A 144,179-nucleotide genomic window follows, 5' to 3' on the forward strand; every position below is an offset into this window, starting at 1 on the left:
ACCAAATGAACACTGAACCACAATTTATTGCTAGAACAGTGTTACTTTAAATAAGATCACTGAATGAACATAGAAATGAAGTAGTTTCAATTTTGCTTAAATAAAATGGTAGCTATTAGCAACAATACTGCAGGAAGATAAACATCCACGGTATTTACATGCTATCATAACATATCCAGCATGTACTATGTCTTCATGCTTGTACCTTAGCTTTATAAACTCATTAAAATAGTAGTAATGCGTTGATGTACTACAAAACAACCCATCACGATTTATATCAAGTTTGCCCATTAGAAGAGCACCTCTGCAAGTCACCCCTTTAGGAGTGCCACTGCATTCCTGCAAGGATCCTAAGTCCAATCAGTGATTCCCTCCATAAAAATCCCCAAACAAATCAATCTAAGCTAAACATAAAAATAAATCCCCATTATCAAGCATATTAACAATTTTCCTCCTGTAATTACCTAGGCAGGGTGATGTGTTTAAGCAGTATTTCTAGAGGCAAATCAAACCAGAACACATCTAACTAAGATTTCTGTATATTACATTAAAACACCTGAGACTGACTCACTGGTCCAAGTACAGAATTTTAATACAAAAACCTCCTTGCTGTAGTAACATGTCATTTCACAATAAAGTACTTTTCATTGAAAAAGAATTAAAATTTCTTTTTACAATAAATAATCCCCATTTAAAAAGAAAGTCTGAGAGAAATTAAAATATAAGAAAAGAAAGTGTTAAAGAACAGTGTGCTTTTCTGGCTTCATTTTTCTCAGCTTAAGCAGCGGATACGCACCTACTCCTGGGGAATAAGCATCCAACACTTAAAAAAATAGAATAGTTAGCACTATACAAACACACTGTACCTTAAGAAACATCTTTTAAAAGAAGTGTAAACATCTCTTCTTGACTCCTGTTGTTTGAATGCACTCCTATTAAAAAAAAAAATTTGGGAAACCACATTTGCTTAAAATAGAGTCTGACACAACCATTTTTGGAGTTACTGGTTTCAAAATCTACTTTTTCTGCTTGAGCAAAATAATAAAACATCTAAAGAAACTGTATTTCCGTACTTCAGATTACACATTTAATGGTTCAGAACCATATAGGTAATAAGTTTTCCATAACAGAATAACCTAAACTGTGATGTTAAAACACTGAATGCAGCTTAGCTGGAGCAGCAGCAAATTAAGTACTGTATGTAGATAAAATTAATGATCCAATAAAATTTTCTTGTCATCTAGGACCTAAGTTTAACATGCGAACAAAATTAAATTGGGAGCTGATGGAAAGTGATTAGGCTTCCTATCACTTTAAAAAATATAGCAAAGACCAGTGCATTCAAGCCAAGTTTAGACCAACTCGTTTTGATTTGGTGTTGCTTTCCTTAATTTTTTTTTTCCCCCCAGATGTACAAAGTATATCACTTTTCAGCTTAGTAGTTACCAGGAGCTTAGTTGTCAAAATAGCATCCACCTGTAAAAAACAGAAGACTGACCCTTTAGAAAATGCTGTGTAGGAGTGAGAATTCCAAAGCCATGCTCAAGACATCTGACAAAACTTTTTTCATATAGTCATCTCTAACCTCGGAAGAAGGTCAGAGGTCTAATTAGTCTCATAGAAGTCTGTTAACTCTCAGTTTATCTTATACAGACATCAAGTTGAAGGTGATTTTCTTTCTAAACTTCACAGATTTTGGTTTATTCCCCCATGCACGTAGTGAGCTGCTAGAATAATTCTTCATTTCAAAGCCGATTTAGCATTCAAGCCACCTTCTTAGCGCAGGTTCCTTGAAGATCCTGTAGATTTATTTTTGACCTAATAAAACAGTGCAATAACTACATTACACAGTGAAAACGTTACACTGTTGTTCTATGTTGCAATTATTCCTGTAATTATTATAGAATCTGGTGTACTTGGAAGAAGGGAAAAGCAGCAGAGAAAGACAAGAATTTCTCCATTCCTTACCTGTTGTGGATCATGTGGCTCTTGACGAGATGCCCAGCTGCAAGAGCTGCCATTAGTGACAATTCCCCTGCCATCACTGTAGCACAAACAATTTTAGCCAGCTGACGGGCATTTTCACCAGGGTTATCCTGGCTTGCACCTTGTACCCCTAACATCTGGAGAGAAAGCATAATATTGCATGTCTATCAAATCTAAGTAAATTTACACTAAATTTAGTGTTAGCAATCTTTTCAAATTATATCTAAGCAACGAGCTTCAAGTCTAATATCAAACATCTTAAGCTTTAGAAACTAGGTAACATGAAAACAATTCATTAGATAATTCTAAAGTTTTGATGTCAAATCCACCAAGTTTCCTACACTACTTGGACACAATACACACAACTTGAAAGCGAGCTTTGATTTCAGAAGCTAATTTGCTTTAAACTTTCTGATTTATACCTGCAAACAGGCCCGCTGTGGGAGCAGGTTAGTGCCTCCACCAACAGTTCCTACTTCTATGGAAGGCATTGTGCAGCTGATGTAGAGGTCTTCATTAGCGGAACCAGTTCGCTCCATCAAAGTGATGCAGTTAGAGCTGCCCACATTCTGTGCAGCATCCTTCAGACGAAGAAGAAACAAAACAAAACAAAACCAAGACACTCAACTAAGTGTTTAGTTAAGAATCACCAATGAAAAGCTGCAACGATGAAAAGCAAACCTACCTGACCACAGGCAATGTAGATAGCTGTCACAATGTTGGCGGCATGCGCGTTGTAGCCACCTATGCTACCAGCCATTGCAGAACCCACCAAATTTTTGTTTATGTTAACGTCAACTATATCTTCTGTAGTTGTTTTCAATACCTAGACAAAGTGATACACTTTTACTACATCATTCCTTGTTAGCGGTAGAAATACCCAATTTATGATTAATAAGCCCTCACCCCTCATTTGCTTCCATATGGAATGTGACACAAGTACTTCTATTTTGTTCAAAATGCAGGCTGCATTATCCAAGTAACAATAGAAAAATCAGTGTGAGTGTGAAGGTTTGGACTTGCAGAGTCCTTGAAGAAAAGCTCGCCATCTACATTCTCCATTTTAAATTCTCCTTTGTCTTCAGAATGAAGTAAAATCATCCTGGCAGAAATACCTCATTAATTCACCTTACATGATGGCCGCATGCCTCTGAAGTTGCTCCAGACACTGAACCTTCCCCAGTTTTGCTACACTGAAGAGCTCAAACACAAACCACTGTGCTACATTGGTAAATTAACATTGCACAGTGGTATCACATTAAGTGGCACATTTATACTATACTGGCTGTATTTTAAAACATTCAGGTAAGAGATTTATGCTGAATTAAGTATAAAAATGATCAAAGAGAGCAAGAAAAAGTAGTGCTGTGAGCAAAATTTAAGATATCCCAGTGCTGTGGGAATAGCAACTGATAACAGAGATTGCATGAAGTCAACTGATGATAGAGATTGCAGGAAGTCCACGACGCTGACAAAAGTACAAAGCTTATGTATTAGAGATCAGTCTAAGTAAATGTAGTGATGCACATGGCTGAAGGTTGGAGAAGAGCATCTCACAAACATACCCAAAATTCATACATGCCCATTACCAAAGGTCTGGGTCCCTATTACCACACAGGAATGAAGCGTTGGTGTTTTAACAGATACTGCCATTGAGTCAGCTGTAAAAATGCTAACAATATGAGAGTTAGGAAACTACTAGGAAGCCCCTGGCAAACTTCCTCTACATCGTAAGAGCTATTCTAGATTCTCTTCCACCTGAGCTCAAAAGACTGGCTGTGTCAGACCACATCCATTATCTGTTATCTGGTTGCCAGCACTGGCCATGAAAGACAATACCCCTGCTTATAAAGGCTACCCTTCACCATGCGGGACACTAAGGCAGCTTTGGAATTAAGTGAAGCACCTGACTATGTTTTCATTGTAGTAGGGCACGTACCAACTTTGAAGAGAATGCCTGGTTTGTGCAAGAGACAACAAATGAGTGAAAAGGTTCTGTTCAATGACACCCAAACTCCCATGTGATAAAAAGTTAAAAGAATAAATCCTAATGCCTTCAATAATAAAATATCTACTGTCTCAGGGAAACTGGCTTATTCTACAGCAGTATCTAAAAGTTCATGTAGGAATGATCCTTATTTGGATCCTTACCTGTAAAAAAATAGCTATTGTTAATAATGTAAGAAGCATTTTTATAAACAAGTAAAATATAGCAGACACTTACTTCTCTAACAATCTTGGCTGGAATGACTGCTTCACAGACAACAGACTTCCCTCTTCCTTCTATCCAGTTTATAGCAGCAGGTTTTTTGTCTGTACAATAGTTACCACTAAGAGCTATAACCTGAAGATCAGGAAACTCTTCACTTAACCTTGCCAGTGCTTTTTCAGTACCCTGTTAGAAGAGAAACAAGAGAAACAGGGAAAAGTCTATTATACCACTATAGTTGCAAATCAAGCTACTAAAGGACAGTGGAATGGCAAGATTAGATTAAGTCTAATCAGATCATCAGTTACAGCTGAAGGAAAGAATATTTTCAGGAAGAAACATGAAATAAGGTAACCCTCCCGCCCTCCAAACTCCTCTAATTACCACTGTATTTTTTTCTAACCACTTTGGAATTGTGTGTAGAATAATTAGTTCTTCCTGGTACATAGGAACTCTCTGGATACACTCTAGGTGCATACAGTTACCATACCCAAGTCTAACACTACAAACATGAAATGAATTCACTCTGGATGGAGTGGAAAGTATCAGACACAAAGTCTGCTTTATGTAGTACCTGTCTATGACCAGAACCATTTATATTGTGGTTCTTGGACTTAAATTTTACCTGAAACACTGTTAACAGGTTTTAAACCATCACACAGGTATTAATCAGCTCAAGACATCCCAGCAATCTATGGGTCACATCTCAAGTTCTTCCACAGGTTTACATAAAACCAAAACCAGCCAACCAAACTAGGTAACACCCCTTTGCTGCCATTTACCAGATTCCTAATCTGTTATTTTCAAGGAAGTTATAAGCACAGTAATACATTAATTACTGCTGATTAAAATGTTTGGCCCAAAGATACAGACCAATCAGCTGAACTTCCATATTATCAAGAATACTTCCTTTAAATAATATAAAAAACAAAACAACAACCAAAACAAACAAGTTACTTTTTTTTCATAATGTTCATCTTATTTGTGTTTGCAGTTGACATCAAACACTTCTATTGTTTAGTAGGACTGCGAACTGCACTATGTCTTACATTTCTGTCTTCACAGGCCAGGCAGTCAGATTGGTAGGGTGTAATTTATCTGTTTTTAAAAGACACATTAAAAAGACCTAAGGAGGCTGGTCCTTACTTTTGAAATCATATTCATTCCCATTGCATCCCCTGTTGCAGACTGAAAACGGATATAAAGGTTACGACCAGCCAAACTGATGAGAAGTTTTTGTAGACGGGCAAACCTGTAAGAAAATTTAACTATCACTTACAATCCTCAAAGGAAAACATTAAATTAAGTGACAAAATGACAGTAATTCATTGCAGACAGCACTGTTAGCTACACTGTGCTGTTCCTTCCTCAGAACAGGAAAAAAAAAAAAAAAAAAAACACTTTCAGCCACAATGCACATAGTTCTCTTGAGATGTTCATTGCAAAAGTGTTCACTGCCTTTTTACGCTTTCTATCCCTTGACTTCATAAAATAAAATTCTAACATGAATACAAATTAATTTGTAATCCTTAAACTATCTGACTACCAGGTAAAATAAAATACAAATGAGGCCTTTTGAAATTCTTATGTCAATTTTACAGCCAGACAAAACCCATGCTCTCAACAGTGGAAGCTCCACAAGTCAAAACATAACCCGGGAAATGCTGCATTTGAACAGCAGCAAGAGTTGATTCTGTCCAAAGTACAAGCGTGCCCTTGGCTGGCACTTGTCAGATTAGTAAGAAAACCTCTGAGTCTTCCTAAAGAAAGCAGATAATCATAAATCTTAGGAAAAAAACCTCTAGAGCTTGAAATAGACTTATTCTTAAAACTGTTTTGCATTTTTAGCATTTCAGTTCTAGAATTCGTTTATCCTCTATTCTCTGGTACCTCACAAATTATTAACACTGGTAATACTACCTGAAAGGCTAGATTCCAAACTTCTAATTGGTTTTTGCACAGCAACTGCCATAAATCTAAAGAAATGTTTATGCTTATTTTTCAAATGCTTAGGCAAAATAAATCATGTATTAAGTATTACAGAATCTGAATGTATTTATTGCTAAGACCGAGTTAGTTACAACTGATCACTGGAAAATGTTTATTACTAGCCTTCGTACACAGAGTGACTTCTGTTCTCTTAATATTCATGCTACTGGGGAGGCCCAAAATTAGCATGTAACTTTCTGTATTGCAGTATACAAAAAACCCCAAAATACAATTAGGATCCTTCTACTATCCATTAAAGTCTTATGTCAAGAAATCATGCTGAAATAGCTATTATGTTAACCTGCTTGTGCTGTCAAAAGCTTCCTTCATTATTTTAAAGCCTTCAGGGCTTTCAAGCCAAACTTTCACTTCTGCAGCCTGGCAAGCAGCAGGCATCCTTACAACAGGTCCTCGAGTCATTCCATCTGCGAGAATACAGCTACTTGCTCCTCCACCAAGCTAAAAAACAAAACAAATCAGAAGGGAAACTAAAAATTACTGAAAGTGGACTTCAGTTTTAAGGAAGCAAAAAACATGACTTCTATCATAGAACGATGGGGGTTGGTTAGCCTAGATATGTTTTATAATACAGGAAACTTTTCAAGCTAGTCAGACAATACTTACACATATTGCTCTACACCCTCTGTTTGTGCTTGCTACCAGACATCCTTCTGTTGTTGCCATTGGCACCTGAAATTCTTTGTTATCCAAAAACAATGGTCCTGCTATGCCAACAGGAATAGGCATATATCCAATCACGTTTTCACAGCAAGCTCCCATAACCTTACAAAAATAATACAGTATCATTAAGATCACACTACAATGATATGGTACAGCATGTTAAACGCTATGCCTGTCACTACAGCAAAAACCCCACAAAGCCTACCCATAAAGCAACCAGTTTCCAACTCAAGAATTTAATCTCCTACAGCTATCAACAGCTAATACTGTTCAAGTCTAGTTTTTTGCCAGATTAATCTTATGAAGTTTTAAGTACTATTACAAAAACCTGTTAAATGAGTTTTAAATAAACTTTGAATTCAACCTGAGCTCAAAGCAGTATTATCATTTAGCTGTCCATGCTCAGTATTAGTAGCATTCTGCATTTCTGATATAAGGCAGCTACATGCTTTGGTAGGTTTTATTTTGTGAGTATTACAGAACTAATCCACTTCTAGAGCAATCAAAGTGCCAATGTTTGTCTTTTTCCATCTGCATCAGTTTGGAAGAATCTCATTGTTAATTCATACACATCACTCTAAGCATATACATCATATATCTGGAACAAGTTTTGCTTGTCTGCCTTTTACTTACCAAAGAATAATTGTAATTCCTGTAAGGAAGGTACTGCAAAGATGAAGGATTAGAGAGTTTCCTAGATAACATCTGTCGGCGAATGGACACACCTCGCTCCTGAGTTTCCATCAGGGTTTCCAATTTGTATGCAGGAATATGCTTAGCATTAACTAAGCTGATAACCTCAGCATCAGTAAGGAATTTGGCTCCTTTCTGCAAAAGCAGAGGGTGGGGAGAGATTCTCTTGGTAAAAATATTTTTACATGTTTCCAAACGAAAAAGGGTAGTCAACTTTACTGGATATTATCAGAGTACATCTAAATGGAACCAATTGCCAAGGTCAGGCTTTACAGTAGGCCAGGAAATGATCAAAAAACTTTTTACTCAGACATCCACCTATATATGTACATGACAAAGTTTCAATGACTTGGTACATCATGAATGATGAAGCTGCTTCCCCCTTCCCCTCACTCTAACCAACTGGAGGACAAGTGACTTACAAAAGGGTTTTGTTTTAGTTGTGACCTTCCACCCAACTTATTAAAGCCACGTATTTTTCTGAAGAATGACATTACAATCAATAGGATCATTTAAAAGCTGGAAAACGAACTGCAGGAATTCTTAAACCAGATGTTCCAGTGGAGGTTTAAAAAAGCCAAGTTATTTTTCCATACCTCTGCATTTTGAAGTATACAAACACATTCCTCAATAGAACGTGGTTCTGCAGGCAACTCAGTTTCTTCCTCTTTTCCACTAGGAAATGAAGATGTTTCCATAGGGCTGCAATTGCCAACGACAAATGTAGCCTTGGCTGATGACTCTGCTAATACAGGTTTTATGACTTCAGCTGCATAAAGACAATTAAAATGAACATTGGTTTACAAAATTCCTAAGTCTTGATTCCAAATACAATATGCTAAGAGATTTCATTGTTTGTTACAAATATTCAGGTACTGGCTCAGACTTCAAAATATTAAAAATTACCATTTCCATCTTTGGGAACTAAAGCTTCTCCTACTGCATTAGATTTATGTTTGTTTTTCAGAAGTACAGATTCCTTTCTGCAACAATTCTCAGGCACCTTTTTCTGGACCATCACTGGAGATGTTATAGGATTCTTCAGTGACAGCGTGGACTCAGTTTCTGCTTGCTCAAAGAAAATATACTTGACAGCAAGAAGGAGGGCTAATCCAAGAGTGATTACTTGTTCAATATCCATGCTGGCCATTCTAAAACAGACAAATGAAGAATACAAAATACATACAGTTTGTTGTTGGTAACAGCATTTTGACATCCCTTTGCTTTAGAAAGGGTAATTGTTTCATCCTAATTTATATAGTTACAGAAACTACAGTGAAAGGACATTTTCTATCAGGACATTAAAGTATGCTTTGTTAGAATAGAAAAATTATTCTTGGTATTCAAGAGAAGAATTTTCAGATATCCTCAAGTAGTTACTAAATCTTAACTAAAACACATCCGAGGAAGATAAATGACTGTAGAACATTCACTAACAGCTACATCAAATTGATTTAACACCTATCTCCCAATGGTAAAGTAGAAAGTTTCAGTTACTATCCTTTACCAATAATGACTATGATGCACACTGAGGGGGAAAACCTTCCTAGAACAGACAGTTGAGTTTTTAGAAGTAATACAGAAACACAGATGTCATTGACTTCAGCTGAGCTGAAGGGAAAGCAATAGTAACAAGGCTTTTGCACTTGTGTGTGAATGGTCAAAAGCCCTGCACAAATAATTGCTCTAGTGTAGTCAGAAATTTTATTCACCAGTGTGCTCTGAAAAAAATTTTATTCACCAGTGTGCTCTGAAAAAAATTTTATTCACCAGTGTGCTCTGAAAAAAATTTTATTCACCAGTGTGCTCTGAAAAAAATTTTATTCACCAGTGTGCTCTGAAAAAAATTTTATTCACCAGTGTGCTCTGAAAAAAATTTTATTCACCAGTGTGCTCTGAAAAAAATTTTATTCACCAGTGTGCTCTGAAAAAAATTTTATTCACCAGTGTGCTCTGAAAAAAAATTTTATTCACCAGTGTGCTCTGAAAAAAATTTTATTCACCAGTGTGCTCTGAAAAAAATTTTATTCACCAGTGTGCTCTGAAAAAAATTTTATTCACCAGTGTGCTCTGAAAAAAATTTTATTCACCAGTGTGCTCTGAAAAAAATTTTATTCACCAGTGTGCTCTGAAAAAAATTTTATTCACCAGTGTGCTCTGAAAAAAATTTTATTCACCAGTGTGCTCTGAAAAAAATTTTATTCACCAGTGTGCTCTGAAAAAAATTTTATTCACCAGTGTGCTCTGAAAAAAATTTTATTCACCAGTGTGCTCTGAAAAAAATTTTATTCACCAGTGTGCTCTGAAAAAAAATTTTATTCACCAGTGTGCTCTGAAAAAAATTTTATTCACCAGTGTGCTCTGAAAAAAATTTATTCACCAGTGTGCTCTGAAAAAAATTTATTCACCAGTGTGCTCTGAAAAAAATTTATTCACCAGTGTGCTCAGTGCTAGTGGGAGAAGGCAGTGTTTTAATACATACAAGACAGCTGGCTCCTGATCTTGTTCTTCATCACTTCAAGAAGACTGGACAAACAGCACACTATTGACATTTCTTATGAAATGTCATCTTTGTTTCCAAAAAATCCTACACAGGTCATATCTGTAAGTTTACAAGTGCTGTACATCTAGGACCACAGCTTAGTAGCACTGGAGGACACACCCTAATCAAGGAAACATATTCCTCTCCTGTGAAGTTACCTACCGAGAAAGGTAGAACTGCCATAATGAAACATTAGGCTCAATTCTCTTTGGTGCATTCTCATCCAATCCCACTGAATTTTCTACAGTACTGTTCTGAGCAGCTGGTTCCGCTATCCAGCGACTGTGAGCATGAACAAGAACCAACCCCAGAGACTGTATTAAACACAAAACAACAAATAGGTATTAACTTTTCAGAGGTATCTATATATCTACCCTACTGAGAGCAAACATGATCTTTTTTCATCTGTTTGGGTTTAGATTTGTTTGTTTCCCACACCACAGAAGTCTAAAGCTAAAGGCTGGTGTACCACACCTCTCATCAACATCCTTTCTGGCCTATAGCACTGAGCCTGTCCCACCACATCCTTCCTCCTGCTCAAGGAATACGCAAAGGAAGCTGAGGGTACCTTAAGGGTAAGAGGAAGGGAATTGGTACACACTAGCTCTAAGTGTTTGGCATAGGAATGACACAATGAGGATGAGTTTAGGTGCAGATACAGACATAATTAAAAATTACCACAGTAAACTAGACTAACAGCATGCAGAATACAATTCCGTAGAAAACAAAAGCTGGATTCATTGCACTGGGACACCTTACAGACTGCATAACCACAGGTGAAAGAGAGTCACAAACCATAATCATTTTGACCCTCTGTGTTACAGGATTTGGCTTGTTTTCTTCTTCTTCCAGAACATGAGCAAAATGGCTAAGTTGCCATATAGGGCGTCCCTCACGACTCTCTCGAGAAAGCTGCAAAAAAAGCCAGAATTTAAAAATAGGTCCTATTTAGTATGCACTAAAAGAACCAACAAGTGATCTTCAGCATTACATTTTTATTTGTTCATTATGAAAATGCCAATAAAACAGCTAGGCAATGACACTATTTAGTCTATGTTAAGACTTCAAACAGTGGAAAACCCTGCAGAGACAACATTTTACAGTATTTTCAAGTATTTGCTCAACTTTACATAACTCTCAGAGATGGATGTGACTGATCTAAAGTTGAGTGTGACGCCTTTAATGGCATTGTATCAGCTGAGGCACCCTAATTCTTTTTGCACATTCCCTTTGTCTGCTTTGAAAGGAAAAAAAATGTGCTGTTGCATAACTCCATGATGAAATGTACAGCCTCCAAGAAGCCCAGGTTCTGCACACTAAGCTTGATGCTGTCTTAGAAGATGGCCTTACCTCCAATACCAAGGACACACAAGCAGGAAAGAAGGTCATGAAGACAAAGTAGTTGGCAAGCACAGACATACAGCCAAAGCAGCACATAATTTCAAGCTGTCGTACACCTACATAAAAAGAGAAGAAATTTTTTACATTTAGATATGCGATGGGATTTCTGTGTAGTCAAAGAAGTGTTGCAGAAGTGGGCAAGCATTAAATGGGCACTGCACATTGTATTGCCTTAATAAACAAAAAACAAGTATATTAAGCCCTAGTCACTGTGTCTGAGCTTATTCTTACCACAGTATGTATTTATGATAAAGGTACTTACAGAAAACTTTTAAAGTATAATTCTAAACAAATACCAGTAAATAATATTCACCAAGATTTAAAACTTCACACTGAGAGTTTGAAACTCCTCACTTACCTAAGCAAAGAAATCAGCTGCAATTATGTATTGAAATTCCTTCTGAAAGATCTTAGTGCCTGAACACTTCATTGGACACTTTATGGGCACACAGTCTATACTGCACCTACTGTTTCACAAGTCTCACATCCAGCAAGTCATTACAGAATGGGCTTTAGTATAGATCAAAGAGATAACAGCATAAATCAAGAGGGTTTCTTCCCGGATGTAAACAGGAAAAGGTATAATACATAACACCCTGAAAAGATGCAAAATACTCTGAAATGAAAGTGCTTTGAAAAATGTCTTTCAGGTATGCAAGGCAGTATAAAAAAACCACAAAAAAACAATAAAAATAAGCATGCAACCAAAACCCCACTTTAGTCCTAAATATGGAACTTGGATTTATATTGTGAAGCAGTTAGTTATTTACATGCAAAAATCCTTTGCTTATTACATTTAAATTTTCTCTTCCTAAGGAAAGAGAACTGCTACTGCACATGGAACAGATGATGATTAGAAGAAGGGGTAGGGAAGAAAATAATTTAAAATTGCTTGGGTCTAATTGAATTATAATAACTTTCCTTGCTTGGACTAATTTTCAGAAATACTCCATTTTGCAAGAATAAGAAGTGACTGCATGAACTGAAAATGTAACCAATTTAAGACCACCCAACAGAAAATTTTAGCAGGTTCTTTACGATGTTAATAGGAATGACTGGAATGATAGAAGGTCTTAATTTTTTATAAAAGCAAGTCCATTACTGCATGATGCTCAAGGAAAGCTGCCATCTGTACTTCAAACTTCAAGATGTACGTATTATCCCTATCTGCAGGAAATTAGTAATACAGCTAACAACTACAGAAATTAGTATATAGACAAATAAATAGCTAGATAAATAGTTAAATCACTCCACTCTCAGGGGCAACGCTTATTTTACTGTCGATACTGCAATGGCTTTCACATCTTTCTGGACTGCAAATATTTACGCCCATAGGCTGTATCACTCACCTGACATAGTGCCAACACCAATTACAAGACACTCCACAAGTGCATCCAGTGTAAACGTAGGGCCTAAAATTGCCATTCCACGTGAAATATTTTCTCTTACTTCATCCTAAAAAGAAAAATGTCATTCAGATAAAAATAAAATTAAGGGAGAACACATAACGTGATCAGTACATGATTAGTAAATTGAATGGTATTACAGTGATAAGGCCTTATAAAATATATTGAAAATTAAAAATTATGAAATAATACATTCTTCGATTCCTTTATTTTCCATAGTTAATATGGAAATTGTGATTAATATCTTTATGTTTGGCTCATTATTATTCTAAGCTCCTGAAACACTGCTGGGCACAGACATTAATTATCGTATATATTCAGAAGAACAAGATTTCTCCACTTGAAGATATAAAATGTCATGGTATTTCTAAAGTTCTTTTACTGCATATCTGTATGCTAACTTTTATTACTCTATTATTTTAAACTCTCCAGCCTCAGCTGACAGAAAAGAGGACATAGAGATACTGAAACCTGCCCTTGGGAGAAGAGTGATTTCCTGTGGGAGCCAGGCACAGCAAACTACATCTAGAGTCTCATGCTCTTATGTTTGGTGGTAATGAAGGATTTGTGGTGAGAGGGCATAGAAGCTGTAGGGAAAGCCTACTTATGAAATACTTTGTTGAAACTTAATTTCAAATTCTGTACTCACAATTGCTACAAAGCAATACAGAACACATTATAATATAGCATGTATGGAAGGTGTGCAATATACTCTAATATATCATATATTAAAATATTATCTGCATTTATGCTCAATTATTATGTGCAGTATTTGTAAGTATAAATTAATGTCCCTAAATATAGTCTTATTTCAGCATTTGAGAATATTAAGGGAAAAACATTACAATGATACACTCTCCTGTCGGCCCTTCTGTTGCGCTGTGTAAATTGCACTAGAACATTAATGTTTCTGTCCACACATGCTACATTTTTTCTATTATGACTTTGTCCAGAAACATGCTTTTTCCAGTACCAGCGCTGTAACATTAGATGTCTCTTTATATAATATTCCTGAGCCCTAGAAATTTTTCTATCAGTAACTGGTCCAGGCACTTTAGCCTCCTTAACAGAGCAGTAAGCATTCGTTAAAGCTGTGAACCTACATGAGTGCACACACTAATTTTACACTGTTATTATCCACTTGAACACTCATCTCAAATGAAGACAAGAGAACACAAAATCTGGCTAAAACCTGATCCTTTTTATGTATCATCAGTATGGTATTCATCTGTCTCTCCATCTGGATTATTCATAGCATGGTTTGGAATGTAAAGAACATAAAGCTCAATCCCCCTGCCATGGGATAATGCTCATCTCTGAACATTAAATTCAAAAGCTCCCAGCCAAAACAAACAAATATGAAAACCCAAACCCTCTGACCTGTGAGTTGGAGCTGAGAGCAAATTTGGCTAATGCACTTGCTCTTGAGAGATCAATCAGAAGCAGAAAGAATGGTAAAGCTTCACTGAAAAAGAAATAAAAAAAACCCCAAAAACGTATGTTAAAATTTTAAGTTTATTGGAAACGGGGGGTGGAAAAAAAGGAAGGGGGGGGGGCAGAAATCCAAAATAACGATTCATTACTTACTTTAAACCTGTCAGTTCTTTATCCAAGAAGTGAATCACCACTGTACTAAAAACAAAACTTGAAAAGATTGTGAAGAGGCCAGCAATACCTTTAAAAGAAAGAGGGAATTTGAAATTTTTTGTTTATGTATAATTTGGAATTAAAAAAAATCAGATAAATTCTGAAACAAAAATGACAACTTTAATCCCTCAGAGTGCATTAACATCAGCTGAGATACAAACCAAGGGAGATGCTATTTATATACAGATATACTGCATTTAAAGTAAGGCGCTAAGAAGTAACAGCCACACATCTTCTCATTCATTACCATCAAATATGGAAACTGGGTTGAACAGCTCTGCATTTTCAAATGATTCACACGATACACAATTACTTCAAAAAATTACACTTCCTGTGTTTATATAAAACTACACAGTATCTCTTTAAAAAACTGTACTTTGATCTATGCAGAATATTTATTCTACTATCTAGCAAATAATTAAAATAACCCTCTTCTGTACATACATATTAAAATTCCAGTATTTATTACCAACTCATATTTAACATACAATACATACAGCAAATATAAAAATCAAATACAGTACCTAAAATGTACTTTGATCCAAGCTGCCTTAGGTTCTGAAACTGGAAATATATATAAAGGATTGCTATACACCGCGTGATTGTCAGGATGATGATGTCACTGCTCAGAACGTCCTGTGTGAAATTCAAAGTGATTTTGTCAGCTTTGACATTAAGCAGTAACTTCTTGTTAAGTTTCAATAATGAAAAAAATCCATTGTGAAGCTGCACTAAAAGTGAAGTTGCAGAATAAAATAAGTATCACTGGTACTCTGTCTTAAAAAATTAAAACATTGCAAACAATATGAATATCAAATCTGTTCACTTGCTATTGTGCAACTGCAAGTTAAATTTAATGAAAACCTTCTGCAATCTATCACTGACTGCATACAGTTTTAATATCCACAACAGAAAAAAAAGCAATAAAGTTTCTGCTACTTTTTTCCTAATATATCACAACCTAATCTTATTCTGCAGAAAGCCCTGGATCTAGTGATTGACAGTAAGTACTATTAGCATGAATTGAAAATCCTTACTTCCTCGAGTTTGGGGCACTTGTAATTCCAGCCACAGATCTTATCATTCCCAGTGAACATCTTCATGGACATCATACAGATTGTGAGAGTCACTGTCCCCACAATGACCTCCCATGGATGAGAGGCTACAAAAAGGCCATGCATTCGAAAGAGCCTGGACAACATTTTCAAGGCTTTCTGTACTTCACCAACCTGCAACAAAAGAATATTTCACATAAGCAAGGATGAAATCAAGGGAAAAAAGACAGAGGTCCACAAATTTCTGCAAGTCACTCAGAAGAAGAAAATCCATAGAAAGGAAACCGACTAAATAACAGCTGAGTAAGGCAACTAATAAGCAGCTCTCAGCCTTCTTCTATCTTCTGAACTACAGTATCATCTGATCTTGCCTTCTGAATTAATTTTTTTTAATACACATCTCCATGGTTCTTTCAAGGTCTGACTTATAATAAGCCTCCAACACCCTCACATCTCTTAGTATCTTCCTATCATACAATTCTGATACTTCTTGGGATTATTACCCTATGTAAGCAGTCACTAAATCGTTAACTCTTTTCTGTTCACTCTTCCTACCAAAAAGATTGATTCACTTTAAGAATGCAAATTACCATTTCTGGTAATACTCAACTTCAACACAATGAACTGCAAAGCTACCTTCCTCTGACTTTGTCATCTTTATTTTCTGCTCAATATTCTTCAGTGGTTCAAGCTAATCACATTCAACAGAGTTTCTTCTTCATCTCAAGCATGAGTGCTTCTCACATACAGTATTCTGTGACAATTCTCTTGTACCCATAAGTAGTTTCCAGGTTACTGACAATCCCCACTGCTTTCAACAGGTAACAATCAACAGAAACTTTCACACCTTTCTTTCAGGTAACTGAGAAAATAGATGTTCTCCGAGCCCTTCAGTTACAAATCCCACATGTCAGTCTAGCTGCTCTGTGTTGTACCTCTGTAAATGTTCATCACAGATTCTTACTTACATTTTATAGCACAGGAACAAAATACCATAAAATTCTCACTTAAATACATTACCACTGGGACCTTGCTCTTCTTGCCACTCAAAATGAACAGCTCATAGAATTGTATACTGAATGTTAATATTGTGAAGTTCAAAACCCGCTTAAATAGTAGCCAGGCTAACAGAGACAATCCATTGTTTGGTATTTACATGTACAAACACAGCATTGTGAAAATTTCCATAGATGGTTAGGGGCTCTACACGCTGTCACTTCAAAGTGGACACAAAACTACCTTCAAGTAATAATTCATCCAGTCTCCTCAGATGACAGACTGTCTTGTTTCTTTTGCTTGACCATAAAAAATGGAACTGTCATTCAGTGGAGAAAAAAAACAAGGCATATCTATCTACTTAGTATTCTTGAAGATACCAGAACAATCTTTGTTTCTTGCCAATGCAAGTCTTGATCCTATAAAGCACCAACATATTTTTCTGTAATCCTTCCACAGTGTAGGTGTGGTAGGAGTTTCATGTGGCTCATGGAACCAAATAGGAAAATTATTTAAGGGATTGCCTTCTTCATAAACAAATTATCCCAACAAGCATTTTTTTTTTTAATACACAGACAACTCCCCCTCCACACAACCAAGCAACAAACCAAAACCAACAAAATCCAGAAAACCAAACCAAAGCACAACAAATCCATTCCTTTTAAAGTCCAAACTAGTACTATATTTTTTGCTCAGCAGAACAGTTGTATCGTTTAATTACAAAAAATTAAAATAAGCTAGAGGAGTACCTTGGTGCCAAAGGTTTTGGAACAGCCAAAAAAAAGGAAAAAAAAAAGGAAGAAAAAAGAAGACAAGTCATACAACGTTCTATGAAAACACAAATACTTTTGAATATCACACTATTTCATAAAAATCAGAATCAGTATTTACTACAAGACTACACAGTCCTACAGGTCCTAAAACTAGTAGCAGAAGTGCTAATAATTACAATTGTCAGTATTTAACTAGTCAATTAACAAACTGTTTGTAGTAGAGCTAGAAAGATTTCAGAATCTTTCATCAAATATAGTTCTTAACATTTCTAAGCAACACTCATATAAATAGGGTTCACATAAAACAATTAGGTAAATTCGGGACCTTGATCATGAAAGCAATGATCCATAATATATATTATTAGCCAATATTTTATAATTAACTGCTGCTAAGAAATACAGGATGACTTAGTGCTGATCTTTCAGTTAACTAAGTGATAGTAACTTCTCACCTAAAGGATTCTTTAAAGCCTTCATGTTTATTTATCCTGACTGAAGTGCATGGGGTTTTTTGTTGTGCAGCTGACATTCCTATAAAATACTGATGAAGATTTCCTACACTGATTCTGCATTGAACAACCTAGACTAGTTGAGAGGTGTCCCCGCCCACGGCAGGCAGGTTGGAGTAGATAATCTCTAAGGTTCCCTTCCAACCTAAGACATTCTATGATTACTGAGAGCAGTCAAAATATAATTCAAGGTGTATCATTGGCTCGCATTTCTAATTCTGTTTAAAATATTACTATTATTACATTGACTTCAAATAGCAATACATAGCTTCAAATTAGCAATACGATGTTAAAGCTGAAGTTTATCAGCAAGGTACTTTTGATAGATTTCAAAATGGTGGCTGAAAATGCATGCTTGCCTTTATTTTCAACCCAGAAATTCCGAGTAGGCTATTAAGAAATCCATTCTTAGAATCAAAATAAAATGTGAAGAAAACCAACGGCAACCCCTTCAAAAACTTAACCAACGTGCAAAAACCGAACTAGCCATCGAATCTGCCACGTATCCGCGTAACTATTTGCTTGAACACCTAATCCTTGTCACAGCTCTCACTAACCTCAGAGCAGTCATCGGCAACACCATCTATCAGAACACCACAAATCTCCCTTGCTGGCTGACTCAGCGTTATAAAGGAACCGAGCAGCCACAACTGAGCGAAAACGTGTAGCGCTCACCTGAAAAGCATCTGATACTCACTAGACCCTGTCAAACTCTCGGGTGGCGTTTCATGATTTTAAGGGGGGAAACCACCCTGACACAGGCCCGTCACTGCAGCCCCTCAAACTCCGCCCTGAAGTAGGGACAGGGCCCCGTAGGCTGCCGGCCGGGGTTGGGCAGTCCTGCGTACCGGTAGCGCGCTCTGGGACATAGCGCCGTGACAAGGCACCGAGACAGCAGCTCTCACCTCCCTCGCCCGCCACACAGGGCGGCGGCTAAGGTGGGCTGGGAAGCGGGGCGGCCGCGCTCCCTAGAAGCAGCGATAGTAACAGCGCTCTACAACGCGGAGGCGTTAACCCGCCGGCCTCGGCGAAGCAGCTCAGGGCGTGGAGCCGCAGGCCGGCCCCCGGCCGCTGAGGACCCGTGCCGCAACAGCGGGCTGCCCCATTGCGCCTGAACGAAACACGGCCCTGCCGCCCTCCTGCCCTTCCCTGCTCCGCTAGGCCCGCTCACCTGGCGCTACACCGTCGCACGCAGGAAACACGCTCCTCTTTCGCGCTTCTCTGCAGACTGAAGCGTCCGCTCCTCTCCGAGCAAGGACACCCTGGGCACGACACACCAGCAGCCGCCATCGCCCGATCGCGCAGCCAATGGCGAGGATCCGACACGCCCAGATCGCGCGCGTCACTCGTAGCGTCGCTCGAGTCTCGATCAGCAGCGGAGAACACGCCATCGCGCCATGGGCTGCCCGCCAATCGGCCACTGCACTCCACTCCGTGCGTTCCGTGATTGGGCGGCATGCTGCGGCTCATTTACATTTGCCGATCGACTGACAGGCCCGCCGCGCCCCCGGCGCCAGGGTGGTGCCGCCCGCCACGAGCCGAACGGCCGGCGCGGGGACCCCGCCCCCATCCTTCTCCACCCCTCTCATTTCCTACTGTCCCCCTTCCCGCTCCCTCCGGCTACTGTAGTTCTGGCCCCATCGTCCTCCCCCCACTCCAGTTAGCAGCCAGGACTAGGTGGTGCTGGGCAAGGCCGGCGGGCGGGTGGGTAAATTCTAAGAGTCTTGATGCCTCTACAGCTGGCGCAGATGCTGACCCACAGCCTTGATGTGCTTTACCACGACGTAAAGAAATAGTGTAATAATTCACAGGTCTCCTGCTTGTGGAAAGCAGGGATGCACGTGAAGTTCCGAAAAAATTTAATATATTTGTGGCTTTCGGCCAATGAGAATACACTGGTTTTTGCTCATTAAGCAGGGGAGACTCCTTACTCTCTGGGCACAGTGAGTCAGGTGCAACACACTCTTGGTGGTTAAAATGCATCGCTCCAGTTGTATTTGTACCTCCGAGCAATTGCTGACATGCTTAAATGAAAAGTCTGACCTGCCACAATATTGCACAGAATGATCTACAGTCCCGTTTTTCCCCAACATGCTTGTATGTGTAATTTTATTTAGAAAAACTTACAGTAGCTCCAGTAGTGGTGAAGTGCTAATGCAAATCTCAAAAAAAAAAAATCTCACTGATTAAAAGGTTTCCTAAGAACTCCACCCTAAGTGGTTGCAGTCAATGATGAAATCATCCATGCATCCATCAGCCTTTCTACATGTAAATACATTTTCTGATCTCATCTTCAATGCGATGCTTATAAATTGTAGTAACTTGTTACTGTGCAGCCATCTTCCCTGCCAGCTTCTTTCATAACGTATTTTCTTGCACATCTCCTGCATTACATGAAGAAGTATTACTGTTGTCCGTCAAACGGGGTCATTTGCCTGGTGTGTGTACTGCCCAAAGTACACACAAAGATGAAGCATTCTGATTGTATTAAATAATTGCAAATATGGGCATGCTGGGGTGATGAATCACCCAAGCAAGAACCAAAACACACAAATCTATCATAATTTATACTTGTTAGGTTAGTAAATCCTTCCCATTTAATACATATTCTTTAATATTCTACTGGTAAGTCCATTCCTCACTTCACTTTAAAGGTACAGTATTCAAAAAGTCAAGGCACATGCTCAAGAAGATGGGGTTCTTCTTCGAGGAGGTGCATCTCTTAAGAAAAGAGGTGTGTCAATAAGGGGTTTAATCACATTATAACAAGTGTAGTTCACACAAAGTTAACCTATACTTACTCTATAAGCACTAAACCTGCTTATTTTGCCAAATTTATTTGGTCTGTTTAGCAAGACAGTTATACCTCTAGGCTCTTTCAATACTTTTCCTATCTCCTCATTTTTCAAGCCCTGTGGTCTTTCAGCATTTATTCATTCATTGTTTCTTTAGACCTATGGTCATTTGGCTATCACTGATTCATTCCTACCCTTTAGCATTACAAGCAAGATTTCAGAAGTGATTTGATAATATGCACAGCAATTGCTGTAATTGCGTGCGGATGTGACTAAGTAAAAACAAAATACCAGTTTGTACACAGTTGCAACAGTTACATGTAATTGACACATTATTTTACGACCTTTATATTTTGCACTCTTTTCCACAATTTCTCCACGGTAGCAGGTGATGATTTGGCAAGTACTAAAAATTATAATTTAATCAGGTTCACTGGAAGCAGAAGTTACTAGGATTTGGAATTTCCAGTCTGTACAAGCATCACACTTGCTGCTATGAAGTTTTTTTATCTGTAGCTCTGGCGGTGGCCTGCCTGGCCAGCCTGGCAGGCGGGCTGCACACTGGGTGCTGAAGAGTTGGAAGCCAAGCTGAGGTAGAATGTCTCTGAGGAAAATGTTGCCGTGATCAACAGATAACTGCTGGATTATGAATAAAAGTGCTAATGCAAATACTCTGCAAATATTGGCAACTAATGATTTTGGTTATCCCAAACACTCCCACTGATCAACTATCCATTGGGCTCTGGACAGCAGATGAAGTTAGCTGCTTAGATGTGGCCATGGACACACCCGAATTAGAAAAAAGGTGCAACTGTGGATGACATGTAGGCCAGTGAGACCATGGGAGTATGGTAAGTGCTTTGTGGCTCTGTTGATCAATGTGCACGACAGGGCCTGAACCAGGAGCCCAATACTAGTGAGAAGGCACAGCCCCTTGCCGAAGGTGTGGGGATGGCATCACCATCCCAGTCTGGTGGTGCGTGAAGGAAACTCATCCCCAAGGCACTGAAGAGAGAGCTCTCTTTAACGTCTACCACCATCCACTCCAATCTTACCCGTGGTCATGGGGCGGCACTTGTTGGTGTTGGGCTCTCCTCTCCCATTCTGCCTCTCCCCTAATCCCGGTTCCGGCTGGCAGGTGCCACCCGAGAGGGGCACTAAAAGTTGCTAGGCTCAGGCTTCCGTAAGATGGCCGCCATCGCTTCTACTGAGGGGTGCCGTGCGGCACGCCGGGAAAAGGGTCGACTGCTGGCGGCGCCAGAGGAAGGAGAAGAGAGGGTAGCGTGACGGTGGCGTCATGGAGGAGCTGGGCGGCGACGAGGACAGCCACAGCGATGAGACTATGGTGGAGGGTTCCATGACGGATAGTGATGTGGATGAAGAAGAGTTACATAGGAGGCTGCGGTAACGCAGTTGTTGCCTTGAGCTGTACCTGTGCGATCGCGGCGGCAGGTGTCGCGCAGGAAGAGGCGAGGGGTCTGCCAGGGCGGGCTGAGCGGGCCGCTTCTGGGCCGCCCCGAGGAGAGGCGGGCTGGCCCGCCCTCCTCAGTTCTGGGTTTGATCTCAAGAAAACGCCAGTCAAGGAATCATCCCGTCCGGCATATGACATACTGAGGAGCAGAAAAGCTCTCCATGATGATTTAATAAATGTGTATTTTTAGGGTTGGTTGTTTTGCTTGTTTCTGTTTTATTTATTAGGTTTTGTTTTGCGTGGGGGTGGTGGTGTTTGGTTGGTTGGTTTGGTTTGTTGCTTGCTCAGACCACTTTTCTACTTCTTTAGATTCCTTAGTAGTTCTTAGCTCTGCAAAGGGCTCCATTTAATTATGGCTCCATTTATTTTACACACACCTCGTGCTCGAGTCTGGGTTTCCAGACCTTCCTGAACAAAGCGAGTGGAAATGAAATTTAGCAGAACCCAGCTCACAGAAAATAAAGAACACACCATTAAATACAACTGCTGCTAATGTTATTTACCAAACGGCCGCACTTCTTCATACTGGCTTTGTGACTCAGTATTGCTTGGAAATACATAAAGCAGTGATGTACCTTCCTCCCTAAGGTTTTCTACGCAGAGTGTCCTTAGAATTTGGAGGTCCTTAACTGTTGGTGTTTGTGTTGTGTGCTTGCCCAGCGCACGGTTAGCAGTGTAGTGGCAACAGAGGCTAAGATGGGTGCCCTCAACTGTGATTTTAATTTCTAGGACTGCAAAGCAGAGCATACAACTGTTTAACCATTTTTATTATTATTTTGCAAAGGTTCCCTTTTCCTGATGTGGACATGGCTTTAACAGCTCCAATAAGAATTGATGAAGGTAGGAAATACTCTTTTTTTCAGTCTTTTTTTTTTTTATTATGAATGGTTGCTATGGATGTTGTGTGAGTTCGTGTTATTTAAGCGCTGCCTGAAGTTCATTCTTACGAACTCTATGTGCTCTCTCATGTCTGTAGTATTAGCTTTTATTTTAGAAGAATGTTCAGGGCATTTTTAGTATTTGAAAAAATAAATCTGCTGTTAATTTCTCCTTTGGACTGTGACTGGGGATGCCTGGCATGGGAAGTGTTTGAACTATGTGTAGGAATGCCCTTTTTATTTATGTATGTTATTATTTATATATTTATGCTTATTTATATTGTGTTTGAGCAGGATAAGATAATGGGAACTAATCATGTAACAATAATAAATAGAGTTTATTCATGCAATAGTAATATGTAACTATGGTTGCATGTAATACTTTTTTTAAAAATATATTGTTAATATATCCATATACTTTGAATTTAACATGCAAAATTTGGATAGAGATATTTAAGTGTGTTAATTTAAATGTATTATTAGAATAGTTTAAACATAAATGCATGCACATTCATTTAAAGCCTTAAAATCTTCCCTAATAACTCCCTTAGAGCTGATTGTGTGAGCAAGCATACTGTAGCTACATAGTACTTTTCCTTGACATTTTATTTAATCTTTTGTACTTGTACCCTGTACGCTTTATTCCAGCACTACAGAGACTACCAATTCTTAAGGTGGCATGAGGTGTTCTCAGTGTTCTTCCAGATTATATTTTTTGTTTGTCTTTTTGCCAGTTTGGAGATCAGGCTGGACCGTTCTTTTTTTATCAGCCTACTGTGAATTAATATGTCTTATCTACAGCCCACTGAAATCTGCAGGAACTTTTCCTGATGATGAATCTTGTATAGTTGCTCAATAGTTTTGCCTGACTGATAAGCACTGTGTTTGAACTTATTTGTGGTTACCCACTGTAATTAAAACCCAGCAACATTCAACATATATGGTTTAAGCTATGTTTGAGTTGTTCAGTTTGTGGAGTGGGGGCTTGCCTGAGGGCTGGGTGAGTTATTTTTGTCTCTGTGTATATAATGATGATTTTTTTTACCATTCTGCTTGTGGCATTTTATATTCAATAAGTTAAAATTAGTATTTAATTATTTGTCTATGTGTGCATACCTGTATAGTAGTGATTTGCTAATGAGATATGTAACATAAAGGTTGATTTAATGCTTATTTTATTAATGTCAGTAACAACATTTTAGTTTTAAAACCTAAGGGCGCAACCTTAAGGGTTCTCTTTTTTTCCTAGAGGTAAATTCTTCCTTTGCATATCTCCTTTTCATCATCAGAAGAGTATTCCATAGAGGAGTATATGTACTTTTAGTCAAACAGATCTGTTATTTTACCAAAATTGCAGTTGTTAGTTTAAAAAACAGGAGGAAAGAGCTATCTCCAGTATGAACTGTGAGATGTTTCCAGAACACTGAATGAAATAAATTCTCCCCCAAAGCTGTTTTTATTAATATCTTACCTCATCTAATTAGGCAGAGGGTTTGATCACTTAAGTCCTCCATTACTGTGTTACATAGAAATTCGTGAAAAATTGTATGGAATTATGGAAAGTTATATAGAAACTAAAGCAACCAAAATTTCCTTTAATTACTGTATTTTTCTCTGTTTTGTTTGTTTGTGTGATTGGTTTTTCTAGGATCTCGCTCTCCAGAAATACATTTTGTACATAAATTTCATGAACCCACATGTAGTCAGAAGGAAGAACAGGTAAATCTGGTAGGTATAGAAATCATATATTTCCTGCTACACATACCTAATTCTTCATTATTACTAAACTCTCTGGGCCTCCCATTTTTTATGTACAAAAGATGGTACTTGGTACATGGTAGCTTGCAGCTGAAATGAATTTTATGGCAAGATACTTGTCATGTGTGTAGTACATTCTCTCCAGGAGTGTGTCATAGGCTCTTCCCTGCTATTACATGAAACTATAACCTTTCAAATTTGAGGACAAGCCCATGACAAAGATGAAGAAGTTGTGGAGCACAAACTTTATAGCATGTTCCCTTCAGGAGCTGAAAGGTAACCATCTGAATTAACCATGCCAGACTATGCCCTTAGTTACTTATTATGAGATTAGCTGTGATCCGATGATCAGACTGAAATGCAAAATAAAATACTGCTTTTTGTGATGATGGGTTGATTATTCTACTCCTTGAATAATTTTGCACTGCCTAATCTACTAATTAGCCATCATTTTATTTGCCACAGTTGGTAGATAGCCATAAATTTTTGTTCACCTGTGTAATCACCTTTCCACCTGCATATTCACAAATATATTCACAAAACAGTCAGAAACAAGTAGAAAAAGGTTTCTACTCTTTAACTGACATTGTTTAAAACCTGTTACTGTTATACTGTGTTAGGGCTGTGGATTCACCAGTCTGAAGACCACTACCTCTGTATCCTTATTCCAGTATAAGAGGGTTTTTAAAAAATAACTGTACTGCTTCCTAGATGACAAAAACTATATTGAAAAAACCGCACTGTCTACTAAAGTGAATGTTTCCCCAGAGCATTGCAGAACTGAAAATGAAAGTGGAGGAAACAGTGAAAAAGTTGGAAAAGATGCTGTTATTTCAAAAGCTTTTTTTCATAAGTTTATTTTGCTGCTTGCTTGTCCCAGAGTTGTGTTGACAGAAATGTATCAGCGTTTTCTAAGGACAGAGGAAATAACGGAATTTCCCATTGCCTTCCTGATCTGAGTATCTGCTGCTTAACTTAAGGCTCTAGCTATATGGCTGTCACCAGAGTAGCCAGTCTGCAATGCCAATAAGGTATTCTTCCACCTCTAAGGACAAATCCCCTGTCTGCAAAAGGAAAGGTCAGAAAAGCAAAGAAACCTAGTGCTTTTCACAAAAAAAGTTTATGTAACTCTCACTGTTCGCTTTTTCTGGTGACACCTAAATAGCATGCCACTGGCAGCTTGATCATGCATAGCATGGGGACAGACCAGAATGTATTACATAAGCTTTCCTTCACTGTATCCTCACAAATGATCGTGTGGAATACAGCATCTTGATGTGATGTGGTATCAGAGTCATGCTGTCCATAGTGGATGTGATTTTTTTTAAGGAAATATCTGTTGCAGTAGTTCCAAAGAGTCTTGGCTTTCTTTGTACTTCAGGTGTGTCAGGAGAAGCTAGGAATACACAGTTGAGTCTTCGATTCCACCACACAAGAGTTAAGACTTTCCTTTCGCTGGGGATGCAGTAGATATACTGACAGAAGTTGTAGGATTCAAGTTCTTTCCAACTGACAAGTCAAGCTGTTTCCTTTATCTATTAACACCTTATTCCATGGCTTGTTCAGGCAGGCCTCATGATTGTAAGTTTGTGCTTTCACCTTTTTCTTGCCCAGTTTGATGAATTGCAGCTGAAGTTTTTAGGAGGCATTTACAGCTTTTAACCATTAGCCTTTTTTTTATTTTTCTTTTTTTTTCTTAGCTCACATCCATAGCTCCCTCCGATAGTTGGGTGTATAAATAAGTGCCAAAGAAAAATCACTTCAATTTGTAGGAATTTCCTTACCAAAAGCAAGACAGCAGCGCAAAAGCTTGTTTGCTGTATTTGCAGTCAGTACTTGTATAAGTTTTACGATATGAGAAGACCTCTCAACCAATCAGCAATACACTGATTTTGCTTAGAACATAGTTTTTTTGGAAGACAAAATATTTGCTCCTTCTTCTGAGATATAACAGTAGTTCATTTATCTGTAAGTGCCTGTCTGAGTCAGTGAAGGAGGTTTAGCAGTTCTTCCATCCTCCTGACCTCACTTGGTGTCTGCGTAAATGTTCTGTGTAAATACTCAGGCTGATTTGTACAAAGGCTGCATTTAGCAAACTTTCTGCCAGCTGTTCCTCTGATATATTTTGTAACTATGTCAGTAAATAGTTGTTGCACAATCTGTTCTGAAGTTCCAGGCAGCCCGTTAGCAGCCCTTCCTACTGGGCAGTTTTCACCTGGTGCTCTTCAGGCCATTGCTAAAATGGTTGTTCTTACTCTGTTGCTGATGCCTTGTGCAAATGGGATAGGTCATCACTTGTCCATACCAGAGTTTTCCTAGTGCTATGAATGGTCTCCACCATGTCAGTGATTTGTTTAGAATTGCAGTCAGTGTGCTGATAGTCCTCTAGTAAACATGGGTCTTTGGTTAACCTGAAAGAGAATCATTCTGCAGTTTAATTGCCTATCTTAATCATAGGACGATAGAAACATTTTGGTTGGAAAGCACCTTTAAGATCATTGGTTCTAACCATTATCTATCTCTAACAAGTCTGGTGCTAAACCATATCCATTTGCACCACATCTGTGCATCTTTTAAACACCTCCAGGGATGGTGATTCAACCAGCTCCTTCAACCAGCTCTCTAGGGGGGCTGTTCCAGTGTTTAATAAACCTTTCAGTGAAGTGGCTTATTCTAATACCCTATCTAAACCTTCCCTGATGCTACTTGAGGCCATTTACTCTCATCCTATCTGTTTTACTAAGGATAAGAGACTTGACACCCATCTTGATGCAACATCCTTTCACAACTCCCCTCAGCCTCCCTTCCTCCAGACTAAACCATCCCAGTTCCCTCAATTGTTTCTCCTAAGACCAATTCTCCAGACCCTTCATGAGCTTCTGTGACCGTCTCTGGAGTCACTGCACTGCATAAGTATCTTCCTTATAGTGAGATCAAGGTGTGGCCTCACCAGTGCTGTGTACTGGGGAACAATCACTTTCCTGGTCCTGCTTGTCACAGTGTTTCTGATAGAGGCCACTATGTTCGTTGCCTTCTTGGCCACCTGAGCACATTGATGGTTTTATGTTCAGCCAGCTGTCTATCAACACCCTCAGAACTTTCTCTATAGGGCATCTTTCCAGCCATTCTTTGCCAAGCTAGTAATGTTGCATGAGGTTGTTGTGACCCAAGTGCAGGACCCAGCATTTGATGGCATTGAATCAAATTCATCTGGCCTTGGCCCACTGATCCAGCCTGTCCAGGTTCCTCTGTAGAGCCTTCATACCCTCAAGCAGATCAACACTCCCTCCCATCTTAGTGTCATCTGCAAACTTACTGGGGATGCACTTTATCCCCTTGTCTAGATCATTGATAAAGATACTAAAGTGAACTGCCCCAATACTGAGCATAGGTATGTTTTCCTTTTGAGTCAGTGTTGTCTTTCATAATCTTGATTTTTTTTTTTTAACTCTTTTCTTAAATAGAACAAATTAAAAAATATTTAAGTGGAACGGCTTTGGTATCTCACTACTAATATATATAAAGATCTAAAAATACAATTTACTAAATCACTTAGAGAAGGGAGATCATAGAATCAAAGAATTGGTTTGTTTGGAAAAGACCTTGTAAGATCATCACGTCCCACCGTCAACCTAACATCACCATGACTATTAAACCATGTCTTGAAGTGACATGTCTACACAGTTTTGAACACCTCCAGGGACAGTGACTCCACCAGCATCCTGGGCAACCTGACCACTTCTTCAGTGAAGAAATTTTTCCTAGTATCCAATCTAAATGTCCCCTGTTGCAGCTTGAGGCCATTTCCTCTTGTCCTATCACTTGATACTAGGAAGAAGAGACCAATACCCATCTCACTACAACCACCTTTCATGTAGCTGTAGAGAACAAGAAGGTTTCCCCTCAGTCTTCTCCTGTCTAAACAACCCCAGTTCCCTCAGCTGTTCCTCATTAAACTAGTTTTTCAGGCTGCTCACTAGCTTTGTTGTCCTTCTCTGGACACGCTCCAGAAACTCTTGTAGTAAGGGGCACAGTATTCGAGGCGCAGCCTCACCAGTGCTGAGTACAGGGGGACAATCACTTCCCTAGTGCTGGTGGCCACACTATTCCTGATACAGGCTAGGATGCTGTTAGCCTTCTTGGCCATCTGAACACACTGCTGGCATGTGTGCTCAGATCCTTTTCCACCATGCAACTTTCCAGCCACTCTGCCCCAAGCGTGTAGCATTGCCTGGGGTTGTTGTGAGCCAATTGCATTTGTCCTTGTTAAACCTCATACAATTGACCTCAGCCCATTGATCCAGCCTGTCCAGATCCCTCTGCAGAGCCTTCCTACCTTCAAGAAGATAATAGTCCTGCCACAACCGTGTAGTAAAGCTGGGGAAGTAAGTAATGCAATACCTCGTTTACTAATTTATTAATTGGTGTTTTCTTTTCCATACAGATACCTCAAGACGCATGCGCATCTGACCAGTCTCAGTCTCTACTGCAGTGAGTATAATACCTTGCACAGGAACTCCAGTCAGGCACACTGTGATTAACAATTCCATTATACCTCCATTTGTATGATGATTTATGTATGTATGTATTTATTTATTTTTGTTCTCTGTGTTCTGTTGTGAAGCAGTTTTCTTGTTTGCTTAGTGAAGGACCTATGTGTCCAATATGAGTCAACCTTTATCTCTGTTTTTATTAATGATACTACTTTTAATGGTGTATGGACATAAGCAACAGGAATGACAGTAAGCTACTCAAGGAAATCGTTAGACAAATAAGCAAAAATGTGTAATAAATAACATTAAACCTTTTGTTCTTAGAAGTTATGGAAAGATGTCAGTAGAAGATGGATTTATAATCAAAATACTGAAGTAATAAAAATCAGGAAGGGTCATTTTTTTGCTTAGGGAATGAGTGTGCAAACATAGCCAACTCCACTTAGGAAATCTGGAAGTCTTAGTTATATATGCCTTGAAAATAACAGTAGTTATTTTCGTAAATAATTGTTAAGTACAAAACTGCATAAATTAATTGAAAGTATTATGTAAATTTTCTTTAAATGAGCAGATGAAAGTTCTTTCAGAATAAGAGCTTTTTACTGAATTATTCTAGGGGTTGGATAAACTGTCTATCAACTACTGAGAATATTTCTAAGACTGATTTTTCACTAAATGCTGCAGTAGAGGAACAGCAAAATAATTATGTGGGTAAGTTGTATTTTGTACAAAATTGAAAGTTGCTCTAGCTATGGCAAAATCATTTGAGAAGCTGAAGATTTATATCCCTGTAGATTTATTTAGAATCTGACTCTATGTGGCCTATGAAAGAGTTTTTTTTGGTTTTCATAGTTGTCTTGGATTACAAGTTATGTTTTTGTAAGTATTCTGTTAGGATTTTCTGTAAGAAATAGCAGTTTTCCCAAGCCAGTGATGTATGTCCATTGCTGTTTAATTTTCTGACACCAGTTATAGGTCACCTAGTGCCCAGCTGCTATATGGATGTGTAAGGTAAGCATGGATGTAATAATCATTGAGTGTTCCAACGTGCTTCTTACTAACACACCCAAGAATGGAAGACATCTGTAGGAAAGGAGAAACAAACAAGTTACTGGTTATTCCATAAATCTGTGTGTCACCTGCTGGTACTTTCAGTTGTGCCTCTATTCCTCTGTGCATCCAGCAGTGCAGGACTGCCCCATCTGTTTTGCCTTGCATTTCTTGGAATTAATTTTTGCAAATCTGGTAGAACCATTCGCTGTATTCCTGATGCGGAAATTTCCAGGGAGTCACATAAATGTTGTAACGTGCTGATGGGAGCCAGGAGTATGGGACCAGCCCCTTTCAAAAGCAGTAAATTATTGAATTGTTTTAGCTGTCTTGTGTAATTGCATTGTAATTACAGAGGGCAGGAGGTAGGTCTCATCTTGTGGAATAGGTGGCAATTTCATATGCTGATAGTCTGTGGAAACACAAGCCTCTAAACCTCACTGAAGAAGCGTGATGAAATATCCCTACTAGAGCCTAACTTTAAACCTTATTGCCAGTTCCACTTAGGGAACATGACTACAATAATTTGCAAGAAAGTTTTCAACTTCAGTCATAATCAGGAAGTGAGGCCATTTTGTTAGAGATGATGAGATCTTTCAGAAGTGGAATTCAGTGATAGTACAACTGAAATATTTGTTTATTTTCCTAAATTTAGATACTGAAGTGAATGGAGTTCAGAAAGATTCAGAAGAAAAGGTTAGTGTATTTTTAAATCTGAATGTATATAAAATATAATTTAATTCAATTAACATTATAGAATATAAAACTAACACTGAGTGTATTGGATGAGAACAATTTAAGAGATAAGCTTTATTTTCTCTTTAGGTAGGAACTGCAGTGTAAGGTTGCAGGGTGCAAGGGTAAATAGCATATCAATAAGTGAAATAGGAAGGACATGACCGTGGCACAGAATCTACAAGGGCTGTTACTTAATCTAAGTAATGAAGACTTATAGTAGCTTAAAACATGTTTCCCACCAATGAAAACTTTGGGAGAGACATTAGGAAGGTCTTTGAGGAGGAACAGAATATCTGTAACTGTACTCCTGTTTGGGAGTAATGACTTTCTTTGGCCAAAAATAGATAGTGCCAGTCTCTTTGTTACATCTCTCTCAGAATTCTAAAGCTGCTCATGAGTAACAGATTTCACTGCTGAAGACGGACAGGGACAACCTAGACTCGGCTGCTCAAGGCCTCATCCAGCCTGGCCTTGTACACCCCCAGGGAGGAGGCATCCACAATCTCCCTGGGTAACCTATTCCAGAGTGTCATCACCCTTGCACTGAAGAACTTTGTCCTAAGATCTAACCTACTCTCCTTCATCTTAAAACCATTTTGCCTTGTTCTATGGCTCGATGCTCTTCTGAAAAGTCCCTCTTCAGCCTTCCTGTAGGATCCCCAAGTATTGGAAGGCTGCTATAAGGTCCCCCCAAGTCTTCTCTAGGCTGAACAACCCTGATTCCCTCAGCCCATCCCCACAGCAGAGGTGCTCCAGCCCTTGGATCATCTTTGTGACCTACCTCTGGACTCACTTCAAGAGCTCTGTGTCTTTTTTATGATTGAGACACCAGAACTGGACACAGTTTTGGGCAACAGCTGTCACACGCTGTTGAATTTTTTTAGTTGTCCTAGTTTTCAGATGGGTTATCTTTTCAATCCAGCTTCCCAGAATAGTAGATAGGTGTCAATTCAGCGTAAGAAAGGATGTGGAAATCCACAGCTGAAGGCAAGTAGAAGAACAGGGACTGTGTCAACACTGGTTTAGGTAAGGATAATGCAATCTGAATACATTAAGTGTAGCTGAAAAATTAGACTGGATTATCTTAGTAATTATCTACTTGCAAGCACTGTTTTTGCGCATGAAATACGGAAGGGGAAGGAAGAAGGAATTCCCTGGCAACTTCCAGAAAACACAGTAGCAAAAATTCAGCAATACCTATGTCTGAACCATCCAACCCAGAAACATGCTGAGCAAGTGTTGAAGGTTCTGCAGCTACTAACATAAACATCCAGTAGTTAAATGTTACCCTGATTCCTCTCTATTTCCCCTGGTCTCTTTTTCCTTTCAGCAATCCTTCCATTCTTGGTTTGCAGTCAGTAAGTTCAGGCACCAGTGAAGGACTTGAGCAGATTTCTCTCCAATTAGCAGTTTATTGCTGGCAGCATTTCATGAACGGGTTCTTGGCCTTTGCTTCTGTATCGTGTGTCTGTATGCTGTAATCTGCAACCATGAGGTTACTTGTGTGTACACAGAATCACAGAATGTTAGGGGCTGGAAGGGGCCTTGAGAGATCATCTAGTCCAACGCCCCTGCCAGAGCAGGATCACCTAGAGCATGTCACACAGGAACTCATCCAGGTGGGTCTTGAATATCTGCAGAGAGAGAGACTTCACGACACCCCTGGGCAGCCTGTTCCAGTGCTCCATCACTCTCACGGTGAAATAATTCTTCTTTCTGTTTCCTTGGAACTTCCTATGCCTCAACTTTCACCCATTGCCCTTGTCTCCTGTCATTGGGAATTGCTGAGAAGAGCCTGACTCCATCCTCTAGGCACTCAACCTTTACGTATTTATAAACATGAGCGAGGTCACCCCTTAGTCTCCTCCTCTCCAAGCTAAAGGGCCCCAGCTCCCTCAGTCTCTCCTCGTGAGATGGTCCACTCCCTTAGTCATTTTCATGGCTCTGCACTGAACTGTGTCAAGCAGTTCCCTGTCCTTCTTGATCTGAGGGGCCCAGAACTGGACACAATATTCCAGATGTAGCCTCATCAGGGTAGAGAGAGAGAAGAACCTCTCTTGACGTACTGACCACAGCCCTTCTAATACAACCATTGGCCTTCTTGGCCACAAGAGCGCATTGCTGGCTCATGAACATATTGAACAGCACTAGTCCCAGTACTGACACATGAGGGACTCCACTAGATACAGGCCTCCAACTAGACTCTGTCCCATTGACCATGCCTCTCTGACTTCTTCCCTTCAACCAGTTCTCAATCCACCTCACTACCTGATTATCCAGGTCACACTGCCTCAGTTTAGCTGCAAGGATGCTGTGGGAGACAGTGTCAAATGCTTTACTGAAATCAAGATAAACTACACCCACTGCTCTACCATCATCTGTCTGCCTGGTTATGTCACTGCTACCTCTGCATTCTTACCTCATTCCAAGGCATAGCGGGCTCTGTGCTTTTTCGTGTCTCATCCTAGTTGATACCTGGCTGGTTCATTGCTTTCAGGCCTACATATGCTGGACAGAGAAACTGTCCCTGAAATTTGCTCTGTTGCTATCTCTGGAGCAATGTGTTGTGGTTCAAGTTGAACCTACTGCTGATGCTCAGTACCATGCTGCTGTCATGCCAGCTTCAAAATGAAGGTGCTAGCTGGAGCAAAGTATCCTGGGGCTGGAAACTCAGATGGTAACATGAGCAGCTTCCTGTTCCAGTTCCTGCTTTCAGTTTCCAGTTTTGGGGTGTTGGTCTTTTCCTCTGGACATTCTGCAGGTCAGGGTGGGTAGGGAAGGCTGTGGGCTTTTGCTACTGCTTCTGTATTTTGCTGCACTTTTTCTGCAAATGTGTTACTTTGTGTGTAGAGATGGGGACTTGTGAGAGCAGGCTGCTTTAATCCAGGACACAGGGTCCTGGTCAGTTTGTAGGATTTTTGCAGCACTAGGATGTAATTTGCATGCGTTCTAGAGAAATGAGAGGATCTTGCTGAGGAAGACTTCAGTGAGAGAAAGCAATACAACACAGGCTTCTGTGTTTTGAAGAACGGGTGGGACAAACACCTGGACAGCCAGCAGTGAATCACTGGGCATATTAGCTTTGCGTGTCTGTTTCTGAAAATACAAGAGAAGTTCATTAATTAACGTAATCTCTGCACAGAAGTCTTGAATCCATAAAATGAGTCCTGTTGAGTTTTCTTGATTTTGATGATGTAGCAGGTTTGACTTCTCTTGTGGTTAGTCTGCTGATAGTGGGGCCATTACTGTCCAACATCTTCATTTATGGCCTGGAAAACAGAACAGACTCTGCCCTCAGAAAGTTCAGAGGTGGTTTTGGGAGGAGTGACTGATAAACCAGCTAGTTTTGTTGCGTTCAGTGGGAGCTGGACAAGTAAACTGGTGAAGTTTGACAAGGGGAAATGTGAAGCTGTGCATCCAGAGAGGAATAACCTCAGGTTCCAGCACAGGCTGGGGACCAGCTGGCTGGAAAGTATCCCTGCGGAGAAGGATCTGGGGATCCTGTGGACAATAAGATGGCCACAAGCCTGTGATGCATGTTTGCAGTTTTATCTTACAACATTTGCAGTACCCAGTCTCTGATACCAAACAGCCATCAGTTTCTTAGTAACTTTTTAATTTTTCTCAGACACATGGAAGAAAGGTCCCTGCATGTCAAGATTCACCTTTGGTATGTGAACATAACTATCCTACACTAACTGCTGGAACTCACAGACCAGGTTTAAGCTTGCTCATGTAGTGCGCAGAGAGAAGTAGACATCAAAGGCTTGAGTAAGCCTGGCTTACTCATTGGCCTTGGGTACAGTGAGTTTAATAACACAATTTTTTTATATTCATGGTCAAGTAAATTCTTTTTTTCAGATGAAGACCTCTGTTTATCTTCCTTACAGAATCACAGAATCAACCAGGTCGGAAATGACCTCAGAGATCATCAAGTCCAACTATTACCTAATACCTAACACTCATGGAACTAAACCATGGCTCCAGGTGCCACATCCAATCTTTTTTTGAACACCTCCGGGGACAATGACTCCACCACCTCCCTGGCCAGCCCATTCCACTGGCCAATTAGTTTTTCTGTGAAGAACTTTCTCCTCACCTTGAACCTAAACTTCCCCTGGCACAGCTTGAGACTATGTCCTCTTGTTTTGCCACTGGTTGCCTGGGAGAAGAGACCAACCCCCACCTGTCTACAACCTCCTTTCAGGTAGTTGTAGAGAGCAATAAGGTCTCCCCTGAGCCTCCTCTTCTCTAGGCTAAACAACCCCAGCTCCCTCAGCCACTCCTCATAGGGCTTGTGCTCCAGACCTCTCACCAGCCTCATTGCTCTTCTCTGGATGTTTTCAATTATCTCAATGTCTTTCTTAAATCGAGGAGCCCAGAACTGGACACAGTACTCAAGGTGTGATCTAACCAGTGCTGAGTACAGGGGCAGAATTACTTCCCTAGTGCTGCTGGCCACACTATTTCTAATGCAGGCCAGGATGCCATTGGCCTTCTTGGCCACCTGGGCACACTGCTGGCTCATGTTCAGCCTACTGTCAACCAGTACCCCCAGGTCCCTTTCTGTCTGGCTGCTCTCCAGCCACTCTGACCCCAGCCTGTAGCTCTGCATGGGGTTGTTGTCACCAAAGTGCGGAACCTGGCACTTGGATTTGTTGAATGCCATCATGTTGGACTCTGCCCATCTGTCCAGCCTGTCAGGGTCCCTCTGGAGAGCCCTCCTACCCTGTAACAGATTGACACCTGCTCCCAACTTGGTATCATCTGCAAACTTACTAGTGGTGGACTCTCTCTCCTCATCCAGATCTAAAGATTCTAATCAGGATTGGACCTGACACTGATGCCTGGGGGACACCACTAGTGACTGGCTGCGATGGTTTGAGGTTCCAACCCACTACACTGGAAGTGGCACCATTCACCACCACTCTCTGGGCCCAGCCCTGCAGCCAGTTCTTAAGCCAGCAAAGAGTGCTCCTGTCCAAGCCATGAGCTGACAGCTTGGCCAGGAATTTGCTATGGGGGACAGTGTCAAAGGTCTTGCTGAAGTTCAGGTAGACTACATCCACAGCTGTGGTGGTTTGGCCGTGTTCTGGAGGCCAGATGCCCACCAAAGACGTTCTGTCACTCCCCTTCTTAAATGGACAGGGGGAGAGAGTAAAAAAAAATATAACAAAAGGCAATAATAAGATAGAAGCTATTTTAATAACAATAACAAGCAAAAAGCAATAAACCACACGGAAAAGAAGAGCAGAGAGAGATATGTTAGTCTCTACTTCCCATCATCAGGACAATGGTCGGTCTCGGGAAGCAGGGCTCTCTAAGCTTGGTCGTTACTTGGGAGGATAGACAGCATGGACCAATCCCCACACTTACTTCTTTTACTTCATTCTTATATGTGAGCTGACCGTCATATGGCATGGAATACCTCTCTGGCCAGTCTGGGTCAGCTGGCTCAGTCTTGTCCCCTCCCAAGATCTTGCCCACCCCTCAGCGTACTCTTGGGCAAGGAAACACTTGAAAAGACACAGCCTCACTACTTATTCAGCAATAGCCAAAACACTGCTGTGTTATCAACTACTGCTGCAAAACACAGCACTAGAAAGATTCTGTGAGAAGAATTAACTCCATCTTGGCCAAGCCCAATGCAACAGCCTTCTCCACATCCACCAGGTGGGTCACCTGTTCATAAAAGCAGATCCAAGTGGCTAGGCAAGTCTCTCAGCTGCTTTCTCATGGATTTCAGGGGGACTGTACTGCTCCCTGACCCCATCTACCAGCTCAGGAGGCCCATTATAGAATCATAGAATCAGTCAGGGTTGGAAGGGACCACAAGGATCATCTAGTTCCAACCCCCCTGCCATGGGCAGGGACACCTGAAGCCCTCCTGGCTTACCATTGAAAATTGAGTCTAAGAAGGTAATTAGTACCTCTGCCTTTTCCTCATCTTTGGTTATGATATTCCCTTCCACATCCAATGAAGAGTGGAGGTTCTTGCCCCTCTTTTTAGCATCAATGTATTTATAAAAATGCTTTTTACTGTCTTTCACGGAAGTGGCCAGTGTAAGTTCTAACTGGGCTTTTGCTTCTCTAATTTAAAAAAAAAAAAAATCTTATCTTCCTGCTTCCAGTGGTGCAAGGTTCCTAAACAGCTGAGGCTGGAATTGAGCGTGGCCGTGCTTAGCTCTTAGTGTGTGCTTAGTGGGTAAGATGGGGAGACGAGAGATTGCGAGACGAGAGATTCTGGGCTGTTGCTAGCAGGTCAGCAGGGTTTATGCCTGGATTGAGGAATGCTGTGATGTGGGTTTGTACTCTAAATAACTGAGACATGAGGATGGTGGGATTTAAATCAGTTTTTGAAGTAGTGTGCTTATGCTTAGTGGAAGAAATTCACAGCCTTATGCCAAGTAGATACCTTTTTGGCATCCTTTTATGTAGGAATCCTATTTTTAAATTAGTTTCTCAAAGCAGTAGGAAAGAGCAGATGGCAAAATAGTTTTCAACAAAGAATCAGGGATCTGTAATGTCTTACAAACTGAGATTAGTGCCCTGTTTTATTGTGTGTGAGTTTTACCAAAATTGTTACCAGTCGTTAGAGGATTCTTGCACTACCCGGTATGGCCACTTGCTGGCAGCAAGAGACTAAAAATGTGTTAAGATTTTCTTAAGATCCCATACTACTTAGCAACAGCACTATTATATACAAATGTTACATAGAAAAAATCCGGTTTAAGTCTGCTGAGGCATCTGGTTTTCTCCTGTAGGAGCATTTGAAACAAGGATAGGATAAAAATGAAGAAGCTACCAATTGGTATAAAAATTGATGCGTCTCTTGAAAGCACCTAAAATTGATTGGAAACCCAGTAGTTTTTCCCAAGAACACTTATGGTTTTGTGATTCTCTACTAAGTGTGGAAACTCAAATGTGCAGCTTACAAACATACTCCTAAAGATGTGAACTGAACCTTGTGAGGCACAAATGCTCCATAGCCATGTGGGATCCACATAAACTCATAATAGAAACTCATGAATCGAGGTTTACTAGTTATGCTTTTTATATGATTGTTAATATGTTCACTTCCAAAGGAACAGACACCAAAAGGTATATATCCACTTACTTTCAAAGCACGGCCATTATTAACACAGATACAGAGTAAAAGAATGTTCAACAAACACTGATGCAGGGCTTTCATTGACATCCTCAGAGAAGATTTTCATGGAAACATTCATTGATGGATTATAGAGACTGGTGAAGCTGTGATTCGTTGAGATCCCTTAGTGATACTGAGGGTCTTAAAATGATAAACCTGAGAAGTTAAGTGTCAGGGTCCTGCCTTTCCCATTTATCCATCTGTGGACGAGAGCAGTAATGCTTTGCCAGTAGAGCTTCTGACAGCATTGAATTCCTTGTCAGGATTTTCAGTATAATCTATCAGTCCTGTAGTGCCATATGAGTGCCAAGGGGAGAGAGCAGTTAAATTCAGAACCTAGAATTCTGTGGTTAGGTGATGACTGCGCACAACTAACAAGCATGACTGAGCCTCAGCTTGCTACAATTCATGTCAAAGAAATAAGAGCCTTAACAGGATGTAACTTGGAGACAAAAAATAAGCAAGTATATACACAATTAATAACTGAAAAATTATGTTTGTCATAAAATATCTTATAGAACAGACAATTTACTTGGAGATTTGAGCCTTAGTAAAGAATAAATTGACATTGATAAATTGCATGTTTCATACATTTCAATTGGTTTTGTTTTAAAAGTCCAGTAGTGTTTTTCTGATATATCCATTTTGTGAAAATGGCTGAGCTTGCTTGGATGAGAAATCCTAGTAATGCTGATTTAGTGATTGACATGGAAACCTATGTCTTGCATTCTCTCCAAAGGAAGTTCCAAACCCCTATGCTGTTATTCCTTTGTGGCACACCAGTATATACCAGCCAGTTCCAACTCTAGGCTCCTACACACTCCGGTTCTGCTTTTTCTCCAGACTGTAGTATGCTGTTGTACTTCTCACCACTGTAGCACAGGAATGCTTTGCACATATTACAAGAGAAATTCCAGCCGTGTCTTTGCTGTAGATTAGAAAGATTGTTTAATGGGATTTTTTGCATGTATTTAGAAATGCATTAATTTTGTTTAGTTCTGCCTGTGCGAGACTTACTGAAAGAAATGGAGGCATGGTTTTATGGTCATGTCTTCCTGTGAAGAAACCAGCATGTATAGATACGTTACCCAAATTTTCTCTTCTCTTGCCTCACGCTGTTCTCTTCACAGTGTTATTGTACTGTAGAGGTGATTTGAACTAGGTCATTTGGATTAAAAAACATGAATGCAAAAATCTGGAGAGGAACACAAAGGGAAAGCAATGCTGTAGTCTTTTCCTATTTAGATTACAGTAAGGGAAAGAGAAGGACACATAGGAGACGTATTTATGCTCTGGAATGCAGCAGATAGGCCTAGTAAACCTGAAATAAGTTTCTCCACTCTGTGTTGTCTTTGAATAATCTGGAGGTGCAAATCAGTGATGAACCACATAGAACTACCTATTTAAGGTGGCTTTACAGTGTCACCACAATGGCAAAAAAGCATCCAAAGAGTACAAGTTAATTCCGTCTTTTGCTGGTGGTATTCATAGAATGGTTTAGGTTGGAAGGGACCTTAAAGATCATCGAGTTCCAGTGCCCCTGCCATGGGCAGGGACACCTTCCACCAGAGCAGGATGAAGCTCAAGGCCTCATTCAGGCCTTTAACACCTTTAGGGAGGGGGCATCTGTGATGTCCCTGCGCAACCTGTTCCAATGTCTCACCACCCTCACTGTAAAGAATTTCTTCCTAATCTCCAATCTATATCTGCCCTCTTCAGGCTTCAATTCATTCCACCTCATTCTATCACTACAAGCCTTTGTAAAAAGTCCCTTCCCAGCTTTATTGCAGGCCCCTTTCAGGTACTGGAAATCCTCTATGATGTCTCCCCAGAGCCTTCTCTTCTTCAAGCTGAACGACCTCAGCTCTTGCATTCTGTCCCCACAGGGAAGGTGCTCCAGCCCTCTGATCATCTTTGTGGCCCTCCTTTGGACCCGCTCCAGCAGTTCAATGTCCCTCTTGTGCTGGGGGCACCAGAACTGGACACTAACCGAGGGGAAGTCTCACAAAAGCAGTGTAGAGCAGGAGAATCACTTCCCTCATCCTGCTAGTCACACTTTTTTTGATGCAACCCAGGTCATGGTTGGCCATTTGGGCTGCAAGTGCACATTGCTGGCTCATGTTGAGTTTTTCATCAACTGATAATCCCGAGGTCCTTCTCCTCAAGGCTGCTCTCAAGTCCCTTGTCACTCAGCCTGTATTTGTGCTGGGGATTTTCCTGATCCAGGTATAGGACCTTGCACTTTGTCTTGTTGAACTTTATGAGGTTGGTTTGGACCTACCTCTCAAACCTGTCCAAGTCCATCTGGATGGGATCCCTTCCCTCCAGCATGTCAGCTGTGCCACACTGCTTGGTGTCATATGAAAACCTGCTGAGGGTGCACTCAGTGCCACTGTCAATACTGCTGACAAAGATGTTAAACAGCACTGGTCTCAGTCCTGACCCCCGAGGGATGACACTTGTCACTGGACTCCATTTGGACATTGAGCCATTGCCCACAGTTCTCTGAATGCAGCCATCCAGCCAATTGCTTACCAAGCAAGTGAACCATCCCTCAAGTCCATGCTTTTCCAATTTGGTGATGAGGATGTTGTGTGGGACCGTGTCAAATGCTTTACACAAGTCCAGGTGGATGACATCAGTTCTCTTCCCTTATCCACTGACACTGTAACTCCATCAGAGAAAGCCAACAAGTTTGTCAGGCAGGATTTGCCCTTGGTGAAGCTATACTGGTTAGAACCAACCACCTCTTCTTCATTTTCTGTATGCCTCAGCAATGCCTTCTGGAGGACCTGCTTCATGCTTTTGCCAGGCATAAGGTGAGACTGACTCAACTATAGTTTCTGTGGTCTTCCTTAAACCACCACACACCTCTTTGAAGATGGGGGTTATGTTTCCAGTCAGGAGGGACTTCACTAGATTGCCATGACTTTTCAAATATGATGGATAGTGCTTTGGCAACTTCATCTGCCAGTTCCCTCAGGACCCTGAGTGGATCTTGTTGGGCCTCATGGACTTGTGCACCTTCAGGTTCTTCTCAAACCTGATCTTCTCTTACAGTGGGCAGATCTTCCTTTTCCCACTCTCCACCTCTGTTTTCTGGAGCTTGGTGGTTGTGGTGGGTTGAAATGACCGCAGTGGTGGTGCAACTGGAGCCCTTGCAGTGATCACTGAGAAAAAGTAGTCATGGAGCACCTCAGCCTTCTCCGTATCCATCACGACCATAACTGAATATAACAGTACAGAATAAAACATGGTACAAGAACAGCTAATTTCAAGGTGCCTAAAGGTCTCAAGTGTGATTGTCTCAGAACCACGGCAATTTACAAAGCTCTTTCATGGAAGTGTTGTTTTCTGAAACCTGTAGCACAGATGTGTGAAGCTTAATGTATAGATTTACTCAATATTACAGCTAATAGAGAGTCCTGTGGGAATGGGGATTTCCAACATTTTGTCAGTTAGTGATTGATTTTTAGCTTGTTTGTGCCTCCATCTGCTGTTCTTGAAGGCAGGAAGCAGGAAGACAATCACAAAATCACACCATTGCCTAGATTGGAAAGACCCTTAAGATCATCAGGTCAAATCATTACCCTGACACTAACACGACTAAACCATATCCCTAAGCACTATGTCTACAAAGCTCTTACATGCCTCCAGGCATGCCTCCACCACTGCCCTGGGCAAGCTGTTCCAATGCCAGATAACCCTTCCAGTAGATAAATTATTTCTGATGTCCAGTCTAAACTTACCTTGGTACAACTTAAGGACATTTCCTCTTGTTCTATCACTTGTTACTTGGTTGAACAAACTGACCCCCATTTCTCTACAACACTTTTTCAGGTAGTTGTAGAGAGCATTAAGGTCTCCCATGAACCTCCTGTTCTCCAGATTAAACAACCCCAGGTCCCTCAACTGCTTCTCACAAGACTTGTGCTCTGGGCCCTTCACCAGCTTTATTGTCCTTCTTTGGACACACCCTGGTAAATCAATGTCCTTACTGTAGTGAGGGGCCCCAAACTGAACACAGTATTTGAGATACAACCTCACCAGAGCTGAGTACAGGGGTAAAATCACTTTCCTGGTTTGAATGAAGAAAAACTCCCAGTTATTTTTTAGTAACTCTTGCATTCTAACAATACACTGTTCACCTTGTTATTATCCTTATTTCTTCAGAGAGGAGAGCCTGCCCTGTCCTGTAGGTGTGATGAGGATGCTGGATAACCCATCTATTTTAATATATGGTCCCTTATAAAGCAAGTACCTTTTTAAAACTCATTAAAACATTTTCTTCTATAACCCTCATACCACAGCGGATGTGATACACTGTAACACACTGTGTTGGCAGTTTTGTAAACTCAAAATACTTGGTTTTCCCCAGCTGCCATGTTCACATGCATTGTCTCAACCTGGAGGAACCAGTTCCAGGAATGCAGTCCATCTCTTCACAGCCTGTCTGCTGAAGAGTTAATCAGTGAATCCTTCATTTTCATCGGTGCCCCAAGAAAGGACTAACAATTTCTTCCACATCACTGTGAAAGAATTTGAATGCATGTGTGCTGAGGGTGTGTCCTAAGAGCTTTCAGCATTACTCAAGATGAAGAGTGTGCATGTTTCAGCAGCTTGAGTAGTACTTAGCATCACAACACACTGCCTACAACAGTGAATAAATTCATGTAACTCAAATTGCCTGCTATGAGGTGACATCTATTTAAGGTGAGATTTCTTTCCTTTTCTGTTAGAGAAAAGCGTCTGGTACGCACCAGTCATTTAGGTTCCCCTTTCCATATTTTAGGACAAGGTGAATCATCTTCATCTTTGAAATTAATGCTTCCTCTTCATCAGTAGTGGGGGTAATGAGTGTGCCTAGTGTCATCTAGATGCCTGGCTTTTAGAAGGCAGAAGGTTAAATGAAGTGAATCTCATCTGTGGTGTCAGTAGCTCAGGGATTCTATGATTTTAAAAATAACTTCTCAGGTAGCAGTTAGTGATCCTTAGGTTAAACATGGTTCTTGATCTTGTGCACATTTCTAGGCTTCTGCAAGAGTGAGGTAAGATGGGCTAGCTTAAGACATCTCAGACATCACTTTATTTTTTTGGACAGAAGCTCATGTCAGTAGGAAACCACACTGTATCTGTTAAGTCATTTCCTATGTTCAACTAAACAGCTTTCAGACAGTTGCAACTTTTGTTTCCTGTCAGCCAGCCTAGGTTTATTATTTAAATAGTGGTTCTCAGTATGCTAGTTCCTTTGGCTAATCCTGCTTGGTCCACACAGTGTGACATACTAGTTGGAGTGCCTCTTCTATGTGATCCTCTGTGTCTCATATCTGTGGAATTCATTACTTGCTTAAGCAGCCTCTCTGTTGTCTGTGTCTGTGTATTTACAAGATGATGTTCTTGGAGTTCTTATTTATGCAGCCCTTGTTTTAACTATATGCTTAGCAGTTGCTTGCAATATTTCTTTTTGTGACAGCCTGTAGGTGATCAGCAAGGAGACAAACAAGTCATTTCAGATTACTGTGGTGTCACCCCTGGTGAAGAGCAAACTGATGAGAGACGTTCACATGCAGTGGAGGCTGCAGCATGTGCAGAAACGGCCCAAACAACACCAAGAAATGCAACGCAGTTAAGAGAGACCCCCTTAAAATGCGGAGATGTTTCCAGTCATCACCAGATCTCAGAAGACACTCAGCAGGGAATATCTCACACTGACAAAGCTAAGAATTTTGAGTATGAAAGGTTTCTTAAATATTCTTTAAATGTTTTTTTTAAATTAATGTAACATATACAATGCATACAGAGTACTCATTTCTCATGGGGTTGGCTTTAAAATCAAGAGGGAAAAGATGAACCTTTTTTTTAAAGAGCTGAGAGATAGTTTCTCCTGGTTTGTTCTTTATTCAGTACTACCTAAGTTAGTCTGCATACTTGCATACTATTACAGACTTCCTTTTGAAATCAAATACATTCACATTCTTAGATCTACTATAAACATCGATTTATATAGAAGAAAGAGTATTTTTGTTGATTCTAAGCAAATTTCTTGTCAGAAAAATTCAGGAATCTACTTCTAAAGACAAGAATGATCTAGAAGTCAACATATGCCAAGAAATAACTCAGAATAAGGATGGAAGAAAGAATACTGAGAGAAGGAGGAGCAAGAGAATAGAAAACAAACAGAGTAAGATATTAGTCTTTGATGTTTATAATAAACTTTTTTTTTTTAATTTGAAAATCTGTCCTGAATCAAATATAATTTATAGCCTTTCCAATATATTTTGGCATGGAATTATTTTAAAGAGATGGTACAGGTGTTAATTTTATTAATGAAAAATTTTGATGATTTCCCTCACTTGTTTAAACCTGCATGTTAGCAACAACTAAAGTTGATTTTTTTTTTTTTTGCATAAAATTTTTAAGAATCATGAAAATTTTTTCAGGAGGCAATTTTTATGAGTGTTATATGTGGAAAAATAATGGTGTATTCTGAAAAGCAGAATAAAATTGTATTTATGCAGAGTGAAAAGGTAGATCCTGATACATGTTTATATATCAGCTAATACTGTGTGTACAAAGTCATTCTGAGAGCAGTGCCATCATCCCCAAGAACTGACCTATGCAAACCAGTTTATTCTATTTTGAGTGCTTGCTGTTTTAACCCTGTTTTAAATATATTATAGAATCTTCACTACTGCAGTCACAGAACACTCTCTGAAGTATTTTTCCTTGCAGTGTCCTTTGTCAGAGAGAAAAATTGCTATTTTTCATCCTTTGAAGATGCATGCAAAGAAATTCTATCTCATAGACAAAGTGTGTAGGAGAATACAGAATTTCCTCACCTAAGCAATCTTTCCAGCATGCCTAAGACTGGGTTCTTCAAAGTTTTTTTTTTGTTAAAGCCCACTCAGTCTAGATTTATCCATGTGTTTCAAATAATTTAGATACCTTATAAAGTATGGAAGTGTTTGAACTGTAACAGCTACATTATAGAGATTACAAAATATGAATAATTTTACTTCCAATTAGCAAACAGGCTTTTTTTTAGGGTTTTAATTATTCCCAGCAGAAGAACTGCTTTTATGAGATTTAAAGTTGTATGACTAACTGCTTATCTGTCTTGGTCTGACTTACTAGCTGTTGTTTTTATAGTATGATTTCTGCAGAAAGAGTTATACTGCCTATAAAAGTGGCTTTTAGTTGAGCCAGTCTGGCAAGTATACCTCCCTTTCATATCAAACCTATCAAGAGTCTGTGAGTCATCTTAGTTTAGTAATTCTATGAAATAACATCCCCACAAAAACCTTTGGTTTGGGCCAGCAAGCATCACTTGTTAGCACAAGGTTAAACAAAAGGAAAACACTACGGAAGGCAAGGCAGAGGTGGCAGGGAATAAGTACTCTTAAACTAGCAAGTTAAATTGGTGAAGTGTAACTTAACTGTGCCTCGTTCTCTGTGTGTCTGTGGCTTAGTGCCTCCTGAGCTGGTTGGCTTGTTTAAACCAGATTCTACTAGGGACTGCAGTTACGTAGACAGGTAGATTAGGCAAACTGTCAGTATGCTTAGATGAGAGAAGGTCCTAGGTAAACCCTTATCCATTAGATTCTAAAAATCTACACAGAGTCAACAATTGAAAAAGGTTAGGAAGTATTTTTAGCTCATGGTATGTCACCATGCACAAAATAGCAGAAACATCAGGGTGTATGAGTTAGAGCACCAGACTATACGTTTTAAGGTCATAATTAAAATGTCCATTTCTGACATGCAGGTAGAGTTCTAGGGTCAGTGACCTACATCTGTTGCTGTTTGTAGAGAGGAGCAATGTATAGCCTGCTATCCCAAGGGTTTTCATTAGATCAATTAAAGGCCTAGATTATGCTTTGCACTTTTCTGCAGGCAATCTTCCCATTCCTCTCTCCCTTCTTTCCTCCCTTCCTCTCTCCTTCCCTATCTTCACCATGTGAAGGGATGCTCTGATGAATCTACTGGTGAAGTATAGAACAGCCCATCTATGTGTTTGCAATAATTTCACCCAATCTGGAAACTGTAATGAGTGCATATTGGGAGATAGCATTTGCTTAGAAAATAACAAACTAAAATTTTAAAATAGTATTTTTTATTTTTTACATTTAGGCCTCATATTCTCAAGCAGCTGCTCACTTTTCACTTATTGCTGAGCTGGTTGTGAAATAATGGGGAAAAGTAACAAGAGGAAGCTAATCTCAATCAATCACTATCCCAGTGTAAACACTTGTGATGGCTCGAGCAAAGTGAAAGAGCGTAAATTGTTGGTGTGGGACAGGGATTTCAGCTCTCACACTGTTACAATACTTTTAGAGTGTTTGAAACACAAATAAGTACAAAAGAACTGCTGGTAAATTTGACTTTAAGGAAAGAGAATTTTCTGAATAACTGACTAATTATTGAAACGCTCATATTCTGATGAGTAGAATAGCAGTTTTATCATCCGGTAGGAAACAGTGTACTTTGAAAATACAAAGGAAGAAGTCTAAACTTAACATATTTTTACAAAGATGACTTTGTAAATTCTTGTGTGTAGAATTTCAGTTGAAGTTTTGTTATGGAATTGATTACAACATCTTTTATTGAATTGTATTGTTATTTAACTGTAATGTGGTTTAGGGTTTTTTTGATACTCATTTGTACTAGATTGAATGAGGATTTTTTTCCAAAAAATCCTACTTAGTAACTGTAAGGTAAGAGAGGAATTTTGTTATTTTTTTTCAGCATCTCTTTTGTATTATTTTTCAGAACAAGAAGCCTTTTGTAGGAGTTTCGTAAATTTTGTTTTCCCCATTTCACTTTCAACAATCAATAGGAGGAATATGTATGGGGAGACCATACTGCACAGAGCCGTTGCTCAACAAAATATAGACTTTGTACGCAATATAATAAAATCTGGTGGAAATGTTAATGTTCAGGATTATGCTGGTAAGTTGCAGTTGTATTAAAAAACAATTTTCAAAACAAGTGTCTACCTATAATTAATAAAAGTACATTTTATGAGTTTCTGGAGTGGGCAAGACTTGTAAGTTTGTGAGTAGTCAGTAGATTATTAGTTTTTTTTATGGGTTTAACTTGGTAATCCTTTGTGAGAAAATATGTAGACCTATGTTTAAAGTGAATTAAAAAAAAAGAAAATTTAACAAAAAGTAAGCACTTAAAAATTACAAAGTGATGCAATTAAGTTTGCTTAGCCTTGATTCAACAATCCTGTGCATTCTTATTCCTTAAATAAATAATGTAATGTCTTTAAAATGGATTTTTTAAAAAATCCATTTCTGTGGCCAACTTGGGACACCAAGATTTAGACTTTTCAGTTTTGTTTTTAGGGACCCTGATTTTGCCCCTTGCATATCAAAGGAACCTGTAGCATTATAGTTTAAAATGTGTTGATTTTGTAAAGTTATAACTACTTAGTATTTTGCATTTTTACTTCATCTTGGGCACAAAATAGCCCAATGACAAATAGTGGCCAGTGCTGTGAATGTTTTGATTGAAGCAATTCACTTTATACAGCTTCGTAGAATCATAATCATAGAATGGTTTGGGTCAGAAGGGAAAACCAAAGGTCATCTATTCCAATCCCCCTGTAGTAAGCAGGGACATCCTCTGTTACATCAGGTTGCCCAGAGCCCCGTCAATCCTGACCTTGAATATCTCCAAGAATGGGGCCTCAACCACTTCCCTGGGCAACTTGTTCCTGTGTTCCACCACCCTCATGGTGCAGAACTTGCTCCTAACATCCAACCTAAATCTGCTCTTCCATAATTTAAAACCATTGCCCCTCATCCTATCACTGCAGGCCTCTGCAGTCACGTTCTAGCCTCCTTCTAGGCCCTCTTCAGGTACTGGAATGCCACTGTTAGTTCTCCCTGGAGTCTTCTCTTCTCCAGGCTGAACAACCTCAGCTCCCTCAGCCTGTTCCAGCCCCTTCATCATTTTCATGGCCCTCCTCTGGACCTGCTCCATCAGATCCATGTACTTCTTGTGTTGAGGACACCAGAGCTGGATGCAGTACTCCAGGTCTTGCCAGAGCACAGTAAAGTGGCAGAATCATGTGTGCTACAGTCTAAAGTATGGATAGATTGTTGCAAATGTTACCTTACTTGAGCTAAGGACAGTTCTTCCTATCACCCATTAGGCTCTGATAAAGTTCCACAACAAAAACAACAACAACAAAACAACAAACAAACAAAACATTGGTTTCAGAGACAGTTGGTTTATTTGGTAGAAAACTTCATCTATTCTTAAAGTCTTTCCATCTAATGCAGTGTCTAGGATTCCTCAACTGTTCCGTGGGAACAAAAGTGCATGTTCTGCAGTAAAAGGCTGTTGTATAGTGCAGGCTCACAACAGACCAAAATTAACTATCACTTCTATGTCTTCTGTAATATTCTGAGAGATAGATCGAGTCAGCTGCAAGTTTTAGACTTTTCCAGCATGGGACTTTAGCTTTTGAACTAACAGAGTGACTTGTATGTTAGTTTATGCTAGAGGTACATGAGAAAATATTTTGTTGGTGGATTTCAAAGCCACCTGCTGATAACAGAGAAACATTGACAGTGTGTATTCAGCTGCAGCCTCTGAAGGCAAAGGTACTAAAGTGCAATGATTCGAGTTTTGGGCTCACAGATTCTTCCTTTTTCATCCTTTTCAGCTTTTGCCAGGACACTGTTTCTTCATCCACCAGCCTCTGGCAGCTGTTCGTGCAAAAGGAGCACAACTGCACAAATTTGGGTTTAGTTGAACTCTTTGAGTACATGAGAGGCTGACCTGGTCCCACACTTTCTGTTTTAGAGATGGAGGTGTAATCAGAAGTAGAGGTGCCAGAGCTGTGCTGTTTTGAAATGCACCTTCATCTCACTGTCTTTGGGAACTGTTGTTCTGGTTATTCTGCGTCTGTGCCTTCTCTCTTCCTTTAAAACCCTCCACCAGTGTTTATCCATATCTTAGCCTAGTATTTTTCCTTATTCCTGTGCTGCATTACTCTCCTTCCATACATTACTGACTTCTTGGGTTCTTTTGGTTTTCTTTTTACTTCTATTTATTTCCTGAACATCAGCATATACGATACAGACAGCATTGTAGTGATATTCTCCATGCACTCAGTTTTGTCTTACTTCCAAGTGTCTTGATGGAGCTGAAAAATGTTTGCAGTGAAATTTGTATTTCTCCTTGGTCTGGAGCGTCATGTTGCTAGACTCTAATGCTTATCAATTCAATATGTTTCAGGTTCAGTTTTTCAGGTAGAGGACACTTTTTACTGAGGGAGAAATAGGTAAAGTTAAAAATTTCATCCTTCCCTGAACAGATTTCAGTCTTTTACTCCAAAATATGGAATGCCTACAGTTTCTTAATGAAATAGACTCTGTAAAATGCAAGTAAAATGTTTTACAGAGAGAAGTGCCAAAAGCCGTTCACCTTGCTGAACTGTCAACATTAGGCAATGTAGTTTAAACTTAGGAGTTTCAAGCATTGGGTTCAAAGTGTAATAGCACAAAATTTTTGGACAACCTGATGGACAACTAAATTGTATACAAATGCAATATTTTCACATAAGGAGAAAATTCTTTGAGGGTGGTGGAACACTAGAACAGCCTGGCCATAGAAGTTGTGCAGTCTCCTTTGGAGACTTTTAAAACCTGTCTGAACACATTCCCATGTAACCTGATCTAGATAAACCTGTGTGAGCCTAGGGTTTGGACTAAATGATCACTGGAGGTTCCTCCCAACTCTTAGCATTCTGTGATTCTGTGATTTTGGTTTGAGTGATATAGAAGAAAACCTCAGGAGTTTTTTTTTCCAATGAAACTAAGGTGCTCAGTGGGAGCAGAACAGTCTTAATAAACCTAATTCACATATTAATTCACATATTCGATATGTGAATTAGGTCCAGAAAACATTCTGATAATGTGAGCGGGTTGAAGAGAAAGATTATCCTTCAAGGAAGGCATGCTGGTTTGAAATCTGGAAAACAGGAAGTGAAATATCCTCTCTCTCTTTTTGCCTTTCCTTGCCCTACAAAAACTGTCACATAATGAATATTTGAGGATCTGATGCAAAGCTATGCTGCTCTCAGTTCAGGATTACGTTCTATTTTTTGTTTTCCTCACCTCCTTTGTAGAAGAGAATTGTTCTGTGGGTCATGGAGCTAATATCTTCTTTCATGCCATGTATCTGGGAAAGGATATTGAACTTCAATGCGATTCTTTCATGGACTTTTTTGGATACTCAGACTGTTCTTGGATAGTCTTAAGAACATTTTTTTGTCAGTAAAGACAAGGGCTTTAGCTTGTGTTTTCTTACCTTCCTAAGCATGGCTTTGTAAATAAAAGAGTGCCATGAAAATAATCATGTTTTTAAAATAGTATATACATTTTATTCAAGGAGAAATTACTAAGGTACTAAGAACAAGTTTTATTCTCTTCTTCTGTAACCGAACTATCAAATTGAAAACTAGTACTGTTACAGCAGCACCTGGTTCTTCAGTAAATTTTTAAAAAAAGATGTGATCCCCCAACCCTTGTGACTCTTTCGTTAGTATCTTTTCATAGAACTTAGTGTAAAATGCATCAGGTTTTACATTTTCAGTACATTTTCTGAAATATCTATCAAATAGACAACCTAAAATAAAGAAAAAAATGTATACATTATTACATTCAAATGTGAAATGCAGGGTTTTCTTTTTCATAGGCTGGACTGCACTGCATGTAGCAAGTGTGGAAGGCTTTTATGAAATAGCAAATGTGCTTTTGAAAGCAGGAGCTGATGTTAATGCTAGAGGAGATGAACAAATAACACCATTGCAAGATGCAGTTAAAGAAGGCCATTATGAGGTATATTCCAAACTGGACAGAAATTAGAGTTTAGTAATAAAAATGGTTGTGTTTGGGTCCAGAAGGTCACATAATCTTTCCACATGTGCCCAGTCTCTTCAGATTATGGATGAATTCAGGAGTTTGCAAATCCTTTCTGCCCGATTTCTGTTCATTCCATGCTTTGCAGGATTTGTCCAAAAGCAGAAATTGTTTTTATCACTCTTTGGGACAAAGGCTGAAGTACTTAGGAATAGATTGCTACTGTTAATACTACTTATTTCGCTTATTTTATAAGCACCTTTCAGAAAAACTTATGACCTGACCAGTGTTTTGAAGTTTCTTTTCATTATGTGGCAAACATGCTTGTCTGGTGTGCAGCCACAGCCATGCTGAATAAAGGAAGGCAAAGGAACAAATAAAAAAAAAACTTGTGCTTGGGATAAGACCACAGGGTGACCCACAGGAAAGAAATCATCCCATGCCTTAAAAAAATATTCTACAAAAGTAGATGAAACATTTTGCTAAAGTGATAGTTTCTTGAGTAACAGCAGAATAAGGCTTTATATTTGCACAGAAATGATAACGTTTGTAAAAGCATCTGAATGGGTTTCATTTGTCTGCTTGGTGTGTTGTACGTCTGAAGGCACTGTCAAAGCTTCCCTTTGCAGTAACAGGAGTCATGATAGACACACTCAGAGCCTGATTTTTCTCCTAAAGTAGATATCCTGGATAGATAAGCTCACTCATGCAATAAAGTCACATGTTGTTTTCCAGCAGGGAAAGGGAATATGTTTTTGAGCCCTTGTTTTAATGGCATCAGGTTAATTACTGGAATTAAGTTATATAATTGTAAGTGATAAGACTATAGGATTATGATACATCCAGGGGAATGATTGGGGTATACTAACTAAAACAGAAAGGAGTTATGTGTCACAGGCTTAGATTTGGTTTGGTTGTTCATGTGCAAGTACGTGCTCAAGTACAAGAGAGAGAACCCTGTATAATGAAGGATTATGGAAAACACTGTCAGAAAACAATCTGAAAACCTTCTTTTTCTAGATCGCAGAGTTACTACTGTGGTATGGAGCTGATCCCTTACTAAAAAATGAGATGGGAAGGTGTGCATTAGACGAACCTTCTGATCTGCCTATGAGGAAGCTGCTTGAAAGCTATGTAGCAACCTACAGAAGAAATTCCGTATCAGGTAGGAGAGAATTATTCTGATGCATCATCACCACCAAATGAAGAAATTCAAAACAACTGTTGCACTATATTTCCCTAATTACTGGGGTGTTATTTCCATGAGCTTCACTGTGTGATGCCTGAGTACCAGGGAGCACTCATTACCAAGCACAGTTGCTGTGTATTGCCAAAGTATTTATACTTTGTCCATCTTTTTCTTGGTCTGGAACTATCCTTACTTTTGAAATGAGGATGTGAAGCACAGTAGTTGTTGCCTATCTGAATGTAAGATCAGACATGGCTAGACTTGCTGTTGGTTGAAGTATGACTTACAGCTAGGGATGAAATTTGGTTCTAAACAGGAATAGGGGATGAATTTTAAAGGATGCATAAGATAAAAATGGAGGATCTAGAACTAGATCTAAATCTTAGGGGTTGCCAGCATTAATGGCTTATCCATTAATTGCTTATGTTAGGGCTGGGACTAGGATAATATTGCTGAAGGTAATTGCTAGTGAGTGTGCAAGCGTGTAGGTGAACATTTTGGATAACACAAGAGTTGGATCTTGTGCAGTTGTAGGAGCTAAGTTGAGAAGAAGGTTTAGAAGAGGATATTTAGTCAGGGGCAGGTATGACGAAGTGCCACAAGGTAAGTCTTGATGATAGTTAGAATTAGGACTATTGGACACCAATAATCTATTGTGGGCTGCAGCGCATTTAAGTCTGGAAGGAGTCCCCAGCCCTGAGAATATTGTCCATTATTACTCTTCAGTGTGGGTGGTGATGAAGCCACAATGCATAGTCTAGGAGCAATCAAAAGAGAATTCAGGTTTTTGATGGTCTGCACATCAGCAGGACTGATGGTGTCAGATGGGATTCACCCTTCTCAAAGATGCGAGAGGGTCTTTGCTCGGGAGCTTGTGGGCACATTGACGGAGCTTTAAACTAGACTTGAAGGGGGAGGGGAATACTATCAGGATTGCCCATGGCAAGCTGTGGGTATGCAGTTCTTAGAGGGATGGGGTGCAAGCAAGGGACTCTAGCTTGTTTCTCTGCGACATATCAGCTGTACTGGAGCACACTTGAAGTCTTACAGAGATAAGCCACAGGCTCCTGAGGTAATAGGAATGGACAGGGAAGCACTGGTGAAATACCTCAAAGATTTTAAGGGGAGTTCCTCTAAGAAGGTGGCATGGCCAGCAGCCCAGCTGCAGTGCCTCTACATCAATGCACATAGTATGGTCAAAATAACAAAGAGTTAGAAGCCACTGTGCTGCTAGAAAGCTACAATCCAGTTGTTATTAATAAAACTTGGTGGGACAAATCCCATGACTAGGGTGTAGCTATGGTTGGCTAGAGGCTGTTCAGCAGGGACAGGTGAGGAAGGAGGGGCAAAGACATTACCCTCTAATTTCAAGAACTGGATAAAATGTGAAGAGATATTCTTGGGGAATAGCCATGAGCAAGTCAAAAGCTTATTGGGAAGAATTAGAGAGCAAGGCAGTAAAGGAAACCTTGTGGTTGGTGTCTATTACAGGCTGCCCAATTAAGAGGAACCTACTGACAAAGTCTTCTTACTCTAACCTTGGGAGGCTTTGCATTTGCAGGCTCTCATTCTACTAGGGAGTGTCAACCACCTCGACATCTGCTGGAAAAGGAGCATGGCAAGCTGTAGGCAATCCAGGAGACTGCTGGAATTCACTGAGTGTAACCTCCTAAGCCAGGGGATAGACAGCCCTACCAGAGGGGATGTGCTCCTGGACCTTATAGTCACTTATGCAAGTGATCTAGTCAGGGATGCCAAGATTGGATGCAGTCCCAGCTGCACTGGTTATGCACTGGTGGAGTTCACAGTTCTGAGGGATATGGTTCAGGCAAAGAGTAAAGTAAAGAATTTCCTAAATTTTAGGAAACCAGACTATCAGCTCTTTAAGGAGTTAAGTTATTCAGAAACTGCCCTCTGGGACAAGGGAGAGAACAGAGCTGGCAGATCTTTTAAGGGCACTTTCCATAGAGCACAAGAGCTCTTGATCCTGAGGTGTAAGAAATAAGTCAAGGAAGGCCAGAGACCAACATGAGAGGGACCTGGATAAGCTCAAGAAGTGGGCCTCTGTGAACCTCATGAGGTTCAGCAAGGACAATTGCAAGGTAGAGTAGAAGCAACCCTCTGTATCACTATTGTCTTGGGAGTGAAGGGATTGAGAGTAGCCCTGTGGAGATATGGACTTGATGGTACTGGTAAATCAAAAGCTGGACAATGAGCTGGGCTTACAGCCCAGAAAGCCAACCATATTCTGTGCTGCATCAATAGAATCATGGCCAGCAGGTCAAAGGAGGTGATTCTGCCCCTCTACTCTGCTCTGTTGAGGCCCCACCTGGAGTACAATGTTCAACTGTGTAGTCCTCAGCACAAGAAAATGTGAACCTGTTGGAGTGGGTCCGGAGGAAGGCCACAAAACTGATCAGGGAGATGGAACACCTAAGGGCAGGCTGAGACAGTTGGGATAGTTCAGTCTGTAGAGAAACAGGGAGGGTGAAGAAACTCTCAAATAGGTTGTCCAGAGAGGGGGTGCATGCCTACTCCCTGGAAGCAGGGAGCCTCTTGAGAACCTTACCTAGTTGAAGATATGCCTACTTATTGCAGGGAAAGTTGGACCGGGCAAACTGTAAGTGTCCCTTTCAACCCAAACAGTTCTATGGTTCTAAAAGTTTAGAGTCAGGGTAGCAGTAGTAGGCAGGAATTACTGACTTCAAATGTGAGTGAAACCAATGTTGATGTTCCTGTAAGGTATTAGCCTGACAGGGGCTGCTGTGTTTGGGAGGTCCTTATGACTAGAGATTAGGGCTGCAGCCACTGTAGGAGAACAGAAGGTATCTGTGAAAGGCTTCAGAACAGGAAAGAAGAGCAGGCTGCTGGTAACAGAAGAATGACCTGATGATAAGAGGAGCTGACTGCAGTAAACAACTTGAAGTGTGAGACAGGACAACATTTACCTACATGCACCTACATGCAAAACCGGCTCAACCTGATAAAGGAAGAAGACAACAATGGACAGCTACATGTCAGAGAAGAAACTCAATTAGCAACAGGGGTAAAAATGTGTCAGGTTATTGTTTAGCCTACTCGATTTTTCCTATATAAACTCCTTGTTCAATGCCAATAAATGGACTCCTGCTACACCTACTGGGAGTCCGTGCATGCTTTCCGACAAGCCACCAAAGGCCATCTAAATGTTCTGAGCCTGTATTACAGAGATTTGTAGGCTAAAAATAGGTTCAAATTGATGGTTTGAATAAAGGTTTGACTTAATCAGTGCTCAATAGCTTGACCATTTGGCTTAATTTAGGATCAAGACTGGCAGGATCCAGTGGACTAATAGTTGTAAGGCTGGGGTTAACATCTGCCACATGAGATTCCATGAAATGTTGGAGAAAGAGTTGCCATGCTGTGAAATGCTTGTTAAATATAAGGCTGGTTCCAGCATGCATTGTCGTGTGAAGCTATAGCTGGGGCTGGTGTAACAAAGGGTGGTGAGCAGGGTGGGTTTTTTTCAATATTGTGTGGCTAATCTAGTTTTAAGAACATATTGGCCAAAAATAAATGCATACAGCTGCATGAATTTGTAAGTATATTAGGATTTGTAAGTACATCAATATAGAGATTAGGTCTTGGTAGTTGCTGTCCTCTTTTTGTGCCATTTTGTCTTCACAGAGGTTAGCTGGAAAACTAAAGCAAACAACCAGCAGGTCACTGAATTGGTACTGGGGAACAACCTTGCCTATTTTTACACCTGTGACTTGGCTTCAGCTACTACACCCCTTTCCCTGCCCAAATACGCTATACAGGGAAAGGTGTAAGTTAGGCTGACGTCAGAAAAGTCTCCAGGGGATCAGAAAGTCTGTTAGAAGCTAGGAAATGTAGCTCCTCTAAGTTTCTAAAAGAATTCCTCAGGTCACTAATCTTAGAAAAAAAAATGTGGAACGATAATGTCAAACTTCATTCTCACCTGTCCTGGTTTGTACAAGATGCCATCTGCAAGAGAGATCAGACTCCCAAGATTTTGGAATATATTTTTTATATTAATGTTTTATATTCTAATAAAACCCTTATGGCTTGAAATTCTTTTTTCTGAATATCTAAATGTGCTAAGTACCATTACACAGAAAATTGTGGACACAAGGTGGTATATATGTAAAGTAAATAATTATGATCTGTTTCCAATACTGGTTTCTTGTTGTCTTTCATTTTCATTTCAGGTGGAAATGATTCAAAGAATGTGTTAAATACTCAGAGTGTCAAGGATACAAAGGTACATCTTTACAATGAATTCTGATGTTAATTTGATGGTGACTTTATAGCAGTGTTAAGGACTTTTTAGCAGTGTTCAGTAAACTAAAGCAGATGACTATTTCTGGAATTTGTTTCATAACCAGTGCATAATGTACTAGATGCTTCATACCTAGCAGGGACTGAAATGGAGTGATGTTAAACGTTATGCCAATTTGTCAGGCAGTTGTTCATCCTTATTTGTACTTGGGATAAGCTGCAGCCTTGTGAAGATGCAAGACAGAGGCAATAAGTTGCCTTTCATGAGCAGTGTTTCTTGCTGAGTTTTTGCAAGCACAGCAAAGGTAATTTACAACAGACAGGGTACATCAGTGCCTAATTGTACTTGCAGAGACCTGATTGAAACATCAGTATGTTGCCTGGCTTGTAGCAGTGGACTAGCTGCTTCTTGCCTCTGTGTAAGTAGGTCGTGTTTGGTTTCAATAGGAAAGGGTAAGGGAGCCACTGTCTTGCACAGTCATTTTGTGAGACCTCAGTAAGATGCAAGAGCTAGTGCCTTACAGGAAGACGAGACACCATGATCAGTCAGCTTGGTCACTGTTGCATAGAGCACAGCAGCTTCTGGCAGTAAAAGCTGTACTCTACTCCTCTTGTTTTCTCCCCTTTGAGCAGTGGTTATAACCGAAACAGAGTGCACTCTGCTCACTTTATTCTTGTTTCCTGGTTTTGTGTGGTTACGATAACTACTCACAGTAGTGCAGTCTACCCTGTCCTTAGAAGTGTTACACTTAAATAACAACATCCCTGATGTATAGCCTCAGATAACACTTTAAAGCATTAGTTGGTTGATAAAGGATGTACTCCAAGTGGACAGTGTTGTAAACATTTGATTGGGAAAGCCTGTTACTGTGGCAGTGTAACAGATGATATCAGTTATTGTCTGAGTTGTTGCAATTCTTGTGTTCTGGTTCTGTCTCCAGATATGGAATAATCAACAAGGTAATTTTATGTAGTTGATGGCCTTTGCAGCAGTCCTGGAAGATTGCCATGAGCTAATTCTGAGTATTTTCTTGTGTTATTTTCCAACTTGAATAATTTCCTACGGTCATTGCAGACAGTTTTGCCTGCAATGTGAGACGTTAGCTCTGATATATGACCACAAAAGCATTGAGGTTTTAACTCTTTGAGAACAACATTAATTTAAAACCAGATCAATTTCCATAATAAAACAACCAAAATACTTCAGTAATATTTATTACTGGATTTCACTTATCCATTTTTACACTTTTATACACTTAGTTCCTTAATTCTTTATCCTGCTGTCTTAAAAAGCTGCATAGACAGAGGAAATCAGTTAATTTTGTAATAGCACAGTTTTATTTTAGTATATAATAAAGCAGTTTATCAGAAAACTAAATGAAGCATGTGACATATTTTGCAGATAGATTTAAATGCACATGTTACAGTTCAACATGATAATACTAAAGCATCAAATGAAGTTTTGCTAAAAGGGCAAAATAGACGAACAAATTTGACAAAACACCCCAAAAGTAAAGTTATCTGGGGTTCTGAAGGCAGAAAACCAAATGAATAAAACCCAACCAAACAAAACAACAGCCAAAAAAGCCCAAACCAAAGAACAAGATCAAAAAAGACAAATAGATCTGTTATTCTTATAGCAGAGGCCACAGCTGAGAGTAAAACTCTTCAGAAGTAATGTCTCATGTTAGACGGAACTCATGTTTAGGTCCACTTACTAATTTAACAGAACTTGATTTTCAGTCAGTACTTGCTCTGCCTGCCTGTCACGATGTATCTAAAGTTATAAGAGGAAGTCAAGAGTTGTGACAGTAATTAACATAGTCTCAAGAAGAATAATAATAGTAGTTTGAGTGACCAGTATCTAAATACTGATAGTGGAATACAGTCAGAATGAATATATTTATTTGCAAAACTTGACTAAATTAAATGTCGTGTTGATGGAAACAAAATGAATGGATTAATGGATCAGCTCAAAGTTTAAAACTCTCTTTGCCTTTGTTTGAACTGATTGTCTTACAGGCAGATGAGTCAGAACCACCATGTGCAGATGTTGCAGATTCAAGTAGCGCGGACATACCACACCAGACTCTTGTAAATGAGGTGCAAAACATTAGTACTAATGTATCTGAGGATGGCACCAGTTGCACTGAACAGATGCTTCAAGCAAACACAGAAACACTGTTAGCACACGAGGTTTTAGCAGCTACCAATGGGGAAAGTGTTTCTGGAAGTCCTCATAATTCTACTAGTGGTGTACTAAGCACTACTGAAGAAAACGTTCCACAGCCAGAGGAAGGAGAGCGGATCGTGCTAAATGCAGAAGAAAGAATTGAAGAATGTCACATGGAAACTGAAGATATTACTAGTTTAGAGACTGAGCCTGTAGTTTTACAACTCCATGAAAAAGACACAATTCAAATTAGCCAAAAGAGAGAGGATCTTCCAGAGACCAACTTAAAAGCAGATTTACATTTTGGTATTAATGCAGACAGCAATTCTCCTTCTTCATTTCAGATTGTGGAAAATGTGCAGAAAGAAACCTCCCAGAAAACAGGTGCTATATTTTGTTTGAAAATAATTATGTTATGAGTTTGTTTTAAGCATACTGTGTATTTTATTTAAAAACCCAGCTGTTGGTTTCTGGAGAATGTATTTTTCCATAACTAAATAGCAGGCACATAGAATGTTTTATAGTACAGCCACTATTACAGATTAACTAATTAGTAATTTTTGCTATGTATTTTTGGGGCTGTTTTATATCCAAAGCTCCAGTGTATTTACTGAAGTGTGACAACAATGGTCATTGCAATTAATGAGGTTAAATTCTTAAGTACCTTATTAGTTTTAATATCTAAGAATCAGTGAATAAAATCGAATTGGTTTGGATTCAGTCTCACTACATTAACATGCTGTGAACATATGGTCATTTTGACAGTCGTTTCAATTTCTCAAATCACTGAGTTTTATGGCATAGATACTCTTAATTTCTTTTGTTAAACCAGCAGATGAAGGAGTATTTGTTGGAGTAAGTGGAACAGAATGCACTGGAAAAAACGGAGACATAAATGCAGTGACCAATGTGCTTTCACAGTTTACTGAAGTGGAAGTCCGAACTAAGAGAATAGGGTTAGACCTTCAGAAGACAAGCCAACAGGCAGCCTCATATTCCAGTGGCAGCAAAAACAAGCTTTCCTGTAATCAGACACAATTCAGTCAACCATCAGAACAGCAAACATCCAAGAAATCAGGTAAAAAGTTAATAATTTTATTGAAACTGTGGGGGTTTTTTTCTAGATAGAGAAGGGTTTTTATAATGCATGAAGGAAAGTTTGGAAAAGCATGTATAGCATGTTGAGCAAATACTCTAGTGAGTTCCAAATACTTGCAGTATTTCTAGAACTTCTGTATTCCGTTGTACAGAATGTTCATACTTACTTTGTTTTGTTATCTTACAACCTCCTGAAAGAAGGTTGTAGTGAGGTGAGAGCTGGTCTCTTCTTCCTCGTATCAGGTGATAGGATGAGAGCAAATAGCCTGAAGTTTTGCCAGAGGACGTTTAGATTGGATATTAGGAAAAATTTCTTTACGGGAAGAGTGGTCAGGCATTGGAACAGATTGCCCAGGGAGGTGGTGGAGTCACTGCCCCTGGAGGTGTTCTAGAAATGTGTGGACATGGCACTTTGGTACATGGTTTAATGGCCATGGTGGTTTTAGGTTGACAGTTGGACTTAATGCTCTTAGAGATCTTTTCCAACTGAAACAATTATATGAGTCTAAATAAATTCAGAGGAGCCCCCAAGAATCTTACAAGTCTTTCATCATTGTGGTTGAGGGATCATAACTGAGAGCTTAAAAGAGCTTTAAATTGATCCTTAGTTAACTATGTTACATAAATGGTAGTTTAAAATAATGCTAAATTGGTCATCAGTTAACTATTTTACATATCATGTATCAAAGAAGATAACTTGCCTCTCCATATATATGGCACACACATATATCCACTTACAGGTATGTCCTCATCTGCCAGAAGTCAGTGTAGGCTTTGACTCTACTGCTATGTTTGGTTTTATCTATAGTATAGAAACAAACTTCCTTATGTGAGGATTAGTGGTTTGCAGCAGTTATATTCTCCATTGCCGGCACACACAGCTTTCTATTTAGCAGTTTCATCCATGTCTTGCAGCCTTACCATCACAATAAAGCCCTGGTAAAACTGATTACTCAGCATAACCTCCATGTGTATTTCATTTACTGCTTTTCTGGTAAAGCTGGCAGTCATCTTGTGCACTTTGATTCTTTCTGTAACCAGAGAACCATAGCGCTCAAGACTTCCAAAAAAACCCCCACACCTCTGTAGTTCAGATGGAATCCCTCCTGTCTTAAAAATTTGAAATGTAATCTAGCTGGACCACTGCTTCAAAAACGTTTAACCTCATATGATTTGGCATTCCCTTTAACATGTGTTGAAATGAACTGTGTCATCAAATGATAGGCATTTCTTGTGGAGCTTTGCCATGATATGGGATAAAGTATTTGTCTTTTCTGTTTAACTTAGACAATTCTGTCATTTCGCTGTAGTGATGAAGAGTATTTATTTGGCAGCGTCAGTACTTAGCTTTCTTGTTTTCAGATTGGTTCCTCCTGGTGCAGCACTGCCTTTTTACTTCATCCAGTGCAAATTATTGGAAGTATAAACATTGAAAATAGAAATTATTCCTTTAGCTACAATTATTCCTGTTTTTTGTAGCTCCTGTCTTCCAGCTTAATCTTTATAATAAGGTCTATGTGCATTAATCCATTTTTAGATTTTTTTCCCTTTGTATTTTTTTTCCCTCTAAGGTATACAATTGTGATTTTTTTAAAAAAGGTTTATTTGAGACATGTTTTACATTTTGGTGTCCTTTGGAATAGCATTTCAGCAATGACTTTTTACCCGAAACAGATTCTTCAGGTAATACTTTATTCAGCTAAAATTTGGTTGTTTCGTTCATCCCAGGAGAATGTTGCTGTTTGAAAGGTGATACAAGAAAGCATGACCCTTTGTACCATTGAAGGTATTAGTAGCTTTGGAGATTGGTACAAAAAGTTGGAAGATGGGATAAATTTTCTGATTTGTTAGGTTTTCAGATGTTTTTCTTGTCTCATGCCTTTTCTTCATTAACTGGCTTTTGTATCTCCATCTGATTGTTCCTGTGCCCTAGTGATCTTCCTTTTGTTACTCTGTTCCTGAATAAAAATCTTTTCTTCCTAAATGCCGCAGTGTCACTTTTCATCTGCAGTCAGTTATTTACTAAGCTCTCCACATTCCTGTTCTGCTTATACAGAAGGAACCTACAAACAAGTTGCTTCTTTTTTTAAATAATCCAGTCTGTGGAAGGGATTAGTCATAGACCAATGCTGAAGTATTCAAATGTCTTTTTGAAGGAAAATATCCTTGATGTCGTTGAAGTATGGCAGCCTAACCTATCCTGATTGCTCATTACTGTAATCTCTGTTGCGTCTTTATATGTGTACTGACTAGATTTTGTACTTTCCAAGTTACTGATCTTTCCTGCTTCTGACCCACCTGGCAATGCGTTCTGAAGAGAACCAATGTTGTATGATTCACATACCAATGATCTGTTGTGCTTTTGCAAATGTTTCCTAACAACCACAAAGGAAATAGTTGTACGTGACAATTTAACTGGAAAACTTTGCAACTGATTCTGTTCACTTGCAGCTGATATTGCCAAGGGTCATTAGCTTAATGGGCTGTTATGTGCCTGTTTTTCATTCTATGCTTCACATTGACACAAGAGTTCCTAGGACATTCTCTCATGAATCAGAGGGGAAGAAAAAGACAAACCAGACTGGATGATTGCTTTGGGAGTTCAAACCCAGAAGCTTTTAAACAAAACACAGTGCTTTATCTTACAGAAAAAAAAAAAAAGATTTTGAAGTGGAGGAGTACTTCAATAACCAGACCGTTCTTGTGTCCTCTAGAATTACAGTTTGCATTTAAAAAAGAAACACTTTAGCTATTGTGGTTGACAGTACAGTGTAGGTTAAGCAACCCCAATGCAAGGAGGGCCACCTGAATGCTTTCTGATGGGTTAAAATAGCCTGCAGTAAGCTCCACGCAACCATGGTTTCATTGCAATAGTGTCCAAACAAGGTAATTTAAAATTAGTATGGATATATCTTTACTATATAGTTTTAATTGGCTTTAATATAGTTTCAGTATGTCTTTCATGTTCTTCCAAACAGTCTTGGATAACAGGCTCAGTAGTTTATGGTGAAGGAAGTCTTGGAAAGACAAATTTTCCAGAAGGCAGGAGCCTGAAGAGCAGCTGTCAAATCATGGAATATGCTGGGTAGCAACACGTGCTGATAATTGAAAATATTTGAGAAGACAGCTTGTGTGATGAGAAAAGGAAATGCTTGGGATGCAACAACTAATTATTCATGGAGTAATTAAGAAAACATGGATAAGTGTTGCAAAATGCTTATTTAAAACCTTACACTTTCCCTTTTTTGCGTGAAATAGATTTTTGAGAAATTGGAGAAGAAAAACAGTGAACTTTAAACCAAAACTTGATAACATATTATTACAAGAGTAGGAACAGGCATGGAGAGCTTTTGCAGATTCATACCCTATATGATTGGTAGCAGTTTAAGGGACAGTGTTATCCTTACTCTATGTGCAAAATCAGTATATTTTAAAAGTGTTTTTTTTTCTTTTATCTCTTAAAATTTGTTGTGTTATCTCAAGCAGTCAAAATCAGCAGTCAAAATTAGGACCTGTCCAATTTAAAGTGAATGTTGTTTCTTTTGTGAACCAATAAGAGAAGGATCAAATCAAGTTTATTTGCAAATTTGCATCCGTTCCTGCCCAGGTTTAATTAAAAGGCGATTCAGCTATGTCAATAGGCATTAATCTAAGATTTGTAATTAGTCTACAGGACTTTTTCACACTACAGCACTAAAAATATCTTACATAGAAACCTATCTTCTCCCTGATTCATAAATAGAAATGGAAAAGAGGTTATGGTCAAGTCTTCATTTTTTATATAGTTTCTTCAGTATCTTTGTGTGTTTACTTTATATATTTAGCAGGCATGCCTGGGTAACTTGACAGCAACCCATGGAGAAATGTAACATACTCCCTACCTTTATACAGTGTAAAACTTCAACATTGATACCCTTTTTATTGATCTCTGATTTATTGTACCCTGGTTATCTAGATTTGAACTGTCAGTTTGCATAGGGACTATTCGTTAGCTGAGCTGTTATGCAGTATCTTCTAACCTTGTTATGTAGTCAGTTAATATTACTGAATAATGAAGGCAACAGTATTGCACACACATTAATTCAAATAAGTTATGAAGCCTAATTCTTTGTTTGCAATGAAACTTTTTTTTGGTGGTTTCTAATGAACACCCAATATGTGTTTAGAGTCCTTCCAATCTACCAGAAAAGAAGTGGTAATTTTACATGGCACCTATAATACAAGATATAAGAAGAAGATGACAACGAAAAGAAATGCAAATGGGGAAACTCCGCTGCACACAGCTGCTAGGAGAGGAGATTTACGTTTGGTGAAAGCTCTAATATCTTTTGGAATTTGTGTCAATGATCAGGACAATGCAGGTTTGAAAACTATTCTTTTATTATTTCATGATAGAGTTTTATATGATTTGTAGTATACATGGTTTTATACAATTTGTTTAATTTTGATATAATTACAGATTCTTGATTTATGATGTAGTTGTGAGGAGAAAAGGAAGGTATTCTCCAAGTGCAAGCATATTCAATGAATCCCTGGGTTTTGTGTCAGCATGGAGCTAATGCAGCCTTTTTCTCAGCAGGGTCATTAGTCGGATCTTGCTCTGTTGAAGAGTACATTTTCAGAGATATGTATGTAAAGTGGACTTGAAAGTTTGGCAAGAGAACTAATGCTTACACACATGAATATATACATGTATGAAGCACATTCACACACATCTTATTTCCTTTGGAAATGAGGACAAAAATGAAATTACAAGGTTCTTTTGTTTTGTGGTGGGTTTTCCCCCACCCCACCACCTAAATGCATGAAGCATTTCTGTTTTTATAGTCTCAGAATAGATGGTATTTTATTTTGGATGTCTGGCAGACTTGATACAATGAAATGCCAGGGGGATTACAAGTCAGACTATTAATATTATGCTTCTGAATTTTTAGAGTCTTTCTACTCTGTTATTTTGTTTCTTTTATTATTTTTGTAGGGTGGGATTTTTTTGCTTAACATTGGGTAAATTTTTCTCTAAAGTAAAATGGTTTGCATAAGAAATAATTTACCTTGGCACTGCAAGATGACTGTTCGCATAAGATTTTTATCTTAAAGATTTATCTTAAAGATTTTTATCTTAAAGAGAGGAGTCCATTGCATATAGTACAGCAAATACAGCAAAATGTGTAATCACTAATCAGTGATCTATGTGTATCTTTCCAAATGTGATGCGTGCTGTATGTGTCACCTTGCTTTTATTAGGTTGGACAGCAATTCATGAAGCCTGCTGCAGGGGCTTTACTGAAGTGATCTCAGAATTACTGAAAGCTGGTGCTGATGTTAACAGCAGAAGTCTGGATGGTATTTTACCCATTCATGATGCTGTTTCTGGCAATTATTTGGAGGTACATTTTAGTTTCATGTTAAATTTCCTGAACCTGATTTCTAGCAGAGGGTCAGCAAAACATAGTTCTGGTTTAAATAAGGAAAGTCAAAGTTACTAATACAATTTTAGTGTAGATTTCCACTTAGGAAATTAGCTGGTGTTCTTCAAAGTGATCAAAATTAGAGAAAGAGGTATTTTTCAGTAGTCACAGTTGTAATTGTACAGTTAGCTGACTTTTTCAGTCCAGTGGTCACATAGGAAAAATTCAGACACTTTTCATGCTTCTCTCCTGTATATTGGACTTCTTAAAAATAACACTGAAGTTGAGCATTCTTCATTTGGTCATGTCCCTGCCTGTGGGACATGATCTTTCATTAGATCAGCTTGCCTAAAACCTTATGTCCAACCTAGCTTTGAACACTTCCTATGACAGAGCATACACAGGCTTGGGGCCTTGACCATCTCTCTGTGGAGTCTGTTTCAGTGTTTGGCAGCCCTCTCAGTAAAGAAATGCTTCCCATGTCCAGTCTAAACTTCCCCTGGTGCAGCTTTGAACCATTTTCATATGTCCTATCATAGAATTTAAATGAGAAGAGCTCAGCATTTCTCTCTGTACTTCCCTGCATCAAGAACTGTAGAGATCAATGAGGTTGCACGTCAGCCTCCTTCAAACTAGAAAACTAGAAAGTAGTTCTTAGCTACTACTCACAAGTTGTTCCTTCCAGCCCTCCTTGATGCATTCAAGGACATTCACATCCTTCTTAAGTGGCAGGGCCCAGAAGCGTACAATGTTTTGGCACAATGAGTTCCAAGGAACTGAGTGTGAAAAGGTGATGCTGGATTGGCTCAAACATAGCTGGAAGAGCTGGTATTTCATCACATTTCTCTTTTCTATAAACAAAGGCGAAATGTAAGGGATGATTTCATAGACCTGCTGCCAAGCTATCAGTAGAGTTCTTGAAATCCTGTAAGATACTATTAAATATTGTGGAGGAATACCAATGGAGAAGATTTTGAGCTTTCAGAGAGTATGCTCTTTCTGATACCTTCTGATACTTAACAGCACCCTGAGTCTAAGAAAGAAATGCTAAAGATGAGAAGTTATACATAAGAAAATTTTTTACCATCCAAGCTCTGACCTTATCAACCCTTCCATCTGATCTTAATTTTAGGAGGTAGACAATTCCAGTATGACTATTCTCATTTTGCAGTTAAACAGTGAATTGCAAGTGATTTGGAATTAGGGAAACAAAAATAATCAGTGTATGTAGCCAAAACCCAAAGGCACTATTAAATACCTACAGAAAAAAAAAATCCACTTGTTTTCTGGATTTTGGTCTTAGCCGACCAGTTCCTTTCAATTTAGTTAATGAAACTTTGTGATTGCTCTCTATAACAATACCATAAAGATGGCAAGTTTAATGCCAAGTTGTGAATTATTTGTGTGTTTCAATGGAAAAATTGGAAATTGAAGATGTCTGGGTAACAGCCAATTAAACATGTTTGCCTCATTGAGATTGCAAGTGTAGTGGGTTTTAGAGTGCCTTATATTGTATCTTTATTATTTGAGGTCTGTCATAGATACAACACGTACACAACAAGAATTATCACAATATAAATATTATATAATAGGCAGTCAAGATTCTACTACAGCATGGAGCAAATCCGTGTGAGAAGGATGGTTCAGGGAAAACTGCTTTGGATCAAGCTTGTAATGATCAAATGAAAGAATTGCTGAAGTCTTACAGCAGCATGGACTCTGCACTTCCTGTTGAGACTACTGAAATCACAGGTATTTTAGTTTTGTAGAATAAAACATAGGATTGCCCTGCAGTCTTAAAGAAAAAAATTACATTATAGTGCTGCTGATTTGGGAGTTACATATTGTCTGGCACTGATATTTTAAACTCGAAATAATCTTTGACTGCTCAATTTTATTTATTTACAGAAAATAAGATACATGAGTAGAGGCTTTTTCCCCTGAGAGAATGAATTATGAGGACATATTTGGCTCTTCAGATTTTTATTGTTATCCATATTTCCTTTCACAGGAACCCTGAGTTTTTGGAAGCAGTAGCTTTAAAGACTTACTTTCTTATGCTACCTAAATTTGATCTCATTTGCATCTACAAGATATTTCTTTAAGATGTGATCTGCTGTTGCATCTTTGTAACCTATATTAACTAATTAGCCTATTATGCTCCTGTTTATTTTTTCATAATTATGGAGAGAGGAGATATTCACTGAGGTCAAGAACATCGAAACATGGTTGTTGCAACTTCTATAAAAATGATGGTGCAGCTTTGGAGTCACAACATGAGAAATACAGTGTGGTAAGTATAGATAATAGAGTTTTGATAACCCTTTGTAGTGGTCTGAAACATACTAATCATTCCTCACCATCAGAATCATGGATTTACAACATTTTACAACCGTAGGGTGTTACCATCCTGGACAGGAGATTCTCAGTCGCTCTCTCCCTTTCTGGGTTTCAAGTGTTTGTGTTTCTGCTTGTTTTCAGGATCTGGATAGTGTTTTTCCTTTACCTTCCTGTTTCACATATATATATATATATATATATATGGATACAATCTGATATTTGCATAGTGGGGGAGTAAAATAATCTGTGTAAATCAACTAAAAATCTACCTTTTTTTCCTCCCTTTCTTATCTCTTGGTAAGAGGGGAGGGAGGAGATGAGATGGGCAATGGGAGTTTTTTTGCTCTCACACTAAAACCATAACACCCTTTCAATGAACACGTTTCTTCTGCATCAGAAGAGGTTTCTCCTGTACCCTGGCACACCTTGAGGCCATTTCCTCTTGTCCTATCACTTGTTACTAGTGAGAAGAGACTGACACCTATCTTACTACAACCTCCTTTCAGGCAGTTGTAGAGAGCAAGGTCTCCTCCCCTCAGCCTTCTCCATTCTAGCAAACCCAGTTTCCTCCTGCTCCTCACAAGTCCAGTTCTCCAGGAGCTTCACCAGCTTCATTAGCCTTCTCTGGACCAGCCCCAGGATCTCAGTGTCTTGGTCAAACTGCTTTGTAGAGTAATACTGCATAGTGCCATTTACTGACTAAATAACATAAAAATATCATTTCAATAACCCTTTAGAATGTGCGTAAAAAAACTGCATCATGCAAAGGTTAGTAGTATATAAGCTATGGTTTACAGTGTATAATCTGTGATTTAATGTTGGGGGGAATTTTCAACCCACCACATTACATAAGTGTGTATATTATGAGTTCTCTCTATACATGATTTCTGTTCATTTCTGTTTAAACAGTAGTCAATAATTATATATGATTCCTATTGCCTATATGAATAGGAAAAAGTTCAGGAATCCTGAAGCGCTTTTCATCACATTTCCAAAATGGCTCTTTGATTTTTCTTCATGATAATTAAGATATTTAGAAACCGGTTAATCTTAAAACAGCCAGGAAAACCTTTGCACAAGTTGTTTGTTAGGAGAGCTCTTGCTGTTACCTGTTGGCTATGCCCACGTTGTGTAGGTGATGCTGTTATGGTGAAATACAGTCTTATCCCTTCAGTGTGCTCAGAAGTGGGACTCTGAGCATGGACTAGTTTAAATGCCTGGGCAAAACCAGGCTGCGACAGCCCCTTGCAGTGCATACCCTTGGCACTATTTATGTCTGTCCTGCCTGTGCCCCATTGCCTTTACACAGTAATAGACTGCCTGAAATTACTTGAGTCCACCAGTATTTATCCTGCAGGCTATGCCTTGTGGCCTGTGTTTTATAGGGTGCACTTGGATCTTACTATCATTTCTGTGTTTGTTAACACTAGTCTGTTGCTGCCATACAAGATGCAGAAAAGAAGCAAAAGGAACTTTTGCTCTTTGAATTGAGAACTTCTACAGATGCAGGTAAATGTAAATTTGAGTTGTTTCACCCTTTTTATAGGTGGTGGGGGAAGAAATTTATTTGGTAATACAATTGTTTTTAAAATAATACTGTACATCATTTGTTTTAATATCTCCTCTGAAATATACAGTTTCAGAGAAAGAGATCTTAATAACAGCTCCCAGGTAAGTGCTCTTCCTATGTGCTTCCACTTTACATAGGAACAAATATGATGACAGAAAAGAGAAGCGTGCCACATGGGGGCGCAGGTTTCAGGGTAGCCTGGTCACATAGAGGTCATAGATAAGAATGCACACACACCTTTGGCAGCATTATTCAGTTACAAGTATATGAGCCCCTCTAAGATCAAGAAAAGCTATGTCTCTACATAAATAACACATGCAGCAATTTCATTCTGGTCCAGATGGACTTTCAGGAGCCTAAAATAATGTATGAGGGGGAAAAAAAAGCAGAAATCTTAAAGGCAGATATTGTGGATGATTGGCTGTTTCAGAAATGCTTGTCCCCACAGGTGTAATTTGTCTTGGGCTATCAAGTCTCAGTTCAGATGTATCTCAAGATGCTGCTAAGTGACACTGATTTTCTACAAGATCATGATGCTGGTGCTGTGTAGCAGTTTGAGCTGACTGTGTCTATGCCATTTCTGTTCAAGCAGCAAAACAGAAACACATTTGACCAAAGTTGCTCGCAATCCCATCTGCCTTTACCATCTAGGCAAGGCTTTTTGCTTCAAACAGTTTTGCTCCCTGACAGAAAGGAAATGGCTTTTAAAAATGTGTTTTCTTGAATATAAGAGGGAGCTTTCTAATTATATGTAAAACAGTAAATTTATTCCTTTAAGATGAAATGCAAAATACAGAATTATGCAGATTTATAGCTCCCGACTCAGTTTTATGACATATGAACTGTTAATTAAAATCAATATATTTTCTTGAAAAATACTTGATAAACAAATAATACAAACAGGCAGAAGCCTGGAGACAGGGATTGGTGGAATTTCATAAAGGAGCAAAATTAAAGTGTCAGGCTTATTCTGTTTAGGGCTGTGAGGAAAATGAACATGGTGATCTGTTAGCACTACTGACAGAAACATTAATTATCTAGCACTTCTTAAACTAAGTCATAGTTATTATTTGTGAAGAAACACAAGTCTGAACAAGAACATTGAACTTTGACAAACTTCTAATGCAGAAGAAAAATACTCAAGGTATTTGCATGCAGTATAGTCTGCTACTGGTAAATGATGCAAAGTGGCTTGGTGAGCATTTCCACCAGCTCTCTCAGTGCCCTAAATAATATAAAACCTTGAAAAACTACAGCTGATACAAATGACAATTTATAATTATTTTTCTTTCATAATATGGATTTGAAAGTGTGTAAAACTATCATGCATACATATAATCTAAGCTCATTACAGTGTTTTATAGTACTTCAAATGTAAAGGTTTTAGTCACAGTCTTAAGACTGTGTAACCTGTGCAGTTAGCCTCACATATAATTGTCATGTAGGGTAGCTCCTTGCAGTAGAGAGAACTTCAGAAGTTCTAGTGCTTTTCATCCAGGGAACAGTTCTTTATCCTGTTCTCAGTAATTTCCTGGACAAGCCATTTGCACTTCAAAATTTTTCAGTACTGAGGCTATTTCCTATTAAGTTAAACTTGCATTTAATTATTTTTGTGAAGAATTTCATTAAAAGTACTCTAATTTTACAGAGTTATTTGTCAGTAAGACCTGTAAGAGCTGCATGACAGTATAAAGTACTGCTGTAATAATATATTCATATTTTGGCTGTGTGTTTGCTACATTTAAAATGTTATTACTATGAGTATTTTATATTGCATATTGCCAACATTTTTTGGATCATATCAAAACGTTGGACAGATCTGTATATCCGAAGGCTGTCTCAGACCCAAGACACTTTGAACAAAATGCTTGCAAAACAGAAAACAGAAAGGGATACCCTTGCTAAAAAATACAGGTAGGTAGAACACAAAGGACATTCTTTATAGCAGTGGTGACAGAGATTGTTAGAAAGTTAGCATACAATAGTGTGAAAGTAAAACTGGTTTTCATACAGATTTTATGGAAGCATAACCCATATTGGCTTCAGTTACCTCCAGTAAGAGTTTACATCATGGAAGAACTTCAGAGTTTAGCTAACCCATGTACACAGTAAGGGCTGAAATTAAGTAGCGAATATACAAAAGGTATGGCAAAATGCCTAGGCAGAAATTAGGTAATGGAGATACTGAGTAATTTTGCAGCTTCTTGAAGGAAGGCTGTAGCAACTCAGACATTACTTTTAGTCTGCCTGCCTGCAGTTTTGTTTCTGCAGCTGTCCTGGGTTAGCACAGCCTGCTCTCACACCTCCTCTTACCCAACACAGAAGTGAGGGAAAGTAACACAAAAAAACCCTCTGGGTTGAGATAAAGAGTGGAGATAAATAGTTTTACTAAAATGAGATAATACAATGCACAGTTACCTTGGCCTGTTTGCAGAAAAGCACAGCAAAAAGCAGAAGCAGCAGCAGAAGCCGCTCACCTACCTGCGCTGCCCGTCCCCTTTCACTACCACCCCCCCGTCCCCCTTTCCTTGTGGGAAGTTCTCAGCTAACAGTGTACATCATTTTGATGGATGCTTCTAGGCCATCTTATGAGGATATCTAAGTATTTTTGGTCATGTAAAAGCAACAATCACAGAATCATTCAGGTTGGAAAAGACCCTTGAGCCCGACAATTAACCCTACTTTACAAAGTTCACTCCTAAACCAATTCCCCAAGCACCACATCCAAATGACCCTTAAACACATCCAAGGCTGGTGACTCAGCCACCTCCCTGGGCAGCTTATTCCAATGCCTGACCACTCTTTCTGTGAAAAAAGTTTCCCTAATGTCCAGTCTAAACCTACCCTGTTGCAGTTTGAGGCTATTCCCTCTTATTCTGTTGCTCATTACCTGTGAGAAGAGATCAGCACCAACCTCTCTATAACATCCTTTCAGGTAGTTGTGGGGAGTGATGAGGTCTCCCCTTAGCCTCCTCTTCTTCAAACTAAACAGCCCCAACTCCTTCAGTTGCTCTTCATAAGATTTATTCGCTGGGCCCTTCACCAGCTTCCTTGCCCTCCTCTGCACTCTCCTCAGCACCTCAGTAGCTCTTGTATTGAGGAGCCCAAAACTGCACACAATACTTGACGTGTGGCCTCAGCAGTGCTAACTACAGCATGACAATGTACAGCTTTCAGATAGTTTCATGGCAAAACATGGTTGGGCGAAGAGACTGAAACATTTCTGACCCAGACCATTTTGCCACCCATAAAAAGTGAGATACATAGATTACATAGATAAAAACAAAACAAAACAAAAAAAACCCCCAGACAAACAGTGAAATTAATCTCTACACAAACTTACCTGCCTTTTAATATTGAGACTGAAACTGTTCTAGAATGAAGTGATCAGTATTTCTGGGTATCACAGATACCTTGCCAGCTGTCCCTCAATAGTAGCAGTTTACATGCTAAATGAAATTACATTTCCTTTTTACTATTTATATGCTGAGCATATAGCATTTAATCATGCGTAAGGAATAGCCCTGTTACATATCCAACTATTAGCTGGAAGATTTTATCACATGATACATAATTCTGCAGAAAATCAGAAGACATCATCAGGTTTTCCATTTTCTATCATTCAGTCAGTTGGCCCAGGGAGAGATACTGCTAGCAGTTTTCCATTTCTGTCTGTTCCTTTGAAGATACTAAGATGTATCTCTCCCCTAAGGAAAATGAGCAAAATAACCCTTTATGTTTGTTAATACTTATAAGTTAACTTTGCGTTTGTTATTTTAGTCATGCTATTTTTGCCTCTTCAGTTGCAGTTTTGTCTGTGCCTGTATAACAATAAAGCAACAAAACACTGCTGTAAAAGTGGCCAGTGTAGAAGTCCAGTGGCCAGTGTAGAAGGCCAGTGTAGAAGTCCACTCACTCATATCAGTGGTCAGCTATATGCTTATGTGTTCATTCTATCATGGGTTCTAAACACATGTGATAGCAAGCGCTATCACAGTACACACACCAATACGGTCGTGCTGGGGTATGGCTGTCCTTGTTCTGCACCAACTAATCTTGGTGTACCTCTGTCCTCAGCCCTTTGACAGTCTTTTCTCTTCTGAGACTTGGATGATATTTCTTGTAGGACATGTCACTTGTGGGTGAAGTTAAAAGCAAATTATGCTGCTATTCCTTTCTGCCTTGGGGTACTGCCCCATCTTCCCAGCATGGTGCCAAGGCAAGAGTGCAATCACTTGTCCCATGAAAGGAAATTAGGAGAAAAGAGTATTATGCAGGGCTCATGGCTCTTATGCCAAAAGGAGTGAGTAAAACAAAGAGTTGCCTTCTATCAGGAAGGAGGTAAAGTCCTCTGGGAAGGAGTCTCACAGGGAGACCATGTCAGATAGAAAGCAGGATCTGATGAAGGGAAAGACATTCCCTAGACAACATCCTAAACCGTTCTTTCCCCTATTCTTATTGGTCATATGGTATGAGAATTGTGTCCTCACAAAATGTTTTGGGGATTTTGTTTTGTGTACTCAGTAAAAAATTTCTGGTAGTATCATCCTTCAGTAGCTCATTCTGATCGTATTTTAAAAGGCTTCCAATTAACACCACAAAGGCACTGAATTCAGTGAACTGTTGTGATTTGCAGTGATAAAAGAGCAGCCAGTGCTAATACAGACCCAGTTTTGATTCTATGAAGTAAGGGTAGTATAGAAGGACAAGGTGCTTACTGAAGTTTTGATGCTTTGCATCCTTCAAGGTGGAATTCTGCCATTTGTTTTGTATGTGTCTGGGGTTTGAAATAGTAACTTTATACAAAATAAAAAGATTGTTCAATGCTTAGGTGTTGGCGGTGGCCTTTGAGTCATGTTCTTAGTGGGTTATTACACCGGTATTGTATTGTGTTTACAGTAACTCTAGTGTCATTATCACTTTTTAAATTATTTTCTATAGGGCTTCAGTGGAATCTTTCAAAAAAGGAGCACTGAGAAAACAGTTAGTTAACCTTGCTTCTAGGCAAAAGAGTCTGTTGACTGTTGCCCAAAGGCAGGAAGGATTAGTCCAGAAAATACAAAATTACAGAAAAACAAAGCAAGTGTTCAGTGCATCATGTTCAGAGAAGCAAATCTCGATTTCCCATGGAAATGATATAAGACAAGATTTAACTGCAGATGCAATGATGTGTCCTGATGTAGTTACATTTAATATGGGGCTTGGTGCCAGTATGCCTAATGGTAACCACCTAGAAGCACATCACTCTTCAGAAAATCAGAAATGCAGCCAGGATCCACATATCTGCTTTGATGAGACAGGAGCAAATAAGGATGGAATTAGATGCAAAGAGGCTTCTGATCATGCTTTGGTATCCAAAAACAGAGTAAGAGAAGATCTCTTCAGCATGTCAAAGCTGACAAATGCTGTGGAAGTGGTGACATTGCCTTCAGAGCCTGCTGTTTCTGCTACTAAAACAAAGTGCTCGCAGCAAAAAGATATTGATTGTGTAGCTTGTGTAGCAACTGCAAACCAAGGAAATAGGTCTTTAAATCCTGCTTCAGTGGCCAACACATTAAATACTGTAGAAGCCCTAAGCTCTACAGTTGTTGTCAATGTCTGTCAGCCAGGCAGTAACTGTCAGCAGGTTCTTACAGATGAGGATCTACACAGACATGTGAATAAGGAAGCAGCAGCAGTGATAAACAGCAATAAGCAGCATCAGCAGCAACAGCAAATGATTTTGTTAACACCTAAAAAGAACATCCCTAATACTCTGCAGCAAACTATCTCTTGGAATAATGACAACTCATTTAATGTCAATTCAGTGCTTACAAATCTTTCCTCAAATACAGACTATCCAGTAATCCAGAAATCTTCCCAGAGCTACAGTAATCAGGGATGTGAACAAAAGCAAGTGAGACGTAGAAGAAGAAATAGCAGAAAACTCCAGTTGATAGATCTACTTGAACTGGGAAGAATTAAGCCCGGAGAAAATGTTTTAGAACTCAAACTGCAGGTAATTTTTGAGATACAATAATGTTAATATTAGCATATAATGAAAACAAACCCCACTGAAACGGGGTAACAGCAGTTTTCATGGTTTAATCTGCATCTTCAGCACTTAGTATTGAAAGTTTTTATTCAATAGTTACAGATAATTTGTATGAGTTTTAAAGGAAAATGCCATGGATGATGGATTATATTAGCCCATAATTTTAACAATGCAGAATACTGCATATGTAAAATTTGTGGTTAACTGTGCACTATCAGTTTGTTAATGTTTCCTACTGCTAGAATGAGAGTGGAATCGCTGGCGGGTCTACATTGTGTAATACCTGATTTTCATGTTTAAAGGAGCAGGAACATGATATTTTTATGACTTAATGTGATTCTCAGGAGCAACTACCAAGTTTCTCAAATAAATAAATGTAACATCAAGGATTTCATGGTGTTGTGATAGATGTGAATATATACAAAATTACTTGCTTATATGCCAACTGGCTCTATAGGTCACAGTCCAGTAATAGCCATATTTGCAAAATACAAAGCCTCCAATTTGCCTTCAAAAACAGAGCAGACTTGCAGGGCAGTTGGCAGGGCTCTGGCTTGATACTGAGCAAATGATGAAATTACAAACGAATTCCTAGCTGCTAGGTAGTTAATTTCCAGGGCAATATATTGATTAAAACATGCAAGATGTTTGTTTGTTTTTTTTTTTTCCAACCAAATCATCAGGTGTAGTTAATGTAGAAAGGACTCCTTTTCCTGCACCTATTATCTGTTTGGGAATACTGAGAGTGGCTGTTCTGTGTGGTCTTGTGTTCTGTAATATAAAGTAGCGTAGGTCACAGGTCTCTGCCTTTAGCCATGTTGTAGGTATATACAGACGCTTCTTTTCTTCAAAGGGCATTTAATATTCCTCTGAATCCCAAGATATCTAAATGGAAGAGTGAAGAATTCAGTGTACTTAATATTGTTCCTCAAGAATGTTATCAGTGATACTGTCTTAATGCTTGTGCATCTTAAGGAATTATAACCGTGTATTGAAATCTGGATGTTTGGAGTGTAGAGTAGTCAGTGATTTTGAGCTGATAAAAATTAGACTCTTTTGTGTCTTGGAAGACAGTGCTATAGATATTAAAAGTTTAGAAGCCAGTGTCTCTTGCCTTGTGAAGAGATGATCAGTAAAGTTTCCTTCTTTATCATTATGGAGAAGTACTGGATAACAACACAGAGCTAGCACATAGTCCTTACATAAGGCTAGCTTTGGGAAGGCAAAATGCAGTTTTTGAACAGTGTAAACCTAAGGTATGAAACTGTGAACTGGATGGAGTGATCATAAAAATATTTGGGTTAAACATCTTAATTTAGATTCTTACAGACACTCAAAGCCAGTGGATACTTTAAGAGGTGGTTCAATATTTGCTGGTGGATTATCCTCTAATTCTGATTGTTCAATCTCATGCATGCTTGGCAACCTCACTAAGTCCTAATATAGTTGAGCAACACCTAATCTTTGCATTATTTAGCTGTGGTAACCTACTCTGAGACCAGTACAACAAAATTGTATTTTAATGAACTACAAGCAATGTCATTAACACTAAATTCTAAATTCTTTTATATTTAGTTTTGCATAAAATAAGGCTATCAGGTTCCTCTTACAAGATAGAAGTGATGTCCCTTAACGTAAATGGAATTTTTATGCAAATATGTTTCATCTTTGAATTACAGCTAGAATTTCACTCTGGCATGCATTTGTTCCACTGTTCCAATGTTAGGCAAATTGCAATTCAGTTACAGTTTCTTGTTGCACAGACCTGCCTTCGGGGAGTTCCTGAGTTCACTGTTACAAATTAATTTATTCACAGCCTTGTTACATCTAAGGGGAGCTAAGATGCAAATACAGTTCTGATAAATGCATGTAGGGAGATTTGTCTTCTGACAGAGGTGTCTGTGTGTCCTAACTTACTGTGTTGAAATAAATCCTCTTATTTTACATACTGAAGTTTGTGGCATTAAATTCTTCAACTTTTCTCAGAGAACAACAAAATTAGCTGCAACTTTTCAACTATGTTGTTCCCCAGGACTTTTTCATGTTTTTAGGGTGTTAATGCAGATTTGTTAGTTTAGTAATTGAAAATTATTTCTTAATTTTTTTTTTTTAGGAATTTAGTCATAAAGCCACGCTCTTAAAAAATGGCAAGATCAGAACCAGTAGGAGTCAAATACTCCAGAATCCAGTTCAGTGGGTTAAAGACCTACTGGGAAGTGATATTTATGTGTCATGGCAGTATGCATGGAATAAGGTAGGCCTCATTTTAACCCTAAACATAGCAATAATAAACAACACTAATAAATTTCACTAATCTGGATGTCCTTACCATTCTTAAAGCAAAAGAAGCTACAAGTCAAAGTTTTTACATTTTATTACTCTTCATGAATAAGCAGAAAAGAAAGAGCTACATAGCTGTAGCTTTAGAGTAATAAACTATTTATGAGTGTTTGAGAGAACATGGAATGCCCACTGTAATATATCAGTGCTTTGAAAGAGTGGTTTTATAGATGATTAGGAGACTTGACAGAAAAAGCTGAAAGGTAGGTAGAATGAAAAGGAGAAAGCCTATTGAAATATCAGGGGGTCAGGTATAAATGTTGCAAAAATACTAGCACAGTTTAGAGGGCTTTTGCCAATGGCTTGTATTATGCTTTTTTCATTTAGAATTCAACTTAGCAGATTTATAAGAAGCAGTTTCATAAGAAAAGTTAATTTTTTGCACCTATCAGAAAAAAACACCAACTAAAATGGCCAGTTATTCATTTAGATTTGTTTGTGCAGGTTACGTATCTCGGGACACAGTTGTCAAAGTTTTGTGCTGAAGAGGTGGCAGATTCCAGTGACTGGGAATTACCGTCACAAGAAAGAGAGTCTTTGGGTATGTATTACTTAGAATCTAATATTCATCATGATGGAAAGCAGGAATTGATTTCTGTAAAGGCCAACATTCTTCTGTTGCATTTTTATTTCTTTCTGGGCTACATGCTTATTACAGATCTTGGTCTTGAAAAATATATGGTGCCAGAACTTACCTATGATCTCTTAAGTATGTTTCACACAGGTGGTTGTGTGGAGAGAATAGTTTCACTATGTGAAAAAAGTAATTATGTAACATTTTGCAGTAAAAATATCTAATATATACTGAAGTTTTTAACAAGCTAATTAAATACTTCTATTCTACTGGAAACTCAGATATTCTAGCTTAATTTTAGTTGCATGTAGATCTTAAAATCACATTAAAAAAATTCTGTTGGTGGAAATCCCAGTATGCTCAAGCAACAATAGTAACTAGGGGGATGTTTTATTCTCTAAAAATAAACTGTCATAAGAAAGAGTGCATTTCTATGACAAAACGAAGAAAATTTTTTCAGAAATGCCTGGCAGACTTGAGAACTTCATCCTAACTTTGGTAAGTAACGTGTTCTCAGTGAAACCCAAGTCCCTTTAACAGCCGGTTGCACTCAGAGTCCAAAAACCTTTTTGACTTTTGTGGTTGGTTCTGTTAATTTTATGAGAGATTGGTCTGTTCTTGACACACTAAAATTTAAAGATAATAATAATTTAAAATAACCAACTTGATAGACTCTCACATCCTACTGGTGTGCAGGCTAAGAGCATCCAGGTGATGAGTTTACATTGTCTTACTTACATAACTTAAATTTATACCAGGTGTCAGTGACTTAAAAATGGATTTAGACTCCTAGCTTCATAATATACTTTAAAATATGTCACTAGTTCTTGCATATTATTTCTCTTCTGAAAAATTGATGGCAAACAATGAAAATTCTAAAGCAGAGAAATCCCATTATTCAAAAAACATTCCTGACAAACAAAAACCATCCTGAAGATCAGCAAGTGGTTTTTTTTTTTACAAAAAGCCCACAGTAAAGTGGGAAAGAATATTTTTTAAAGTTTTTTCTTGTCATGTGTAATTTAAGATGATGGTAATGACTAACCATTAGCCCACCCTAAATGAGAAGGGAGGAAAAGGCAAAGTGTTCACAAGTTTCAGTTGCATTCATTGGGCAGGTGCCGTACAGTTTCAGGCCTCATTCTGAAGTTAGCTTTTTCCAAGGGCTGTTACCATCAAACATGTTGCCTGTAGCTAATCCACTCAAAAGGGAGACTTTACCCCTGTGAATGTGAGATATTCTGTGCTGCTTGCCTGGGGACATTCCCAGGCAGTCTTTTGTCTTTCTAATATAGTTACAACCTGTGTGTATTTTACAGTAGAAGTGTATCCTGCTCTTGTAAACAATCAACCTTCTCTTACACGATAAATCAATTGAATTTTTTTCTATGCATCCCAAAGCATTGTTAAAAAAAAAAAAAAAGACTGGAGCCTGAGAATTTGAGTGTTCTTTTTGAGTAGAATGTTACTATTTTAAATACCCACACATACACACATCTTCCACCTTCCCATACCTGAGCTCATTGTTCATTGAGCTATTCTATGAGGAGCATGGGGAAGTGGAAAGAAAATGATACAGGCAGTGGCTGTATCTAGCCATCTCTTCACAGAAGTAAGCAGCTACCACTAGTCTGCACTTTGTACAGAGCTCAAATCAGGAAGCAGAACCTCTACCAAATCAAAGTCCTTAGGCAAGAAGGGTTGCTGGTTTATGGCTGCTAGCAGAAGAAATGTCCCATCTTTTCAGTTTGCTTGAGATTAAGGTAATTGAAGGTTATATAGCAGCAGATTTTTAGTGAGAAATGTTAATGCAACAAACTTGCAGATCCCATGAAATAATGCAGTCCCAGACCAATGCAGATATTTAATAGAAGTTTAAAGATTGAAATTTTGGAATTAGTCATCTAACTCCTAACTAAATTTCACTTTATGTTGCTTCTTTGAGTCTAAGTCTTCAGTCTCTTTTAGGACCATACTAGCAGAAGGCAGGAATTACTGTATTCAAGTCTGAGTGAGAACTAAATATTAAGAAAATAAAAGTACTTTTAGATTGCCTATATATAGGAAAGCAGAAGAAGCCATGATTGTATGGTTTGGAATTAATTCCTCTGCTGTTTCTGATACATGTAATGATGACGTAACATTTGCTAAAATTGAAAAGGATTACAAGAATAACCAGGATTCAGAAGCAGATGTCAGCTGTAGAGCAGATGTCAGCTGCAGAACAGATGCTGGCATTAAATATTTCACATTGAAATTCCAGCAAAATGGCTTAAAAGAAAAGCATTCCCAGTTGTTACAGTAAGCAGGATATCTACATGCATTTTGAAGATTGCTGTTTCAGGAAGATGGTCTTTGGAAAAGGGCATGACTAGTGTCATTCTTTTGTGCTGGTAATCCCTTACTGCCTTTAATTAGCCACCTGTGAATATTAGAACAACTCTTGCTTATCTTTAGTTAATAAAAGACCCAAAAGTAATGTGAAATAGAGTGTTTTCAAGGGAATGTTTGCTTAAAGCTGTTTAATGCTAGTGTAACTTCAGATGTCTTAGCATAAAATGAGCAGCTGACCTCAATAATGATAGCATGACAGCAAATGAGTTTTGCTTCACTCATATGTGATCTGATCTGTTTTGATATGTTATGATCATATGTTTGTGATATGCATGTTTTCCTTGAGGTAAGCAGCAAACCCACATATGTTTAGTGGCCTACTTTCCAAGTTAAAATTTGTGTGGCAATGCAATTTTGCCAAGGAAGACATATATGGTAAAGAAGGAGGCATCAGTCATCTTACAGCAGCTATGGCTGGACTGGTAAAGGAGCAGAGGAAAGTCTGTCCTTATATGTTTCAGGTGCTGTAAGGCTAGTGAAAATTTCAACGGTCAGGTCACATTCAATAAAAAGCCTAACTGTTCTGTCCATTAAACCATCAAACCACCAGTGTAAACGGTCCTGTTTTGTTCTCAGAACAGAGTTGTCTTTATCTTTTTGTGCTCCCAGGAAAGAATTTTATCACAAGGCACTCCAGCAACTACAGCCAGCACCATCAGAGTCATGGTACTGTCTCTATTACTCAGCGTCCTGGGAACTTTGTCCTGAGAGATATGCAGCCAAAGACCTAGCCCTTGCCCCAAAGAGGTGTGAAAATATTGCTATACACTGATACAGAAGCAGCTATTACCAGGGAATTGAGGAGTAAGATGTTTTTCTTAATTGCCTAAAAAAACCCCAGCAACTAATGGTGGGTGCAAGGGCTATACAAGACATACAAAAGGAAAAAAAGTAGGTGGCATGGAACTGATTTGTGTGGGAGAGGAAAAGAGTGAAGGAGGGAAGGGAGGGGATGGGCAGGGGAAGCTGAGGAGGTGAGGGGCAGAAATTATGATTCTGCTGATGGATTGGATTGATCTAAGTGACCCAATAATGAAGTTTTTCAGAACTCAGTATGGTCAACTCTCCTGTGTCCGAATTAGAAGCATTTTGTTGTTTTAATGTAGTTAGCAAAATAACTCATCATTTTAAGTACTCAGTTAAATGTCTCCACAAAATAATAGCATAGACAAATGTCTTCTGAATTTAGATGGAGAAATATGATACAAAAGCATTGCTGAATAATCTCATGTAATCTAGTTTAAAGGAAAAGTGGATGTGTTCCTGAAGATTTTTGTAGAATTGACTGAGCTTGCAACTGTGTTTTCCGTATTACATCTTTGTGTTGCACATTAACCCCATAATATTTATACAATTCAAACAGTGCTTACTGCACTTTGACCTCATGCTTTTCCCTCTCCACCTTTGATTACACTGAAGAGGGATAACCCTGAGTAACCACAGTGCAAAATCAGAGTGGTCAGCTCAAGCCCTCCTTGTGCTCAAAGTCAGGTAACACTTTGCACTGAGGTGGGTAACAGTGCCAAGTCAGGTATGCCATGGAAGACAGTAAGAAGCAAATCAGGTGACGTGCCTAATTAGAGTCAGCTATTGTAAAATGAAAATGTATCCACGCTGTAAAGCAATTGTTTTCCCTTCTGCAAGTCTATACATAGGACCTGGAGCTGCAGTCCAATGTACTAAGAAAAATCCAGACCTAGAAACTGGTTTGTTATCCCACTTTTTTTTTTTTGTAATAGAAGCAAATAGACTTAGTATCTTAAATGCCACAGCAGAATATTTGGAGGGAGGAGTCTTTAAAGTTACAAAAAATAGGTTGTGTAGTAGATTGTATTTACACTTATATATCAAAAAACTCAGGCTGAACTGCCTTTTGATATGAATTGAAAAGTTACACATGTTATGGCTTATAGGAGTTATGCTTATCTGCTAAGCAGGTAAACAGCCATATTCATGTTTACTACTTACTAAGGTAATGGTCTTGTAGCATGTAGGGTCCTTGCTGCCCTGTTATCTGAGTGCTAAATCTTGTGTGGAAACAGTTACAGCAAGAGTGCAGAGGCATTTTGTAGCAAAGGTAATGGCTAATATACAGTGAGGATTATGGAAAATCCAAGATTGGTAGTACCAAAATAAATTCCAAAATTAATTTGAAAATCCAGGGAAATGTTGTTCCATACGTACATTTTTGTTTATATCTACCACAATTGCCCTGTTAATTGAAGGAATAAACTGCTTAACATGCAGTATAACCTTTAAAAAAACTAACCACCAGCCCAGTTACCACATCTCTGCCCTACTCAACCCAAGCTTCTGCATCCAGTTCTGAGAACCTTTTCAGGTTTCATAGTCTGACCAAAACTATTTTTGAAAGCAAATTATGAAAAAGCAAACTCCTGCTTAAGAATGAAGTTCCTTTAAAAACAGGCATCTCCAGGTATTTCATTGAGTCTCTTAAATGAAGCTTTGGAAGTGCCATGAGAAATCCCACAGCCCATAGAAGGATTTGCTTTATTTCATTTGTTTCCAAAGAACCACTCAGGTACACAATGCCACTGCCACTTCATGCTAAATGAACTCTGAATGTAAAGCTTGGCTGTATAAATTGGCTTATAACTAGTTTACTTTCTGGGCTTTGCTATTCCTGAAAAGTGATAGATGAGTAAATAATTTTAATTTCTTGCTACTCAATCTTATCTTCTCTTGTTCAAAGTACAAAGTTGTGATGCTGAAACTACTGACTTGTCAGGAGAATATTTAAATCCAGACGAATTGCTCCAGTAGTATGAAATAAGGCTGTTAAATATTTCAACACCTCCTAGACAGGTGTAAAATTTGGGCTACTAGTAGACGTTGCTTGTGTGCATTTGCAAGAAGTATTAGATTTTAAATTGTAAACTCCTCAGAAGAGGGATTTCATATGTGTCCTTGAACTGATTGAAGATAGTATTTTGATTTGGTCCATTAGTCCAAACAACAAATCTAGCCCACTGCAGTATATTTTCCCTGCAATATATTTAAAGCTCCATGCAATAGTAATGAAAAGAAATGTTACCCATTCTTGAAAGCTTGCAATGTATTTTGTGCTGGTGCATACACCAGTTAAGAGCCACTGATTTTCTTAGGCTCAGATAGTTATATCAGAAACTACTTTCATTGGAAAATTCTGCTATTCTTACCTTCATGTTTTGGAAGCTGGAAAAGGTGAGACTGTTGTTTAGTGATTGAAAAGTCAAGGTATAAACTGAGAACCCCAAGGTTGTTGTTTGTTTTTTTTTAAGCAATATGGCATCACTTAAAAGAGGCTTGATTATGTATATCTTAATTTTTTGAATTATTATTGGCATAGTGTCTCAGCATGACCATCAATATTGGCAATAATAATATGGAAGAGGAGAAGTGCTTTGAAGTGTGTTAAAAAACAACAAATAAACCACACATGTCCTCTAAACCAAAAACTCCACAAAGCCAAAACTCTTTAACATCTAATACCTGTAGCAGAATGTTTATCAACTACACAATGTTGCCATTTATGTGACTGTAAAGACAGGAAGACTAACTATTCTTTGTATTTTACACTTCAGAAGCAGAGTGAGATTGTAGAAAAATACTTCTATCCATAATCTTTTTCCTTCTCAGAGGAGTCTCAAGGTGCAGCTATTCTACTGTTTTCTCTTCTTTATAGCTGGCAGAGAAAATATTTAGAAGTATTTTCCAGTGTATTATAGTTCCATGTGTTCGCTTTAGGTCCTTACGTACTTCACAAAGAAGCACATAGTTCCGTCAGCAGAATTTACAAAGCTGTGTTTTACAATGACATTGCACATCTTTCCCTTCCAAAATCCTCTACCTGCTCTTATTTGGCTCTCAGCAAGGTATCACAGTATCGCAGTATATCAGAGATTGGAAGGGACCTCAAGAGATCATCAGGTCCAACCCCCCTGCCAGAGCAGGATCACGTAGGGCAGCCCGCACAGGAATGCATCCAGGTGGATTTTGAAAGTCTCCAGAGAGGGAGACTCCACAACCCCCCTGGGCAACCTGTTCCAGTGCTTTGTCACCCTCACTGTAAAGAAGTTTGTCCTCAGGTTGAGGTGAAATCAAGTTTGAACCCATTGTTCCTTGTCCTATCACTGTGAACCACCAAAAAGAGCCTGGTCCCCTCCACTCGACACCCACCCCTCAGATATTTATACATATTGATGAGACCCCCTCTCAGTCTTCTCTTCTCCAGACTAAATAACCCCAGGGATCTCAGTCTCTCTTCATCCCCTAATCATCCTCATGGCTCTCTGTTGGATTCTCTCCAGCAGGTCTCTGTCTCTCTTGAGCTGGGGAGCCCAACACTGGACACAGTATTCTAGGTGTGGTCTCACCAGGGCAGAGTAGAGAGGTAGAAGAACTTCCCTAGCCCTGCTGGACACACCTTTCTTGATGCATCCCAGGGTCCCATTGGCTCTCTTGGCCACAAGAGCACATTGTTGTTCCATGGAGAACTTGCTGTCCACCAGCACTCCAAGGTCTTTCTCTGTGGAGCTGCTTTCAAGCAGGGCAGCCCCTAACCTGTACTTGTTACATCTCCCCAGGTAGAAGGTAGGATGAGCATGACTGCCTTGGAATTAAGCTATTTGGTCAGCAAGAGCCACACAAAGTTTTCTTTTTAGGAGACAAGTTAAAAAAAATCATCGGCTCTCATGAACTACATGCCATGGAAGCCAGTTCTAAGAATTTAAAGTCTTTATTTCTTATCTGTTAGTCAGTTTTTTCTGAAACTGGCAGATCCTGAAAATTAACTAGGTGACAGTGGGATTGCACAGAACCATAAACTAAAGTAGGTTAGATGGGGCCTCTGGAGATCTCCTGTTTAAAGCAGGACTAGTATCCAAATTAGATAAGGTATATTCAGCACCTTGTCCAGTCAAATTCTGAGTATCTTCACACATGGGCATTCCACAGCATGTCTGTATAACATATTTGTGTACTTAGCCATGCTCAAAGTGATATTTTCCCCATATATCTAGTTGGAATCTTGAGTGTTAGAACTTAAAACCATTGCTTTTGTTGCATACAGAAACCCCATTTTTAAAAGAATCCTGCCTAGAAGTATGTAAACTGACTTGTAGTCAAGAGCTTTAAAGACTGGCTTTCTGGCCTTTCCACTTTTTGAAGCAAGCTATAAAAGAAATCCTTTGGTAACTGGCCCATGTTTGTAATTCAGCAGCTGTACTGCAACATTGTCATCTGCTTTGGTGGTCCCATGGAGACTGAAGGAAGACTAAGACAAACAGAATGATTGTAGATAAACTTCCCAGAACACTTCTGTCTTTAGTAGGGCAATAAATTAAAGATCATGTGACAAATAGCAAGCATCAAGAGGCAGGGGCTTCAGCTACTGCTTTGCTTGAAACAGAGAAGTCATACTTTTTTGACACTAAAATTGGTAATGTCAAATTAAAGCATTCAGGATGCTACCTCATGATCTTACCTTGGTGAGCGTTCAGTTTGTATCACACTTCTATCTTGGTTTTTTTTGTTCAGGAGTGACTTTTAACAAAGTTGGGATAAAGGTTCTAAACAAAACAATTCTGTCTTTAAATCACCACATGATTATAGGCTAGGAGAAGGCTCTAGAAGATTTTCTGAGGCTGTATGTAAAACCCACCAAATCAGTCATAGCTCCTGTAGATTTTGCCAGTGCATGAAAAACATGAAATTTTGCTTTTCCCATTAAACAGCTCTTCTAAACTGAGCTGAAACTTGATTTCTACTTTGTCTCCTGTTTCTTGCAATCTGCACCTCAGAATGTTCTAAACTGCAAGAATTTTAGTGTTCTGGTTTCAGTTACCCAAGGCTGGCCCTGGAACTGTCTCTTATCCACCATCTTGGCACACTAAATTCATAAAGTTAGAAATAATTTTGAAGAACCATCTATTTTCCTTCCAAAGAGTATAATGTGAATTATTATATAATCAAGTATACAATAATGACTGGAGATAATAGGTTTTAAAAGGAATAAATACATGGTGGGAACCTGCACACTGCTAGTCATACCAAGAAACAGTCTCCTGTGATGACATTTTAAATCAGTCTTAGTGCCTTTTAATGGAGGGTACCACTGTGAGCATTTGATGTTGCTGAGCTCAGACTTGGTAACTTGATATTTAAATAGAGTGATTGCCTTAATCAAGAAACTGGAAGGCCATGTGAACAGTGTATAAAAATATTTGTCTGAAGAAAAGGGAATCAATTATTATATTTTAAAAGTACTTATTTTATTCCTTTATAAATTCAACCTTGAATGTAGATTCTTTTATGAAAGGCTGCATACATTTCTCAATTGCTATTTGCATGTAGGTCAATGGTACCTCTCACCTTTTTGAGGAAAAAAAAATCACAGCTGTACTAAAAAAAATAATGTAAGAACCACTAAGATTTAAATTGTTCTCATTTCTGTGATAGGTAACACTGATGGATTTCTGTAACAGATTGGAGGTTTTGAGCTCTCCACATCATTAAATAAAGCACTTAGCAATATCTTAATACAGCAGATCCAAGGACCTTGAAGAATAATAAGTCAGACTGTATCACATTCTATAAAATATTGGTTACTGGCTAACAGGGGCATACCAAATGTATCTAGGAAAAGAGAAAAAACAGTTACTAAGATTATAACATAGGCAAAAGTTTTAATGGGGACTAATGTATCATTTATCTAAGCAGTATAAAGTAGTATAATAAAGCTATAAAGCAGTATTAATATGGTTCATTTTCAGCTATTTAGAAACAGAAAGGTTTGCTATAAACTACATCTCATGAAAGATTACATCTTCAAGCCTGTGTTGTGGGAACAATACTTCTTGCCCTTTGAAACACAAAATAATTGAAGAGATTTCAGCATAAACTTTGAAAGTGATGGTTTAAAATAAAAGGCATGAATTCTTACCTTTAATCACACCTGCAAATCTTTTTTCCATGTGGATATAGAGTGTAACAGGAAAGGCTACTATTAAAAATTACTTTCAAAGAAGAATGATTATAGACGCCTAATATTTTTTTCTGCTTTATGACATTGCTTCTGCCAGTTTCACTGGAGGAAAAAAAGGAGAAAGAATAAACTATTCTTTATTGAGTGGAGGAAGAAATCTTGCTCTCAGATCTAATATTTTATCTAGAAGGGACAGAATAATGAATTGTGAAAGCATGAAATAAGTTCTGCATTATTAGTATACAAATTCCAGTTATAAGCAAACAATGAACTTAACTTATAGATCTTCCACAGTGGATCATGTCTGATACATGAAGGTAAAAACTGTAGGCTAAGGGACTATGAGAAGGTGCTCTAAGTCTTTCTGCCACTGTTACAGCTGTGCTATGAACCATCTGGTCATTATAGTCCATTAGGTAACTTCCGAACTGATGTGTTTAATGTAAAAGATGCTATAAACAACCTCCATGTTTTTTTTCAGAGTCATAACTAACAATGCAACAAATGCAGTGTGTATAGTTGAGGATCACCTTATAAATATGTTCTTGGGGAAAAAGTACTTTCAAACTTGGGATGGAAGTGAACACAGATTATCACACAACAATTAGGCAAAATCCTTGCTGTCTTCTGTATTTTAGGGGACAGACACCTTACTTTCAGGTGTCTGACTGTCATGGTATATCTAATCTTAAGAAGCAGATTGCTCCTAACTGATTGGTTCATAAAGACAGAGACCTTGGACTCCAGCATTCACAGGAGGAGGAAAGAATTAAGATCTGTATCATGTAAAGTGAATCAGGAACTGTGGAGAGACCTGGAGAAAAGTGAACTCATTTTGAAGGAAACATTAAAAAAAAAAAAATTACCAGGAAAGGATTGTATTTTGTCAGAGAAAGAGCTAGTCTTACAATGACAGTCAGTCTACAGACTTTTTCCAGGATATCAGGTCTTGATCAGCTGGAAAAAAAGTTCTAAATACTCCCTTGTGGCACTCCAGATCAAATGCTGTCACCTTTAAGTGTGTCGTTCTTAGATCTTCTCTTTGCTTATGCATCTGTACCCAAAACGAGACCAGCTGCACCAAACAACATCCATGTGAATGAGGAGAATAACATTTCCTGTAACTTTGCCACAGGTACTATAAATCAGTTCATCTTTCCCTCTAATGAGATAATAATCTTTACCTGTTTTACAGAAGTATTGAAACTGCATTTACTGTTGCCTCTAAATTGACTCAAATATGTTGCTTAAGCTGAAGGAGCAGTTTAATTTCCTTTTGTAGATAATTTACACAATTGAAATAGTTATAAAATGCTTAACCTTATCTTTGTTTAGTTCCAGTACTTCTTGCTTGAAAAAATAAGGAGGATATTGCTGGGACAGTGATTTTAAAAACTGGTCTTTCAGGAGCTATTTTAATGATCAGAAAAAGGATCACCTAGGGCAGGTCACACAGGAACGCATCCAGACAGGACTTGAAAGTCTCTAGAAAAGGAGACTCCACAACCTCTCTGAGCAACCTATTCCAGTGCTCCATCACCCTTACAGTATAGAAGTTTTTCCTCATGTTGAGGTGGATCTTCCTGTGTTCCAGTTTGCATTCATTACTCTTTGTCTTATCACCGGGCACTACTGAGAAGAAACTGGCCCCTTCTTGACACGCACTATTCAGATATTTGTAAACCTTAATAAGATCTCCTCTCAGTCTTCTGAAGATCTGACTTAAAGATATCCTTAAAACTGCTTTTTGACTTTTCATCCAAGTGTTCCTGCTTATGCCCTTTGAAACATCACTTCTAGGTGAGTGTGTAAACTGGTATAACTGACAACTGCTTCGTAAGTGACCACAGGATCACAGGACCACAGTATGTCAGGGGTTGGAAGGGACCCAAAGAGATCATCAAGTCCAACCTGGCAGAGCAGGACCATACAATCTAGCTCAGGCCACAGAGGAATGCATCCAGATGGGCCTTGAAAGTCTCCAGAGGAGACTCCACAACCTCTCTGGGCAGCCTGTTCCAGTGGTCTGTGACCCTTACAGTGAAGAAGTTCCCTCTTGTGTTGAGGCAGAACCTTCTGTGCTGTAGCTTACATCCGTTGCTCCTTGTCCTATCATAGGGAGCAAGTGAGAAGAGCCTGTCCCCTCCCTCCTGACACACAGATATTTATCAACATTTATTAAATCCCCTCTAAGTCTTCTCTTTTCCAGACTAAGAAGCCCCAGGTCCCTCAGCCTCTCCTCACAGGGCACGTGCTCCAGTCCCCTAATCATCCTCATAGCCCTCTGCTGGACCTTCTCCAGCAGGTCCCTGTCCCTCCTGAACTGGGGAGCCCAAAACTGAACGCAGTACTCAAGATGAGGTCTCACCAGGGCAGAGTAGAGGGGAGTGCCATGAGGACCATTGTGATACAAATTCTCAGGTGAAACTTGTGTTCAGTCTGGCCATTTTTATTGTAATCCAAGATACCCCAACATCAGATCATGGGTTTTGTTCCATTATGTACTGTGTTATGGCATGAGCACATTGAAGGTGTAATAAGGGTATAAGATATCAAATGCAATACTGTTTTCACTGGAGTCAGAAGTTTTGCAGTGGATATCATGCACGTGGAACAACTTCCATCCACAGGAACAAGACATTTGTGTTTCTGAACACAGACTTCTTGCTTCTGATAGCACGCTTTGCTGCTTTGGGCAGTGAGCCTCTGGAGGTGAGTAAATGGCAAGAAAATTCTCACCACAATACAGAGTTTAATAATATCTACAAGTTACACTGATTGGTTTGGCATTGGGACCTGCTGATGCTGTCAGTTCAGTGAACATATTTTGCATTTTGGAATTGGTGTAGGTGGCACACCTGGAAAAATGTGGTAGCAGAGAGACAGATGATTCGAATGGCACATGGGAACCCAGAAATAAATGCAAGCTTAGTGACAAACGGGTGTAACTTTTCTCTGTATTTTGACAAGGATTTATCTTGACAGATCTAATCATCCCATTCTACTTGTTGAGACATTTTGAGTGGTGTCTGAACACTGGTGTTTGTTGGTGCTTTTTTGGGTTTTTGTTTTTTGTTTTTTTTTTTTTTAAACAAGAGGCCATCCCTACTTTCGTGACAACCCTCCCTCTCTTGGTAACATCTGGTACATGTGACAGTTCTGCCCTCAGTAGCAGTTTCTGTGTTGGGCTGGCTGTGGTAGCTCAGCAGCTCTGATCCTTTTGCAAGGTGCTAAAGGAAGAAAGTGTGGACAGAAGATGGACAAAAGCAAGTAATTCTGAAAAATACAGTTTGGAGACTGTACTGTTAATGGAAAAAATATGACATTTCTTACAGTGATAATTTGTTACTGATTTCAACAGTGAATATTGAAGGTTCAGCTTCTTCTGCACTGACACAAGTGCTTTGAGTTTACACAGATATTTAAATATTGCAAATATCCATTGTTCACTTTCTTGCTATTTCTTGTGTACAGGTGTACATCTTGCTTTTTACATAGGCCTTTCAGGACTGCATGAAGGGCACTGCCTGTGAGAGGGATTCCTTCATTTTGAGGAAGTACACTAAACTTACCCCTTTCTGGTTGTAATATGTGAAATTCAAGCAATGGTGAAAAGCAATAGCATTTTCCTGTTACATAATTGGAAAGGGTTGACTTCTAACCCTGAGCACCACAAAGCATAGTACAGCACTTTTCTCACTGAATTCTAGGTGCAAGTGAGAGATACCCCTAAGATGGCCAAATTCTTCCTAGAGATCACTAAGACTTACTTATACCTCACAAGCTCTTAACAACTCTTTAGATAATAATGCCAGAGATTGCTTTCCATTACTGTAATATATACTCTGTAATAATTTGTATTCATTTTCAACAGGGTCTTCTGTCTTGTTCAATTCAGTGGAAGGTCTGACACATTTTCTTCAAGTCCGTGAGATAGTAATGGTATGTAAAGAGGAGTTTCTGCCATGCCCTGTAATGGAAAAGCACTGGAGTTTCTACAAAGAATGTGAAGATTTTGGATTCTAGAGACTTCTTGAGTGCTAACATTTTTTTTCTTCATTGTCACTTAAAAGTAACCATTTGAGCTTATAGATCTAAGTGTTTTGCTACTGTTGTTTTGAGAAATCAATTACCTAGCACTTGGAATGGACTGAAGGACTGAATAAATGAGGAGTGAGAGAGTACTCTGTAGCAGGTGAGAGTAACTGTCAATATTGAACCTTGCACTGTAAGATTAAAAAGTGGGGAAGTAGACAAGGACTGTTGTACACCTGTTTCATTGTGAATTATATTGCAAGGTGTTAACTTCCTATGTAATTCCACTGACTTCAGTGGCTGCCTGTGCTTGATGGGGCTGCACAAAATCATATAAGTATCAACACTGTTAGTCACTTCCTATTACTTAAACCTGGAGCTGTGCTGCCTGAGCATATGCTATCAGAAGTTGTTGCTCATGTTTGTGTAGTAACATAACATGTTAGGTTAGGTAAAAAATCCAGATGGGCAGCTTTCAAAATCACCAGCAGCTTTACTTTAAGTGGCATGGATATATACAAACATTTGAGAAGGGGGTGGATGCTGGGAGAGTTTAGAAGAGGAATCTTAGCCATTGCAAGTGCTCAGTGAAATTCCATTCATGTTGCAGCCAAGTCTTTCTGGTAGGCAGAAAATACGCTGGCATATGGCAGGAAATGCAGTTAGCCTGTTTGTGGAACACAAATTCTTCCATCTAACAATATTTTAGATATTCATCCTGATCTCTTGAGGATGTCTATTTGTTTTAAGTTTACAATATGTGAATTTGCCTCAATAGCATATTTATAACACATTTAACTGTCATGAGAGTTATCTGCATTCAGATGGCATTCTGGCTCTTTCATCTTCTGGATTATAAGAGAGATGAAATAATAGCACCTGCTGCTCCTAACTCCAGTGAATGGGATGAGAAACACCTCCTGTCAATACATAACAACCTCAGCTAGCTATTTGGAGTGCAAAGAGCTGTTCTGCAGAGATTTGATTAGTGTCTTAAACAGAAGGTGGTTTAGGGAAGAGAGAGGGGTCTGATGTGCTAAGAGCTAGGATGCATGAGCAATCATAGCCTGATGGGCTGTATGGATAAAGAAATGCAGACTGCCTGAAAGTAAAAAAAGTAAAAGGCTACTAAGTGGTAGGTATTTTGTAAAGGTCACTTTCCACACAGAAAGGAAGTGGTGTGGTCTCACAGCTGCAGCAGCCAAACAAACCTGAAGGCATATTGGTATAAGGCAAATGTTCATTCAAATACTACACTTCCACTTTCACTGGAAGGTGAAAGAAGTGTGACTGTTAAAATGACTACAGAATTACTTACATGTTTGCTTGACAGTTTTTCTTTGTTACAAGATGTCAAATAAAATTAATGTGTAAAACCTGGGAGGACTGGCGGTAATACTTTTAGTCCATTACGTTAATGTGATTAACATATCCTAAGGCAATCTTAAGATACAGTGACAAAAAAACCTCCAATTGATTCAAGCTGTGCAAAGATGTAAAAATGCAAAGCATTACATGAAAATGGCTCCTACATAAAAGTAAGCTACCAGAGGTTTTTTCAATGTTTGTATTGTATATAAGCATCTTATATTAGCTTGACAATGTATGTTTTCATATCGTAGAATCGTAAGATTCTACTTCCCAAATCTTCTTGTAACTGTGAATTTTTCCTGTTCTCCCTTCTGGAATCTTGTTCTTAATGTAAAAATCCATTAAGAGATGGCAAGAAGTTACACCATCACAAGAAGGGTGTTTTATTTTCTCTGTTTAATTGTGTGCTTTCTACATTTACTTTGGCATAAAAATATAGAAGCTGTTACACAGGTTAAAGATATGCAGCTATTAGTGATCCAAATTGCAGCAGAGTAATAAAGCTTCTGCTCACAAGCAAGGGTTAGCCCTCCCAGCCGCTCCTACTTCTTTCATAATTCAGTTCTTTTATTCAGTAAACTGAATAAAAAAATCCACTCCCAGGCTGCAAGTTAGCACACAATGTGTGCGGTGCAGGCTAAAGTAAAAAGGACATAAAATGCAAAGAATTCAAAGCCCCTGGCATTGTGCCTGCTGTAATTATTCAGATTAGGAATAGGAGGAGAAAAAGATGATGCAGTGATCAAAATATCCAGATGAATATTTCCTTCGTTTATTGCCGAGATGGATTTAAAAAAAAAAAAACCAACAAGCAGCAGAAGATTAATACCAGTGAGGAAGACTGCAAGTTACAAACCAAGATAACTAGAGGAAGTTAAGCAGCTGGGAGGCAGACAATGCAAGATTCATAGATTTTAAGGCCAGCAGGGATTGGTGTGATGAGCTGACCTCTTGAATAACAAGCCAGAGATTAAGAAAGGTGTAGGTAGGAAAAAGAGAAAAGACGCAGATAGAGCTAAATTCACTCTAGGCAGAGGATCAGCACAAAACACTGCACCTTCGTGTCAGCTGAACTGTAACCAGCAAGCGATTTATGGTGTGAAAAACATGGGAATAAAGGCCAGATTGAGAAAGTTTAAAGTATGCTGGGGCACAAATATATGTCGGGGTTTTGGTGGTGGAAATGGAAAGAAATGTGGGAACACCTGTCTCAAAGGGGGAAAAGGATCCTTGGGCAAGAGCCAGCACAGCTCACTGAAAGGTCTTTAGACTCGAAGGGGGATGGGGCTGAAAACTGTCTTGCTAAAGAGGAGCCAGTACCCTTAGAACAGTGTGGCAGTAAGGTCTTGAAGCTGGAAAGCTGCCGCAAAGGACCTGGTGGTGCTGGTTGACAGCCAGCTGTGCATGAGCCAGCAGTGTGCTCAGATGGCCAAGGCGGCACCCTGGCTTTGGCCTGCATCAGGAATAGTGTGACAAGCAGGACTAGAGAGATTATTGTCTCCCTCTACTTGGCATGGTGATGGTGTATCTTGAGAACTGTGTTCGGTTTTGGGCACCATGGAGATACTGAGGTGCTGGTGCAGCTCCAGAGAAGGGCAACAAAGCTGATGAAGGGCCTCGAGGAGAGGCTGAGCTGGGATTGTTTAGTCTGAAGAAAAGGAGGCTGAGGGGAGACCTTATCATCCTCTACAATGACCTGAAGGGAGGTTGCAAAGAGGTGGCTGTTGGTCTCTTCTCAAAAGCCACAACTGATAGGGCAAGTGGAAACGGTGTTATTACACCAGGGACATTTAAGTTAGGCATTAGAAATAACTTCTGTACTGAAAGGGTTGTCAGAAGACTGGAACGGGCTATCCATGGAAGTGGTTGAATCGCTATCCCTGGATATATTTAAAAGCCATGTAGATACAGTGCTCAAAGATGTGGCGTAGTAGTGGCTCTGGTGGAGTTAGATAAAGTTTGGACTTGATGATTCAGTGATTCTATGGGAATGAAGCTTTCTAACGGTGTTTAACATACTGTGGGGCACACATACACCTTGGAGTTTTGGCAGTGGAAATCGAACTAAGGAGGAAGGAGGCAAAAGCAATACCAGAATAGCGTTCCCAGTAAAAGACTTGGTTCTCAGGTTTTCAAATGATAACTGCATAAAAACACCCTGTTCCGATTACCAAAAATACAAACAACTGCATGCATGAGATTCAAGCCCTTTGTCTGGTCACCTGTAGTTGAGTAACCAGTTGGGTGGGAAATCATGTCACTGGTCTGGAAATTGAATTATTAAGGGTTTTTTTTATTTTTTTTAAACTAGAAAACTTTTATATTTTCTGGAAACATAGCAAGAAAAGAAGCCTAAGTATGACACAGGAAGGGAGTAAAACATTTCAAAGATTGGAATTCAAAGGACTCTATGAAAGTTTTTCTTATATATGGGGGAGGTTATATGAGGGGGTTTTGGGTAGGAGGTTTTTTGCTTGCTAGGGTGAGTGTTGTTGGTGCTAACGCTTTGTTTTGTTTCTGGGAGAAAGTTTTACCACTCACACCAGTATTACATCAGAATAACTAGCAGCTGAGTTGCCTAGCTGTTATCCTTCGGATTTCATTTCGGTTTCTGTGGAAGGAGCTTAGGCATGCAGTTACACAGAACTCGGTTACAGCGGCTTAAGCAATTACGCAGCCTTCAGCCGAGCTATCCCAGCTGTGCCCAGCTGCGAGGTTAACGCCAAGGGAGCCGACAAATGCTTTCCGCTCTGGTGGTGTCTTCCACGATTTCTCGATGAATGAACCAGTGCCCCAGGCGTGCAGGCCCTCGGAAAGCAAAGCCTAGCAGCTCAGCCTGGCCTTAAAACACATGCCTGAAGTAGAATGGAGCTGCAGGGCTTCAGTGTGCGCGCAGGTTATTTCACTAGCGGAGGCTTAACACCAGACTGCAGCTCCGCTCGCCTCAGGGCCGCTGTAAATCGTCGCTTTGCGGGTGCCTGTGCTTTCCTGGAGGCAGCCTAGCGGAGGCGGTCGCTGCCGCCGCTTCGAGGGAAAGGGCGCAGAACCCAGGCTGCCGCGACCGCCCAGAGGCCCATGCCCGAAAGCGGATGCCCCTCGGCCGCTCCCGCAACCGGGCCGGCGGCAGCAGCCTCGCCTTGTCGAGTGGGCTCCTTCCACGGCACAGACCCACGCTTCCCCCTCTGCCGCCCCGTCTCCTCCGGGTCAGCTCCGCGCCGCGTCTGGAGGAGAGGCAGCGGAAAGGCGATGGGGTCTTCCCGAGTCCAGGTGCCGGCTCCTAGTAAGGGGCCGCTCCGCTGTCGGGGACCTCGCCGCTGCTCGCTCTTCCTCCTGCCTGCCAGGTTGCGGGGCGGGCAGCGGCCCCTCCTTTTCCCTCCACGTCATGGGGTGCCGTGTCGCACACATGTCTGTGCCCACACACCACGCGCGTCTCCCCGCACAGGGGAGCACACTCCGCCCGCAGCGCCCAGCCCAGGACGGCCGCGCTCGGCGCCGGTGAGTGCTGTGCCGGCGGGCACGTCCCGGGACAACGGCAGCGGAGGGAACCACCCCGCCTGCAAAGCAGGGCCCTAACTTTTTGCGCGTATCGGCGCGCAGGAGCCGCAGCAGCTCCCGGCTCCTACATAGGCGCAAACTTGAAGACTAGCGCGGCTACGGAGTTGGAGGAGGACGGGGGCGACAGCAGACCGGCTCGGAGCTGCGCCGTGCCGGGCAGGGCGTGGCTCTTGTGGCTGGAGGAGGGTCGGTGCCGGAGAGCGCTGCTGGGGACCTCCGGTAAGAAGGCGCCCTGCGCCTTTAGAAGTTAATCACGGGGGATTTTACGTCTCGGGAGCAGCAAGAGGCAGCGGTTAGGAGGCTGCAGGCATTCGAAGTCAGGGCACACACCTGCCTGGCGCCCGGCTTGCAGAAGGTGTGTCCGGCTGTGGCAGCCACATAGCTTTTCTTCAACAGTTAAACCAACTTAAATGTGCGGTTTGGTAGCAGGAGACGGGATTGTTGTGACGCTGGCTGAAGTCTCGTGGGTTTTTTTGCCTAAACAAAACCATACGCCTTAGTCAGTAGCTTTGTTTAATTTTCCAAGTGCACTTACTCGTTTCTTCAGTATGGAGAGAGGCCCTTTTTCCTTGCGAGGTAACAGAGCACGAGAGAGCTGTCAGAAAAAAACCCAAACCGTTTCGTTTTCCTCGAGTAGTGGCAGTAGCAGCTTCTCTCTCAGGGGTGAACAGAGTTGCTAAAACAGAGTAGGGCTCGTGGAAGGAGACCCTAAGGGAAGCTTCCCCAGAGATTAACTCGCCCACTGTATCTGACTTGAGGACTTGCTCCACTGAACATCCTCTGAGTTGTTCCAAAAATCTAGTCCATAAACCTGCCTATTATTTTTCAAGTTAGGCAAATTTCCTTAGTAGCAACCCTTTAAAATTAAAGACTTCCTTAATAATAATATTTTTGCATTTGCTAGCATGAGAAAGAAACAGCTGACGGGTAGATATGGCAGATAAACTTGCAACTGGAGTGGAGGCAGTGAACAGGAAAGAGCTACTTGCTCTATTGCAGACCAAGAGCCACAACAGTTGAGTGAGACCGAAAGTCAAAAGGTTGAAAACAAGTAAGTGAAAGTGAGGTTTTACAGAAATGTCAGCTGTAAAGTGTTTAGTCCTGTCTCTTCCTTCACCTGCCCCAGTCTACTGGATGTCAGGAAACTTACGTCAGTTCAAAAGCAACCGGATGGAAAAAAAGAAATTTTATGAGAAAATTGTAACCCCTGGCTTTGGAAACTTTTGAGCTGTAAGGGAACAGAAACCGAAAGAGCACGTCGAGAAGATTTTGGAGAGTACTTCTTCTCCTTCTGGTCTTTCTCCTCTTTACAAGCATTTACTTTTGGGTACTCTGAGACAATATCCTGGAGTAGATGGGCCTATGGGATGTGATGTGCCTGTTCTCCCATTCATGTAGCTTCTGTGAGATGGTCGTAGAAAGAGAAGGGAAATGCTACTATATTTGTACAGCTGTGGTTTTTTGGTGATGTGGTGATGAGGTTTTGGTCCAATTCTTTAGTATTTTTCTGTACACTGGCCCAGCTGTAAAGGCATTCAGAGATCAGTAACAACTGTGGCTAGTGTTTTTGACAAAGTATTCATACAAATGAGCAATTCCTAAGGACTACAACTTTTTGAAAAGCAGAAATAATGATAAGGAATACATTCATGTTTGAATTGCTAGTGTTGGCACAACCCTGTGCTGGGATTACACTGGGAATGCAGGAAAGGGTACTGGACACTGAAAAGTGTTTGTGTACCAGGTTTTGTAGGTTTTGTGGATGGCAACCTATACTATATATGCTATTTTCTGACCTAAAATGTGCAAATTATTCTTAGTAAACAAGCTGTCTATGATAATCTCAAAAGTGCCATAGTGGCTGCAACTACATCTACTTACGTAGAAGTAGTCCAGGTGAGCTGGGAAGAATTAACTGAAGGCAAACATAAAAAAGCACCAAGGGCCAAAGCCATGTGCTATCATTAGGTATACAGGGAGTGGTGAGGATTCAGGGAAGCCTGAAAAATGTAATGTTGGTTGAGAACAAACAGGTAAGTCCAGAGATTGTTGATCACATACATCTTTTCAGCCTGGTAGCTGTTTAGCTTGGCCAGATACAGCTGAGGGCCTTGGTGCATGACCACAGTGTGCAGAATAATTTCAGGAAGCTGTATGTGCACTAACAGGACAGAAACAGAGCATTTTCTGGCAGGTTTCAGGAAAGGATGATGCACGAATATTGGGAACTTACTAGCTGTTAGTCAAAGCTAGGAGTGGAGCACCAGAGAGGTGCTGATGTACCTGTTCAGCCATTAATCACGATGGTTACTGTGTACCTACATAAAAAATTGACTTCAGATAGGAAATGGATGAGAAGAGTGGACTATCCTGATGCATGGTGATGAAACAAGTTTGGTCTCACTAACAGATGATGCTTAAGAGGACTCTAGAAGATGCTTAGGTCATTTGCATAACTGATATATCTACAAAAAGATGTCAGGAGTCATGTTGACTCCAACTTTTGAGGTCTTCCAGGAAATATAAATAAACTAAGAGATGGAGCAGATGAGTCATAAAAAAAAATTTCATTTCTGTAACATGAAGTGCAAGGCACCAAGTCCAGCAAGGAGGTATGTTTTGAGTAACTCCATCAAGCCTTATCAGATTTTCAGTGTGAACAAGCGCAGTACACAGGTCTCTCTGCTTTGAGCATGAGTTGAACAACTGTGAAGAAAGAGAAGCTCTCTGGTCCCATCACACTCGGATGCATCACTAAGCAGATGACAGGGTACATAACAGCTGGAGATTCATGCATCCTTGTGCTCTGTCATATTGTCTAACTGGAATGTGGCTTGCATGGTGCATCAGGATTCCCTGGTGCTAATTAAAGACCTTTTCCTTTTTGGATTGATGTTGCAAAATACTGTTGGCCCTTGTGCATTTTTGTGGTGCATTGTTATTTGATGAGGAGGGAGGGGCTTTCTGCATGCTTGCTTTTCAGGCAAGAACAAGTTGGTACCCAAAATGTTATGCAAAAAATACACAGCTGTCTGCAGACCTTTTAAAATTTTCTATGTGCAGGGAGCTTTTGTCTCACAGAAAAGTGCCATAATTTCTAAATTTCTGTGTTCTTAACATTTTAATCATTTGATAACTTTTGATGCCATTGCCCACTACTCTTCCATGACATTGAAAAGGGCTAGATGTGACCCAACTGTTGTTGTGCCACATGGTGTCTTTTGCATGCAGGGAATGTCCAGTATTAAGTGGGAAGTTAAAAAACTGCATGAATTCACCATGCTGGGCCTGCGAAGCTAAGGCAAGATTTCAGGGTCCTGTCATTGTGGAGCTTATGAGAGTCAGCCTGCTCCTACCACATCAAAGATTAGAATGCAAATTATAAACTCCATAGTACAGAGATGTGTGGTTTGTCAATCTCTGTGAGCTAGAAAGCTGCTGCTGAGGCTGATGTACACAATACTTTGGTCAAAATGTGGATGGAGAGGAGGAGAATGCTACATGTACCTTTAGGCACTGCTGCTGTGCTTTCCTCAGGGGAAAATACTGTGGCGTTTGTCCATGGTGCACACAAATACTACAATATACAATGTTCCTCAAATGTCTTTGTAACCATTACACGCACAACATTTAGGTGTAACAGCACAAAATTATATTTCTTGTCATATAAGACATACTGTATACTTCATGAGGTATTTAGAGGTGAAATTGCCATAAAGATAATTGTGTCTAAAGAGTTTCAGAAAGCATCACCAGGACTGAGGGTCAGACCAGTAGCCCATATTTTTGTCTGTGGCTCACAGACAATGCTGTTTTATCTGTGGAGGGAACAAGACCTCAAAGATCTGTAGTCTCAGTACCTGAAGTATCATGTGAGACCTGTAATTAGTGAGGCTTTTGACAGAGATTCATAACATCTGGGTGTTTTTCTGCCTCTCCCCAAGTCCTCTTCATCCTCTTGTAGGAGGAAATTAGGTCACTTTGATGTGATCTTTCTACAGTGTTTTTCCCCCATCTTCTTGATGCTTAGAAATGCTATGTGAGTAAACAAAAATATGTGCTTATTATATAGACAATGGCTTCCACAGTTTATCACACAAAGCCTGCATACTCACTATTTTTTCTGCTCATATTTTAAACTTTCCTTTTATAATCTATGCAAGCAATAATGTCCCTGCTACTTCTGTGCATCCGACTTGATACATGCTTGAAACGCCAATAAAGATGAAGGCTGCAGACAGGATGGAGCAGACACCAGGACTTTGCTCGGCTTCTGAGCTGGCTGTGCCCACATTGGTTTTCTGGCACAGAGTGTCCTAAGGAGCTCTGCGAGGGAAAGAGACCACAAAAAAGTCCAGAGGGTAGGTCTGCAAATCTCCTTGAAATGGACTTACTGATGTAACAAACTGTGACTAGGTTTGACATGGGGACTGGTGACTCAGAGGTGGTGATTTACAGCAGAGGCTTGCAAATCATAGAATTGTTAGTGTTGGAAAGGACATTAAGGCTCATCTAATTACAACCCCCCACCATGGTCAGGGACACCTCACACTAGATCAGGTTGCCCAGAGCCACATCCAGCCTGGCCTTAAAAACCTTCAGGGATGGGGCCTCAACCACCTCCCTGGGCAACCCATCCAGTGTCTCACCACCCTCGTGGTGTAAAACTTCTTCCTAACATCCAATCTGAATCTACCCACTTCTAGTTTTGCTCCATTCCCTCTAGTCCTGTCCTTACCTGACACCCTAAAAAGTCCCTCCCCAGCTTTCTTGTAGGCCCCCGTCAGATACTGGAAGGCCACAATAAGGTCTTCTTGGAACTTTCTCTTCTCCAGACTGAACAGCCCCAACTCTTTCAGTCTGTCCTCACAGGAGAGGTGCTCCAGCCCTTTGATCAGCCTGGTGGCCCTTCTCTGGACTCGTTCCAGCATGTCCAGATTCTTCTTGTAACAGGGGCTCCAGAACTGGATGCAGTACTCCAGGTGGGGTCTCACCAGAGCTGAGTAGAGGGGGAGAATCACCTCCCTTGACCTGCTGGCTATGCTTCTCTTGATGCATCCCACATGTGATTGGCTTTCTGGGCTGCAAGCACACATTGACAGCTCATGTTGAGCTTCTCGTCCACCAGCACCTCCAAGTCCCATTCTTCAGGGCTGCTCTCAAGCCAGTCACTGCCCAGCCTGTATTTGTGCTTGGGATTGCCCCAACCCAGATGTAGGACCTTGCACTTGGTCTTGTTGAACCTCTTGAGGTTGTCATGGGCCCATCTCTCCAGCCTGTCAAGGTCCCTCTGGATGCCATCCCTTCCCTCCAGCGTGTCTGCTGCACCACACAGCTTGGTGTCATCAGCAAACTTGCTGAGGGTGCACTCAATGCCACTGTCCATGTCACCAACAAAGATGTTAAACAAGACTGGTCCCAGGACTGATCCCTGAGGGACTCCGCTTGTCATTGGCCTCCACTGGGACATGGAGCTATTGACAGCCACTCTTTGGGTGTGGTCATCTAGCCAGTTTTTTTTATCCACTGAATGGTCCATCCATCAAACCCCTGTGTCACCAGTTTGGAGACCAGGATGTCCTGCAGGACAGTGTCAAAGCCTTTTCTCAGGTCCAGGTAAATGATGTCAATTGCTTGGCCTTCACCTATTAATGTTGTGACCTTGTCATAGAACGCCAGCAGGTTTGTCAGGCAGGATTTGCCCTTGGTGAAGCTGTGCTGACTGTACCCAATCACCTCTTCATTATTCTTCTGTCTCACTAGTGCCTCCAGGAGGATCTGCTCCATGATCTTATTGGGCACAGAGGTGAGACTGACTGGCCTGTAGTTCCCTGGTTCTTCCTTCTTACCCTTTTTGAAAATGAGAGTAATGTTTGCCCTTTTTCAGTCAGTGGTGACTTCTCCAGACTGCCAGGACTTTTGGAATATAATAGGAGGTGGTTTAACAACTTCCTTTGCCAGTTCCCTCAACACCTGTGGGTGTATCTCATTGGATCTCATGGACTTGAACACTTTCAGGTTCTTCAGATGGTAACGAACTTGACCTTCACTCAGTTGCTTCCTCCAGTCCCTGCCATTATCGTCCGTGATCCCAGGAGTGTGGTTGGAGCCCTTGCCAGTGAAGACTGAGGTAAAGAAGTCATTGAGAACCTCAGTCTTCTTTGTGTCACTTGTCACCAGCTCCCCTGTTTCCTTTCTGAGGGGCCGCACACCCTCCCTGGTCTTCTTTTTACCATTAATATACCTGTAGACGTTTTTCTGTTCCCCTTGACCTCCCTGGCTGGATTGAATTCTAACTGAGCTTTAGCTTTTCACACCAGGTCTCTTGCTGCTCAGGCAGCTTCCTTATATGGCCTCCGTTCCAGCTGTCCTTTCTTCCACTCCTTGTAGAGTTTCTTTTTGTGTGACAGTGAGTTCAGGAGCTCCTTGCTCATCCAGGCAGGCCTCCTAGCATTCTTTCCTGCTTTCCTCTTTGTGGGGTTACTTTGCTCCTGAACACAGAGGAGGTGATCCTTGAATACTGACCAGCTGTCTTGGGCCCCTCTTCCCTCTAGGGCTTTGTCCCACGACACTTTGGCCAGCAGATCCCTGAAGCAGTCAAAGTCTGAATGCCTAAAGTCTAGGGTTGTAAGTTTGGGATATGTCCTCCTAGTTGCCCTGAGGATCTTAAATTCTATTGCTTCATGGTCACTGCAGCCAAGGTTATCCCTGAGCCTCACACTGGTCACCAGCCCTTCCCTGTTGGTGAGAACAAGGTTCAGCATGGCACCTTTTCTCGTTGGTTCCTCTACCATTTGGAGGAGGAAGTTGTCATCTATGCATTTGTGCTGGGGCACACCCATCCTGGATGGGGCTGAGAAGAACCCAGCCCCAGGTGGACAAGAGAAATTTAATCTGGGGAGGGCTTGGCCCCTCCCCTGCTGGGAGAAGGTGGTCCCCTGACTCAGAAGTGGTCTATTCCACTTCCCCTTCCTGTCCAGCAAGCCTATAAAAAGGGGGGACATCTTGCTGCTCTTCCCTTTTTTCCTGCCTCGTCTGCTCGAGAGGATTTTCTGCTGCTGTTGCTGTCACTGTCTCCTGCACCGGACCACGTGGCTGGGGCCCTTTCTCTCTCTCTCAACTGAATCCACCGACATCCAGGGGAACACAAGGCCATCCAGGCTTGGTTTTGTATATTTTTCTTCCCACTTACCCTCATCCCTCACCTCTGTGAACCCCCCCCTGTTACTGATATATATAAATATATGTAAAAAATTTTTTTTTCCTTTCCCTTTTGTGAAAAAAGAAAAAAAAATTACTCCTCCTACTTCCAAACCGACTTCAGATTATTAGAATATTTCTTTCACGAGTTTTTTTTTTTTTTTTTCTTCTTCTCTCTCTCTCCACCCTGCCGAGAAAAAAGAGAGAAGGGCTGGGGGAGGAATTTATATCTATTATCATTTGAGCTCCTAAACTCAGAGCTCAAACCACCACAGCATTCCAGGAACATCCTGGATTGCTGGTACCTGGCTGTGTTGTCCCTTCAGCAGATGTCAGGATGGTTGAAATCCTCCAAGAGGACCAGGGCTTGTGAATGTGAAGCCACTTCTGTTTGCCTGTGGAGGGCCTCATCTGCTTGGTTCTGCTGGTCAGGTGGCCTGTAGCAGACCCCTACAGTAACATCTCCTTCCCCTGCCTAGCCTTTAATTTTAACCCATACACTCTCAACCAGCTCATTATCCTTCCCCAGGTGGAGCTCCACTGATTCCAGCAGGTCACTGACAAAAAGAGCAACATCTCCTCCCCTCCTCCCCTGTCCTTCCTAAAGAGCTTGTACCCATCTATCCCTACATTCCAGTCATGGGAATCATCCCACCAAGTTTCAGTAATAGCCACTATGTCATGGCATCCCAGCATCACAGGGGCCCTTAACTCATTCTGTTTGTTGCCCAAGCTGTGTGCATTTGTACAGAGGCTCCTCAGCTGGGCTGGCCCTGTCACTCTCTTAGGTGAATCCCCCTTGATTCTCTTGGGGTGTCCCAGTGCTTCGTGCTTGGCTTGCCTCAGGGCAACAAGTTGAGAGCCCTTACTTGCTCTCCATCCCTCTGCCTCTGGTGAGCTGAACCAATGTTTGTCACAGGCAAGCATGAGATTGACAACCCCTTTCCCCTTCGAGTCTAGTTTAAAGCCCTGTCAATGAGTCCTGCTAATTTCTGCCCTAGAATCCTTTTCCCCCTCTGGGACTGGTTCATCCCATTGGTTGCTTGCAGTTCTGGTACCCTGTAAACTGTGCTGTGATCATAAAATCCAGACCCCTGTCGATGGCACCAGTCCTGGAGCCATGACTTGACCTGTTGGTTCTTCCTAAATGTTCCCTCATCCATCACTGCTGTCAGAGGGGTAGAGGAGGGTACAACTTGAGCTCCCGATCCCTTTAGCAGTTGCTCCAGGGTCCTGAAGTCTCTTTTAATTGATTGTGAGCCTCTCACTGCTGCATCATCATTACCCACCTGAAAAACCAGAAGTGATGGGTGTCTGCAAGCAGCTTGGTGGAGAGTTGGTGGAAATGAACAAATATTCAAGCTGTTAGTGGAGAACTTTGCTGCAGTGTGGTGCAGTTTTTCCCACCGCCCTGTCTGACAGGAAACTCCCACCCTCTTTTACAGTGCTTCTCCTTGCCAAGGTACACAAGTTCTGGCCCTTTGGGCCTGATTTATATATTATGTGGTAGTTAAGGGGTAAACATTAACCCTCATCCTACCATAATAGTAGCAGTATTTAAAATGTTCATATGAGTTGTAGTGGAGCTGTTAAACTCAAGATTGCCCCAAATTAGAAGTGAGTGAATTGTGCTTACAGAGGCTTGTGATTTAAAAAAAAAAAAAGAATTATTTTAAAACATTTGTATCTTTATTCTTGCCTTTGTGGTGCTTAAGTCCTTGGAAAATGTGGATGCCGTTCCATCTCTTAAATAATTTAAATACTCAGTGTATAAGCAATCAGGCTTGAAAATTTCCATGGCAAACTATCCCTGAGCTTTCTAAATACTTCCATGCCTTTAAGAGGGTGCAGGATAGAATAGTTTGGGATGTACCAAGGGATTTGCTGAGAGATTTTTCTTTTCAGGCCTCCACCAGAACAGCTTCCATGAAAAGTTACTGTAAAGCAGTTCATATTGGCTGGAGATGCAGAGGCAGCAGATTCAATTCTCTCTTGTGCTGCTGTCTTCTTGAACAATTCTGGAGAAGTCACCTGCCTCTTTTACTGGCCAGAAAGCAGATACATGGAACTTCCTTTACCTTGGTATATCTCTGGGACATGGACATGCAGGGATTAATGTTAGATATTTTATTGCAATTATAAGGATCATGTATGTACTGAAGACAACTTGAAAACAGCATCCAGACTTTTTCTGAAGAACATGTGGAGAGCTGGGACTGAGTGGCAGAGAAACAAGCAAAACAACTTAACTGTTAGCACAGCAGGTTCTGTTGGGAAGCATGGAGCTATGTATCCCATGCAATGAAGAGTCCTGTTTAACAATGGGACACAGTCATTTGTGATATCTGTAATTGCCAGATCTTTGCAGAACCTGTGTTTCCTGTGTATGCAGTGAGAAGCTATTTTTCCTCTTCAGAAGCATAAAACATGCTGTAGTAAATGGTAGAATGATGTTGTTTTCCCTTGGGACACTGTGTTGTTTTAAGTCTTCAGGGTCTTAAATTGGTAGGCTTATTATTTGATTAGGCTTAGTCCTAAAAGTAAGGGCATATTTTTCCACATCTTGTAATTAAAGGTCTGTTAAAGGCAAATAATTGCAGTTACTTAGGCCTTTAGCTGACCCTTGTTCAGAGAAAATCTAATTGTTACATGGACCAAAACAAGGGGATGGGCTGTGAAGAATGAAGCTGTTAGTGGATGCTGCTATGCTACAGGGGCTTAGGCTGAGGTTCCAGTGCAGGGAAAGTGAGTGAAAAAATGGCAAACTCTACAGAATCCACTGATCTAGATTTAGTGCCAATGAAACATGCTCCTGCAGAAGCTCTGTGATCCTTATCAATAACCAACTAGCAGCAGTATGTATCAGTGTGAGCTGAAATTCCTGCCCCCCCCATCCTTCCCCCCCTCCCCCCCCCTGACAATAACCAGGCTAGCTCAGTCTGGAAGCAAATGAAAGCTGTATTTACAAGCAAAACTACAATCTATGTTGGAATGCAACGAATATGTACAAATATACAAAATTCACAACATTTACAAATATATACAATCAACAGAAAAAGCACAACCGATCTCCCTTTGCTTCCCCAAAAAGGGGACCTTTCCCAAGGGGCCTCTCTCCCAGGGGCTTCCTCCCCCCAGACCCCCCTGGCAGAAAACAGAGTTAGCTAAAGCAGAGAAGTTGTTAACTTAGCTCGCCAAGGTCAGTGTGTTATCTTCAGCCAGAAGAGAAGAAACAGCAGCCAGACACCCCAGGAAGCTGCCCCCACTGCAGATTGCAGAGTGCCCACTTTGTTTTGAGTAGTAGTTCTTAAACATTTCTATCTATCCGATGGAAGTGTTTAGAACAATCATTATTTTGCTTTCTTACACCCAATAGTGACTTATTTACACTCTTTCACTTTCTCTGCTTGAACTTTGCAAAGAAAAATTAAAGAGACAGTTTCAAACCATCACAAGTAAGACTAGATTAACTTTCCTAGCAGCACTGAATAATCAAGTGAAGTTTAATTCAGATTGTTTACTAAATAAATATATAAAACACTTAGCAAAGCAGATCATTACTTTCTTCCTTCCCCAGCTTCTCAGGGACATCATTCCCCCTACCTTCCCTAGAGATCCATCAAGTGATTTGATTTGTAGAGAGTAGAGGGAAAACCAGAAATCACGAATTGTGTCTTTCTGCAGAGCTGGTTGCAAGCAACTCAACCAAATTTGCATTGCTGTGTGATTGGGTGTGTATTAAGCAAACAGAGGTATTTCGTCAGGGAGAACTTTCCCAAAGTGTTTTTGCCTAGAGGAGAGAGACTTGTTTCCCTAGTTTCTGCTATTATATGGTAATGGTACTGGTTGCTGAAATACACTGTGTCCTCATTTCCAAGGAAAGGTGTAGATGCTGTTTTTGACTCTGATGCCTTTGAGGGATAAGGGTGTAGCAAGTTGGAGAAAGTGCTTGTCTTGCTGCTGTTGGATTTTTGCTGTTAGTGTTACTTCCATGAAAGCACTTACCCTCATTGATCTCTCTCACCATGCTCCTGTTTCATCATTTCCCAATGTCTATGCTTCTACTCCTACTCTTCTCAGCACCCACGGTCCATTTTCATTTTGTTAACGCAAGTGAAAGACAAAGAGCTTGGTTTGCGCTGTGCATCTGCAGAAAACAACATGCTTCCCTGCATCCACTCTCTCCTTGCACAGACTTGCAGTCAGACTTGACCTTTTCACTTAACTCTTGCTCTGTGGCAAGCACAATAGCCAGATAATCCATGACAGTGTTCGTGTTTCAGATCCATCAAGAGAGAGTATTGCCTGCTCACAAACTAAATTTTTCAAGAATCCCTCTTCTGGTAGCAGCCAATATGTCTTGCCACTCCACCCTCTTGTTTAACCAGTCCCCAGCTGATGTGACAACAGTTAAAGAAATGGTTCCACCAGTTGGCTATCTGACATACAATAGAATCATAGAATGCATTGGGTTGGAAGGGACCATCAAAAGCCATTGTGATGGTTTGAAACTGTCTTTTTAATTTTTCCTTGCAAAGTTCAGAACAGAGAAAGTGAAAGAATGTAAATAAGTCACTATTGGGTGTAAGAAGGCAAAATAACGATTGTTCTAAACACTTCCATTGGATAGATAGAAATGTTTAAGAACTATTACCCAAAACAAAGTAGGCACTCTGCACATTCTGCATTCGGCAGTGGGGGCAGTTGCTGGGCTGTCTGGCTGCTGTTTCTTCTTCTCTTCTGGCTGAAGATAACACGTGCTGACCTTGGCAGCTAAGTTAACAACTTTCTGCTTAAGTAACTCTGCTTCTCTGTCCAGGGGGGTCTGGGGGGGAAGCTCCTGGGAGAGAGAGGCCCCTTTGGGAGGGTCCCCTTGGGGGGAAGCAAAGGGAGATCGGTTGTGCTTTTCTGTTGATTGTATATATTTGTGAATGTTGTGAATTTTGTATATTTGTACATATTCATTGCATTTCATTGTAGATTTTAGACTCTGCTTGTAAATACAGCTTTTCATTTGCTTCCAGACTGAGCTAGCCTGGTTATTGTTGGTGGGGGGGAATTTCAGCTCACACCGACACACTTTTTATTTTTGGCGCCCAGCGTGGGGCTCACTTGCTTGTTTGATTTATTTCTGCTCAGATTAGGAAGCAAAATGAAGCTGTTTTGGATTTTGAGTAATTTTATTTCATCTATTATCGGTGCAATTGTCTACAGATGGGCTGTTACCTGCATGATAGACAAGATTGTGAGATATGTGGCATATAAGTTGTTTCTTTGGGTTAAGAACAAGTTACTGAATGTTGGTGAATTCTGTTGTGGTCTTATTGGGCTAAGAAGCTATGGTAACTCAACTACGGATGTGCTAGCAGACACATATGAGTTTGTTACTCCTCTTACAACTACAGAGGGTCTTTGGAACCAGTGGTACCCTAGATATCTTGTGCTTGCCTTAATTTTGTTGCTTCTTGGAATAATCATATGGCTACTGATAGCACTGTGTCAAGAAAGACATAAGGCTACTTGCTCTTCCAACTCTGCTGTGAATGTGAAAACCAAGCCAGTAAATTTGGTGGCCACTGTAACCAGAAAGCATAAAGGAGATGCAGATGCTGCAGGAGATGGTGCAGATGGAGATGAGGGTCCTTCTACTCAGGGTCCCTCTGTTAAGAAAGATCCTTCTGATGAGGAAGAGAGGGTTAGCCTTAAAACTCTGGTAGACCTCTTGAGACCCCACATGGATGATGGAGATGTAGGTCAGGATGTAGACCCTGGTAGATTAGCAACTGCTGGCAGAGCCTCTGAACTCAAGGAAATTCAACGGAGGATTACAACAGGATTATGGGGACAGCGACCTCAGGAGGATGATGATGATGATGATGATGATGATGATGATGATGATGATGATGATGATGATGAGGATGACATACAGTCAGCTAATGCACCCAGACAGGAAATTAGACATGTGAGGAAGGATTACATCAGAGGAGATAATGAGCCAGTCCTGTCTTGGCTAGCCAGGTGTTTTGATATGGGAGCCCCAGCATTGGTGGTAGGTGACAAGTCAGCCTCTCAGTTGGGGATGCTCTCAAAGGATACAGGCATAGACAGGCATCTAGGCAAGTGCATTGGTAAGGTTTCTCTGTGGGCACGCCTCCTACTGGCAGTCTCGCTGAGGTACCCCAGCAGAGATGATTTACCATGGAACCCTAAGCCTTGGACCACAATAGCTGAGGGAATCAAGCGTCTGAGAGAGTTTGCTGTGAGAGAAGTAATGTATGGAGATCATAAGACTCTGAATCCTGATGAAATTCCTGTTGGAACAGGCCTTGCCAAAAAGCTCATTAAGCTTGCTTCTCCTAATTATGCCACTATTCTGGCAAGCAGGATTGTGGCAAGAAATTATGGTGGAGTGCCTCCCACTGTTGGCCATTTCACTGACCAAATGAGGCAGTTGGAGGATAGTCTTGCACGTACTTCTTTGGTTTCAGCCATTGAAACTCTGTCTGGAAAGATGGAGAATTGCATGAAAGAGCTGAAGGAGGAACTTAAAACCTCCATATCCAACTTGATGAAGGGGGATGATTCTAATTCCTCTTCCTCCAGATGGATACTAGTTTCAGCTGTTAGGAACAGATGTGCTCCAAGAAGGCCATTCCAGAATAGGTCAAACCAAAACAGACAGCAGAGGCAATCACGTGGCAGTATCTGGATAACTCTGCGTGATCAGTTTGGTGAGAACATGAACAGATGGGATGGTCAACCAACTTCGGATCTTTTCAAGAGGTTACGGGAGCTGCAGAGGGGCAGATCCTGAGGTAGCAATACCAGGAGGGTAGCTGTCGCTTCCTCAGTTTCCCAGAACAACTCTGATAGCTCCAACAGTGATCCTAATTCTGGTGCTGGACGTTGTGCCAGCTGTACATGTGGAGGTAATCCCCACCATTAGGGGTGCCCTGCCTTCCGCCAGGGGGAGGTAAGGGATAATGGAGATAACAGAATCTATTGGGATGTGTACATCCAGTGGCCTGGCACTTCAAAATTTCAGAAGTACAGGGCCTTGGTTGACACAGGAGCTCAGTGCACCATAATACCATCAAATTATCAAGGGGGAGAATCTATAACTATTCAGGGAGTCACTGGTGGATCTCAAGAGTTGTTTAAGATAGAAGTTGATATAAGTTTAACTGGGAAGCAGTGGAAGAAACATACTATTGTAACAGGTCCTAATGCACCTTGTATTTTGGGAATTGATTTTCTGAGAGAAGGGCGTTTTAAAGACCCTAAGGGTTACAAATGGGCTTTTGGAATAGCAACTGTAGAAATTGATGGAGGAAAATTGAAGTTGTCCATTAGACCTGAGCTTTCAGATGAATCTGCAGTTGTGGGACAACATGAGATAGAGGATGTAAAGCTGCCGGTTGCTTCTCAAACTGTGCATCACAGACAATACAGAACCAACCGTGACTCTTTGGTGCCCATTCAAAACTTGATTCGTCAGTTGGAGAGTCAGAAGGTCATCAGCAAAACTCATTCACCTTTCAACAGTCCAATCTGGCCTGTGAGAAAGCAGAATGGAGAGTGGCGTCTGACAGTTGATTTCCGTGCCTTGAATGAAGTAACTCCACCCATGAGTGCAGCTGTACCAGACATGATGGAACTCCAATATGAGCTGGAATCCAAGCAGGCCAAATGGTATGCTACCATAGACATTGCTAATGCTTTCTTCTCTATTCCCATAGCAGAGGAATGCAGGCCTCAGTTTGCTTTCACCTGGAGAGGCATTCAGTACACATTCAATCGTTTGCCCCAGGGGTGGATTCACAGTTCAACCATCTGCCATGCAGTGATCCATGATGCTTTGGAGAAAGGTGGAGCTCCAGAACACATTCAGTTCATCGATGACATCATCGTCTGGGGTGAGACTGCTGAAGAAGTCTTCGAGAAAGGTAACAAAATCCTTGACATTCTCTTGCAAGCTGGTTTCGCTATCAAGCGAGACAAGGTGAAAGGACCTGCCAGAGAAATCCAGTTTCTGGGAGTGCAGTGGCAAGATGGTCGCCGTCACATCCCAATGGATGTGATAAACAGAGTCTCCACCATGGCAAATCCCATCAACAAGAAAGAAACTCTGCGTTTCTTAGGCATAGTGGGATTTTGGAGACTGCACATTCCTGGATACAGTCAGATTGTGAAACCTCTATATGATGTGACTCGAAAGAGAAACAGTTTCCAATGGGGTCCTGAGCAACAAGCAGCCTTTGACCAGATCAAGCGAGAGGTAGTCCAAGCGATGGGTCTGGGACCTGTCCAAACTGGTCCAGACATTAAGAACATTCTGTACACGGCCACGAGTGACAATGGTCCAACCTGGTGCTTATGGCAAAGAGCTCCAGGGGAGACACGAGGACGTCCTCTTGGTTTCTGGGGTCGTGGCTACAGAGGCTCAGAGGCAAACTACACTCCAACAGAGAAAGAGATTTTAGCTGCTTATGAAGGAGTGAAAGCTGCTTCTGAAGTGATTGGAACTGAGTCACAACTTCTTCTAGCTCCTAGATTGCCAGTTCTGAATTGGATGTTCAAAGGCAAAGGTTCTTCACCACATCATGCAACAGATGCTACCTGGTCTAAGTGGATGGCTCTGATAACACAGCGAGCTCGAATGGGAAATCTCGAAAGGTCTGGTTTGGTGGAGGTGATCACAAACTGGCCAGAAGGCACAAGCTGTGCAAAACCTCCAGAGGAGAGAGTAACTCGTGTTGAGGAAGCTCCTCCTTACAGTGATCTGTCTGATGATGAAAAGAGATATGCTTTGTTCACAGACGGTTCCTGTCGTCTGGTTGGGAACAAGCGGAGATGGAAATCTGCAGTGTGGAGCCCAACGCGCAGAGTTGCAGAAGTGAGAGATGGAGAAGGAGAATCCAGTCAATTCGCAGAGGTAAAAGCTGTCCAGCTAGCTCTTAACGTAGCTGAACGTGAGAGATGGCCAAAGCTTTATCTCTACACCGACTCATGGATGGTAGCCAATGCCTTGTGGGGTTGGCTGAAAGACTGGAAGAAGAATGGCTGGCAGAGGAAAGGAAAGCCAATCTGGGCTGCAGATCTGTGGCAAGACATTGCTGCTCATATTGAGAGAATCCCAGTGAAAGTGAGACACATCGATGCTCACATTCCTAAGAGCAAAGCTACTGAAGAACAACAACACAACCATCAGGCAGATCTAGCTGCAAGAGTTTCCCAGGTGGACACAAGCTCTGATCCTGATCCTGATCTTGACTGGAAACACCGAGGTGAGCTGTTCTTAGCTCGGTGGGCCCATGACTCATCAGGACATCAAGGCAGAGATGCAACCTACCGATGGGCTCGTGACAGATCCATTGACATTTCCGTGGATGCTATCACACAAGTCATCCATGACTGTGACATTTGTGCTGCTATTAAGCAGGCAAAGCGGATCAAGCCCTTGTGGTACGGTGACCGATGGTCCAAGTACAAGTATGGTGAAGCCTGGCAGATTGACTACATCACTCTACCTCGTTCTCCATCTGGTAAGCAGTATGTGCTGACTATGGTAGAGGCAAGCACTGGATGGCTGGAAACTTATCCAGTTCCTCATGCAACTGCACGTAACACCATTCTTGGTCTGGAAAGACAAATCCTGTGGAGACACGGAACTCCAGAGAGGATTGAGTCAGACAACGGAACTCATTTCAAGAACAATCTTGTAAAAAACTGGGCCAAAGAGCACGGCATGGAGTGGATATTCCACATTCCCTACTATGCACCAGCTGCAGGGAAGATCGAACGCTACAACGGTTTGCTGAAAACCACTCTCAAAGCCATGGGGGGTGGATCTTTGAAAAACTGGGAGAAACATTTAGCACAAGCAACCTGGTTAGTGAATAGTAGAGGTTCAGTGAATCGAGCTGGACCTGCCCAATCAGATTTGTTGCGAAAGGAAAAAGGTGATAGAGTTCCTGTTATCAGAGAAAAGAATCTGTTAGGCAAAAGTGTTTGGGTATTTTCTCCTTCAGGAGAGGCCAAACCTGTCCGAGGGGTGGTTTCTGCTGAAGGTCCTGGTCACACCTATTGGGTGATGCAAGAAAATGGTGAAATTCAGTGTATTCCACAAAGAAATCTAACTTTGGCTGAGAGAGGTTAAATTCAGAGTGTTGCACAGATACAGCATCGCGCCCAAGAGGAGAGTCCATGAGATCTACGGTGCACGAACCCTGAGAGCCCTGAGTCACCTGAGAGTCCCTGTTCCTTCCTTCGCTCCATCTGCGAGGAAACAAGCTGTTTGCTGTTTTTCCTGTGATTTGACTCTTTTGAATCATCTACATCTGAAATAGCCGGAATGGACTATGGTCTTTATTCACCTATTGTTGTAGATATTATTTTTGATTAGATAAATGATAGTAGCAGCCAATGGAATTGTTTAGAAGGGGTGGACTGTGATGGTTTGAAACTGTCTTTTTAATTTTTCCTTGCAAAGTTCAGAACAGAGAAAGTGAAAGAATGTAAATAAGTCACTACTGGGTGTAAGAAAGCAAAATAACGATTGTTCTAAACACTTCCATTGGATAGATAGAAATGTTTAAGGACTGTTACCCAAAATAAAGTAGGCACTCTGCACATTCTGCGTTCAGCAGTGGGGGCAGTTGCTGGGCTGTCTGGTTGCTGTTTCTTCTTCTCTTCTGGCTGAAGATAACACATACTGACCTTGGCAGCTAAGTTAACAACTTTCTGCTCTAACTAAACTCTGCTTCTCTGTCCAGGGGGGCCTGGGGGGGAAGCTCCTGGGAGAGAGAGGCCCCTTTGGGAGGGTCCCCTTGGGGGGAAGCAAAGGGAGATCGGTTGTGCTTTTTCTGTTGATTGTATATATTTGTGAATGTTGTGAATTTTGTATATTTGTACATATTCATTGCATTTCATTGTAGATTTTAGACTCTGCTTGTAAATACAGCTTTTCATTTGCTTCCAGACTGAGCTAGCCTGGTTATTGTTGGTGGGGGGGAATTTCAGCTCACACCGACACAGCCATCTATCCCAACCTCCCTGCAATAAGCGGGGACATCCCCAACTAGATCAGGTTGTTTTGAGCCCCATCAAGCCTGACCTTGAATGTCTTCAGGGATAAGCCTCTACCATCTCCCTGGGCAACCAGTTCCAGTGTCCCACCACCCTGAGAGTAAAGAAATTCTTTCTAATCTAAATCTATCCTGCTCTAGTTTGAAACCATTGCCCCTTGTCCTAATGCTACACGCCTTTGTCAATAGCTTTCTTACAGGCTGCCTTCATGTACTGGAAAGCTGCTATAAGGTCCCCCCCAGAGCCTTCCCTTCTCCAAGCTGAACAACCCTGACTCTCTTTGCCTGTAAGAGATAGGTGCTCCAGCCCTCTAATCATTTTTGTGGCCCTCCTCTGGACCCTGTCCTTCGTGTGCTGAGGGCCCTAGAGCTGGACTTAGAACTTCAGGAGAGGACTCAGCAGAGCAGATTAGAGGGGCAGAATCACTCTTGATCGATGGTCACACTTCTTTTGATGCAGCCCAGGATGCAATTTGCCTTCTAGGCTGCAAGCACACACTCTTGGCTCATGTCCAGCCTTTTGTCCAGCAGTGCACCCAAGTCCTTTTCTGCAGGGCCACTTTCTATCACATCATCCCACAGCCTGTATGGATAATGAGGATTGTCCCAACCCAGGTGCAGGACCCTGTACTTGGCCTTGTTGAACCTCATGAGGTTCACATATGCCCACTTCTCCAGCTTCTCCAGGTCTTTTTGGATGATATCCTGCCTGTCTGGCATGTTAACTGTACCACTCAGCTTGGTATCATCTGCACACTTGCTGAGGCTGCACTCAATCCTGCTGTCTGTTTCATTGATGAAGATATTAACACTAGTCCCAGTATGGACCCCTGAGGGACACCACTTGTCAATCGTTTCCATCTGAGCCATTGACCACTGTATATGGACTCTCTCATCCAGCCAATTTCTTGTCCACCAAATAGTCCACCCATCCGTATTTCTCCAGTATAGGAGGATGTAGGAGAGACTGTGTCAAAGGCCTTGTCCAAGTCCAGGTAGATGACATCCATTGTCCTTCCCTTGTCTGCTGAGGTACGCACTCCATTTTAGAAAACCATTAGGTTGGTCAAGCAGGACTTGCCCTTAGTAAAGCCCTCTCTGTCCTCCATCTGCCTTATCAGAGCTTCTTCTGTTCTATGATCTTCCCAGACACAGAGGTGAGCCTGACAGGTCAGCAGTTCCAGAGTCTTCCTTTCTACCTTTTATAAAAGTGGGTGCAATGTTTTCCTTCTTCAAGTCACTGAGGACTTCACCTGACTGCCAGAACTTTTGAAGTACCATAACTAGTGGCTTGGAAACTACATCAGCCAATTGCCTCAGGACTGTGGGATGCATCTGATCACATCCCATAGACTTGTGTATATATACAGGTTCCATAGGTGGTCATGAACTTTGTTTTCACTTACAGAGGGTGGGACTTTCAACCCCTGGTCCTCATCTTGTGGTCTTTTAACTCGTGAAGTGTGAGGATAGAGGTTGCCAGTGAAGAACCTCATCCTTCTCCTCATCTGTTGTTGCTAGCTTGCCATTCCTGCTCATCATGGGGGTATGTTTCCTTTGGCTTCCTTTTTCTGGTTCTTATTATTCACAGACCCCCTTGCCCAGTTCAGCTCCAACTGCGTTCTGGTCTTCTTGACCTCATCCCTACACACCCGGGCAGCATCCCTATACTCTTCCCAAGGTACCTGTCCCTGCTTGAACTCCCTGTGCAGTTCCTCCTTATCTTTTAGTTCGACCAGCAGCTCTCAACTCAGCCATGCTGGTCTCTTGCCTGATTTCTTACACCTGGGGATTGAGAACTCTTGCAGTCTACAGACAGTGACATCAAAATTACATCAAAAATTATTTGTGGCATCTGTGGCCAATTGTAGCAAGTCCCAGACCTCTTTGATGGGTAATGCTAAAGTAGAAAAGAAGTAGTATAGATTGTACAGAGCTACAGGTTAAGGGAGATCACGACTTCTGGTTTTCTGTAGCTCAACATAGTCTGTGGTTGAGCTTGTACTTTTGCTTACTTAAAATGAACAGATCCTTCAGGAAGGACTGACAGAGGGCAGAGTAGTGGACACTGTTTGATACATACCTTGCATTCCATGAGAAAGCTACGATTCATTGGTTGTTGCTGGCAGACGGGTTACAAGCTTCCTTGGGAAGTCCTATTTCTTTCAATGCTGTTTGGTGTGCTTTTGTCTCTCCATAGGGCCAGCCTGCTCTCAGCAGAGATCCCTTCAGTGTCCCTCAACGAAGATGAACGTTCAAAGCAGGATTTTCATCCTCCTGCTTGTGGGGAGGCTTCTGGTGCATCTTGGATCCACCAGGCTCTGAGATTCCTGTGTTGGACTGGGGCAGTTCATGACAACTTCACCCTGCAGGCAGCATCCAGGGAGTTTGTGGGCTCCATAGATCCATCTGGCAGCTTCTACTTTAACCACTGAAGCACTCGTGTTTAGTTGAGCACAAGCTATACCAGGAAGGACACAGTGAGGAAGGGGAAGCAGGGAAGCAAGACCTTGTAGTCTCAAACAAAGTGGTTGCTGAACTGTTAATAAATCAATGTGATCTGACTACAGACAAACTGGGAATACCCCTGCAGTGCATAGGAAGGTTTGGAAGAAGACCACAGATTTTGATAAGCCAGTAACACATTTTCCCTTTTTGGACTGGTTAAAGTAAACTCTTAATTGGGTACTTTTTAGTTACAAATGGTCTTTGTCAAAAGTAGCTTGTCTGAACCTTCACTATTTTCTATAGTTGAGTTTGTCCTGCAGGAGTTTTTGCTATGTGGGGAGAAGGAGAAAGGAGTAAGTGTTAAAATATAAGGGCACACAGGTCTTTGACTTTTAAGTTAAAGAAAAATTGTGTTGAGTAATACAGGGATTACTTTAAAGCAACAGCCTTTTTGTAAACTGCCTTATTCCCAAAAGGTTGTTTCTAACAGCCATGGATGAGTCACTTGTAACAGAAGGAGAGGCTTCTGGAGGGGCTGGTGCTGCTTCTTCACTGCCAGCAGGGGCAATCAGTTTTCATATTTTCTAACTTGTACTGATACAGGAATGCAAGAGGCTAACTGTGTGGACTGCAAATGAGACTTTACCACATAGAGCAAGAAAGATGAACATTGAAGTCAGTAAGTTATTCCTGTTCAAGAAAAGCTTGTCCCCTGGGATAAATTGATCGTCCTTTGCAGTTCTTTGTATCTTTCCACCAGCTGTGAAGGGACCTGAGAGGCTTAGTTTGGCAAACATTGGGCAAGGTTGGTCTCACATGAATGGTACAGTGACCAGGATACAGACCAGCTTTTCTGCTAGTTTTCTTCAAGGCCAAATCCAGAAGAACTCTGGGTAGTTTAATCACATTGAACTCTGCTCCCTGGCATAAAACAGTTCTAGATGTTGTGGGACAGCTTCAAGCAGTCCAATGGAAATGCCCCTGCCCATCCCTGGGGGTTTGAACTAGACGACCGTTAAAGGTCCCTTCCAACCCAGTCCATGATTGTATGAAATAATGCATGATGTCATGATTATATAGTTTCTCAATAGCAGTGGTGCTTTAAACTTGCTTTAAACTCTGAAGGGATGGATGTAAAAAATGTTATTCCCAATAAGTTATTTTGCATGCTCACAGGAAGCTCTTCAGAGCAGAAATTCTGACCACCACATCTCATAATGTACAGACTTAGCTGGTTAATAGCTGACTGTTCTGTTCCTCTTCTAATACACATCATTGGCAGCTTCTGTTTTTCATTTGACGACTCATGGACTCACAGGGCAGTGCGCACAACTTCTCACCACTCCTCTTTGTGTGTATGTCATCTGCTTCCTGCCAAGGCAGAGATGCTGGGCTGGTGAGAGGTATCCTATGTTACCCCAGATATGCAGTTCACCATCCGAACTGTGGCAGTTTTTTTGTCTGCATGGCACTGAGAAGATGCAGCAGTTTAAAAGGTTTGCTTTTGTGGTGATTTGGCAGATACAGGGAAAACTTCAGTAGGCACACTCAAAGCTGATTCAAATCTAGCTTATGCTGTGTAGTGGTGTTTCTGCAGCATCTTAGTTGGTCAGTGTTACGGATCTGTAAGTTACATATTACACGTAGCCTTTCTGTGCAATGACCTTGCTACTTCTATGACATTGGTCATTGGCCTTAGACAGTGTGTTTAGATCAGAATGCAAAAAAGAAAAAAAAAAAAAACAAAAAAACAAACCAAAACCAACCAACCAACCCAAAACTCGGGTGAAACAGCAGAAGAGCTTTTGGGCAGGCAGACTATAATTCCCTCTTAGATTCTGGCTTGGAGGCCAGGATTGCCATGGCTACTCTTTACAAACTTTTACAGAAGAGAATTTTTTTTTTTTTTTAGTATGGAAAATGTAAATAAGGAAGCAAACATGACCGTAAACCATCTTAATTTGGGGGGGGGGGGGGGGGGGGGGGGTGGTGTTGAAGAAGAAGAAGAAATAAAGAAAAGCTAAGCTGCAAAACAAGCTATAAAGTCTGTTGTGGCCATCTCTGATACTTTTATTCCCATTCAAAACCGGGTTTCTTTTAGAACTAGTTCAGTTTGAATAAAAAAATCCTGAAAAAGAATCATAGAATTATAGAATGGTTTGGGTTGGAAGGGACCCTGAAGACCATCTACTTCCAACCCACCTGCCATGGGCGGGGACACCTTCCACTAGACTGGGCTGCTCAAGGCCACATGCAGCCTTATCTTGAATACTTCAGGTGAGGCAGTACTCGCAGTTTCTCTGGGCAGCAGTTTCTCCATTCCAGCGGTCTCGTACCTCTCACAGTAAAAAAAATTTCTTCCTTTGCATCTAATCTATCCTCTTCAGTTTAAAGCCATCACTACTCCTTGGTAAAGAGTCCCTCCCCATCTTTCTTATAAGCCCCCTTTAAGTACTGAAAAGCCACAATAAGGTCTCCTAAAGGCTTCTCTTCCCCAGGCTGAACAATCCCAGCCTGTCTTTGTAGGTGAGGTTCTCCAGCCCCCTGACCATCTTTCCAGTTTGGGAGAAATGCATTGACTCGAGGCAACGACACGTGTTTTTCAGGATTGACAGTGGAATGCAAAAGCAGCTCCATGGTCACATAGGCTTACAGAGTTTTCTGTATGCATGGGAGGGAGAGGGGGAGTAGGGTGCTGCGGGTCCTGTTTTCTTCCAGAAGGGAGGGCCCAGGTCAGATGCCTACATGACATACCACAGTCATTGCTCATGAGAGATCCAGACTAGTCATACCCCGAAGATGTGGTTGGGGAAATCCACAGGGTAAGCGCCTGGTAGTGTATAGAAATTCAATGAGTCACAGAGCTAGAATTAGAGTAGTTTTAATACTTTTTCTTTTCCCTCCCCAAATGAACCCCAAAAACCGGTTTTACCTTACTTTTAACTAGCCTTTCCTTTGGTTTCACCTTCCTAGCATTTAACATCTTGAGCAATTACAGCCCCTGGGTAGAAATTCTACATTCTACAACCAGCAGCAGAACAAGAGGACACAGTCTCAAGCTGCGCCAGGGGAGGTTTAGGCTGGAGGTGAGGAGAAAGTTCTTCACAGAGAGAGTGGTTGGCCATTGGAATGGGCTGCCCAGGGAGGTGGTGGAGTCACCATCCCTGGAGGTGTTCAAGAGGGGATTGGACGTGGCACTTGGTGCCATGGTTTAGATAGGCATGAGGTGTAGGGTGACAGGTTGGGCTCGATGATCCTTGAGGTCTCTTCCAACCTTCTTGATTCTATTCTATTCTATTCTATTCTATTCTATTCTATTCTATTCTATTCTATTCTATTCTGTTCTGTTCTGTTCTGTTCTATTCTATTCTATTCTATTCTATTCTATTCTATTCTATTCTATTCTGTTCTGTTCTGTTCTGTTCTGTTCTGTTCTGTTCTGTTCTATTCTATTCTATTCTATTCTATTCTATTCTATTCTATTCTATTCTATTCTATTCTATTCTATTCTATTCTATTCTATTCTATTCTATTCTATTCTATTCTATTCTATTCTATTCTATTCTATTCTATTCTATTCTATTCTATTCTATTCTATTCTATTCTATTCCTGAGTTACAGTAATCTATATTTTACAAGACAAGGTAAGTAGCTACTGGTTCAGTTTGATTTTCTGGTCCTTAGAGGTGCACTTTACTTTTATCTCTGTGACAGTGTTCCAGAACGAGCTTCATGATTTACCCAAGCAGGTTGCCAATGCATGGTGTACAGGTGCAAATGCTGCTTCTCACGTTCATGATCTGCCCACTGTAGGAGTTTGCACACTTTTGGGCACTCTGCAGCTTCACTGACTGTTCACCTATGTTTACAGATTAGTAGTTCAGTAATTTTTACAGTAATTTTCAAGCAGGAACAACAGTTTTTCTCAGGAAGGTGAACTTCTGCACATCTGACTGATCGGTGCTGGAAGACAGCAGGATTTTACAGGTATTCCCCTGTCATCAGGCCATACTTCAATTCCTTAAACCTTTACTGAGTTTACCTAGAAAATATATATACATATATATATATATATATATATATATATATATATATATATATATATATGAATGCCTACAGACAAATATGTGTTACTTCCTCTGTTCTTATTTTGGTGTTCTCCATTTGCTGCAAGTCAGTAGAAACCAAGGTCTAATTCTAGTTTATGTCCTTATGTGCATTTTCTAGCACATTTGCTTTCAGCTTGGCCTTTCTTCCCATCATTTCCTTTAGCTGGTCAAGCTCAGTTCGTAACTTCCAGCATGTTCAGCACACGGGAGGAATCTTGTCCCCTGGTTTTATGCGGTTTACAGAGTGTTACGAGTGTTGTGTGAGACACGAGAGAGCTGCAGAATTCTACAGCCTACTGAAAAATGAGATGTGCACGCTGGATTGAAGCATGGAGGAAGGAATGGAGCTCCACTGCCTGCTTAAAGAATGGTGCGCGCTTTCTGCTCTTTGTGCAAGCCCAGCATCATTGCCTTAGGTAGACAGACAGCTGAACCTGACTGAAGAGTGCCCTGGAGGCAATGCCTAGGGGTTTCAATTCGAGGCTCAGCCTTTGCCCAGTCCTCTCTGAAGGATTTGTTCTCCTAAGCCCAGCACAGCTTTCAGTGAACAGCTGTGCTACAGCTGAATTTATTCAGGAGGGTGCGAAAAGTCTCCCACCACCTTGCTCTGTTCTTCAGTGTTGTTGCACAACTTGTGCATCTGCAGAAAGCAAATGATTTTAAATAATTGAAGGTCTAGAGCTGACCAGAACTGCTTCTTGCCAGGAGGAGTCAGTGAAATACACCAGTGGAAAACGCAACCCTTTTCTGGGTGGAATGTAAATATTAACACCAGGAATCTAACTAGCAATCCCTTTCTGGTCCAGCCCTAGATTCAGAAAACAAGAGAAATGGCCACAAACCCCATTTGTGTTGGTAAAGACTCCCTGTCAGAAGTCTTGGTATCTGTTAGCTGCCTGATGGTGTGGTTCCAGGGAATTTAGCTTTATGTCTTTTTTTATGTGTTGGTGAAGGTAACTCTGGGAGCTCTCAACAGCCAGCTGGTTGCCTAATTTTTCTTGAATCCTGCTGACCTTGTGATCTTTAGGTACCTTATGACAGGCTATAATTATGTGTTGTGTAAGAGCACGTGTTTTGTTACACGACACAAATGTCATTCCTTTGTATTTGTTGCATGTCTTTTTTCTTTGAGCATCCTGTACTTTACAGATGCAAAGAATAAATAAAAACACCCATTTACCTTCTCCACATCATTCATTACTTTGCATCCCAGACAGTAAGTGCTTTGACCAGGTTAGATGCTTTGTATGAGAGTATATAGACCATCTGTGTCATATTTGTTGATTTAAAATTTAAATCAGTCTCCATTCATTTCTGAAGAGTCTTCCTGAATGGAGAACAGAAAGTGCAAACATTGTATTTTGCATAAAGTGCCATTTTACAGAAGATGAATATATATATATAATATATACATATTATATTATCTATCTATCTATCTCTATATATATCTATCTATATTATCTATATATCTGTATATATAGATAGATATATAGATATAAATTCTTTGGGCAAAAGATGGAACATTAGTCCTGCACGCAGTATGGTAATACCTGAGAAAAAAGTACTTGTGAGCAAGATAACCAGAGGTAGCATCTGGTCAGTGCTACCTCAAGTAGGTGCTTCAGGTGGCTCTAGGTTCCCATCTGACATGTGTCATTCATTCCTTCCTCCTCCAGAAAGGACTGTGTGTACAATACGCTGCTGTATATGAGTGGGCCTTTGAGTGCTGCACCTAGTAAGAAATAGGAATTTTGCATTTGAATCAAAACCTGATGAGATTTGTAGTGGCCCTTCTGTCCCTGGTCTCACACTGTTCCTCATGAAATCTTGGTCTTTTGCAGAAACTAACTTAATGCTGATTAGAAGCAAATTATTTGTGCCTAAAGAGCAAAGCTGTTGCCTTTGTATTGATATACCAAGCCAGGCTGTGGAGTATGTGTCAGTTGTAACAAAAGGAGAACACGGATTTAATGTGCTAAGGACGGAGCAGGAGGGAAAGGAGGGATATTTGTAGTGGTGAACTGCACTAGGGAAAGATGTTACAGTGCTTAAGTCGTTGAGGTTACACATAGCTTCTTTCTGCCCAGGCCACTGTGGTGATGGTTATGTAGTGTGTGCTGTGGAAAAAAACCAAACCAACAAACAAAAATGAACCACAAAACCAAATCCCAAGAAATGAACAGTTGGGACTGTGGATGTAATAGCTGGCTACTGATACTCTCATCTGATCAGGATCAGGGGAAGATCCTCCATAAACAAGGAATGTGGGGGAGGAGCTGAGATTTCTCACCAGTGCTCTGTAATTCCTTCCTCCACAGTGAATTTGAACCACATTACTACAGTGTTTTGAGTTTCTGTGAGCTCTTTATATAGCACAACAATATCTTGTGGTTGGCAGTGCCGAAAACCGCAGGAATGTTCAGGAAACTGAATGTGGTTCCTTTGCTCATCAGCTGCAAAGAGAGAGTCCTCAGTGCTGTCCAGGGGATTTCTTGCACTTTTTGGTCTAACTTGGGACCACACCAGGTTCCAGTGATGTCATTGATAGTTTAAGGCAGGGAAGTGTGATGCCATGGCCTTTTTGTTGGTTGGCGTGGAGACGGAATGTTTGGCACTGGGTGGAAGCTGGTCAGGGCTTCCCTTCCGCAGATCAAGGAGTTATCTGGAGCACTGGAGGATATTTTTTTTTCACTTTCTTTTTATCTTTCCAGGCTTTTTTTCCCCCCCTTTTTTAAAGGAGGTAGAGAGGACGAGAAGATTTGCTCCCTGGATGAGGCAATCCCTGTTTAGCCAGGAGTTGTAGGAGTTGTCCCTGGTAGCCGAGGACACCACTGGGCAGGCACTGGGCAGGCTTCACATCACTCAGGTCTTCTTCTTCCAAAGAACAGGTTAGCTGCATTCCCCTCTGCAGGGCTTCTGTCACATGGCTAGAAACCTGACTTTGGTTATGAGCAGCTTTTCAGAGTGGCTTTTCTCCAGGAACATAGGTACAGCAAGGAGTTAGGTAAAGAGGACACCTGGATAAGACATTGAGCTGGCATTAGTCTGGGGAAGAAGTGAAGAAAAGCACCTACTAGCCAAAGAGGAAAGTGGAATTTTTGGCTTCATGAGGAGATAAACCTATTTTTTCTCTTTCTTTGTTAGTGTGCCTGAAGACTGTTTGTAAAACCTGCAGAGAGCTACTGAGCTCTTTTACAAAGTAGATTATGTGTTGGCTTACCCCGCTCCCTTTACTTGGTCTACAAGGAGGTGACATTTCCTTCTCTTTTTCTGTTGCCCCTGGAAAAGAATTATCAAGGAGAATGATTCCCTGAGAAAGGAAAAGTCAAGGAGAACAGAATAATGAAGCAGCTCTACACTGGAAAGCTGCCTTTTAACTGAAGCTACAGCTTGTAAAAGCTGACATTGGTGGGAATGCTCAAGATACCTAAGTTAGTCTTGCAGTGTGTTGCATGTACATCTTAATGATTTTACATGTGTACAGGGGATCTGCAGATATCTCCCTTTTAATTCAGGGATAGCAGCAATGCTGCTAGTGCTCATTTGGTAATGCAAAGATATATGGAAACAGGATCACTGTATTTAGCTTTTATTGTGATAGTACCTCAGTAGTTAAGTTGCTATAGGGGAATGCTATTAAGTAGCCATGTGTGTTCTTCCAGTCACATCTGAAGCTGTGTCACATGGCAGAGAGTGAGATAGATGTGCTATTGCTCACTACTACCCTTCCTGCCTTCAGAAGTTTTCGGCCTATAATTGCAAAGGATTGATGTGCTGTGTCATCATCCATCTGTTTCTTCAGGACAGGTTAGCAGTATTTTCCAGAAAAAATTCTGGACACAGGGAAGACTTTTGGCTTGTCAGAACCTGTTGAGAGAGGACGGGAAGGAAATTAGTTTCCCCTTGGACATCTTCATGTGCCAAGTCCAGTGTTAGAAACAATAAGCTTACTGCAACTGAATTCTGATTCTTTCAGTTTAATGCTTTATTTACTTTTTAAAAATATGAAAGCACACACTCTTTGCAGAGTCACAAGAGATCCCCTCGATTCTTTCATTGAATCCCCTGGGGTTACTCAGGAAAATAAAAAATCCTTCCTTCTCACTTAGAGAACAATCATTCCTGTCAGTGTAGGGGTTGTTGTGCTTCAGTTGTTGACTCATAAGAAATTTAAAAAGGTTTGGAAAATAAAAAGTGGGACTCTTGTTCCAACACTCATATTTATCTGGAAATCATCTGAAATCAAGGTTGGATTATTGCCTCTAGTCAGCTCATTCAAGGGAATGAAATCTTTGCTGATTATTGTGGTAAAATCTGTCCATCAATTAACATAATGATTAAGAAGAAACTGTAGATTTTCAGGGCCCTGTCCTTCTAAGGTGGTGCTTATGCCATAGATGAACACGTATCTTTGTTAGATGCTGGAATTTTCTCTGATACTTTGTTCCTGGTTTAAAATATCATCATGCCTCTGTTTTCTTGCAGAATGAAGAGAAACAAGTGTCTTTACAATTGTCCCTCGCGAAGGAAGATCCTGATCCTCTGTGTTACCGGGTGGCTAATTGCATTGCTGAAGCTCCTCCACGTTGAAAGACACTTTTTTCCCTCTAAGGGTGTTTATTTGGTTGAGCACTTCTTGAGCACTTCTTCTTACATTAGAAACAGTTATTTCTACCTTAGAAATGAGTTCCAGTATGAAATTAATTGTTCGTCTATATATGAACAAGATCCCTTTGAAATTGGCAAGAGTTTAGAGATAAGAAGGAAACAAATAATTGATTTAGGTGATGAGGATGTGATAGCAATGACGAGTGCCTGTGAAGTGTATCGTTCACTTAGGAAGTACCACCTAAAACCTGTTTCTCCAGAGGAGGAAAGTTTTCCAGTCGCCTATTCTTTGGTTGTTCACAAAGATGCAATAATGGTAGAAAGGCTTATACATTCACTGTACAGTCATCAAAATGTTTATTGCATCCATTATGACCAAAAAGCAGCAAAAAGTTTCAAGGCTGCTATGAACAATCTAGCTAAATGTTTCCCCAATATTTTCATTGCATCAAAATTGGAGAGAGTGGACTATGCACATATTTCACGGCTGCAGGCAGATTTCAATTGTTTGTCTGATTTGATGGACTCCTCTGTTCCTTGGAAGTATGTCATTAATTTGTGTGGCCAAGATTTCCCTTTGAGGTCAAATTTTGAGCTGGTTGCTGAACTGAAGAAACTTGGTGGAGGAAACATGCTGGAAACTATAAAGCCAAGCAGCAGCAAAAGAGAACGATTTACTTACCACCATGAACTTATGAAAGTGCCTTATGACTACATGCAGATGCCTGTAAAAACCAACATTTCTAAGAACCCACCACCTCATAATATTGAGGTATTTGTAGGCAGTGCCTATTTTATTTTAAGCCGAGCATTTGTTCAATATACCCTTGAAAGCGCTCTTGCAAAAGATTTTTTTGAGTGGTCAAGGGATACATACTCTCCAGATGAACATTTCTGGGCCACTCTTGTACGTGTTCCTGGGGTCCCTGGGGAAGTTCCAAGGTCAGCCCAAGACATAACAGATCTACAAAGCAAAACTCGTCTGGTGAAGTGGAATTATCTTGAAGATCATTTGTATCCTCCTTGCACTGGCACACACCTTCGCAGCGTCTGCATCTATGGGGCTGCAGAATTAAGGTGGCTTCTCAATTACGGGCACTGGTTCGCCAACAAGTTTGACTCCAAAGTAGATCCTGTCCTGCTAAAATGCCTGGCAGAAAAACTGGCAGAACAACAGAAAGAGTGGGTGAATTTGTCCTCTGATGAATACTTTCTGCACATAAATTCTATGAACACCTCACTCTAGCAGCACCGTCTTCCCTGCTGCCAGTACTGTGCACGGTTACACCACAGCGCCTGCAGTTTCTCTGCCCTGACTTGCCGCAGGGTGTTGGCGAGTGACATTTCTGCACGAAGTTCAGGGTCCTGGAGAGACAGGTTCCTGGCCATTTATTTATTAAAAGTCTCTCTGGTTAACTCTTTTGTAACTTGCCATGATAATGTTGTAATTGTTATCAGGGTGGTTCTGAGAGGGTGATGTTTGCTTTTGGAGGCTCTGGCGCTGTCTCAATGGAGTATTTCAGAAATGTGCTTTACATCAAATGTGTTTGCATCTTTCCTAAGAAGCTCCGTCATGTCTCTCTGCCTGCTCCCCTTTCCTTCACTTTTGTTTTTCTTGAAACAAACGTTTCTGTGTCTGCTACCTCAAGGAGACTGAAGTGCCCAGCTCATGGACAGAACCAAGAGATCAGCATAACACCAACTGGGCTGTGTGGCTTCACTTCATGTCCCAAACTTCCCAACTTTAGGAGCTAACAAAGATCTTCGCAATATGAATGTGACTGGATGATGCAAGGGAAAGAAGATCCTTTAATATCACACTGTCTGTAACATTATTCTCTTCTCCCAGCTCATCAGTGCATTGCTTTTCCTTCTGTGAAGCCTGAGCTCAGATGCTGTGCTATGCATATGAAATCAGTGGTGTTTGATTGAAACAGAATTATGCACTGATATTCTTCAAAGGCAGTATATGAGCATGTCTTCACGGCATGCTCTGCAGCCCCTTAGAGTAAACATCCATGCCAAAAGAGGTCGATCTTCATTTCTCCCATGAATATCCTCCCATGAAACCCCAGTGCTCTTGAGACGGTACATCTACGCAGTGGATAACGAGTGCTATTTCTAGTTAGTGTTCAGCAATGTGGTGCTATGTTGAAATGCAAAACGTGAAGTTAAACTATATTTGTAAGAATAGCCATGCTGCAGAAATGAAGACCCTATGTAGATGTGTCTTTCTGTGCAAGTCTCGTGGCCTTATGCCACCACACTCTCAGGCTGATAGGTGCCTGAACACACCCTGCTACACCTATAGAGCAACTGTTCTCCAACAGCATCTGCTTCCCAAGGCCCTGTCAGAGCTCCTGGTAATGAGGTAGCCTGGGAGCCTCCTCACAGCTCAGCTCCCCACACTATGACTTGAGGGAAGTGTTAGTGCAGGGACTTCACAGAAACTCTTAGAAATCCCTCTTGGCATTTTCTGAGTTTTGCTGGAATGCTGCTTTGCCTCAGGTTTGGTGGTTCCAGTTGACCCTGGGTTCTAGCTTGCTTCATGCTAATGTCCTCTTTCTACCCATCTGGCTTTTATCAAGGGGCTTCTTCCCATGAGTGACTTTGGGGATAACTGATCTTGCTGATCCACGAATTGCTGCAATAATGACCATGTCTTGTATGTGTGGGAAATCTTATTCCTTATTTGAGTTGAAAGCACCAAGTAATTTTTTGGTCTCAGTTTTTGTTTATAAGTTTAGCCATATTCAAGTCTCTATCAGTGGTCTGGAGGAGGGGATTGAGTGCGTTCTCAGTAAGTTTGCAGATGACACTAATCTGGGGAGGCTGTGTTGATCTGGTTGAGGGTAGAGGAACCTGGACAGGCTGGCTATCTGGGTCGAGGCCAGTTATGTAAGATTCAACAAGGCCAAGTGCAGGACCCCAGTATGGGGTCATAACAACCCCATACAGGCTTGAGAAAAGAGGGGCTAGAAAATTGCCCAGCAGAGAATGAGCTGGGGGTCTTGATCAACAGCTAACTGAACATGAGCCAGCAATGTTCTCAGGTGGCCAAAAAGACCAACATCATCCTGGTCTAGATCAGAAATAGTGTGACAAGCAGGAGAAGGGAAGTGATTGGCCCCCTATGCTCAGCACTGGTGTGGCCATACATTGAGTACTGTGTTCATTTTGGGGGCTTCTACTATAAGAAAGACACTGAGGTCCTGGGGGAGGTCCAGAGAGGGATAATGAAGCTGGTGAAGGGCCTGGAGAACAAGCCTTGTGAGGAGCAGCAGAGGAGACTAGGGTTGTTCAGACTGAAGAAGAGAAGGGTGAGGGGAGGACATGACCTCTCTACAACTGCCTGAAAGGAGGTTGTAGCAAAGTGGGTGTCAGTCTCTTCTCCCTAGTAATAAGTGATAGAGGACAAGAGGAAATGCCCTCAATTTGCACTAGGGCATGTTCAGATTGGATGTTGGAAGAAACTTCTTCACTGAAAGGGCTATCAAACACTGGAATAGGTTCCCCAGAGAGATGGTTGAACCACCATCCCTGGAAAGGTTTAAAAGATGTGTAGGTGTGGGTTGGGGATTTTACTCTCCTAAAGATACTCTAAATAACATTTTGGACTTCAGTGAGTGCTTCTTTCTTGATTCATGGAGTCATAGAGTCATTTTGGTTGGGGGGGATCTTTAGGATCACAGAGTCCAGCCATTGATTCAGCACCACCATGGCCGTTGGACTATGTCCTGAAGTGCCATATGCTTTTACCACCTCCAGATTATGGGTAAAGGAACACTGCTGGTCCCCTTAGCAGCAAAGCATGAAAATTCAACCTGAACTCTATGAGTTAAAGTGTGTTTTCTCCTTTTCTGGTCCCATCAACTCTAAAAAAATTTCCACCAGCCAAGAGGATGATCGGAGGGCTGGAGCTCCTCTCCTGTGAGCACAGACTGAGACAGTTGGGGTTGTTCAGTTTGGAAAGGAGAGGGCTTCTAGGAGACCTTATTGTGGCCTTCCTGTATCTGGAGGGGGCCTACAGGAAAGCTGGTGAGGGACTTTTTAGGGCGTCGGGTAGTGATAGGACTAGGGGGAATGGATCCAAGCTAGAGAGGGGGGAGATTTAAACATTAGGAAGAAGTTCTTTACCATGAGGGTGGTGAGACACTGGAACAGATTGCCTAGGGAAGTGGTAGAAGCACCATCCCTGGATGTTTTTAAGACCAGGCTGGAAGTGACTCTGGGCAACCTGATCAAGTGTGAGGTGTCCCTGACCATGGCAGAGGGGTTGGAACTAGATGATCCCTGAGGTCCATTCCAACCCTAACAATTCTGTGATTCTATGGGACATGGTTTAGCACCAAACTTTAGGTAATGGTTGGACTCAGTGATCTTACAGGTCTTTTCCAACTGAAACAATCCTATGATTCTGCATTTTGAAGTCATCTGTAGTTTAAGATTAGGTTTGAGTTGCAGGAGTCATGGGCCCAGTTTGCTGTGAGACCTCAGACATCTGAATTTTCTGTTTTAGCTGTTCCAGCTGTAGAATGAGAACAATGTTCTATTATCTTGCTAAGCACAGCAAAATCTTTGGGTGTTGTGTATTGATTGCATACTATTTGCTTATCAAACTGTTCATGGAGTCTGTGGACGCACAGGTCAAGAATTTCTTTGATGTACCGTCTCTGAAATAAATGATTGTTTTTAAAGTGTGTGTTGCTTGCTTCAGTGACTTGCCATGTCTGCCTAGAGCTGTCCTGACTTGGTGTGATTTATAGATACTTTGTGGAAATTGAAGTATGGACAGTATTTACAGATTCATTCATCAGTACTTGCATATAGCGAGTTCCCGTGTGGAAAACAGTTAATAAAAGAGAATGCTAGGATACCAGAAGTTCAACCCACAGCCTGCTGTACACATAAATTGATGTTTAATGATATATTTTAATTTTTCTTTTAGGTGGGTAGGCTTTGTGTATATACACACATCCCCATTTATGTTTGAGTGGTTTACTATAAATTTATAAACCACTTGCTCATTAAACTTACCTGAAGTTAATAATTTGAATCAGCATGCAACTTCATGCTGCTTCACTGAATTGAGTTGAATGTCTATAATTTAACTAGTCACAAATAAAGCAGCTCATGTTTCCTAGGTAATGAAGATATCTGTATCATGGTTAAGTCATTTGGCTGTGGGGTTGGGTAACAGCTTAATTATTTGCCTTTGACTTCATTGTCCTTGTTCTTTACACAGGTAGGTCTTTCTTTGCTGAAAACGGACCTAAAGCATGATCCATAAACACCTTTCTGCCTATAAGAAGAGTGTCTGAACCTAGTTTATGGTGAAGCAAATAGAGAATTTTGTTTGGGCTGTAACTTAGATTCTAGGCAGTTATCCTCTCTTGTGCTCTCACAGGGATTTTTTTTTCCTTAGTAAAGCTCAGGCATCACTTTCCTCTTTGACTCTTCCCCTTTTTCACTTCTCCTGAAAGATATTCCTCTTGTAAGTTATTTCACAACTTTGAAGTGCCCACACATTTTCATGTATTAAGATGGCTCCCCCTGTCTTTGTTTTGTTGAAGAAGCCTCCTCCTGACTTGCTTTCACACACCACATGCCACCCCACAGTGGCCATATGGGACCCCTGGACTATCAGCTAACCTGATTTTCCCATTGAGAAGGGATATGTGGACAGTGCACTTGGGCTGCTCCTGGCTGCCAGGACAGGTTTGCAGGTCCAGGCCACCATTTTGCTATGGCTGAAAACAGCAAAAATGCTGATTGTGTTCTGATATGGGAAAGTTTGGTGAGGAAGAAAAGGAAACAATGAGCTTTAATGAAAGAGACATAGAGAGAACATTTGTACAGCTTGGCTCACTGGTGAATTTATTAGCCTGGACATGGAGTCAGGAGGGTAGTGTATAACAAACATAAATACCTCACTGTGCATTTTCTTTGACATTGGAATGAAAGGATGTGAAAGGAAAGACTAGAAATTAGACACCTAGTAGGGAACTGTAATTAAAACAGACTTGGCCTGTCAAGCATTCCAATGGCTGTCTTGTCATTACTTTGGCATTTGAATCAGAATGTGTAAGTGTGGGAAAGCCAGTACTGAGGCATCAAATGTGGAGTATACATGGCACACAAGTGTGTGTTTACGGTATGACCTTGATTTTTAACTCACATGTAATAGCTGTTTCTATTTGGTAGGGTTTTTTTACAGAACTTGCATCATTCTTGGTGATAATTTCCACTCACAGAACAATGTTATCTGTTAGTAAGATTTGATAAATCTGTACTAAAAGTATCCCAGCACCCTCTGGTATTTTAAGCTGATAGCTGAACACTCTGTCCTGGTCTTTTTTTTTTTTTTTTTTTTTTTTCCTTAATTCCCCCCCCAGATTCTTTGATGTTAGAGCCTGGATAAAGTACACAAACCTCATAGTATCCGTCAGCCTTAGTTAGGAGAGGAAGAAAGCAAAAACCATTAAACTTTGAATGAGGCATTTTCTCAAACGAGACAATATATTGGGTTTGCATGGCAAGGTTTTGGTAGTCATAGGGGGCTACAAGGATGGCTGCTGTGAGAAACTGGCAGAAGCATCTCCCTTGTTAGACAGAGCCAATGCCAAGACAGGCTCCAAGACCAGCTGGCTGCTGGCCAATGCGAGGCCCATCAGGAACTCTGTTAGTGTCTCTGTGATAACATAGCTAAAAGGGAAAAATAACTCTGCAACAACCTATATTTGAGGTGGGGAGTGATAGAGTAGCTTTGGTGGGCAACTGATGTCCAGTCAGGGTCAAGCCACCACAGACAGGAAGGCCCCAGATGCTATATTGTAGAAGGAGACAGGGATAATATGTTTTCTTGTTACAGAGCTGCCCTGTATTTGTCTTAGCAGAAATTTACTTAAGTATGAATGCTTGCAAATAGCTTGTTTGCTTCTGCCGTCTCTTACTGAGGTAAGCTAGACTTCAGTAAGTACATTTTTAAAAATGAAGATAATTTAGATATGTATCAAATATGTATGGGGTATGTATGAATTTCTCTTCTTGTAAAGAAGAGAGACTCTGAAAAATCTTGAAAATTTACTGCAGCTTGACTAGAGGGTTACAAAAAGACTCAGGAGACTCTGCTAGTTGCATCAGAGAGGGCAGAAAAGGAAGTCTGTTTTTTTTTTAGTTCAAGGACAATGTTTTTAATGATTCTTTCTGTATTATTTGTAGAAACCAATTTAAAGATGTGCTAATTTGAAAACCTAGTGACTGACTTCCACCTTGCATCTCAAGTTTTTGCCATAAGACATATGAGTTTATTGAAAAGACTCTTCTCTGGGCTACAATTAGAGAATTCATTGTGATGTAATTCAAAGTAGTAATTTTTCTACTGCTGAACCTCTTTTCTCTGCCTGAGTTTATTCTCTAAGATGGAGAAGATAGCAAGCCTAACCATCACTGGAGGTGATGAGAGGATAAGGGAGTATACAGAGATGCTGCAGGTGATATTACCACCAGAACACAACAGCAGAGAAATAAGAGTAACTGCATCTTACACTGTAGAGTTTCAACTCACCATTTATTGGAAATCATAGGGCTGGAAATAGCTACATGCGAATATTTTATCTCTAAATTGATAAGAGCCATAGAAAGTAGGATGAAAATACAGATGCTGTGTCCGTTTTTATCTGAGGCATGGAAAAATTAGCTGTGGATGAATTGTAAGACCTTTCAGTTTGCAACAAGCAGAAGTCCTCCTCCTCCAGAGGTTCAAAATGGCAGAATTGAAGGCATCGGTTTATTTTGTCCAAGAAATGCTATGTTTTGTTTCCTACAGCTGTTTCTTACCTTATAATACATCAGTCCCAGCTTCCTTATGGCCTTAAGATACTCATAGCAATTAAATCGTGTGACTTACCTCTCATTTAGTCTAAGCTGCTTTGTAATTGAGTGCTTTCTGTCCTACAGTGGATCCAAGGCTCTTAATACAACCAGCCTGTGGCATGGCTGATCTTCCATTTACCTGCCTTTAGTGGGACATGTGCATGTGCTCAGCTACCCTGGGCTGAGCTAGTACAGAATCACTAGGAGATTACCCATATTTTACTCTGCTTTTATTTCAAGTCAAAAATTATCAAAAGTATCCTGTATTCCTATGGTAAAAATTAACATCTTCCTCTTGTCTTGAACTTTGCTTGGCACAGCCGATATGTGAAAAACTGTGTCGAGAAGATACATTCAAACAGATAAAATTAAGTACATTCCCTCCACCTCCCCCCCCCAAAAAAAAGTAAGTTAAAAACAAACACACAAAACATCCCAACCTTCCCAGATGGTTTGGAAAAGTAATTTTCCAATTGAAAAAACAGGTGAGGCTGGTAGTGAAGGGAGATAAATAAACTAAATAAATGCAGTTGTTATTGCAGAGAGTCACTTCTGTGACTTCTGTATTGCTAATAATGTTCTTTAAAATGCACTCTTTCCAAGCTTTTGCTCAGCTGACATGGGGATACTTGCAATTAATGAAGTTTCATCCCTCTTCATTTCAAAACAGAGTTGTACCCGGCAAACTATGAGGAGGTCTAGATGTTTTATTTCTTTGCCAGGCCTCAGATTCCAGACTTCCTGTAAGGTAGAGCAGACACAGAAAAACATCTGGCTCTTGGTGTGCAAGTGATTGGACAACACAGCCTCCCGAGGACAGAGCTGTCTCCAGAAAACAAGCTGGAGCAAAAATGAGCCCACTCAGCCTGCAGAGCAAATGCTGTATCATTTCATTAGACCATATCAGCATGATAATCTTCAAGACCAGCCAGCTAATTCTATTATCTGTTGCTTCCATTGGCTGGATTGGAATTCTCTCTCACTTTCTTAAATTAAGATTTATTTTAAATATCTGTACATGTATTTTGGGAAAAGACACAATATCTCTTCTTGTACTGCATGGCTTGTCCTCATTTGAAACCAAGCCAGCCAAAGCAGGTTCTGAAGTCTTAAAGCCATAAAGAGACAAAGACACAAAGAATTGAGTCATTCTACAATTGAGTAGGAGCAGCACTTTTTTTCTCTGTGGTCATCAAGTTGATAGTTTTATATTCAGTTTCAGGAACCTGGGGCATTTCATAAATAGGAACAGCCAGAAATAGATGTATTAATGAAAAATTCACCTGGAGCACTTACTTGGAAGTTTTTGTTTCAGTCAGCATGAAGCGAGCTGCTTTCATTTCAGTTGCTGAAGAAATGCACACACCAAAGAGTTGACACTGTGGTACCATTGCCACCTCCTCCAATTCCTGAATGCTGTGCTCTCCCTAACCCCCTAAGGGAGACACTACTCACTGCAGTCATCATGCAAGGAGGCAGAAGAGATGGCCTCTGTCCCACCACTCTAGAAATAACCCACCTAGCAGTGTTTAAAACCTGATAGAGTAGACAAACAGGGCAGACGAGGAGCTTGAATATTAAAGCCTTGGGAAAAAAGTGGAGACAAGAGCTTGGTTGCAGTGGATCCCAACAAGAAGAAGATAGACTCAAGAATGACCAGATGCAGAAAGTGGAGGTTTGGTTTGCATTAAGGAAATGCATTGCACCCCATGAGCTAGTTTAACCTGCATCAGGAACTCACTTGCTTAGTTTTTCTTGCTGTCATAATTCTTGTATGTTTTATTATTTTTGTATGTTTTATTACTTTTTCTTTCCTCCTTCTCCCCCCCTCCCCCCCCAATATCTACTTCAAATTTCTTATCAGTCAAAAGCTGCTGAGTTTTGCATGGTGTCCAGCTGAGTGACAAGGACTTTATGTGACAAGGGATTCAGCTGCTTTAGAGACTTCCCACAACTGTTGAATTAGCTGATAGTAGTGAGAAGCTTGGGTGTCGCTCACAGATAGTTTAAAATTCAACTGAATTCCATCTGGTTAAACAAGTGGCACTTTGCACAGAGTCTTGAAAGAAATGTCTCTGAATATCCATTCTCCTGGTGACTGGTGTCTTCTGCTCTGATGGCGGTGTGACAAGGCAGTGACCCTTTGTGCTCTGGGAAGAACAGTGGGCTGTAAGAGGGCAGGATCTGAGTCCTCTTTTGGATGCTCTTAATAGAACTGAACGTCCAAGGCTGGGTTAGCTGGCAAGACTGGTGGGAATACTGTGTTTTCCCACCCAGTCAAGGCATAGGCAGGGGGAAGTAACTGCTCAGACAGTTCAGTTAATATTTGGCTGGTTTTGTACTTTGAAAAGTTGAAGAGTATTAGTCGAAGTTATTAGTCAAAGGATAGGGCACCTAGAAGCTTGTCTTGTCTCCAAGGTTGGGATGTAGGTCTGTTTGAAGACCACAATGCCAAACCTGGAGGGGTTATGTAGCTGCTGAATCCACCCCTGTGTAATCACACAGTGACCCTGTGTGATTACATTGCTCCACAACAAACTGGTCCTGCAATCTCTCCAAGAGTGAATTCATTCTTCTCTTCTGGCTGTTGGGTAAATGCTCCGTCAAGATCCTATTTCTGTTTTCTATTGAGTTTGCTATTGTGATCAACCATTTGATCATGTTCTTCTTTTTTGGTGATATGTACAGAAAAGAAAATCCACGTGTCTCCTCGCTGAGGAGTCCTGGAAGGCACAACCAGGCCATCCTTCATCATTGCAGCTGACCCTGGTGGTAAGAATGAAGCATGTGCTCAATATTTAATGGAAACTGAGTTACAGAGGAGTGATTTGACCAGATAAAAGTAAAGTAACTCCTAGAGGAGAGAGAAACAAGCCCAAAAGAAGTTGTGTCAGGGCATCTAATAAACAGAGCTACCTGCCTTTTTTTAACCACCAAGTGAAAAAGCAACTTGATCTTGGGCCATAAATGCAGAAAATTAACAAATCAGCTACTGTGGTATTCCTCAACCTAGCAGACAGAAATTTGATAGATGTCTAGTGGCTGGAACATGATGCCAGATTTTTGCAATAAAATTCAAATTATTGTCTTCTTCAGCAAAGTAATTTGTCTTTGAAACAATTTGCCAAGGAGTATGTTTGATCCTGTGTCATTTGAAGCTATTAGTAGTTCAACTGTAACTTCAAGTCTTGATGTGGGAACTACTTTGATTTTTCATGCAGAAGGCAGACAGCATTTGATCAAGACTGTTTCTCTTTGCTGTTCTTTGCCCCCACAGAAATCCTATTCCTGCCACCGGGTTACTTTAAAAATTACAGCCAGGGCTTCTGAGAAGTCCAGTTGTTGATAGCTGCAAAGCAACTTCTCCTGTTTCAGAAGCTTTTTATTCCATTTCCTGAACCAGTTTTAAATTCCAGTTCACCAGGCTCTGTGGGGGTCCCCTCATGGAAGGACTGCAGGTTAATTAAACCTTATGAGGAAGGAGAAGTGGCTGAAGTGTGACCAAAACACGGAAGTAAAATTTAATTTCTGCTAGTAACTCTGTCTGTTGTCTCAGGACAGACTGTACTCTTGGACTTGATCACTTCCTGGTGGCGCTGCAGCAACTCAGTTTGTTTTTTCCCTTGTTTCCCAATGTCAGGATTGACCTCTATGGCAAATTAGTTTTACACTTCTGTAGCAAATAACTTCAATATTTAATGACTCTGAAATGGGTTATGATATATTACAGCTGCAGAAGTGTTAATAACTCAACTGCAGTCCTGCAGTTGCATTGGACTGGTCTGGTCAACTCTTCTTTCCCCATTGACAAATCACATTATCCTACATTTATTAAATGTCTGTTTCATAATTACATTGGCTAACAAACAAACAAACAAATCTGTGTGTAGATATTGTTCTGGGACCAGGACTGCTGTGTGAAGACAGTGGTGTCTTGTGGGGCTGGTGACAGAGCCGGAAGCCATGCTTGCTGCAGGGAGTTTGTAGCAGTGAAGCAGAGAGAGATCATCCCTCATGTACAGCCATGCCAGGCACAAGCAGAGGGAGTGGGGAGGTCTGCAGCTCTCCCTTACTGCTGAGAGGGGAGGGAGGCCTTTGATGCCAGCCAGGGAGGTTGTGGGTTGTGAGATTTACACACGACACCAAGTTGGGAGCGGGTGTCAATCTGTTGGAGGGTAGGAGGGCTCTGCAGAAGGACCTTGACAGGCTGGACAGAAGGACAGAGTCCCACATGACAGCATTCAACAAGTCCAAGTGCTGGGTGCTGCACTGCACCCCATGCAGCTCTACAGGCTGAGGACAGAGTTGCTGGAGAGCAGCCAGACAGAAAGGGACCTGGGGGTACTGGTTGACAGCTGGCTGAACATGAGCCAGCAGTGTGCCCAGGTGGCCAAGAAGGCTAATGGCATCCTGCCTTGTATCAGGAATAGTGTGGCCAGCAGGAGCAGGGAAGTCATTCTGCCCCTGTACTCAGCACTGGTTAGACCACACCTTGAGTACTGTGTCCAGTTCTGGGCTCTTCAATTTAGGAAGGACATTGAGATACTTGAACGTGTCCAGAGAAGGGCAACAAGTCTGGTGAGAGGTCTGGAGCACAAACCCTCTGAGGAGAGGCTGAGGGAGCTGGGGTTGTTCAGCCTAGAGAAGAGGAGGCTCAGGGGAGACATCATTGCTGTCTACAACTACCTGAAGGGAGGTTGTAGCCAGGTGGGGGTTGGTCTCTTCTCCCAGGCAATCAGCACCAGAAAAAGAGGACAAAGTCTCAAGCTGTGCAAGGGGAAGTTTAGGCTCAAGGTGAGGAGAAAGTTCTTCACAGAAAGAGTGATCTGCCATTGGAATTTGCTGCCCAGGGAGGTGGTGGAGTCACCGTCCCTGGAGGTGTTCAAAAAAGGATTGGACGTGGCACTTGGAGACATGGTTTAGTTAGTCAGGAGGTGCTGAGTGATAGGATGGACTTGATGATCTCTGAGGCCTTTTCCCACCTTGTTGATTCTATGATTCTATGAAACGTGCTGGATCACTGAAGCCATGGAGGAAGAGTGAGGGCTGAGGAGAGGCAGAGAAGAGAGCATCTGCTTAAAGGCAGTGAGGATATCCCTGAAGAGTATATGTAGGTTCTGGATGGCTTGAAGGCTTTTTCTTCTTTTTCAAAAGGATGAGGAAAAGGCTGAGGTGCTCAATGCCTCAGTCTTTAGCAGTGGAATTAGCGGTTCCCTGGACACCCAGCCTCATGAGATAGGAGACAGGAACAGGAAGCAGAATGGACTCAAAGCGATAAAAGAGGAAGTGGTCATTGACTTGCTACACCACTTAGATAAAGTGGATAAAGCTGATAAAGCACTGGCTGGATGGCTGGGCCCAAAGACTGGTGCTCAACGGAGTAAGAATCATAGAATCATAGAATCAGTCAGGGTTGGAAGGGACCACAAGGATCATCTAATTCCAACCTCCCTGCCATGGGCAGGGACACCTCACACTAGATCAGGCTGGCCAGAGCCTCATCCAGCCTGGCTGCAAACACCTCCAGGGATGGGGCCTCAACCACCTCCCTGGACAACCCATTCCAGGCTCTCACCACTCTCATGGTGAAGAACTTCTTCCTCACGTCCAGCCTGAATCTCCCCACTTCCAGCTTTATTCCATTCCCCCTGGTCCTATCACTACCTGATAGCCTAAAAAGTCCCTCCCCAGCTTTCTTGTAGCCCCCTTCAGATACTGGAAGGTCACAATTAGGTCACCTCGGAGCCTTCTCTTCTCCAGACTGAACAGCGCCAACTCTTTCAGTCTGTCCTCATAGGAGAGGAGCTCCAGCTCTCTGATCATCCTGGTGGCCCTTCTCTGGACACATTCCAGCATGTCCATATCCCTCTTGTAATAGGGGCTCCAGAATTGGACACAGTACTCCAGGTGGGGTCTTATCAGAGCATAGCAGAGGGGGAGAATCACCTCCCTTGACCTGCTGGCCACACTTCTCTTGATGCAGCCCAGGATCTGGTTGGCTTTCTGGGCTGCAAGCACACACTGACAGCTCATGTTGAGCTTCTCATCCACCAGCACCCCCAAGTCCCATTCTTCAGGGCTGCTGTCAAGCCAGTCACTGCCCAGCCTGTATTTGTGCTGGAGATTTCCTCGACCCAGATGCAGGACCCTGTACTTGGTCTTGTTGAACCTCATGAGGTTGGCTTGTGCCCACCTCTCCAGCCTGTCAAGGTCCCTCTGGATGCCATCCCTTCCCTCCAGCGTGTCTGCTGCACCACACAGCTTGGTGTCATCAGCAAACTTGCTGAGGGTGCACTCAATGCCACTGTCCATGTCACCAACAAAGATGTTGAACAAGACTGGTCCCAGGACTGAGCCCTGAGGGACTCCACTTGTCACTGGCCTCCACTGGGACATGGAGACACTGACAGCCACTCTTTGGGTGTGGTCATCTAGCCAGTTCTTTATCCATCTCGTGGTCCACCCATCAAACCCATGTGTCACCAGTTTGGAGACCAGGATGTGGTGTGGGACAGTGCCGAAGGCTTTGCTCAGGTCCAGGTAAATGATGTGAGTTGCTTGGCCTTTACCTATTAATGTTGTGACCTTGTCATAGAAGGCTACCAGGTTTGCCAGGCAGGATTTAACCTTGGTGAAGCTGTGCTGACTGTACCCAATCACCTCTTCATTATTCTTCTGTCTCAGCAGTGCCTCCAGCAGAATCTGCTCCATGATCTTACCAGGCACAGAGGTGAGACTGACTGGCCTGTAGTTCCCTGGTTCTTCCTTCTTACCCTCTTTGAAACTGGGAGTAATGTTTCCCCTTTTTCAGTCAGTGGGGACTTCCCCAGACTGCCAGGACTTTTGGAATAAATCCAGCTGGCAGCCAGCCACATGTGGTGTTTCTCAGGGCTCAGTGTTGGGATCACTTCCAGGGTTCTGTGTTGGGACCACTTCTGTTTAACTTCTTTGTTGATGATCTTGATGAAGACGTAAAGTGTGTCATCAGTAAGTTTGCAGATGACACCAAGTTAGGTGGGAGTGTTGATCTGCACCAGGGAAGGCTCTACAGAGGGACTTGGATAGATTGGATCAATGGCCAGCGTTAATGGGTTGAGCTTCAACGAGGCCAAATGCCAGGTCCTGCCCTTGGGTCACAACTACCTCAAGCAATGCTACAGGCTTGGGGAAGTGTGGCTGGAAAGCAGCTGGCAGAATGGGACCTGCAGTTTCTAATCAAGCAAGCTAAACAGGCAGCTGGATATAAGCCAGCACTGTGCCCAGGTGGCCAAGAAAGCCAATGGCATCCTGGCATGTTTTAGAAATGCTGTGTCCAGCAGTAGTAAGGAGGTGATTGTCTCCTTGTACTCGGCCCTGGTGAGGCCACACCTCGCGTATTGTGTCTGGTTTTGAACACCTCAATGCAGAAGACATATCGAGGTGCTGGAGAGGTCAGCAAACCTGGTGAAGAGTCTGGAGAATACATCTTATGAAGAGTGACTGAAGGAGCTGGGGCTGTTCAGTTTGAAAAAGAGGAGGCTGAGGGGTGGCCTCATCGCTCTCTATGGCTACCTGAAAGGATGTTGTGGAGAGGCTGGTGCTGGTCTCTTCTCACAGGTAATGAATGTTAGAACAAGAGGGAACTGCAAGAGTGGTTAGGCATAGGAATATGCCTCCCAGGGAGGTGATTGAGTCACCAATCCTAGATGCGTTTAAAGGTCGTTTGCATGTAGTGCTTGGGGATATGGTTTAGGGGTGAACCTCGTAGAGTAGGGTCAGTGGTTGGAATTGATGATCCCAGGGGTCTTTTCCAACCTGAATGGTTCTATGATTCTATGAATATACCTTTTGTTGCTTTAGCTTTCATCACTATTTTTCCATTATTACCTTCACTGATTTGAAAAATGCAGATTATCAAAGATGACCTCAATTTTAAGATCTGGGCCAACGTCTTAATCACATGCATCTTCCTGGATATAAAGGAAGTGCAATTTCTGAAGGCCTGACTATAACCAAAAGAGTATCAATGTGTGTATGCTGGCTTTATTGCACCCATCTTTTAAAGTATTGCTTTTGTGTCTGTCTCCTCCCATGTACGAACAAAGGTGTAAATTCAAGCAGCCTTTGAATTTGGTGGGTTTCATACTTCAAGTAACCAAGTATAGAGAGCAAAACATGAATGGTACTATAAGGAAAGAGAGATGAGGCATCACAGGGATATAATATCTTTGGAAAATAGTTTAAAGTATGAAGAAATTAATTTTGCTCGGTTTCTGCTATGACAAAGCCATTTAAATAATGTCTGTTGGATGCTAATTATATTTTGATTTGAAGCAAAGCTCTGAGCTTGATGTTGAGCTACTGTGTGGCTTTGAGGAAGTTACCAGTAAACTTGTAGGAAAGTATCTGCTGAAAACTGTTGTTCTGCAGAATACTGGACTTCTAATTAAGTTATTTTTTCTGTGACCATATTGACTTCCATTTGGAAAAAAAAAAAATTAAAGATTCCTCTTGGCTTTGTCATTGCTTGAACACAAAAGAATCAGGTTTTCATATGAAATATTTCCGCAGTTTCTCAGTAAAAGTATCTCTAGTCACTATGAGGTTGAAAGAGGCACCATGTTATTGGAAGTGAATATCTTCTTGTTTGCAAAGAATAGGAGTGCTAATGAAAGTTATGCAGACAAATCTCAAGGAGGACACACCAAATATTAATAACTTGATGATATGTATGCACTCTTCAAATCCTCTCCAAAATATATTTATCTGTTTGCTGTCTTGTTTTCTCATCTTTTCCTTCTAGCTTGTCCTTTATGTCACTCATTTCTGAGTCTGAAGAAGACTGAATTACCAAGATGTATACTGCCTTTGACCAGGGGAAAAAGGAAAACTTCCTTGTTGTCTTCTTCAAGCTTGTGGTCTAAAACAAGCAAAATATTTATATGAACTCAAGCTAAGACTTCGGACTTGGCCACCCACTCAGCACACACAGAACAGGAGCATTCAGAACACATAGTGAAATTCCAAGACTTGATGTCACCTTTAGTATTAAAAATGTAAGTTATTCCTGCAAAGCAAGTTATCAGTAAATAATAAGCAAGCATGGTACCTCTATCAGGAAGAAAGCTTCCTATAAACAGCTTGTGTCTGTGTGTGCGTATGTATGACCTTGTTATCTTTCTGCCATGAATAAATATTTGACTTACTGCTTGGCACATAGATTTTCTCTCAGCCCATGTATGGTAAATAATGCAACAGTTACCAATGTGATATTTATTTCTAGATACTGAAAACTGTTTTTGGTTCAATAATTTATGAAAATTAATCATACTGTCTCCACTGGCTTTGGAAACGTCTGCAGCATACATCAGCCCAGAAGGTTACTCTGAGGATTCTTCTCTGACTGCTTTATACTGGCTTCTTCCCACAGTACACAAGGAAAAAACCTCTGCTCAATATATTCTACTACTTAATATAAATAGATGAATGTGTGTGTGCATGTATATGTGTATGTTTTCACTGTGATCTTGTAGATACTGATAGAGGCTTCATGTTCTTATTTGACCTGTTGTTTCTTTTGTGTGTTTTTCTTTTCTGTCCTACGCAGTTGTCTTGCAATGACCAAGAAACCCACAGGTAGTTTTTGTGCTGTGAGCGGCAGACTTTAATAAGGCTGAGCCTGGCTAAAATAAAAGCAATTCTATACTTTAGAAATTGGTGCCATCAGAACTCAGGAGCATGAGATCTGTAGAGAAAGCCAAGAGAGCAAATGCATTAAATCCTGCTGCAGCTTGCAATGTACAGGCAGATCCTAGAGACCATCTTTAAAGAACTAACAAAATTACAGCCAAAGCAATTTGGTAATGGTTATTTGTTCATTATCTTTCCATGTTACCTTGCTTTCAGATTACTCACATTTGCTTCTTACACTGGTTATCTGTGGTTTTATAGAGCAGAAGGTATACCTCCTCCTCTTTCCAAAGATGTACTCGTTGATTAAGGAACCCATTTTACTCCCCTGTAGACATGTATTGTAATGATTAGGGCATTGGCACCCTTCTGCCTATAAGCCAGGTGCATCGGATATTTTTTATACTTTCCTTCCCTTGGGGCACAGTAGTAAGAATGAAACATGTGTATTACAGAAAGAAAGAGGGAGAAGACCTGTGAAATTCCCACATTTGTCCAGCACACTTGGAAGAGCAGGAACATCATTATGTTTCCTAAAGGTTGTAATGGACAGTAATTGTAACTGGAATATGCTCTTTTTCAGACTAGAGGAGGAGTGATGCACTATAGTCCATTAGAACAATGAGGAGCAATTTAGGAAAGATAATAGAGAAATAACAAGGCTGTGGTTTAGAATTTGTTGAGAAAAGGATTGCTTAAAGAAATGCAATGCTGGTGTTGGAGCACCAGAAAACAAAT

General features: G+C 40.8%; 3 protein-coding genes across 4 annotated transcripts; 2 read left to right on the forward strand and 1 right to left on the reverse strand.

Moving 5' to 3' along the window:
- Positions 1 to 1,134: 1,134 nt before the first annotated feature.
- Positions 1,135 to 15,763, reverse strand: HMGCR (3-hydroxy-3-methylglutaryl-CoA reductase). 2 transcript variants are annotated; one of them, XM_054397405.1, is made up of 19 exons: positions 15,592 to 15,763; positions 15,079 to 15,190; positions 14,495 to 14,582; positions 14,288 to 14,372; positions 12,851 to 12,956; positions 11,451 to 11,557; positions 10,896 to 11,012; positions 10,263 to 10,414; positions 8,465 to 8,709; positions 8,155 to 8,327; positions 7,499 to 7,693; positions 6,809 to 6,967; positions 6,486 to 6,643; positions 5,342 to 5,447; positions 4,211 to 4,381; positions 2,672 to 2,812; positions 2,409 to 2,567; positions 1,969 to 2,123; positions 1,135 to 1,818 (listed from the first exon to the last, which is right to left on the reverse strand). In XM_054397405.1, the coding sequence occupies exons 1-19, from the start codon at positions 15,754 to 15,756 to the stop codon at positions 1,764 to 1,766; spliced, it is 2,649 nt and encodes an 882-aa protein (XP_054253380.1). In that variant the 5' UTR covers positions 15,757 to 15,763; the 3' UTR covers positions 1,135 to 1,763. The 2 variants fall into 2 exon arrangements, with proteins under 2 accessions (XP_054253380.1, XP_054253381.1); XM_054397406.1 differs by lacking the exon at positions 6,809 to 6,967.
- Positions 15,764 to 21,979: 6,216 nt separating this feature from the next.
- ANKRD31 (ankyrin repeat domain 31) lies at positions 21,980 to 91,510 on the forward strand. The gene is given in 31 exon segments (XM_054397563.1): positions 21,980 to 22,086; positions 22,938 to 22,993; positions 24,680 to 24,759; positions 29,234 to 29,280; positions 29,899 to 29,993; positions 30,988 to 31,028; positions 37,660 to 37,685; positions 38,216 to 38,326; positions 38,328 to 38,378; positions 38,380 to 38,535; positions 38,537 to 38,658; positions 43,252 to 43,268; positions 43,694 to 43,950; positions 44,271 to 44,401; positions 46,990 to 47,169; positions 50,935 to 51,077; positions 52,119 to 52,263; positions 56,499 to 56,565; positions 58,584 to 59,125; positions 59,577 to 59,819; positions 64,006 to 64,200; positions 65,084 to 65,226; positions 66,840 to 66,999; positions 67,437 to 67,540; positions 69,018 to 69,096; positions 70,975 to 71,071; positions 74,099 to 75,155; positions 77,305 to 77,445; positions 77,976 to 78,072; positions 81,109 to 81,303; positions 91,359 to 91,510. Coding segments are annotated over 31 exon segments (5,037 nt in total).
- Positions 91,511 to 125,775: 34,265 nt separating this feature from the next.
- On the forward strand, positions 125,776 to 127,143 carry GCNT4 (glucosaminyl (N-acetyl) transferase 4). Its single transcript, XM_054398075.1, has one exon. The coding sequence runs from the start codon at positions 125,776 to 125,778 to the stop codon at positions 127,141 to 127,143; it is 1,368 nt and encodes a 455-aa protein (XP_054254050.1).
- The last annotated feature ends 17,036 nt before the right edge of the window (positions 127,144 to 144,179 follow it).

Source organism: Indicator indicator, chromosome Z (assembly GCF_027791375.1).
Source record: "Indicator indicator isolate 239-I01 chromosome Z, UM_Iind_1.1, whole genome shotgun sequence".
Classification (NCBI taxonomy): Eukaryota; Metazoa; Chordata; class Aves; order Piciformes; family Indicatoridae; genus Indicator; species Indicator indicator.

Coding starts and splice junctions, on each gene's coding strand:
- HMGCR (XM_054397405.1), bottom strand. CDS start 15,756: ATGTTGTCCAGGCTCTTTCGAATGCATGGCCTTTTTGTAGCCTCTCAT. Junction 15,191..15,591: donor AGTGCCCCAAACTCGAGGAA/GTAAGGATTTTC, acceptor AATTTCACACAG/GACGTTCTGAGCAGTGACAT. Junction 10,415..10,895: donor AGAGGGTCAAAATGATTATG/GTTTGTGACTCT, acceptor TGTTTAATACAG/TCTCTGGGGTTGGTTCTTGT.
- GCNT4 (XM_054398075.1), top strand. CDS start 125,776: ATGAAGAGAAACAAGTGTCTTTACAATTGTCCCTCGCGAAGGAAGATC.